Raw genomic sequence first — 137,841 nt, forward strand, 5'->3', positions numbered from 1 at the left:
ACCTGAGGCCCAAGGAGATGGCAAGGGTCCAGGTGGGAGAAGTACAGCCCTAGATTTTGGAAAGTAGTTGAAGGGAAGGTGGGCAAGGACATTGGGGAATAAACTGAAGCTGGAGTTTAGCGAGCAGAGGGGTGCCAAATTGGTGGATGGACCCCTGGTAGGGGTGGGAGGCACTCCAAAAGGAGGCCTGGGCAGGACAAAGAGAGAATAATAATTCACATTTATCCAGCTCTTATTATATGTCAAGCCCTGATCCTTAACCCTGAAGTGAAATTATTATTATCCCCACGGGAAACAGAAGTGGAAGTCACTTGGCCAGTCACAGAGCTTCGCAATGGTGCAGCAGGAATTGGAAGTCAGCTCCAGTCTGATTCCACACCACCCTGGCTGGACACCCCCTCCCCCATGTCCTGTCCCCTCTTCCGGACTGGGGTCCGGGTAAACTCATCCGCAGCTGAACCCAGTAAATGCTCTTCGCAGCTTGGGGGAGTCCCACCCGGGCTTTTGGTCCTGACCGGGGCTGGGAAGATCCGGCGCTGGGAGGCGGTGCTACACAATGGAGCAAAGGTCCCAGAACATAGGCCTGAGACAAAGGGCAGGGCTGCAGCCACCAGATGCACACCCACCCAGGCTCCGCCCCCGTGTCGTACTGCGTGAAGGCTGGGGCTGCCCAAGGCCCAAAGTGAAGGTTTTGATCCTGGAGGTGATTGGCTGGCTATGGACCAAATCCTACAGATGATTGGATAAGTGAGCCCGGGGGCTCCTGATGATTGGTCGAGAGCGACACTGCTCATTGGCTCAGTCAGAGTTTGGTGGAAGCAGGAATTTAACATTGATTGGCTAGAGGGAATCAAACGGCTATTGTTTATTGGTCGAGATGAAAGAAACATTCGATAATTGATTGGCGTACTCCGCTCTGGTCCAATAGTGGTGTCAATCAGCCAAGGACCCACTGTAAGAGTGGAAATTAACCCTTAAGAAATTGCCGCCGGGCTTGAGTGAATTAGACCCGCGGCACAGGTTGCTTCCCGATTCTGGCCCGCAGTCACAGGGCTTAGTAGCACGTTCTCCCCGGTTTCAGTTTTTCCGTTCCAACGTTCGAGACCTCTGTGTCCCTCAAAAGAAGTGGCCGCGGACCTCTTTTATCCCCTTCGTCCTAACGGGCTCAATCCTGTAGAATAGGTAGCCTCGGGTGGAGTCACCAGTTCCCTGAAAGCATAAGTCCCGCGCCTCAGTTTCCCCATTTGTACCTATGAGCTCTCGGTTACCACCCCCTCCCATGGAGAATGGTCCCGGAGGGCTGAGCTCTCGAGTCCCAGTCCCAAATGCTCAATCTCGAGCCTCAGTTTCCCCGCTCGCACCAATGGACCGAGCCTCCAACCCGCCCACCCGCGGCAACCAATGGCTGGGGCGCCCCCCGAATTGAGGCGGAGCCGAGTCACGTGCCTGGAAGAAAGAACAAGCGGGGCGCGGGGTTGGAGCGGCCATGGCAGGTACCGGGGGCAGTCCGGGAGCCGGCGAAGCGCCGGGCGGGGTGACTGGACCGACTATGGGCGCGCGGCCCTGCTGCAGCCTGTTCCTGCCCGCAGCTCCGGAGCCGCTCTCCCCGCCGGGGGGAGCGGGCGAGGAGGCGCCGGATGAGGACGAGGATGAGGCGGAGGCCGAAGACCCCGAACGGCCCGCGGGAACGAGCGGAGCGCGCAGCGGCGGCGGCGGCGGCGGCGGCGGAGGAGGAGGAGCTGGAGCTGGGGGCGGTGGCGGCCCGGGGGGCGCGCTCTCCAGGCGCTCGGTCACACTGCGTGTGCTCCTCAAAGACGCGCAGCTGGAGCCCGGTGCTGGGGTGCTGTCTATCTACTACCTGGTAAGCACTCCACTCCCATCCCATCCCATCCCATCCCGGCTGGGGCAAGAAGGGAAAACTTAGGCCTAGAGCTTCCTTGCAGCAGGCGGAGCCTGGGAATGGGTAGGGGAAACCGAGGAACGATGCATCCAGACCCAGCACGAGACCTTCTGGGCGGGAGGACTTCGTTCACCAAATACCCAATTCTACAAAGAAGAAACCGAGGCTCAGAGAGGATACCACTGCTTTCTTGACTGTGTGACCTAACTTAACCTCTCAGTATCCTAGTATCCTAGTTTCCTCGTTTGGAAAATGGGATTTTTTTCTCTCATGGGGTTGTATGAAGATTAAGTGAATAATGCACTCAGCAAGGTGCCTGCTACACAGTAAGTGCTTTGTGTTTGCTATTATTACTATTATTGTTATTGATGTTCAGTTTGTGAATTGAGCACCTGGTGTGTACCAGGCTCTATGTTGGGGATTAGGAACAAAGCAGTAATCAAGATAGACCCTTTCCCCGCCCTGTGGGGGCTCATAGTCCAATGAGGGAAAGGGGGGATTGACACATAATTGGGTGGGTTTGTTCCAAGCTGATCAGGACTGTGACATACAGGTACTGGGAGGCACCTAAGATGAAAGACTTCCTGGAAGGGGTGCTGAAGTGGGAAGTGTATGCTAAGCCCTAGGAGCAGCATGGGATCAGGGAGGACTTCCTGGAGAAGGGCTTGGTGGGTACCAGGTCCTGGGTGCAGCCAGCCCACTGTCACTACAGGGGAAGAAGTTCTTGGGGGACCTGCAGCCAGACGGGAGGATCGTGTGGCAGGAAACGGGGCAGGTGTTCAACTCACCCAGCGCCTGGGCCACTCACTGCAAGAAGTTGGTGAACCCGGCCAAGAAGTCGGGCTGTGGCTGGGCCTCCGTCAAGTACAAGGGCCAGAAACTGGACAAGTACAAGGCCGCCTGGCTCCGGCGACACCAGCTCCTTGTGCCTGCAGCTACTGCCGATGAGGTGTGTCCTTCGACCTGCTGGATTAAGTTCCCTCTGACATTGTCAGAGAGGAGTGCCCACAGAGAGGACATTGGAACTGGGGCATTGAGGAATGAGTAGGAGTCTGTGAGATCAAGATAAAGCCAAGAGCTTTCCAGAGGGAGGGAATGGCAAATGCCAAGCCATGTAGGCACAAAACAACACATGCTGCTTAGAGAACCATGATTAACTGATGCAGTCAGGGGTTCAAATGTGTTGGGTAGCTGAGGGGGCTGGACCATATCTGTAAAGGTCTTGATACTCATAGATGTTTATTGAATGTTCACCAGCTGGGTGAACTTGGCCAGGGACCTTCTCTGGGTCCTTAGCCTTCATCGTCTGTAAAATGGAAATTATAACGGTACCATATATGTATTATACATATTTAGGTAGATTAAATATATGTGTATATATCTAGCTGGCAAGTCTGAAATTTGAAGGGCCACTGGCAGGCTGGAAACTTAGAAAGGAGTTGGTGCTCCAGCCTTGAGGCAGAATTCCTTCTTTTCTGGGAAACCTCAGTTTTTGCTGTTAAGGGCTTTCAACTGATTGGATGATGCCCACCCACATTATCCTTAATTGAAAGTCAATTTAATATAAATGTGAACTGCATCTACCAAATGCCTTCACAGTAACGCCTAGATTAGTCTGATACTAGAGCCTAGCTAGGATGACATACAGAACTAACCTTCACATTATATCATAGAGCCATTTATTCAGCAAACATTTAGTAAATGCCACCTCTAGGAGCTGGAGGTAAAGCAGAGAGCAAAAAGAAAAATAACTGCCCTCATGGGGAGAAAGACAACGAAACAAAATAAATAAATCCATCTTATAGTATTTCTGAAGAATGGATGGGAGTTGGGGGTGGGGAAATAGGGTGGTCAAGTAAAGATTCATTGAGGTGGCATCTGAGCAGAGAACCAAAGGAGGGGAAGGAGAGAGCCATGAGGGTAACTGGAAAGCAGCCTGTGCAAAGTCCCTGAGACTGGATTGTCTGTGGCTGTTGGAGAAGCTGCAAGGAGGCCAGTCCCAGTGGCTGGAGGAAAAGTGAGCGAAGGGAAGAGAGGGAGGAGGTGAGGGCAGGGAGAGGATGGGGTAGGTCATACAGGGCCTGTGGGCTACTGGGAGGATATTGGCTTTTACTGAGGGACGTGGGAGGCCTTGGAGGGCTATGCGCAGGAAGGATAGGACTTCACGTGGGTGCTCACGGGCGCCCTCTCCTGGCTGCTTTGGAGAAGACTGACTGAGGAAGGGCAATGCAGGACCAGGTGAGCGATGATGGGTGGACCAAGCCCGCCATTGAGGCGGAGGAGAGGTGCTTAGATTCTGGCTGATTTTGAAAGTGGATCTGAGGGATTCGGTGATAGATTAGATGTTAGTGTTAAGAGTTTTGTTGTGAGCAAGTGGGTAGATGGGGTTGCTCTCATTGGAGATATGGGGATTTGGGAGGAGCAGGTTTGTGGGCTGTATTGAGTGTGAGCCCCATGCATGAGGACGTTGAGGGTAGCTGGATCCCGAGTCTAGAGCTCAGGAGAGCCCCAGGATGGAGACAGGACTGTGGGTTTCACTGGGGCATAGGTAGGGTTAGAGCCCCAAGAGTGAGTCATTCCGTCCTGAGGGAAGAAACACTAGGATACAGCCATAGGCAATGAGAGAGAGAGAAGGGGAGGCCAAGGGAACCCTGAAGGGGGACAGGGAATCTGGGAGAGTTTGGGTCCGTGAGGAGTTCCCAAGAGGTGGGGGGGTACCAGCTGGGTCAGATGCTTGTGGGAGGGGAAGGAGGACAGAGACTGAGATATGAATGCTAGATATAGACACAGAGAGATTAGGAGAGAGCAGGAGGAGGGGTTATTGAGAAAATTTAATAAAATAATACACATGAAGTGCATGCTTGCTCTATGGATGGAGCAACAGGGCATATGGTAAATTCTTTGCATGCATTACCTATTTCACCCTGACAGCAACTTTGTTGGACTAGAGGTCATTGTGGCATTTTACAGGTGACCATAGAGCTCAGAGAGGTTAGGGTGTTTACTTAAAGTCACACAGCTTGTCCAGGATTTGACCCTGAGAGTCAGCCACCTGAAGAACCTCAGACCTGAGCTGTGCCAGAGCCTTAGGCCACCTCTCCTCACTCACTTCCTCTAGAGAACACCCAGGGCAACAGGGACCCAAGGCTCAGGTGGGCCAGCTGTCTGGGTGGAACTTGGGAGGGTAGGGTATACCCAGCTGAGGGTCCTACCACAGTCCTCATCCCTATCCCATCAGAGCCCAGCCAGCGAAGGGGAGGAGGAAGACCTGCTGATGGAGGAAGAGGAGGAGGAGGTTCTGGCAGGGGTGTCAGTGGAGGACAAAAGTCGAAGACCACCTGCAAAGGGCCCCTCAGAGCCTGCCCACCCCGGTGAGAGATGTGAGGGAGGGGAGGAGGCAGGGCAGGCAGCATGCAGAACGCAAATGGAGGAGGAGGCTGGGGACAGGTCTGGCCTTTTCCTCAGCAACCCCAAGATGCCTGGCTGACTTCCTAGCCCCTCGTTTCACTGCCCAGCTGCTTAGCTCTAATGCTGGATCTCTTGCTCTCACTGCCCAATTTCTTAATAAGCTGTCTGATTTTTTCACCATGTTACCTGATCTCCTTGTACCCTAATGGGATTTCTTTGCCCTGTTGCCTGATTTCTAAACTTGCTGCCTAATCTCCATCCCTCCCGGGCCCCGCCCTGCTCTCTCCCCACCTGGTTTTATGAGATCCTCACCGGATTTCCTGAGTCCTTCATCTAGTTTTAAATTTCTGCCAAACTTGTCAACCTGCTGCTTTATTTCCCAGTACTGCTGCCTTCTTTTTTTCTTTTCTTTCTTTCTTGGGTTGCCCTGTCTTTGTTTTCCAGTTCCAGGCTGGGGAGGGACTGACGCTGCCCTTTTTTCCTTACCCTCACTGCACAGAGGCAACACCCCTGGGGAAGCGAGTGGAACACAAGGTCCGGGTGCCAGTGCGATACTGCATGTTGGGCAGTCGCGACTCTGCCAGGTCAGACATGCCCTATGTCCAGCACACCAGCCCCAGTTTACATGAGTTCTTGCCAGGGTTGGGGGGAGGGGAGAAAAAGCTGGAGTAGGGTGGGTACAAGGCCTCAGATCCTCAGAGCTGGCTGGAGGCAGGGTGGGCTGAGGAACCAGCCTAGGTGTTCCTGAAGTTGTGGAACCTTCTGGCTCCTACAGGAACCCCCACACCCTGGTGGAAGTAACATCCTTTGCAGCCATCAACAAGTTTCAGCCATTCAATGTGGCCATCTCCAGCAATGTGCTGTTCCTGCTGGTGTGTGTCCAACTCCTACCTTGTCCGTTATGGGCCAGGGGCTCCCACATCTGGGCAGAGGGTTGGGATGCTCTGGAGGAAGGGGATCCCTGGAATGTGAGCTCTGTGTGGGTGGGGACTATGTTTCCTCATAGGTGCTTAATCAGTGTTTGATTGAAGGAGGTGGGAGGACTGGCCCCTGCCCATTCCAAGGGCCCGGGACCCCCTGGGTGGAGTTTGGGTCAATTGCAGGCTGAATGTGTCTTCTGATGTACCTCTTCCCCAGGACTTCCACAGCCACCTGACGTGCAGTGAGGTTGTGGGGTACTTGGGGGGCCGCTGGGACATCAACAGCCAGAGTGGGTATTTGGGGCTGGGGTGGGCAGAGGGATGTGGGGGGCCTGGGTCGATGTCCACGCCTTCTCCTGCTCTGCAGTGCTCACGGTGCTGAGAGCCTTCCCCTGTCGCAGCCGGCTGGGGGATGCGGATACTGCGGCCAACATGGAAGAGGAGGTGAGGGGGCACACTGGGTGGGCTGGGGAGGACAGTTCTCCTGGCTACTGTGTCCTGGCAGCTAACAGAGTCAGTGCTTGAAGCATGTGCAAACGAGTGTGTATGAGCCCCTGTCCCCTCCTGGCACCTAGTAAAGGCCAGATAAATGTCAACTACCATTGTTAATAACGCTTTCCTAATGGTTCTTAGTGTGTACCTGGCACTGTGTTCAGTGCTCTACCCTAGCTTCTCGTGGCCCCACCTGTGTCCCTCAGGGATGGGTGAATGGATGTTGATTCAGCAAGAAAGGTTTCCTTTCTGCCCTTTGTTGTCTCCACTTGCTGAAGGCATCTGAGAATGCCTATGCCTGTTCAATGCACACTTGTCCACCTAGCTCTTTATTTAACTATGTATTGAGCATTTACTGGGTGCCACACATTGTCCTACAAGCTGAGGACACAGCAGGGAACAAAAAAGTTTTTGCCTTTGCTTCATGACAGGTGCATCCTTTTAATGTAATTGTTGGCTGTCCCCCCCCCTACTGGACTCTGTTAGGGAGGGGCCAGGGTCTGTCTTGGTCACTGCTATGTCCCCAAGCCTATACACAGCAGGTACTTATGTGTGGCCTGCATGTGGGGCTGGGTGGCTACCAGGAGTGCTGGCTGCAGGGAGTGGCAGGAGCACCCCAAGGCTGGTAGGGACCCTGGCTCCCCACCTGTCCCAGCTCCGGCTCTGCCCCCCAGATCTACCAGAGCCTGCTCCTGCGGGGCCTGTCCCTGGTGGGTTGGTACCACAGCCACCCGCACAGCCCGGCGCTGCCATCACTGCAGGACATTGATACGCAGATGGATTACCAGCTGCGGCTGCAGGGCTCCAGCAACGGCTTCCAGCCCTGCCTCGCCCTGCTCTGCTGTAAGGCCCTGGATGGGGGGGGGGGGTGTGTGGGTGGGTGCCTCTGTGTCTCCTAGACCACAAGCCCCCCAGGCCCAGCCCCCCCCCCCCCCACTCTCCTCCTGCAGCCCCTTACTACTCTGGCAACCCAGGCCCTGAGTCAAAGATCTCCCCCTTCTGGGTGATGCCACCCCCTGAGGTAGGCAGGGCTCCTGGGGGAGGCCAAGGGCCAATATGCAGGGTATGGGCCATGGGATGGGAGGCTTGTGTTGACTGGCTGGTGTCCCTGCCAGCAAAGGCCCAGTGACTACGGCATCCCCATGGATGTGGAGATGGCTTATGTCCAGGACAGCTTCCTGACTAATGACATCCTTCATGAGATGGTAAGCTCACTCCCAGGTGGGGTGGGTGCACCCCCCAGGAACAGGTGGGAGCTGAAAGTGCTTAGCTGGATATACAAGTTATGATTCAGGAAACCATGGCTGAACGTGCCACACCAGGGCCCTGGTCAGTTTCCTCTTCTGCAGATAATCACCTGTGGCTTTTAGGATCAAGTCCTGGGTCCTTGTGGCAGCTCCTCCCTTGCCCACCTGCTCAGCCACATGGCTGCCTAGTTGTTCTGGAACACTAGGGATGCTTCCACCTTGGGCCTCTGTACCTGCCACTGCCTCTGCAAGTGCAGACACACGGAGGACTTCAGGTGTACCTGGATGATTTATAATGCACATGGCTCAACAGGCATTTAAAAAAACTGAGCTAGTTTGTTACACCTGTGATTTCACAAGCATTGTTAGAATGAGGCTAAAGTAGGGAGCTTATGTAAGGCCTATGGGTATAGGCTCATGTTTGGCATGCCTTCCTCAGCCTCCGAGGGACTTCCCTCTCCTCTGGAGGCCTCCTGAGCTCCCTTCTCTACTGGGTGGCACTCCTCAGTGGTCTTTCTTGATGAGTGGTACTGTCGTTGCATTAGCCTGGCAGCTGTCATGATAGGTAGCAGCAGTGCCAGTCCTGCCCACTGCTGGATTCCCAGGGCCTGGCATGGGGAGGCTGGGAGTGAGGGGGTCCCAACCACACCCTGTCCTGTAGATGCTGCTGGTGGAGTTCTACAAGGGTGCCCCTGACTTGGTGAGGTTCCAGGAGTCCTGGAACCAGGAGCATACCTACCTCGACAAGCTGAAGGTAAGACTTCTACCCCAAGTCCTGTGTGAACTTCTCCTGTAGGAAGACAGTTCTTGGGGAACCCCAAAACTACACACAGGTAGCCTGAGAAACAGTGATTTCCTAAGTTGTTCTGTACAAAATATTGCAGCTGGAAATTAACATTGCCAAAAAGCCTTGTTTTATCACATGAAGGTTGGGGGGGGGGGGTGGTCACCATCAAACCCAGTTGGAGAAGCTGCTCTGGACCCTATTTCATCCCGCTGCCACCCAGAGGGTGTGGAAGGGGTTCTGACCTGGTTTAGAGCCTGAAGAACAGCTGCTAATGTGAACTCATGCACTGGCCCAGCAGGCAGTGGGACATTTAAATGAGGCTTTGATGGCCTCCCGAGTGTCTGACTTATCTCCCGCTTGAAAGTCACTCTTAGAAGACTCTGCTTTGCAGAGAAGATAGTTTCACACATTTGCTTATTTTGTTGAAACAAATAAAATATTGACCAGGGCTTAAAGTTGCCCCACAGGCACTGGGCTGCTGCGTGGGGGGGAGCTATCTGCTGTCTTTGGAGGCTCCAGAGCTGGGTGGTTCCTGGCATTTGGTGTGTGTGGGATCTAGGCTGGGGTGACAGGATTTGGAAAATGCAGGTTACCCTCTCACCCCAAACATGAATCAGCTGGGCCTTAAGTTACTCAATGCCCTTGTTAAAAAGCAAGCACTACTTTAGGGACCCACTGTGTTCCTTGATTAGGCAAGCCCCTCTGCCAGGTGGCAGCACTTAGGCCTTGGGGTCAGGAGTTGGGGGTGGGGGAGGCCGGGCCAGGATTGCTGGACATAGTCCTGAGGCACCAGCCCTGCTTGTTTCAGATCTCCCTGGCCAGCAGGATGCCCAAGGACCAGGGCCTGTGCCATGTGCTGGAGCAGGTTTACAGCGTCCTCAAGCAAGGGGTCTGAAGGCATCGGCCTCTGAGGACCTGGGAGGCCTCCTGGTCAGACTCTGAGCCCCCCGTGCCACTCCTGGCAGCTCTGGGTGAGGGGGAATGGGTTTAGGGGCTCCGTTTGTGACTGTTGCTCCACTCCTGTGTGACTGACTTGTGTGGTGATGGGGGCTTATACAATAAAAAGAAGCAGCCCAGGCATGTGTCTTGCCCTGAAGTGGGGGTCCCCCTGCACCCACTACTGGGCATTCCTGCAGCTGTGTGTGTGGGCCATTCTGGGCCAACCTCAGCCCCGCCCCTTCTGGGGCTGTGGGAAGGGGGCTTTTGGGGATGTACCTCCCATGCTGGTGACTGGGCAAATGACAGCCACTCTTCCTAGGCTCACTGTGAGGTCTCTGTCTACTCTAGGAGTGGCTCTGGGTAGGGGTCTGGTGGTGGGCAACCACATGGGCCCTCTCCTGACTGGAGACCCCCTCAGGAAGGCTGTGGGTGTTCAGATGAGAAAAAGGCCTATTCTGTACCATAACCAGGCAAGAAACTATAGAAAGAGACATTTAATACTTTTTTTAAAAAAATCAAGATTACATTTCATCTGCTCTAGGCTGTAACCGAGGCTAGGCTGCTTGTCTTGGTCCCGATGCCTGTGCCTCTCCCACTACCAGTGGTGACAAGGGCCTTGGGGAAGAGCAGAGCTTGGTGTTCTGGGGGCTGTGCAGGGTCACTGAAGGCAGGGAATGTGAACCAGGCCAGAGGGGAAGTGGATACAGGACTGGGGCCCTGCTGATCTGGGCAGCTGCCTATGTTGGTCTGGAGGGGACACTGTTGACAGGGAGATGGCAGCCAGCTTGGAATGGGGGAGGCCCTGTGAACCCCCCAGAATGGCCCCAGCAGTCAGGGGTCTGGGAACATTCACTCATCAAAGCCTTTGTGCTTGACCTTCAGCAGAGAGGAAGCTGGGGGCTTCCATGGTCCCATGTGCGGTGAGTTGAGAGTATGTGCGTGTAGCTGGTGGTAGCAGCTTGTGCCAGAGAAAAACGTTCCATGTGCTTGGTCAGGGTAGGGTACCCTGGAGGTGGGGACTGAGGGGGCCTGGGGTGGGGTGGTGGGTATGGTATGTGGGGCTCAGCACCCTGCAGCTGAGGAGAGGGCCTGCCTGTCCTTAAGGGTGAGGCCCTCCTAGGGAGGTGGCATCTGTGGGCATACAGGGGACTGAGGAGTGTCTTAGGGGAATTTAAAAGCAGGGGGCAAGCCTTGGCCAGGGATCCTGCTGAGATCACCCCATCACACAGACTTTCAATCTGTTCCCAGGTAAGAACAGGTCAGGGTGGGCCAAGCCCCAGTGTGGGGGGGACACAGGAAATGTGTCTTTTTGAGTAGAGGGGACCCACCCAGAGTTCCCAGTCCTGGGGGAGCAGGAGGAAGTTAGTGTTTCTAAGAGCACCTTAGTGTTAGCCCCCTCAGGGCACTGGACCCCAGACAGCTGTGTGGAGTGGACAGGGGAGGCCCCACTGCCACTGTGGGTGAGCACTAGTGTAAACAGGGCCCCTGGCTTCCCCTAGTCCCTGGTGCCCTGGGAGTACCTCAGGAGGCCCTGGGAGGAGCACTGCCCTTGAACTTTGGGCCAACTGGAATATAGGTGATCTGGACAGAGGGGCAGGCAGGCTGACGCTGTCACTGAGGCAGAGGCACCAGCACTTCCACATAGCTGAGGGGGAAGAAGCCCGACTGGCCATGGAGCATGCCCTCGTACCAGTTCTCGTCAATCTGGTTGGTCAGCGTGATGATGTCACCCTCGTGGAAACCCAGCTCCCCATCGTTCTCGGGCTCAAAGTCATACAGTGCCTTGCAGCTTGGCTGGTCCAGGGGCGCTGCGGGTAGGCAGGAGATGGGTGTAAGGTCTGGGTGTCCAGCTCAAACGCCACTGGTCCTGCTGCCTCGCTGTTCCTCAGTTTCCCCTAAGGAGAGCCACTCCTTCTTCTTGCTCTCCAGGGTTTTTGGGAATAAGGAGCAAGTACCACAAAGGGTGGAAAGGATTTGTGAGGTTGCCACGATGCTCCTGGGAGGAGCTGGAAACACTCAGCGGCTTTAGGATGGCAGGATGACCAGAGTCCACTGCCCACAGGGTGCCTGCCGCTCAGAGGGCCTAGAGCCAGTCGGTGCCCTGGATGCTCTCAGCAGCCCCTCTTTCGCATGGGGAGGCTGAGGCCCACAGAGGCAGAGACTTGCCACCCAACTCCTTCCCCGCTTAAGAGGGGCTGAGAGGACCAACCACAGTGGGTGCCCACTTGTACCAGAGATGGGGAGTTTGCAAGACTTTTCCAGAACAGACTGGAGGCAGCGGGACACTCACGCATGCTCCTGCTGGGGTTCCGGATGGGCTTGTCGGAAGATCGGAAAGATGATGAAGCTGCTTGCAGACAAAAACACACAGATGCGCTCAGTGCCAGGGCGGGGCCTGGGTCCCATCTCTGGGGCCCCTTCTGCAGACAGTGAGTGGTGGGGAGGAGGCACCAGGACATACCATTTGGGTGGAGCAGGGGGCTGGGGGCTGCCCCAGAAGGGGCCTGTCTCTGAGACCCTGGGATAGCATAGTCACCTCCTGCTCCTTACCCGTGATCTTGGGGGCTGGGGTGCAGGGAAAGCCCCCATTGGACTGCTCAGGCTCTCCGAGGTCGTAGGTTTCCCGGGGCTTGGGCTTGTATTCACGCTTGGGGCGTGAAGAGGCTTCCCGCATCCTGTGCACAAAGGAAGCGATGTGAGTGGCCACAGAGCTTGTGTCATGAGCCAGGGTATCAGGGCCGGGGAGCAATATCCCCACCCCCAGCTCTTTATGCTGCTTCCAGGGGAGCAGTGGGGCCCCGGGGAGGTGGACACAACAGACGGGAATCCTAGGGGGGCACCCTGGGCCTGGTCCCTGTCCCCAGGCTCAAGCATTTTTCAGGTTGCTAATAATCGGGGTGGGTCCTGCCAAAGCCCTCCTCAGTCCCTCCAGGGAACCACTGACAACCAAGGAGACTAGCAGTGGCGGAAGGGTTCCGGGGTCATCTTGGGCAAGCTGCCTCCCATCCTCAGGTCCCTCTAATCTTCCTTCAGAGACAAGGATGAGCCCAAAGAGATCCTGCTCCCTTGTGGGGCCGCCACTCCCACCCTGACAGCCAGAGATTGTTTATGAAAAGCCAACCCCCAGGCCCTGGACAGGGCTGGGCTATCGGGGGGAGGTGTGTGGGACATCTCAGGGGCCAGCCCAGGAATCCACAGCAGAGACTCCAGGTTTCCAGGGACCCCCCACAGCCACTAAGCATTTCCTGGCAAGCACAGAGCAGGAAGGAGCTCACCTTCGCTTGAGCTTGTTGGCCAGCTCATCCAGGATCTGCACGGCCTGCCGGTGGTATTCCAGCTGGGCGTCCACCAGGGCAGAGAGCTGGCTAACCTGCTCAATCTGCAAACCACCAGTCAGAGCTGAAGAGGGGGCCGCCCTCTAACCCCCATCTCCAGGCTACCTCCTGCAAGGACCCTTCCCATACTGTTCCAGGCAGAGGGGCATGGGTCACCTTGGAGCCACAGTGAGGGTGAAAGGCCCCAAGAGAGTCAAAGCCTCAGGAGGCCCCACTCTGGTCCTTGTTCCCCCTTCATTTCTTTCACCCTCTAAACCGGCACTGAGCCTTTGGAAACTGGCAGCCCTGCTGGGCTCCTCACGTTAGGGGTTCCCCAAGTGTGGTCCCCAGGCCCACGGACATACATCAGTCTCCAGGAGGTTGTGCATGCTGGTCTCAGCCACCTCCTTGGACTCTTCAAATTTCTCCAGGGCCTGGCGCAGCTCTTCGTCGGGGATCTTGCCCTGCCTCTTCTTCTTGTAGTCAAAGTCCAGGCGGCGGCCCTCGAGCTTCTTCAGGTGGTGCTGGGGGCAGGGACGAGGGTTACACTGCAGGGCCACCCCAATGCCCTGCAGCCCTTCCTGTTGCACGTATGTGTGCCGGTGGGCCAGGATGGGCAAGGGCTGTCCAGTGAAGGACCTGTGAGGGATCCCTGAGGGCTGTACTGGGAGGTGGGCATGAGGGACAGGTCGTCTAGGCACACCTGGATCTCCTTCAGGTCTTTATCGCACAGGTTCTGGAGGGGATCAATGAAGTTCTGCTTGACCTCTATATCCAGGGCATCCTTCACCTCGGCCAGGCACTTCATGGACTCCCCTGCATCCAGCAGGGCATCGCCTGGAGAAGGGGTGGGGGCAGTGGAAAACACTATCACAGGAGGCCTTGCCCTGCGATCCCAAGATACCCCCAACTTCTAAACTGATCCCACAGGCCAGGACTGTCAGAGCAACAGACCGTCAAGTCTGAATCTGAGCTGCAGTGGCCTGGGGCTGGTAACCACAGGTATCAAACAATCTGCCCTTCTATGCTCTTAAAAGGGGGCAGATTTGACCTGAACCAGCTGTAGTGTGAGAGGGATCTTCCCTTGGCCTTGACACTGCTGGCAGTGCTGGGATCTTCCCTCACCCCGTGGCGGGCCCAGAGGGACACTCTCAGGAACCTCTGTTGCCCTCATCCAGGGACCAGCCAGCACTAGGGAAGACTGGAGGGATGTGCCCTCCTGCTCACCAGTGTGGGGAAGCTCTGGCCTTCCTTCCCTCAGCCAGCTGCCTGCCCATGCAACCTTGCCAAGGCCTGAGGCCTTCGTGGTGGCCCTCACCAAAGTTGGACTCGCCACCCAGCTCCTTCCCATGACGAATCATGCACTCGCCCAGCAGGCCCTCCGACTGCGGGTAGCCAGGATTCTTCACCTGCCCACGGATCTTGGACACTGTGTTGAGCATCGTTAGCTTGGCCCGTGAGGCTGCAACAGAATGGGCCGTGTGGGCATGTGGGTAGTCTCTCCGGGAGCCACCAGGCCTGCGTTCAACCAGCACTGCTGGCTGCCTCCCTCTGCCCTGGGTACCCACCCTCCCCCAAAGTCCACTTATTTCACCCACTTGGGTCTGTTGCTGACACAGGCCTTGAATGGACATGCCTGGGTTGGCTACCTGTCCCATGTCCACTGCCTCCTGCTACTGGAACTAGCGTTTGGATTTTCCTTGAGGGAAGGTCTCCAGTTCAGTCTCATCCTAGGAGACCGCACCTCATGCTCCAAAGGCTGGTGTGTGGTTGGGGCTTAACAAACTAGGGATGAGCACCCAATTCAAATTGGTCTACTCAATCAGTCGGGGGTGGGAGGGAAGGCGCTCTTTTCTACTGGGACTGTTAGCTGCAAAGATAATTTAGGACAAGGACTAACACAAGGAACTAGAGCTGCCAGATGAGGAAGAAAGGAAATGCATGACCCCAAGGACATCCTTCAGACCCCTGGATCCAGCCATGACTGCCCCATGGCATTTTAGTTTTACCGGAAGATTCCTGACTGACACAGACACAAGGGAGTCAGGGGCAAACTTCTTGCAGCTAGCTGGCACCCCTACCTGGGTTGGGCTGCAGGTACTCAATGGTTCTGGCCAGCACTTCCACCACAGCCTTGCTGGTAACATCCACCTTCTGTGAAGAAAGGCAGCATGTGCAGTTTCAAAACCACTGGGACACCCAAGGCCAAACCAGGGGCCCCTGGACAGCCCTTGCCCTACTCTCTGCTTCCTGCCTGTCTCAGAGCCCACACAAGGGCTGCAGGACACCTGCTACCTGTCCAGGCCACCCGGATAAGCCTCGTCCCATCCACGCACCCCCCACCCTCCTATTACCTTCTCCATCTCTTTGAAGTCATCGTCAAGCTTGGTCCCTTCAGCCCCTCCGACCTTCTCACTGACCAACTGGGGAACAGAAGGAGGTAAAAGAGTGAGTCTCAGAAGAGAAGGAGAGGAGGCCCCAGGATAACTTCCGACCATGCCACGCCCGCTGCCAGTGGAAGGTTGAGGGGGTCAGGACATGCATGATGGCTTCCCAGGGATACTGGCCACAGTAACCGATGGCAAGACAGGTGACCAAGCAAGGCCCTGCCTCAAAATCCACATACTCTTTCAATGAGGGCGGGGGCACCTTCTTTCAGAATGAATCTCAGGGACCACTGGGTATGGCACTTCCCCAAAACTACATCCTCAGGGGGGCACCTGAAAGACCAGCAGGTGGAGAGGAGGTCCCATGGCTGAGTGAACATGGAAAGTGCCATATTTGACAAGCACTGACAAGCAGGGATAGACCTGTCCCACTTGGGCAAATGTCATGGTGCCTGGAAATCATATCTCATGCACATGCATGTGCATGCAAACGCATCTGAATAGCAGTCTGGCATGTTTAATCATATACACACAACCCTGAACTACAGAGAGTAACAGGTTTAATTTCTCATGTTTAATCAAAGACTCACTCTATTTCCTGATGGCTGGCAGCAGTCTGCGCCAGCCATGAAACCCCCTCTTGGGGCTCCTGAGGATGCCCAGTGGCTGCCAGCCTGCAGGAGCAGCCAGAGCACAGGCACAGGATGGGTTCGCCAACTTCTACCTGTGTAGGCTTGCATAATTGGCTTCACTGGGCCTCAGTTTTTCCCTTTGTGAAATGGGGTGAGAGGTATGCACTCACAGGGCCATATCCTGACTTCTGTGGTCTGCTGCATGCATGTGTGCGCTTAGAGGCATGTCTGGCATATGGTAAGCACTGAGTACTCACAATTGCCCACACTTCTGACTACTGGTACTTTCCCCACGTGTCTTGTCCCTCCAAGGGCCCTGAGCAGAACTCCAGGGCCGGCCTAGCCTGTCCGTATTTAGCTGCCCCTCCACCCCACTACCCCAAAGGGAGTCAAGAGGGAAGGGGGCCACATGCCCCTGAAACTCAGTGGTTCTGAACTTGGCTGCCCCCAGGGAGTCCAGGAGGAAACTGGGCACAAGTGAGAGAGGAGACCACTGCATGAGGAGACAGGAAGGAAGTGGGGTGGCCCGGGGGGGCTGGCCCAGGGAATGTCAGCCCCAGGACCTGCTGGGCTGTGCTCTGTGGTGCCCCATCACCTAGGGCCGTGATTTTCAACCCTTCTCCTCTTGTGGCACACATAAGCTAATAACTAAAATTCTGTGGCACATCCCAAAATATATTTTTTACCTATCTGATTTAAAAAATAGGCATAATTTTGATTCATTCACACCGGATGGTTATTGTTGTGTTGGCTGTTGTCATTTTTTAATTTAACAATTTAAGGAAAAAGGGGTCAGTGCCCCTGACTACTCAGGTATTGCAGGTTTTAAAAATGTTTGCAGCACACCAGTGTACTACATACAGCACACTAGTTGAACATTGCTGCTCTAGGGGACCTCATGACTTCATAAGGAAAAGATGCTGTCTGTCCTAGGCGTTTTGGGGGCGTTCCACTTTATTTCACGGGACAGTTTCACTTCTTTTGATTACAGGAAAATAGGATGTTCTCAAATTCAGTGGTTGCTAGAGAGGGAAGTGAGGTAGCTGCCTGACATGAGACCCTTCTGGTGCACTGGGAGGGGAGCTGAAGCACTGGTGCTTGAAACCACACCTTCCGGGCTGAGGCACTGGGCCAGACATCCCGCTCAGTGCAGGGCGCTGACGGGAGCAGCTCCCCCAGGTCCCCAAGGAGTGTCACCTCCCCACCTCTCCTGGGAATCCAGAACTCAGCTTTTCCAAGCCCTCCAAACAGTTCCTCTGCTCCCCTGCCCATCCTCATGCTCGGGTACCTGGGAGGCCTTAAAGGAACTACCAGGTTCCCACCAGTCTCCCCACCCCATCTGGCAGCTCTGAGCTCAAGACCCTCAGGCAGTGACCGATTGTATCCCACATCCCTGCCCTCCAAGGCTCAGTCTTAGAACTGGCACAAATGATGAAACGGTGACAAGAGGTCAAAAGGAAAAGTGGGGAAGCCAAAGAAACCACGTACCGACCCAGCCATAGAAACACAGAACGGGTGCAGTGCTGAGTGTGGCGCTCCCCAGTAGGCATGACTGTGGCCCAGCAGATAGGGAGCCTGAGTGGTCTACAGGCAGAGCTGGGAGTCACGTGAGGGGTACAAGGAAGCACCTCTGAGTTTAAGGAGCAGCCTTTTCTAGGAGCTGCCTGGGGTTCAGTAGCCAACCCTGAATGCTCAGGGGTCAGGTCGCTATCTGGGTAGAGGGGCCACTGGCCCAGAGATACATTGTCCGTCAGGGAGGGCACCACCCTGACACTTCAGTCTTGCTCAGGTTTATACACACGTCCTTGAGCCGAATGAGTGGTAAATGCTGCTATGGAAATAACACCCATGTGTAGAGTCTGTACCCCAAATTAACAGAGTGTGCCTCCCACACCCTCTCACCTGGTGCTTCCTACGACCTGCAAGAGAGGAAAACTGAGGCATAAGACCTGGCGGGGCCCAAGAAGCTGAGGACTGAAGCCCGTGCTCTTCCTCTCATATCTAATGAAGAACCAGGGACCCCTTACAAGTTCAGTGTGTGGAGGGATCGTCCCTCACTGAGACCTCTGTGGCCGCAGCACCTCCCAGGGGAAACCAGGGTGAATAGATGACCGCTGCCCCCTCTCCCGCAGAACCATGACCTTGGTGGTGTGGGGAAAGCAATGTCTCCTGGGCTCCACCTGGCTGGGTCCACAATGGTTGCCATTGTACATGCCAGCCCCAACAAAAGGCCCAGCCCAAGCTAGAATGTCTTCCAAGACACTGCCCCAGTTCAGGTGCCAGCCAGGTCCTGTGGAGCCTTCTGCAGAGACACTGGCAGGCTGGCACTGGGCTGTTCCAGCCAAGTGGGACCCTGGGCAGAGAAGTCACTGTGGGAGAGGCTGCCACTCGGTCAGACATGGCAGTGGCTCTCGCCCAATGGATGATTTTTGCATCTTTGCAAGGCTGGCTCCTGATCTCTCAGATCCCTGTCCCAGCCAGACCTGGCTCTATGCTCTCCTGTACCTGCCCTCCCAGTGGTGCCTGCACACCACATTTCACTTTCCACCTGGAACAATATGTTCCTTTTGTCTGTCTAGAGCCAAATGTAAGCCTGTGAGGAGAGGTCACACCTGCCTGGCTGGTGGCTATATTCCTCTGTTCTGGCACAGTGTGGGCCTCAGGCAAGCACTCAGTGACTGTGTGCTCCACAAAGGGTCTGGAGCAGGGTCTCTCCTTGGGGGAAGGCCAGCCAGGTGATGCCCAGTGCTGTCTGTGACCCCTCTGAGCATTCACCTGCCTGTTTCTCTTTTTAAGTGGCTTTATCGAGGTCTATCTTTATTACATGGCCTAATCAGATGACCAACCCACCACAAGCGCACACCTTAATGAGTTTCAGCGACAGCACCTCCATCCAGTGCAGGAGAGGTTCCCCCAGGCCACTATCAATCCTGCTCCCAACCCAGGCAACCCCTGCTTTGCTGTCTCTCTCTAGTGGTACTGTTCCTGGAAATAGCCAGATGGACTCACACCCTATGTTAGCATTTTTAACCTCTAGGAAAAGCGTACCCTGCTCCCAACCCAGGCTACAGGCCCTTCCAGGGCAGGATGGGGTCCACAGCTTCATATTCTCCTAGGTTCAAACTGGACTTAAAGACTATACAGGTGATTACTGCCAGTGAGAAAGTAAAAGAGCCCTCCAGCCCCATTCATGTACCCAAATGCCCAACCCACTCAGGCTGCTCTCCTGGGAACTCCCAGGTCCCAGCCCACCTAGACTCTGAATGGTCATATTTACAACATGCCTGCAAGTGACTGTGATAGGCAGACCTATGCAGGCCTATTTCAGGCTCTTGCATTGTCTGACAATGACACCTGTGAACCAGGCACCTGGGAAGTGAGCAGGCCCGGATCAGAGGTGGGGCTTCAACCCATGGCATCTACATGATTTGTTTTTGTGCTAGCCTGTGGGCACTTAAATAAAAATCAATTGGAGAAGGGGGCTGTTCTTTCAAAGACTGGCATTCTTCAGCATTCTAGATCTTCGGCCATCTTTGGAGATGAGCAAGGACTCTGACCCACAGGAGAGAAAGAGAGCACGTGCAGTGGAACAGCCCACAAAAGAACTGAAGAGGTTGTGTGCCAAGACCTTCAGGGCAGCTGCTGGAGGAGTGGAGCAGGAGACAAAGGCAGGAGCAGCTTCTACGCAGAGGTGCTGGATGATGACTGCTCCTGACTGGACAGGCACATCTGTGGTGGCCACTTGGTGGCAGATGGAGGAGCAATTTGAATCCTGCCAAGTGGGACGATGACACCAACCGCAGGCCTTGTAATTGAGTCATGTCAGAAGGAGAAACCTGATCAATACCACACGGAAAATAAACTGGCTGTTCTGTAGGCTCTGCCACCTGGGCAGACATTCACTTTGATGAATTAAGAGTTTAAGGAAAAAGGAGGAGGAGGAAGAGGAGGAGAAGGGGGAGGAAGAGGAGGAGGAGGAGGGAGTTGGCATGGAAGAGCTGGGAGAAGGGGACATAAGCAGGGCTGCTCAGGGCCTTGCTGCCCAGGATGGGTGCTTCACATTTCCTGCTCAGTGTCCTCATGCCCTGTTCAGACATCATGCTCTGTCTGGGTGGCCACGTGCAACACTCCATGACTGGGTAACACCCAGGTCTCCTGTTTTCTCCTAGCATGGGCCAGGGTCTGGGGGCAGGCTTCCTCTCCTGCCTCTGCCTGGCTGACTTCTCCCTGACCGTCTGTGAGTACACAAGGGTGACAATTCCCACGCTGGGCTATGAAGCAACCCTTTTGTTAGCCAGAGCAAAAGGCATGGAGACAATAGCCTGAGGGTGAGAAGGCCTTGAGGGTCAAGGCCCAGCAACCCTCCTATGTGTCCCTGAAAGAGCCATCACCAGGTGTGGGTCAGTGACTGACTTCCTTACTGGGGTGTTTGGACTCTTGGCTCTCAGGTATGAGCACTTCTGACTCCAGTTAAGTGACTGCTTTCAGGAGGAGGGGGTCAATAGGTCAGCACTAACCAACCACAATGTAACTGTGTCTGAAGTGGGAGAGGGTTACAGGAGGTCTGGGAGGCCTGGGAGACTGTGCTGGCCTCAGGGAGCACCCCTCTGGCGAGAGAGGCAAGAACGTAGCAGCAACAGAAAGAAAAATGTGACAAGAGCTGCAGGGCGGTATAAACATACCAACATGGCAGAGGGATGGGCTGCAGAGACCAGTGCTGTCTACACCAGGCCTAAAAGGGCAGGGTCCCAACAGGCAGGCTGACTAGGTTGGCAGAGGGTGTTGTGGGTGAGATGCAGATTCACGAGCACAAGGGCAGCCATTCCTGGTCCACCACGTGGTCATGATCCTGCATGATATCACCGACTGTCGCATTTACTCAACGATGGCGCAGGGACCAGCACACCCATTTTACAGATGAGGAAACTGAAGGATGATGAGAGATGGAAGAATTTAAAGCCTGTGGAGCTGTAAATGGGAGAGTTGTGAGCTGCACCCAGACCTGACCTGCCAAACTGGATGTGCCCTGAACAGTAAGACTGGTCAGCAATGGAATGGGGAAAAGCCCAGGGTCCACACAGGGCCCAACTGGAAGGGCATGGTGCCTCCAAGGACCACGCCCCATGTGCAGGGTGCTGGATTTGGGTGACTGTGATAATCCTGGGCAGGGCTGAGAAATTCCTGAGCTGTGATGACAGCAAAGGGTTGAGAAGGGAGGGAAGGAGAACCCATTCGCCTCTAAATCCAACTGTGACTCCCTCCCTTCTTGGCTTCCTAACATATGAAGAGATATGTGCCAAACACCTCTGAGCAGCTTCTCTGGTTTCCATTACAGTCTCTTGTCTCGTGACTCAGTCCACAACATGGGCAGGACCCCGGCTGGTCTATTGCCCAGCCGAGACACACAGCCACTGACCTCGATTTCCTTTCGCTACTTGCTCTTCTGGACCCCCAACTCAGAGACACTGGCTGAGACCCAACATGTTGCACTCTTTGTGTAACCAGATTCCTTCTAGAAAGGTGAGCCAAGCATGCTTCTTGGGGAGGTAATAATGCGCAGTGCACTGGCCACCCTGTTCGCAACATGTCTGTCCCTGCCTGGAAAACTTTAGTGGCCCCAGTGTCACCAAGATAGCCAGAATGATTTCCAAAGCCGAAACCCTTGTGAATGGTTCAGTTATGAAATGCTTGCTGAGGGGGGCGGTGCTCTGATTCCAGGAAGCTCAGAGCTCCCATGTGGCCCTTGAGGGTGAAGGCTGTGAGGCATGGGGGTGAGCTGTCACTTTTGGGGCAGGGAGAAGTGCCACATATAGAGGATACAAAAACACCATTGTGCCCAAATGAACCTTCATTTCCCAACTGGGAGGAACTAGAGGGTAAAAATCAGCCCCTCAACCCAAGGAATTGGGTGAGCAGGAAGACTGAGGCTCTGGCAGCCAGTGAGAGACCTCATCCAACACACAGTCCTAGTAAATACTTGTGAGCTGACTGACACAGAAAGTCCCCACCCCTTTGTTAAATCCCACGGAAGGAGGTGTTTTGACAAGTCAGAAATTACTTTGGCATACTGGGAACTCTAAAATTTCCCCAAACTTGCCTCTGGGCACACATATCTTCTCCACTCAGTGATCAAAGCTAAATTGCATGTATTTTTATTTTATTTTTTATAAAATATTCTTTATTGTTCTTAAATATACATATATTTATAAAAGCATCTTTGTGAATGGGAATGGTGGAAATGATCAACTAGGAAAAAGCTTCTAAAGTTACTTTGTATGTGGAAACCCCAAAGTAGACACAGTGACCTCCGGATTAGGTCCCAAGAGGCAGACACAGGCCCAGAGATGCACCTCCTTGTGCTGTGTCACAGGTTTGCTAGGAGCCTACTTCTAGCAGAAGGAGAGTGGCTTCTGAAGCCCAAGGCATTTTCTCAGCAGAAGGGCGGTCACTCAGGCCTGGGATGGTGGCTAAGATACCAGCTCAGAAGCAGAACTCAGGTCCCCAGGTTCGGGACAAGCTAACTGCTGGGTCTCCCAGCCAGAGGGGTTGCTGGCTGTTGCTGTGGAAAGAAGCCTGGCACAGTCCTGGCAGAGGCCTCTCACAGTCTAGGTAGTTTTCTGCCACCAGCAGTGATGGCCATTTATATCACATGTCAGGGTAGCTCAAGCTCTTCACCTCCCAGCACAGCCTGGCTCCTGACTCCTCCACTTTAACAGTTCTCCGGGCTGGCATGGGATGATAAACTCTTTGCTATCTGGAAGGCAGTGAGCTGTCACGTGAGCCTCAGCTGTGGCTTTCCTGCCTGGCACAAGCTGTTAAAATGGAGGGAAACTATTAAGCAAGAAAAATCCTCTCCAAGTCTTCCATCTGGCTTAATACAAGAGTTTAAGCTGGATATAGCACGGGCACCGGCAGCAAAGCAGGAACTGGCCATTGGAAAGAACTGACTTTAGAGCAGCGGTTCTCAACCTGTGGGTCGTGACCCCTTCGGGAGTCGAACAACCCTTTCACAGGGGTTGCCTAAGACCATCAGAAAACACATATATAATTACATATTATTTTTGTGATTAATCACTATGCTTTAATTATGTTCAATTTGTAACAATGAAAATACATCCTGCATATCAGATATTTACATTATGATTCATAACAGTAGCAAAATTACAGTTATAAAGTAGCAATGAATATAATTTTATGGTTGGGGGTCACCACAACATGAGGAACTGTATTAAAGGGTCGTGGTATTAGGAAAGTTGAGAACCACTGCTTTAGAGGAAATGGCAACAGCACATGAAAGATGATCCAAAGTGACTGTTAAGATGGAGTGATGAGCCAAATGACAAAGCTCAAGATACAACCTGGCTGCAGCTCAGTCCTCGTCTTAAAGCCCTGGCCTCCTTTTGCAGGTCCCAGTACCTGCTGCCAGAGCTTCCTCCAGGGAGTACAGCAAGAGAGCTGCCCCTTCAACTCCAGGCTGAAAAGAATTTTTCTTTGCTGACAGCAAAGTCACCAGGACTCCCATGTGCCTATCGCACTCCTCATGCCGCTATCATACTGCTTTTCTGCTGAGGCCTCACTGTGCCCCTGGCTTTAAACACCCTGGAATCCTTTACCCTGTGAGCCCCTGGAAGCCCCTCCATCCGCCTAAACTGGGCCTGCCCCCACCCTAGCCTCGACTAGTGTCATTTTACTCCCCAGGACCCCTGGGCAGCCTCATCACTGGTCTCCCTTCCCAGACTTTGCCACGGCCTCCAGTCTAGAACCCTCTGCGTGCTGGGGTCTGTAGCCCTCTCCAGGCTCCTATCCTGTCTGCACCGCAGCCCCTAGGCTGCTCCCGTCCTTCCCCTGCATGTCTGTTCTGCTCCAGCCTACTCCCTGCTTTGTGAGTTCAGAGGCCTCAGTTTGGGCAAGACTTCCCATGAGAGCTCCCCACACTACTCAGAGTTCTAACTCTGCATGCTATGCACCCCACATTTGTCTCCAGTAGCCAATGGCAAACTCCTGTGGCACCCCTCATGCTGCCTTCTGCTGTCACTCCGCAGGTCGCCCAGCAGCACGCATGGGTGGGGCAGATGCCATCTGACAGGCTGGCCGGCCCAATGCTCTAACCCAAATCACCCTGCTGGTCCCTCTGCCCCCTACAAAGGGCGTGCTCTTGGACAGGGTCAGAGGGGAATGTGGGCTGTGCCCACTCTCCTTCCTTTGTGAGCGGCCCCTTCCCCAAGTCCCAAAGGAGTGGCTACCAAAACCAGGGTGCAGTAGCACAAGAGGACTTGAAGGCTGGGGGAGATCTGTGACCGTGGGGCCACAAAGGAGGAATATAGAGCTGAGCAGACACAGGTAGTTAGTAGTGAGGTGCCCTGGCATCAGTTCTTCCTTGGAGACAGGGTGACAAAGAACCCACATCCTGCCTGGCCTAACCCTCAGGTGAATGGTAGGGGTAGAGGGCAGGCTGAGTGAGTATTGGCCCACAAGGGGCTGAGAGGTTTTCCCTTGAAGCCAGTCTGGCCAGAGGCCAGGCCCTGAGCAACATCCCAACCCACTGTGTCGGGGTATGGGTGTGGTATAGGGTCAGGGCACCAGGGCCCCTAGGCTTGGCTCCTTTGGGGAACCTTCCAATTTCCTCATTTATTAACAAGAGCATTGGCCTAGGTTCAACTCTAATGATAGGCACTCCTGGGATTTCCATTAAGACACTGCCAAGTTTCCCCCCAAGGAAGCAGAAGCACTTCACAAAAACTGCTCCCATCTGTCACTCATGATTAACCAACTCCTTGGTTAATCTCGGGGTCTGGGGAGGAAGGGGTCCCCACTGGATGCTGGGAGGACTCCACAGACTCTCTGGTGAGGAAAGATGGCTTCTTACTGAAGCCTTTTTGGCTTGCAGTGGGCAGGCCTACTGGAGCTGAGAGAGGTCACAGAATTTGCATTTTTTAATACTTCTCTGAGACATGGCAGATACTGCATAGCTCCTTGGACCTGCTGCCTTGTTGGGCCTTTTGTCATCCTTAAAAACCCCAAGAGGAAGGGAGAGTGTCATCCAGGACCTCCAGTGCCCAGATGGCCCAGCTGCAGCCTCAGGGCAAGTGTCTCCACCTTATAATGGGACAACTAAAGCCCTAGGAGGTGACGTGCCTCACCCAAGACTAGGCACTGAAATGTGTGGATTTATATGTGCATGATACCAGGCCAGAGAGGAGGGTAACGGGTCCCCAAAATATTAAATCACCCACTCCAGGGGCTTCCCTGTGCCTTTCTTGATTTGTGTCCTCATTTTCAGAGACTGGCCAGGCCTGGCAGGATGCTGGGGGAATGAGGGAGCTGATAATAATGAGTAAGAGGCTGTGGGAGACTGAGGGCCAGTGCTCAGGCTTGGACACCTCCTGTTCCTAAGTGTTCCAGCGAGTGTGAGGCCGTGCCCCAGGCCCCTGGGAGCAGGCCCGATCCAAGCCAGTGCCCCTAGCTGTGTGAAGGGTTTTTACCTCCAACTGGGATGCCAGCAATCACTTGAGGCTCATCTCCTAGGAACAAGTCACATGTGAACCTCTCTTGCCACAGCTAAAATGCCTGGATATACATTAGCCTCATGCATTTTAATTTCTCGTCTTGGGGATGAGGCAGGGAGTCTACGTATCACACAATTGGGAAAATCAATTTCAGATGAAAACTTATAGTATGCTGGGTGCACCATGGGGAGCTGTTGTCCCAGCTAGCAGAGCATAATTCTGCTACCCTTATGCACAGAACAATAAGGCATTTTTGCAAACTAATCTGTTATCAGTGGCAAAGCTGATGCGAGACTAGCTCTTCAGGAAGGGATGGGAGATAGGGCTTGGAAATCCTGAGGCACAGAGCTGCCCAGCCTCCAGACTGCACTGGAATAGACTCTACATCAAACATTGTGACTGCACAAGAGGCTGTGAGGGGCCAAGGGTACCCCAACAATGACAAGCTAGAGTGAACTGACCTAAAATGCCCAGAGTCCCTGCCTCCTGGAACACAGATGCTATTTCCCTGTCTCTAAGACCCCTTCCATTTTTAAAGGTCTAACTAATGAGAAGCCACCTCTTCTAGGAAACCCTCCTGATTCTCCATCACCCAACCCCTTACCCAGGCAGGAGTGACCTGGCTGCTGGCTGCCTCTCCCATCACACTACAGCTCCTCTCTCAAGCTACTGCCCGCTTTGAACCTCACCTTTGACCAGTATTGCCCAGGCTGTTTTCTGTTCCACAAAGGCATCCACCTTATCCCCACCTCTTTATGGCCCTCCTCCCACTGGACTATGAGCTTGAAGTGAGCAGCTGGTCACTGCCATACCTGTACTCAGAATGGTACAGTAGATCCAGGAAGCACTTCACTAACACAGCCTCATGCGGGTCTGACCTCATCCCAACACTCCCTGGTGGCTGAGCTCTGGGAAGGCAGAGGACTAGGAAGACAGTTTCCTTTATGGGAAGTTGAAGTTAGGCTGGCTCTCTGGCTGGAGGCTGTCAATCCTTCCCTGGTCTCTGCCCAAGGTCTACCCACAGCTGGCTCCCACACCAAAGAGCAAAGGTTCAGGAAAATTTGCAAAGATGAAAAATCTGAGCAAGCCAGGCCCAGGCTGGCCTGAATCCAGAGGATGCCATTCCTGGAACAGGCTAGTTTGTTATCAACAGGAACCCCCATGAAAGCAAAGGGTCTGCAGGTTGGGAGGACAGGACACAGAAAAGGAAGGCTGATAGGCAAACAGGCTTTGATGGCCAAACTGAAATGGCCTACACACACACACCTGAAAACACATACCAGGCTGGATCAGGGAGGTATGTGTGTGGCAACACACTTAGGGCCCCTGTGAATTGCTGGGAAGAGCAGAGCACGGCCTTGGATCTCATCCACCTGACAGTCTCCAGCAGAAGCTCTGAGTGGGTGCTGAGGAATGTGTTTTCACCTGGCTCCACTGCTCGCCTGCCACACCAAGGTGGTGACAACAGCCTCAGATGCCAGGTGACTCATGGTCATGGTGGCTCACAGTCACCAAGACCAGTTTCTTCAGGTGTGGCTACCAGCAGCACCTGGGCAGGACACGATCCTGGAACAGCTATTGGCACTGCAGACCAGCCCCTATCGTGGGCTAGTGATGGGCACCACGAGCCTGGGCCATGTATTAGATGCCAGTGTCCTGCCAGCCTTCATGCCCATAACTTCATCTATATCCCATCCAAAGTTAAGTCTTGGAAACCTGGAGCTGGAAGGAATCTCAGAATCACTGTCCAACTTCAGCACACAGATGAGAAAACCAATGGGGCCAAGGAGGAGGGAGCTGCCAGGGCCAGGTGGTCACCAGAGCAAACTGCTCCTGTCCCACAGCTGCTATCACCCTGCAATGAAGAGAGCAGGTGGGTCTTTCCTTTCTAAGGACGCACATTCATGCCTTGCACACACACGCTCATCAACAGCACCTCTCATGCCTCAGTGATGGGAGAGCGTTCAGACTTCAAGGTGCCCAGGACACATCTCAGGCCACAGACAAAGAAGGGCAGTTCTCAAGGGTCCTTTGTCCTTCCCTGAGGCCCTAATTCATTCTACCTCGCCTCCCCACCCCAAACAAACCCCATCCCTGAACACTAACTTGCCATCACATCAGCGCTGGCCACGGTGACCGAGTTAGAAGAGCAGCATGAGCCTGGTGTCCAGTAGGAACTTGGGGAGTCACTATTTGTTGAGATAAATAAGCACCTGTGTACAGACCCCACCATCCACCAGATCACTCTCAGGTATGTTAGTAACAAGCCAAAACAAGGGTGTGCAATCCCTGTTAAATTACCAATGACATTTTTCCAGAATTAGAACTAATCCTAAAATATCACACACACACACACACACACACACACACAAAACCCACATGGCCAAAAATTTTTTGAGAAAAAACAAAGCAGAAGGTATCATGCTCCCTGATATCCCTACACAATGAAGCTACAATAATCAGAAGTATGGTGCTGGCACAGAAACAGACACATAGGTGAATAGAACAGAATGGAGAGGCCAGAAATAAATTCTCGCTTATATGATCAATTATTCTATGATAAAGGAGGCAATGATATACAGGGTGGGGCAAAAGTAGGTTTACAGTTGCTTATATGGAAAATAATACAATAATTAATAAATAATAATACAAAAATAAACTGTGTTTCACATACTCAACCCTGTATAATGGGGTAAAGACAATTCCTTCAAAAAATAGTGTTGGGAAAACTGGACAGATACATGCAAAAGAAAACAGAAAAAGAAACTGGACCACCTTCTTACACCATACATAAAAATAAATTCAAAATAAATTAAAGACTTAAGTGTAAGACCCGAAACCACAAAACTTCTAGAAGAAAACATAGGCAGTAAACATTCTGACAGTGCCCTTAGCAATATCTTTTTGGATATGTTTACTTACGCAAGGGCAACAAAGAAAAAAACAAATGGGATTACATCAAACTAAAAAGACTTTGGAAGGGGAAGAAAATAATCAACAAAACAAAAAGATAACCCATTAAATGGGAGAAAATATTCACAAATGATAAGGAGTCAATGTCCAAAATATATAAAGAACTCATACAACCTAACACCAAAAAATACCAAATAATCCGATTAAAAATGGGCAGAGGACCTAAATAGGCAATTCTCCCAAGAGGACATAGAAACAGCCAACACATATAAAAAGATGCTTAACATCACTAATCATCAGAGAAATACAAATTAAAACTATAATGAGACACCATCTCACACCTGTCAGAATGGCAATCATCAATAAATCAACAAATAACAAGTATCGGCGAGGATGTGGAGACAAAGAGAACCCTCGTGCACTGTTGATAGGATTGTAAATTGGTGCAGCCACAATGGAAAACACTGTGGAGGTTCCTCAGAAAATTAAAAATAAAACTGCCATAAAACTCAGCAATTCCACTTCTGGGTATTTATTTATCCAAAGAAACCAGAAATATTAAATTGAAAAGATATATGCACCTCTATGTTCATTGCAGCATTACTAGTAATAACCAAGATATGGAAGCAACCTAGATGTCCATCTATAGATGACTGGATAAAGAAGATGTGGGGCACCTATACAATGAACTATTACTAAGCCATAAAAAAGAACAAAATCTTGTCATTTGTGACATGAATAGAACCAAAGGGTATTATGCTAAGTGAAATAAGTTGGATAGAGAAAGACAAATACCACGTGATTTCACTTATATGTAGAATCTAAAAAAACAAAACAAATAAACAAAACAAAACAAAAACAGACCCACAGATGTAGAGAATAAGTTGACAGTTGCCAAAGAGGAAGAAAGGTGGGGGAAGGGAATAATTCTTAAAACAAATAAACAAACAAACAAAAAAACACAAAACATTAAACAACATGACATTGAAACAACACAAAAATCTGAAAGAGGTCAGCTGTCTGACATGGATCTCACCAGCTAAGACCAGGGTCAGCGGGGCTATGTTCATTTCTGGGGCTTTCATTTAAAAAAGAAAAGAAAAACGATTTTATTTATTTAATTTTAGAGAGAGGGGAAGGGAAGGAGAAAGAGAGGGAGAGAAACATCAATGTATGAGTATCGATTTATTGTCTCTCATGTGCCTCCAACCAGGGAGCTGGCCTGCAACCTGGGCATGTGCCCTGAGGGGTGACCAAATGAGCATTGACCTTTCAGTTTGCAGGCCAGTACTCAATCCACTGAACCACACCAGCCAGGGCCATTTCTGGGGCTTCTAGGGATCTCCATACCTTTTCTGGCTTCTAGAGGCCACCCATATTCCTCGGTTTTTGACCCTTTCCTCTGTTTTCAAAGCCAGCAAAGGCGTTGTGCTGCCTCCTCTCTGGTTCTCTCTTCCAGTCACATCTCCCTCTGACCACAGCAAGAAAAGGTTTGACTTTTAAGAGTCCTTATGATCAGATCCAGAATGCTCTCTCCATCTCCAGGTCCATACTCTTAACCCATCAGCAAAATCCCTTTACTAAATAAGGTAACATATCCACAGGGAAGGGGGGTGGTGTTCTACCTGCCACAGGAACTAGCAACTCTTGTTATTCATAGTGGTTCTGTTCTATAAAGTCACCACAAACACTGAATTAGCAAATACTGAACCACTGCTCCTGGAGAGAATACTGGGTTAAGGTTATAGAACCTTGTGTTATGTGTATTTCTATTTAGAGACACTTTGTTTAATATACATTGTTGCTTCATTAACATTGAACTCAGCCAATAGCACTGTAACTCATGCCTGAATAAAGCCTCTTTAATACATGTATCTTCTCTGTAAGGAATAGCACAGCCTTCTTACAATTACAGACCCTAGACAGCACTTCAGTTCTACGCTTGGGGCCAATTTAAACAGTGAAAACACCCACATAAAGCACGGAAGTACAAAAAACGCACCACTACATAAACAGTGAAAAGGACATTGGTTTACAGTACAAGAGCTAAAACAAGAAGGCAGAGCTTGTTAGGAAACTTTTTCCTTGTCCCCTGCTCTGCACATGTCTGTGAAAGTGCCACAAGCATTGATTTAGGGGTTAGAAAAAATTTCAGCAAGCAGGTGAAACTGCAAATACAGAATCTACAAACAATAAGGATCAACTGTATATCCCAGCTTCAGATGATGGCCAGGTGCTATCTATGAGCTTAGTCTCACTGTAGAGACCAAAACAGAAAATACAGGTTGAGGAATTGACAGGCTGGTGAAGAAATTAATTCTATGAGGAGGACATGGGGCAGAAACAGGGTTCTGGGTGCTGGCAGCAGCTGTGGGCTTCCCTGGATTGATCTACAGTGGGCTTCCCTGGATTGATCTACAGTCTGGACCACACTGAGCTAACACTGAGCTCCTGCTCCACACATGCCACTTCTTGGCCAAGGCCCCTGGGCAGATGAAGCCCAGTAGAGCACAGTTGAAATATCATCCTTTATGAGGGCTCAAACACATGACCCCTGCCAGCTTTGAGTCCATGCAAATTGAATAGGTTGGTTTTTTCCAGGCTGGTACCACTGAAAACCTATATGGTTACATTAAACAAGGTTTGACTCAAAAGAAACTCTTGGACATGGGCCTAAAGGGACATCTACAAAATTGCTCACTGCCACACTGTTGAAAGAGCAAAAACTTAGAAACACCCTACATACCCACTGGCAGGGAGATGGATAAAAGCACTGTGGAATAGTCGCACTAAGGGAGCTATTTGCCTTGTGGAAATAAACTAGAGTCACGGGCATCAGTGTAAACAAAACAAATAGTATTGAGCAAAGAAAGCAGGTTATACACAAAAACAACCACATGAGACCATTTACATGAGATACAAACTTACAAAACAATACTGTGCATTTTTTAGTGAAAATCCCATATGTAGTGAAGATATAAAGTACTCTTAACTGTACTGCTGTTTATTTAAGTTCTGGTGGGCACTTGGCTATCGGCTGATCATTCTTTGTATCTCTTTCAACATCTAAAACACTTTATAATGCAAATTTAAGGTGCCTAGAAAGGGATGTGTCCCTTATTGGTGCTGACTTCCTTGTGGGCCTGGTGAATGCACTGTGAACTAGCTAATGGAATCTCCTCGTGGAAGGGCATCTCATCTCCTACAGGTTCTCCTGTGAGGACTCCTGGACCCAGACTGGGAGAAAGGTCCTCCTCCTCCCCACTCTCCTGAACAAGAATACTTTCCTTCTGGGCCCCACATATTCCCCTTCCCACTTAGGACTCCCAAACGCACCAATCCTGAGGTGGTGGAGGGACTCTATTAAACAGAAGGGCCACTGGTGCCTTCTGCCCACCCAGTGCTGAGGCTGAAGGGAATGGGGTGCTAGGGACAAAGTGGGGAGCCTGCTGTGAGATCTGGGGCTTAAAAAGAACACTCAGCTGCTCTTGAGCCTGCTGGAAAGAAAGGAATTGATTAGGAACCTTCCAGACAGAAACACATGAGACTTCTCCACAGTGAAGTAAACATGTCAGAGCTAGGAGAAAAAGATGATCTCTGTTTTGATGTCCTGGGCCTCAAAGCCAGTCTCTGTGGGGGCATCACATACATACATGTATGGACCCTGCCCAGACACCCAGTCTACAATCAATGAGAGGCTGCAGCAACTCAAAACTCCTCGAGAGTGAAATGCTGATTCTATGGGCAGCAAGAAGCAAGAGATTAATGCAGAGCAAGGACTCTCCACCTCTGCAGAGAGGGGACAATGCTAGGCCAGGCAGGTAAAGGATGGAAAAATCCTCTCCTCACTCTCTTTGCCTCTTCTGAACTACAAAGGTGGGCCTAAGGCTGGGGCTGCCCACCTGCGTGTCTTCAGATAATCACAGCTCTGATGAGCTGAGCTGTCAGGGTGATGGACGCCTTCCCATCTGCTCAAGGCAGCCAAGGGGCAGCATCCTGGGGAGCCGGGTGGCAGGGGACAATGAGGGGCCTTGGGGGTGGAAGGGGGCAGGAGGTTCCAGGTTCCTTCCCAAGGGGCTTTCTAAGGACACAAGTCTCCTCTCACTCCTGGGGCTGAGGCCCAAAATGACAGTAGAAAAATCACTGATCAACTGTTCCACTTTACAGAATATAGGCTGAACTGAGGTGTACTGGTGAAAGATATCTGAATTATCAGCCAAGGTGGGGACTAACAATATTAACTGAACTGTGCCACTTAACACATTGCGTACAGGTGGCAAGAATTCTCGTCATTTCTAAAAGGCATTTAAATACCCCGGTACGCAATGTGTTAATAGCATGTCCATCCTAATCCCACAGCTCTCTCTTCTGAGCCTTAATTCAAATCTGCAGGATTTCCTGATTCTCCATGAAGACTATGAGGGGAATAGTTGTGAGTGCCAAGAGAAGAAAGATAAAAAAGGTATGCAGATGATGTATTATAGAATTGCACACCTGAAACCTATATAATTTTATTAACCAATGCACTCCAATAAACTCAATAAAAAGTAAAAAAGAGAAAGAAAGGTACATATTGATTATATGAATGACTAGGTGTCAGAAAAGGGATGGTTCTTCTGGAACATAAATCCATATGCAGACTGATCTACAGCAATCGAACTTGAACTCCTAAGTTAATTACCATGGCAACAATGTGATTGCATTTTGATTATTCTTAAAAAAAAAAAAAAAAAAGGAGGAGGAAGGTAACATTGTTTACAGGGGATCATGTTCTCCAAAACTCTCAAAACTCCTTGCTCTGGTTTCAACAACTCTTTTAACAAGAGGGAACAGATCCCTGGCTCAGAGGTAAGATATCCAGTAAAATCGATTGTCTTGCTTTGTTTCAGTTCTATTTGGTGGTTTGGTTAATATAACGTTATAGCAAGGAATAACATCAAGATCCCTTTAAAGTAAATTTAAAAAGCGAGTCAATATAAAAGGGGGAAGATGCAGAGAAGGTGGCAGAGTGAGTTGGGGTTCTAGCATGTAATCAGGGTGAAGACAGGGAAGGGTGGGGGCCGGTGTGTAAGGAGGCTAACTTCCGGTGCTCTGGGCCTGGGAGCGTTTTGCATTTCAGGTACCTTTGGGATGGTCCCAGGTTTAGGGTGTAGTTGGGAGTGACTGGAGATGTAGATCTGGAGGACAAGATGCATGAGAGATGGTGTGTACCAGGGAGGTGAGAAGGGAGGGAGGAGAGAGAATGAAAAGGCCACAGAGAGCGTCAACTGCGACAAGAGGGGAAGGTGGGAGAGAAGGGAAAAAGAAGAGATGAGCAGAAACAGTGGGCAGCTATGGATGCCAGGGATGGCAAAAATGACTAAGACTAAAGCTGGGAAGTCCAGTGGGCCTCAGGAGCAGGCTTCCGGAGGCCAGGGAGCGGTCTAGCAGAAGGTTAGAGCCCAGCAAACTCCATCTCTGAGCAGACCAGGCACCTCCAAGTAAGTTTGGGTTTGGTCTTGGGGTCTGGGTAATAGAAACTGCCCGAGACACAGGTCAGGCCCTTCTGGCCCAGCCAAGTACGGATCCCCCTCAACCATAGCCCCTGGAGGCAGGCAGATCCTAAACCAAAGAGACAACCTCTGAGTTTTGATTTTTTTATTTTTTCAAACTAGTTGGACATTTTCCAAATGGAGCCCTCCAAGGCCTCAATGGCCTCACCAACCACCCCACTTCCCTGGGGTTCTGCCAGGGCCTCAGGAGAAGTCAGGAGGGGGCTTGTGCTGAACCACCCCCAGGGACACTGCCAGAAAATCCCACTCTAAGAAGGAGCCCACCATTTCTTTAAAATACTTTATTTATTTTTAGATAGAGGGAAAAGGAGGGAGAAAGAGAGGGAGAGAAACATCAACATGGAAGCGAAACATCGATCGGCTGCCTCTTGCACGCCCCCAAATGGGTACCTGGCCTGCAACCCAGGCACGTGCCCTGATTGGGAATCGAACCGGTGACCTTTTGGTTCGCAGACCAGCACTCAATCCACTGAGCCACACCAGTCAGGGTGGAGCCCACCATTTCTGATGACATGGCCAGCAAGCCAAAACCCAGGGGCTCATTCAGGTGCTGGCCTCTGACTAGAAGAAAAGCACATCTGATGCTAGAACATACTTGACATGTGGCATGCAGGTGGCAGACCAGAGCACCAGATGCTCAGAGGTTGGAGAAGTGGGTGGTCAGGGAGATGGCAAGGATAAAGGAAGATGCACAGAGGGCTTCAAAGGGCAACCAGGAAGTGAAGAGAGACCCCGAGTACTGGGAAAGGAGAGGAGCACTGCCTTCAACAGAAGAAGGGGGCAAGGTGCAGGTAGCTGGGCGGGGCCTGAGCAGACCGGTAGGACTGGATTGTGGAGCTAGAAGGGGATGAGTGGGGATTGAAACCAGGACCAGGGTGAGGGCTCTGGAAGGTCCTGAATGCCACGTTGAAGCTCAAACTGCACGGAGGTCAGCCGGGGACATCCTTCTTCCCATGCGTCCCAGCCCTCTGCTTTCTCCAGGCCTGCCGACGCGACTGCTCCCACTTTAGCACTCTCCCAACCCATGCTACAGCACTTGCTCACTCACGTGTGGGGCAAATATCCCTCCAGTATTTACTGAGTTCCTGGGCCAGGCTCAACACTGGGCACAGAGCAGTGGACAGAAAACACAGTCACTGCCTTCAAAGAGCTTACAATCCAGCAACAAAGACAACAGAATAGTCACTAAAGTCAACCTCAGTCCTCTTGCTACACAGGAGTCCATGAAACTGGGAGATGGGGGATCTGAGGGATCAGAGGTCCTGGAAGATGCTTTGTGAAAAGGCTGGAGGGATACAAAGAGGATGAACTCATATTTACCAGGCCAAGGGAAGCAGAGTTGCCTGGCACAGGGATGGCATCTCACATCGTTGGGCCATGCCAACATCTCCTGTGACAACAAGCACTGCCGAGACCATGGCAGCTGAGTCAGGCTGGCTGTCTCATACACTGGGCATGATGCCCACCAGAGGCGTTTATGCCCAGGTGTGGAAATCCCAGCAGCCAGGCAGCAGCCCGTTCCAAAGCAGGCAGGGGGCAGATGCTGAGTCAGATCCTCCAGAGGAAACTGCACTATTCGGAGGAAATCACACAGCTTATTTTCCTGCTGTGGCTAGGAGTCTCCACTTGACCCCAGTCTCGGAACCCAGTCAGCAGGTTTTTCTAGGAGCAAGTAGAGCGGAAAAGGAAGATGAAGCTGTCTTTTAGGAAGTGGTTGCCAAATCCAGCCCTGTGAAAGGTGAGGGAGGGAGAGGGGTGGGGAGAGAAAAAGGGAGGGAGGGAAGAAGGAAGGAAGGGGATGAGGAGGGAGAGGAAGGAAGCCAGCTGCTGTCACATTCTGACACATTCTTCCATCCAGTTTTCCAGGGACAGCCTTGAAAAAGAACCCAAACAGACCGCCCCTAACACTTCACCAGGCACATTAAAAAGCCATCAAGGCTTGAGCACAGGGTGTAGAATCTCCTCAATGGGCTCCTAACCCAGACAAAAAGGCCAGTGGCTTGAAAGTTTCAGCATCAAACCCTCCCTCTAAAGCTCAGAAACCTCACCCCACCTTGGAACTCAGAAACAATCTGACTTTCCTCCCCACCACTCTCCCACCCAGCCTCCCCCAACAGTGCCAAAACAAGCAGTTGCCTCTGAAATCCTAAAGAGGAAGTTGGCTGCACAACCTAAATTAAAAACCAAGTTTCCCCAGATTGGATCAATTCCAAAATATTGGCAGCTCAGGAAAGAAGGGCTGAGATATGGATCAGGGCAGAGCTAACTGGCCTACGCCTTTGAACCAAAGGCCGGAGACAAACAAGCCAGCAGTAAATGGCAGGCCTGGTCACAACCTGCAAGTTCTTTCTCTGAGGAAAAAGCAAACAGATGCACATGTGGAAAGCAGTACATACGGGTGAGCTCAGTCTCCAAAATGCACTAAGTGCTCAGATGTTGGTTCCAGTGAAGGGAAGGCTGGGTGGAGAGGTGGGTGGGACAGCAGGATTTTGCTTGGCTCGTTGCTAAATCTCTGATAATTCTGGGGTCTCAAAAATGTGACAGCCCCCAATTTCTTAAACTGAACATGGAGAGACTGTGAAACCCCTAACCTCACAGACTGTTATTAAGTGGCACATGGAATATAATTAAGTATCCTGTGGCTTTGCCTTAAAACACACCCAGATAAGCAGGGCGATTACATTCCTCAGCACTTGAACTGTCCCCCTCCCCCACCCCCCCTTGAACTTGTCTTTAATTCACAGTATTCTAAGTCAGAGGTGAACTTCTGGCCTCATATTCAGCAGTCACAGTGAAGGAATCAGAATGTGTTGATCCCTTAGTCCCCCTTAGTCCTGGTCTGTTAATAACAAGAATGCACAGGATGCTGCATGGTGACAAAGTGCCTTTGTGATTGTGAAGAGTGGATCCTGCAAAGGCAGTCAGGTTAATCTGCTTTTACATACAGACCTGGGAAGTGGGGGTTGTGGAGTGGGGGTTGGGTTTAAAGAGCTCTCCCCTCCCCCATCCTTTAGGGAAGAACAGCCTCAAACCTCTTCTGCAGCTAAAACACAGGGCAGTTACTCCACCCAGGCAGTCGGGGGAGTGGCCTGTCCTGTCCACTAATGGAGCGGGACAAGAACGTCTTTACCCAGGGTCCCAAGGGTTTTCTTATGGATCAAGTCAGCAGGGTGGCTTCCTGGAAGGGTAGAATTAACCCAGTTCCAATCATACATTGACATCCCAACGGCCAAAACACTTCCCATGTCTGCTGCCCAGGGAAAGATGGTCTTCCAGACTTGAGCTCAAGGACCCCACTCTCCAGACCTTGTCTGTCATCTGTCATTAACAGTCCACCATTCCACACTTTTATTCATGTTGAGGTGAAGGGGTTACAAGTTCCAGATTTTCATATCTCAAGATCATTCATGTTTATTACTTACAGGCCAAGTACTTTGTTAAGAAATCAAAAGTACGATTCCACAAACTGAGGTTTAAAAAATAGATCAGTGCAGGTGGTATCTGCAGACATTCCAAACTCTAGCCACATTGCCCAGAAACACTCTTAACAGTTTGGGGTCATAGGTCCTCCAACCCTCTCTCCACCCCATGCATCTCACAGGAAGTTCGATGTTTCCTTTGAGGCACAAACAGGGGTGGGAGGGCCAACAAACTTCAAAGCTATAGGATATGGTGGTTGTGAATTTTCCTCCTAGCTCAGAGGGGACCAGTCCTTCAGTTCAAACTCTCTCCCTCTTTTCAGGCAAAAATATAATAATAATAAAAGGACAGGCCAGCATTCCAGCCAGCTGCCAGCTCTATCCCTAGTTACACTCTCAAATCTCCACACTACGAGGCCACAAGAGTTATCAGAAAACCAGTTAGCAGTTTAGGTCTGGAAATTAAGAACACAGGACAATGAAAAGTGACCTTTTATGTCTGGACCTCACTAGTAAGGTTCCTTTACCTCCTTAGTTCCCCAGAAATATGCATATAAAAGCATCTTCCCCAATTCTAGTCTAGCTTAAGTACCAAATAGCTACTGAGGGAGTGGGCCTTACACAGGGAGGCCAGAGGGGATCAAAACATGGCCCGAGACAGCTGCCTATTTCTTTTAAAGCTTTCCTCTAGATTCTTCAACTTTCCTCAGCCTAGGCACACACCCAGGCAGTAGCCAGTTAATAATAAGAAGTAAAAACTCACAAACTTCCCACTCATGCCCAAACTGATTTTATGCAAGACCTGAAAGTTTTCTTCTGAGAAGAAATAGCACAGAATTTGCCAACATACTGCCAGATACAGGTAGACCTTGGAATAATGCTAGTTCAGTTCCAGACCACCAAAATGAAGCCAGCACAATAAAGTCCTAATCTTTTTTGGGGGGGTGGGCGGGGCTTGTCTTCAATTTGTAAAAAACGCAACATCTATGAAGTGCAATGACACTGCTATGCCTCTCTGGTAACTGGTTTGTTACTAAGTATCATCAGTGAAATCAACTGCTAGAAATCAAGTTTCTCTATTCCTGTCAGGCACCCTAGCTCTCTCACACATCACTTGGCTTCTCTTTCTCAATTTAGAAACAACATTGTTACGAGTCTTTGAAATCAAGATGGTGTTCCAAGCCCGGACTGTTGTAGCTCAGTGGCTTGAGTACAGGCTTGAAAACTGAAAGGTCTCTGGTTCAGTTCCCACTCAGGGCATGTGCCTGGGTTACAAGCCAGGTCCCTAGATAGGGGTGTGCAAGGGGCAATGATTGATGTATCTCTTGCATAATGATGCTCCTCTCCCTTCCTTCCTTCCTCCCTTCCCCTCTCTCTAAAAAATAAACTTTACATAAATATATATATATATATATATATATATATATATATATATATATATATAATAGCAACCTCTTTCAGGCCCTGGTCAGGTAGTTCAGTTAATTAGAGTGTAATCTACACCACTGTCAGGACACATATAAGAACCAACCAATAAGGAACTATTATAAATAACCCATGCACATGGAAAACGGGGTGGGGAATGACTGTGGGAGAAGGGGTGGGCTGGGAGGCGGTGAGCGATGGGGGAAAAATGGGACAATTGTAATAGAAAAACAATAAAAATAAATTACAAAAAGAAAAAAACAAAAACAAAAAAGAATCAACCAATAAATGCATAAGTAAGTACAACAACAAATTGGTATTTCTCTTTCTCTACAAAAATAAAGAAACCTGTATCAAAGAAGGATTTCTCAATACGAGTGCTACTGACTGCTACTGACATTTGGGGGTCAGATAATTTTGATGTGGGGAGGGCTATGCTGTGCATTGCAGGGTGTTTAGCAATCATCCCTGACCTCTACCCACCTGATGTCAGTAGCTCCCTTTCCCCAAGTAGTGACAACAAAAACCTGTCTCAGACACTGTGAGTGTCCCCAGGAAGGTGCATGGGAGGAGATGAAAGAGAGCATGGTTAGTTACCCTGGCTAATACCAGATGCCAAAAGACACCCTGGGGTTCTAAAGATTTAAGAACTAGATGCTCAGTTTTATGTACATGTCCATCTGTGTATATGTGCTATCTGTATTTTTAAAAACTGGGAAAAACAGGCAGCTACCACAAGAATGGCCCTAACGGGATGTTTTTGGTATAATTGTCCTCACTCTTCTCAAATCTTAAAGCAGTGTTTCTCAACTTTGGAACTACTGACATTTGGGGCCAGGGAATTCTTGGTTGTGGGGGCTGCCCGACGCACTGTGGGGTGTTGAGCAGCATCTCTGGCCTCCCACCTGCTACATACCAGCTGCAATCCAAGTTGTGACAACCTAAACGTTTCCTGATGTCCCCTGGAGGGCGGAAGTGTCCCTAGTTAAAAAGCATTGCTGTACAGGAAGATAAATGTCACCAGATCTTTTTGTGTAAAAACGGGAATACATTTACCTTTAGGCCAGATAAGTGAGGCCAGTGGAGATCAACTGGTTTAAAGCATATATTGCCTGTTCACACTGAGAATTCGATATTATTACTACATTAATAAGAGATGTTACTCTTCAACAGGCAACCCCATTCTGAGGGCATAGAAGAGAATGAAAGGGGTTGTTCCTAAGATCAAGGAAGAAGCAACACAGAGAGACATGGACACAGCCAAGATGAACAATGGAAACGCTGGAGAACTATGGAAACTACTGCAGAAAAAAATGGAACACAGCCAGGGTGACTCTTGAGAGCGCAACTTAATGTGGAATTGACCAGGTCACCAAGATGACTACTCTGATTACAATGTGTCCACTTCAGCAATTCTTTGGGGCTGGGCCTTAGCTAATAAATTAATCCAAACCACTGGCTAATAGTGCATTGTGCTTTCCAGGTTACAAAGTGCTTCACACAGACCTGAATGCAGACCATCCTATTTCCCTGAGAGAAAAAGCTCTGGTGGCTGGCCTTAGAGGACCAGTTACTTCGGGATGGAATGTACCACCAGCATGGGCCCTGATAGCTGGGGATGGGGCAGAGAGGGCTTCCAGAGACCTGTCTACATGAGGGAATAAAGTAGCTTGGAATTCTTCCAAGGCCTATGGAGGTATCAGTCCTGCAGAAGGGACTATATCAGGGCCCAAGGCAGTGAACAGGTCTCCCAGGTACTCCAGTCAAGTACATGAGGGTCTGATGCTTGTTGGGCAGGTTCTAGCCTGGGGCCAGGTCATGTAATTTCATCCTGTTAGGGCAAAGGGCTGTACTCTCAGCAACAACCCTAGAATACCTCTAGATTAAGTCTCTCTTCCTCTAGGGCTTAGTCATCTGAGGTCTAGACAAATGTTTAATGTCTTTAGCCCTAGACAACCACTAGGGTTGTGACTTTTCCCCTTATTAAGGAATAAAAGATATCAGTTGTATGTTACTGGAGACTCATTTCCCTTCCCTAGCAATGGATCTCTTCAAATCGGAAGTACAGCACAGTAATTGGCCCAAACAATTCCTAAGATTATCACTCATTCCTCCGTGGAGTCTATTTACACAAACTCCACCCCTAGGATTTGTAACCTGGTATGCAGGGACCAATAGGATTCAAGGAATCTTAAGCTTCTTGCTCCCATTCAAAAAACCTATACAATCTGTCACTTGTAAAACACATATATTTTCAGATTCAGTATTCCACTTCTAGGAATTTATCCTATAAGTCCAGTCTCCCCCCAACCCTGTGAGCAACGGTATTCACTGTAGCAAAAAACTACTGGAAACAATCTAAGCATCCATCAATAGAGGGCTGATGAAATTAATTATGGTACACTCCATGGAATGGAATACCAAGAACCCATTAAAAAGATCTGAGAAGCTCTGGGGGACATGTGGCACCACCTGGAGACATTTGTGGTTGTCATGACTAGGGGTGCTCCTGGTATTGAGGGAGTGGAAGCCAGAAATGTTGCTCAACACTCTACAGTGCCCAGAACATCCCCTCCCAACAGAGTGTGACCCGAGATGGAGAATTCCAACACATCTAACAAAAAATTCAAAGTACACAGGATTACAGAGACTACGTTACACTGCCAGTGTGTGTTTTTAAAGTAAAGACATACACGTTATCTTTGAAAAGAGACAGAAATCTTCTGTGAGTCCTTGTCTCTGGGGAGATGGTCTGAATGCCTGAGACACTGGCATTTACACTACCTTTTCAACTTCCTACCGTGTCCATCCAGAGTTTTTGTTGTTACTTTTCCTTCCCCTGGGCTATCTGGCAAGAATCCTGTTTCTTCCCCTAGTCTTTCCGCTTTCCCTGCCCTTTTAGAGAGGAGGAAGGGAGGGAAGAAATCCACATCCCAGATCAACCTCTGGGGGTCTCTCTGCTATATCCAGGGGTCTATCCATCCTTCTCGAGGAGACTGGAGCCCACATTGTGGGCAAGGCCTGGGCCACCTCGCACGAAGCCCCCGGCCTTCCTGGGTTATCCTTACCCTGCGAGGAACACGTGCCAACGCTGCCCCCTCGGTATCCACGGCCCCCTCCCGAACCAGAGCCGGGCCTAGCCTAGCCCCTCATTCCGCGAAGCCCGGACCCCGGGGCTCGTCTTCCGCTCACCTGGCTCGCTTTGTAGAACTGCTTCTTCAGCCCCGCCACCGACATTCTGCCTTTCGCCGTGGGACCTCCCGCCGGGATCCAGCGAACCGGAGGTACAACGCAAGCGACAGGGTCCCAGGCGCAGCCGACCCCCCCACGCGCCTCAACTGGCCCTGTCGGCGCCGCCTCCACCGCCCTCTAGCCAGCTGCGCGCCGGTGCAGGCGCAGCCTCAGCCCCTCTAGCGCCCGCGCGGCCAGGATATTACATGGCAACCGCACACTTCCGGCGTCGGCCCCGTCTGAGCGCGCGCGCGCTCCCTGCCGGCCGGAGAGCGCAAGCGCACTTCTCTTGCTGCGGGGGAGGCCGCTTCTGCCAGCTAGTGGGCGGGGAGGAGTCTAGAGTGGCTGTGGCGGCTGCAGCGACCCCTGGAGTCCTGGAGGTGGTTCTAACGTCTTAGGAAAGGCGCTTAAACCTTTCTGGAGAGGCTGGAGACTGGGTTTATAAATCTCCAGATACCTGTTTACTAATCTCAGCTATACTGAATTACACCATGCGTTTAGTCCCTTCCATCCCACCCCGAGCCCTGGCACGTGTTTATTAATTCAGTTGCCTACGTAAGACATCAGGGTGTCGTTTCTACCTCCTTTCCACTATCCACACTGTCCTCCGCCCTGACCAAACCATTGATTCCACCAGCTTCCTCTTTGGTGTGTCCACGTTTGGGTTCTCTCCAATTTATCCCCTACTAATCCTACTGTGGACTTTAAGAGTACACTCCCATCTTCCTAATATGGCCTACAAAGCTTGCATAATTTCGCCCCCTCAACCCTCTGATTTCAGCGGCTCTCTTCCTCTTCTATAATCCCTGTTGCCTATGGGCCTTTGCTAATGTTCCTCTCTCGCACATTCTTTCCTAATCTTTTCCCCCACTGCTCGTGTAAAGCAAAGGAATTTGCTTGGAATATTGCCTCTTCCAAGAAGCCTTCTTTGACTGATATATATTTATTGATAGTGACTTTAAAATAAATCCTCATTAATGAAAATGTGTTGAATGAGTTGGAAATTAATGAGTCAGAATGAGTAAATGAATCCATAAAGAGGAACAAAAATGTGACTAGAGCTAAAGTGCTTGCTGAACTTCAGTGCTGAAATCTGACAGATTTGGGTGATTTTCTGAAGCAAAAGATTATTAAAAGTTTCCAAATGCCTCACAGAAGGTACTGGACTAGATCAGAGGATTGTTTCAGAATATGCATGCCCCAACTTCCTTCCCAAAGATCCTGAAGGCGCTATTATGAATGGTTTGAAAAAACACCCATGTGATTATGATAGGTACCCTCAATGGTGATCCACTGGTCTAAATCATTGCCTACTGCCAGAATATCAAAGAGAAGGAAAACACCCTAATGGTTTGTATGGGAAAATTAAAGCCTTGATTAACCCAAACTGATGTCCTCAAATTCTCAGTTTCTCCATATTGCTTCCAACTAATTCTACTGATTTAATTATCCAATCTATAGTATCAATAGAATTTCAAACTTGGGCTCACTCTTAAGTCTTCTCACTTGTGCTCTGCTTGAGATTGAATTTGTGCTGAAGAAAACTTATTCCTAAGGCTTGCAGGTTGACACTGAAGGTCTCTGTTCTCTGAGACTTTTAACCCACATGATCACACAGTCCAATTAAATATTTATGCATTAACACAAAAGTTTATTGAATACCTACTAATGTATCAGTCATTGATAGGTCCTGGAAATACAGTGGTAAATGATTCCTGTCCTCATGGAGGTATGACAAAAACAGAAATTAATTCGTTAATCAAGTAACACGCAAACTGTAATTGTTTCCAAAAAAAGTTGTAGGCACTTCTTGTTTGGGGTAAGGGAGAAAAGTCTTCTCTGAGCTGTCAATCTAAGATCTGAAAGTTAGGTAGAAATTAGCCAGGAAAAGAGTTGCATAAAGTGTTTTCAATGCGAGGAAAGAGCGTGTGCAAAATTCCTCAGGATTAAACCCGAAACACCTATTTCATTCATTCCCTCTGAATATATTTACAGCATATCCAATTATCTAAAGCGCTTCCCAGATTTTATTTATTTTTGTTCATATGAAAAGTAATTTATAATCTTAATTGCTGTTGGTTTATTCAGCCGATGTCCAGTTAGAATAAATTCAAAACTTCACTCTTCACCTAAATCGAGATTTCAGGTTGTCACAGTGCCCTACGTAAAAACTTTCGTCATGACGTGAAAGCCGGGACCTCCCTCCTATTGACGGAGCCTATTCCACGCAGTTAGCCAATCACAGTGTCGATCTCTTGACTTGACACCTCCCATCCCCAATCGCAGGACAGCTTCTCCCCATCAGGCAGCCAAGAGAAAGCCCGCTCCTCCGCGGGAATATCAATAGGGTAGCTATGGAGAGGAATGGAAGCCACGGATCTCGCGAGGATGCTCCCTTTGGTGCTCATTTCCCGAGGCGGGACGTCACGTGATGCAGCCTCGTCCAATCGGTGCGCCGGCTGCAGGGGTCGCCGCGGTTCCCGCCAAATACGAGCGCGGCGGCCGTGGCAACAGCGGCGCGGGCGGGAGGGCGAGCAATAGCGGCCGCCGGACCGTAGCCCGCGCCTCCGCCGCCCGAGAGAACCTAGAGCCGCCGCCGGAACGATGCTGGAGGATCCGGAGTGCGGGGCGCCGGGCGCCAGTGGAGCGGCCACAGGTCGGTTCGGTCCCGCGCGGAGAGGTAGTGGGGGCGCGGCGAGCGGCCTGTCTGGGCCGAGGCAGTGGTTGGGGGCAGATGGGCCTCCCGGCCGCGGGCTGCCTCTCTGAGCGTGGTGTTTGGTTTGTAGGATCGTTACAATCCCGAGAAAGGGCTTTGCGACGCTAAGGGCGCCCTCGACGTTATTGTGGCTGCGACCATTTCCCCCCACTGTGCTTTTACCGTTAAGTTCGTTCTTTCAGGGGCCTCTGCGGCGATGGGTCAATGTGGCCAGGAGGGGAAATTGAGACCCAGAGAGGCGAAAGGGCCGGCTCTGGAGGTTGCTTTTGTGTCCCCTGAGCAAGTTGGATCCTACAGCGACCCTCTGATGGGTGGGGAAACTGAGACCCTGGGTCACATGGGCTCGGGGACAAGAACAGCTGCGTCTGCAGGTCAGAGCAAGCCCAGGTACGAGATCTGGATGGTGGGTATTATCAGGAAGCTGGGACTCCCGGATTCTTGATCCTGTCGAATATACAAAGTGGAGATCTGTCTTTCTCCTCCCTGTGTCTTGGGATGGCGGTTGCTATCACCTAGCATGCCTCGTAAAAATAGGGTGGTGAACCAAGGAAAACTATTCTGCTCTCAGCCCTGCTTGACTCCTATTTTATCCCAAACACATGGGACAATGCTTGTCAATGGTAGGTGCCAGATAGGTATGTGTTAATTGACTGAATTAAAGATTGGTAGGAACACTAATTAGACTAATTAAGGGTTTCTCAAACGTAGCACTATTGACATTTGGGGCCCTCTTGTGCACTTTAGGGTGGGTGTCAAGCAGCATCCCTAGTCTCCACCCATTAGATGCCAATAGAAACCTCTCTTCCCAGGTTGTGACAACCAGATGTATCTAGATATTGACAAGGGCCCCTGAGGGGCAGAATCGCTGCTGGAATGGTTTCCAGATTTGGGGTTTTTACAAAGTAAAATTCACATAAGTAAAGTTAAGTGGACTGATTGTCATGGACAGTCATTTGACCCAGTAGGGATGTTTAATTAAAATTTTAAAAAATCACATGCTATGACCATACTATAATTAAAAGGAAAGGATATTTTAACACCAAATAAAGCTAGGAGGGATGTAATATCAGAATAAAGAACAGTGGTAAATTTAACACAAGTGTGTGTTAATCATGTGTGTTCTTTTGAATAGTCCATATTCCTGGGTGGGGTTACCTTTTTAGGTTGACCTAAGGGTGCTTCTGGGTCCAGGTCACTTATGTTCCACTTGCATCAAAGCTGGTGGCTTGGGACCACACCAATAAATCCTTGTTATTGTCCTAAAGATAAATTTAAGTGACTAAAGATTGATTGTGTATCATTCAGTTGAGGGTAGGGATGGGTGGAAATCCATGTTTTTGGTAACTGAAAACTTGAGAATGATATTGTCTTGAAATGGGTAAAAAGGAAGTATGAGCTTTCTGGGTAGCTTATGTTCCAAGCTTGGAAGAGGGGAAGGCAGTTTCATCTGTGGACAGCTGAGTTTTTCAGAAAGCCCGGGTCTACTTTTAAAAAGTATTTACTTGTATGTATCTTTTACAAAACATACGTAGATTGCCCAAAATCAACTAAATTTTTTTCAAGCTACCTCTTCTGGCAGGTATGAGTTTAAAGATATTTACTTGTGGTCATTTCTGCATCAGCTTTGATATTACTAGGTGCTTAAGACATTTTTTTGGTGCAGGAAAACATTTTCCTTATTCTTTGACAATGCTTCAGTTCCTCCTGGCTGGCAAGCTCAAAATGCTTAAGTTGTATTACCATCATAAACTATTTAAAAGGAAAATAAACCCTACTCTAACTTTATAGAACTGGTTGATTGAAGGTAGATGTTTTGAGACTCTATTAATGGTGACATCGGTGATACAGTGTTTTCTTTCATCTCTAGTTTTACTCATTCCCCTATTCATTGTTGCTGTTACTGTATTATTTGATTTCCCCCTACGTGCCAGACCCTCTAGGTACAGTGTAAGACAAGTGTCCTTGTCGTCACAGGAGACATAAAAAACAACATAAGTTTCAGAGCAATAAATGCCACAAGGAAAATAAACCAAGGTGTGACAGTGTCCAGGGCAGGATTTCTTAACATGTTAACATTCTGGGCCAGATAATTCTTGGTCGTGGTGGGCCATCCTGTGCATTGTAGGATATTAGCAGTATCCCTGTCTTCTGCCCACTAGATGCGAGTAGCACCCTTTCCCCAAGTCATGACAACCAAAAGTGTCCGAAGACATTGCCAACTCCCTGGGGTGAGGGTGACAAAGTCACTCCCACTGGACAACCACTTTGTACATGATAAATGCTACTTATATATTTACTCCTTCATTATCTCTAGCATTTAAGAACTTACCCTTTGACACTTTTATTCACAGCAATGGATTGCAAAGACAGACCAGCTTTTCCAGTAAAGAAGTTAATACAAGGTAACTTTCTGGGAATGGGTTAAATATTTGTTCCTAATTTATATCCTTCATTGTCTCCTCAATTATATTTTTAATTTCCCTTGAGCAGAGATCTTCTGTTGGAGTCCTTAGAAGTATCAAGGGGACTGGAGGGGAGAAAAACAGTTGCACTTTACATTTGGAAGCCTGGGAACTCATTTTATTACACTACTATTTCCCTAGGTTCCCAGGAGCAAATCCAGAGGTAGTACTGCCTTTATAGAAGCCTTTCTCTATTTCACTACTATTGACATTTTGTAATTTTTCTGGGTTGGGGGGCCTACCTATATATTATAGAGAATTTAGCAGCATCTCTTGCCTCTTCCCTCAAGTTGTGACAACCAATAATGTCTCCAGACATTGCTAGATGTTCTTTAGTGGGCACATCTGCCCCAGTTGAACCATTGTTGCATAGGAAGATAAATGTCCCAAATCCTTTTGTATGAGAAGGGAGTGTATTTACAATGAGGCCAGATTAGTGGCTGGATTGTATTAAAAACATGGTTTTTAAAGCTTGGTATCTAGTTCTCCCCTGTAGCAGTTTGCCTTCTTATGTGATGACTGATAGCAAGTTTGGTGGTGGTAGGAATTATATTAAGGGCAACAGTCTCTTGAGGTTAAAGGATTAGGGGCAAACCATAGGACCCAAGGGCATGATTGCTTTATAAAGTATGAAAATCCCACCCCCAAGCCCAGTAAATGTGATTTATTTTTTTAATTTTTAAAAATCCTCACCTGAGCATATGCTTATTAATTTTTAGAGAGGAAGGGAGGGAGAGAGAGGGAGAAACATTGATGTGAGAAAGATGTCAATTAGTTGCCTTCCATTCACACCCTGACCAGGGATTGAACCTGAAACCTAGGTATGTGCCCTTACCGGGAATCAGACCCACAGTCAATGGTGTACGGGATGACACTCCAATCAACTGAGCCACCTGGCCAGGGCAAACGTTGATCATTTTTTAGTCTGTGGAATGTTGAAGTGATCAATTGTCACTCTTCACACTTTCACTATAAAGATGGCCTCCTCTCTTCATTTCAGCTCGTCTGCCCTTCAAGCGCCTGAATCTTGCCCCAAAGGAGAAAACCAAGGATGGGTCAGACAACACAAGAAGCTCTCCAAGTGCTACCATACAAAGTCAAGGCCCCGATGTAGAAACCTCTTTGGACAACTTGGAGAACAACTTTCACATGGGTTCTGACATAGATTTTAAGCCAAAACTTGTCAGTGAAAGGGGTCCCTTAGATAACTTTTTAAGAAGTAGAGTCAAAACTAGTATTGGCAAAGGCATAGTCATCGATTTGACAGAGGACTCGAGTGACCAACCAAACGACATTGCGGCCTACAGTAAACGAAATTCTGCAGCCCGTCCTTCCTTGGAGGAGGCTGTGAATGGGGTCAGAGAAGAAGCCGAAGATGAGAGGGTGCTGCCGAAGGTTAATCAGCAGGACGAGCTGGCATTTCCTGAGGAGACTCTTATAGGCATGCCGTACAAAACAGAGGAGGAGGGTGCTGGCTCAGGGGGCACAGAGAGGAGTGGAGACAGGCAGAAAGCGCCTCAGAGCTGCCCCATGTTGACAGATGGCCCAAGAATGTGCTCAGAGAAGGACCAGTATGGTTGGAGTGAAGCTGGGGACATCTTGTTCAAAAGGAAGGTGCCTGTGGTGGTCTTACAGGATATCCTGGGTCTAAAACCTGGAACCAAGTCTCCAGCAACCTCTCTGGACCAAGGTATGCCCTCTGAGAGTGAGATGCTGGAGTCTGGCCCCGAAGACGACTCTGTCCTCAGCCATTCGTCTCTGAGCTCTTCCTCTCCTACCAGCTCACCTGAGGGGTGGTCTGCTTCTGAAAATCAGCAAAGTCCTAGTCCCTTCCCCACCTCCACACCTGTCCGCAGAGTGAGTATCTTCCCCAAATTCCAGCATGTCAGTGCTGATGGCACTTATAGTCCGGCCCCTTTTCACACGGGGACACAGTGTCCTTCAGGTGGCTAGTGGTTGAGTGAGTGGGACAACAAACTAGGTCTTGCAACTTCTGATGAAGAATTTTGATTTTTTTTCCCCCAATATTGAAGACCATTAGAGGTATTCAGTGATGTGTACCATACATTGAGGAGTGTTGGTGGCTGGTTTAATCACCAGTATGTCCAGGCCATTTTGGTAGCCTTTGTCGTTCACACCTAGTGGTCTGGTCAATTTAGCCATTTTAGGAAATGGTGGCCATAAGCAGGCAACTGTAACCCTCTCTGTCAGGCTTTAGCTTCAGCTCCCTCCATTTCTTCTTCCTGTTATAACACAGATTTGTAAGGGTGTTGGTGGTAAAGAGTCAGCATTGGGGAAGAGACCCCAAGACAGCAGGAAGACTAAAATGAGGAATTCTGTAGAGTCAGCTTTTGTCAACATGGCCACCTATCTTTAAAACTCACTCAAAGCAATAGGAACAGAAGAAAGGAAAAGCTGGCACCAATTTTAAGGACCCAAGAAGGATGACTTTGTTACTGGTTTCTGATCAGCACAACTGCAAATGTCACTGTTCTCACCTATCCTTAAGGTCTTATGGATAAAACTGGTAAAATCAGTTAAGAATTCCAAAGTGTGTCTAACTGTTTTTTGTTTGTTTGTTTGTTTTGTTTTATAGAACTTTTGTTTGTTCATCATACATATATATAAAATTGGATCCTGGGGTGGATCATTCAATTTCTACCTGTTTAATTTGACCATAAACCACCAACCTTGATTACTTTGTGAACTTTGATCTCTAAAGAATTAATTATTTTCCTAGATGATTCCATTTCTTATTTATTTATTTATGTATGTATTTATTTAGAGAGCATCAGTTTTGTTCCACCCATTCATGCATCCATTGGTTTCCTCCTATATGTGCCCTGACCAGGGACTGAACCCACAACCTTGGTGTATTGGGGCGATGATCTAACCACCGGAGCTACCCTGCCAGGGCTGATTCCATTTCTTATTTTTCATCTCTTGAATATAGGAGAAAGGAGGAAATAGCTTTCTCTGTAGGTTCACAACATATCAATCAAGAGTGGAGCAATCTTTCTTCTAAGTTTCTCGGTATGGCAGACAGATAAATATTTTTTAACTTCCCCTGAGCTGTTACTCACACTCTCAGAATCCGAGTTGAGTCCCCCTTGCTCTAATCTATATTGTTTGTTCCATCTAGGTGGTTGAAATCCTTCCAGTCTGCTGCTAATCCTTTATTGAACTACTGTCACATGATGTGTCACAGCAAGTTAGCCTGGAGAATAGAACATTACACATGTTTCCATTCTTAATAGCTTCATTAAGTATATTTTTTGTTCCCATAGCCAAGCCTGAGAATTGGGAGGTCACATAGTTGGGCATTGTCATGAAACAGTTTTACTTCTTCTGTCCACTGGCCCAGATGGCTCTGAGACAGCTGAGCAAAGGAACCAAGTTTGCTCAATTTAGGGAATCCTGCCTCTCAGATGCTAGGTCTTATTCTGAACACAGGCTTGGAGTTTTGAAATGCCTTAGAAGGCATTGTTATCACAGCTTAGCAAATAATTCACACTGCAAGTGGTGAAGGCTCAGGATGCCCTGGAGCCTGTCGGTCTGTCCATTGCAAGAGTGGAAGTTGAATCCCCTGACGTTAGGTGACACCAAAGGCATGGAAGTGAAATGGAGTGATTATGAGGAGCATCTGGATGCTGTGATGGCAGGACTTCCTGAGAGCAGAGCTGAAGACCGCTTCCAACCACACACATATACACACACAGCTTTCTAGTTTATCCCTTACCCTTTGGGGGTACTGGATTTCCTGACTTGCTTGTGCCTTTAGTGGTTAGTACACAACTCAAACAGCTTTCCCTGCTTTGGCATCTTGAGATTTTCCTGATCCCTGTTATGTGGAGAACACTTCTGTTTCTCCATTTCCTGTTCACATCCTTTTCCAGGCAGGCACTCACTGGAAGCTTAGATTGCATCATATTACCATGTAATGTATGTGGTTTTTACTGCACTGTTAATCCTGGAGCTGGTACCTCTGCATTTGGGAACTCTGCTCTATTTTGTGTGTTGTTGTTTTGGAGGTTTTGTTTTCTTTGGGAAGCTTGTTAAAATGCAGGTCCTGCTGTCCATTCCCAGAGATCTAGACACTCGCTTTGAAAAACAGTAGTTTAGAACACCTTTTTTAGATAATCCCAGTTTTCTGACTACTAAAGAGTTTCCTTTCTATTTAACATTAGGATTTTTTTGGCTAGAACCATTTCCCAAGTGTGTTGGCAATGAGATTTACAAATTAGCCCTGGCTGGTGTGGCTCAGTGGACTGAGTGCCGGCCTGCAAACCAAAGAGATATACAAATTACTCCACAAAAGAAAATGCCAGTACAGTTGTGTTACTGGAATCTCTTCCTTGCTTCTATACAAATGAGCCCAGATTGCTGGAATTTTTTCCTATATCATATTAATTTTACAAGTATTAAGTTCTTCACGTTAAAAAAAATTCTTGTCCTGGCTGGGTGACTCAGTTGGTTGATGCATCATCTTGTACACCAAAAGGTTGAGGGTTTGATTTTCGGCCAGGGTGCGCATATGGAAGATAGCCCATCAATGTTTCTCTCTCTCTCTTTCCCTCTCTCCCTCTCCCCATCCCTTCTTTCCTTCCTTCTCTAAAATCAGAAAACAGCCCTGGCTGGTATGGCTCAGTGGACTGAGCCCTGGACTTGCAAACTGAAATGTTGCTGTTTGGATTCCCACTCAGGGCGCATGCTTGGGTTGTGGGCTAGGTCCCCAGCTGGGGGCGTAGGAGAGGCAACCAATTGATGTTTTTCTCCCTCTTTCTCCCTCCCTTCTCCGCTCTCTAAAAATAAGTAAGTAAAATCTTTTTAGAATACTTTTTTTTAAATCTTCAGGTGAGGATTTTTTTAAAATTATTAAAACATGACACTCCCTTTTGGCCTCCTTTTTCTCCCCCCAGTTGTCATTATTATCTTCCATTTGGCGTATATGAGAGATCACTTAGGAATACACAGTATCATTTTGTTATGTGAGCATATACTGTAAATTTGTTTCTTTTTCAGTGGAAGATGCCTCATTTTTTATATTGGGCTGGGAAGAGGTATCTTTTTAACTGCCTATGGTGTGGATATACTGTATTTCACAAAGTCAGCCTCATTGATGGATGTTTCTGCTATCTAGTTCTTGGCCTTGACAGAACAGTAATTGTAATGAATTTCTTTCTACTTGTTTTTGGGGGCTGTTCAGTCAGTAGTTTTGCAGGTTCCCATTAGATAATTTTTCCCCGTTTGCACTCAACTATGACGACCAATTTAGGTGCGTCTTTCCCCCTCTGTCTTCTCTCTTCTGTGGTTAGGTTTTTAGCTGCTCTTTCTTAGTCCATCCATACCAGCCTATTCTCGTGTCATTTGCTGCTACTTGTCTGCTTTGAGCTTAGAAATTAGATCTCCAGAGTAAACAGGCTCTGAGAGGATGCTCCTGAATAAAATATAGGAATTTTAGTGTGCAGACACAGTTAAATCTGCCTTGACTGGATGTAGTTGGTATTGTTTCAGGGATCCTGGTTCTTGTTCTTGGCAGCTGTGTTCCAGTTAGATAAAATATGTGGGGCATCATTTTGAGAGAGGGTGCTATAAGTATTTGTGCCATGTCATGAAGATAAAATTATATCAGACCAATAAGGTCCTCCCAGATGTCTAGTAAAGCAGTAGAGATACTGAGTTTTATTTTGTTTATTTATTTTATTTATTATAGAGCAAGAGAGAGAAACATCTATTCGTTGTTCCACTTATTTATGCATTCATTGGTTGATCCTTATATGAGTTCTGACCAGGGATTGAACCTACAGCCTTAGCAGTATTGGGACGGAGCTCTAACCAAGGCAGCTACCCGGCCAGGGTAGAGGTACTGGGTTTGTATTAACTTGTAATTGCTAATAAGGTTGTTGGATATCATAAGGAGGCTCCTGATAGTCACGTTCGTTAACTCTAGTATTCCCAGACTACTCACAGCAAAGGAGAAGCAATGTAAAAGGCACTAGATTCTGCAGCTGAAATTCCACAAGTATGAAAAAGACTAAATGTGTGTCCCCCTAGCACCACCACCAAATACTCTTATATAGGAATCTGGAAATCACATTCACTATAATCTTTGAACACAAAGGACAGTGATAGAGCAACTTAAAATTTCTGCTGTTAAATCCTTTACTGTGGGGGCAGCGGGGGAAGCCCACAGACTTGACAGGCAAAGTGGATTCTGAAGAGGCAGATGCTTCTTCTTAAGCTCTTGGAGATGGCTTTGGTAACTGGCATTTCTGTTGGCACATGCTCACTCGGGCACAGTCTCAGTGACATTTGAGCTCCTGCCAACACATGGCTTTCAGATGACTGCTCAACCCTTTCCTGTAGGAAGACTGAATCCAGAAAGAACTTGGTATGCCAAATAAGAAGGCTGTCTTCTTGAGATTATTGATCTGTTTTATTCTTTTAAAAGGTCATAGGGCAGAGGCTTCCCTGAGCAGAGAAATCATAGTTCCATAGTTTTGTGAATATGTTAGGCCATCTTAAGAGAAATGGACCTTTGGTCTTGCAGTTCCACATCAGTCTCATTTTTTGGCTACCTGTCCAAGTCAACTCTCTCCACTGCTCTTCAGCCTAATGGTTTGGTTGTCAGGACTCCCTGCCCTGGAGAGCGTTTAGGTCATAGTCTAAACTCCTGTTCATATTTTGATCTGGGACCATTTGGCCAGCATGGTGCATGAATTCAGTCGTGTGTCTTGGGAAGTTTTTGTCACCATGCTCAGTTTGAAACAGGGTGATAGAGAATATTATACTCTAGAACATAGGGGTTCTAGATCAGATTGTCTCCTCTGGCAAATAGATCTTTTATTCTTGAGCATTTACTTTGTATTTTAAAAAGCAGAACTGCACCAGGCAGAGAGCACAGATTGGGGACCCTTGGGAATCCAACCCATAAACTTATTTGATTCACATAGTGTTAGTTTTTATTAATATTTTTTCCTTAACAACCCCCTTAGATTTTTTTTTTTTTTTTTAAGATTTTATTTATTTATTTAGTTTTAGAAAGCAGGGAAGAAAGGAGGGAGAGGGAGAGAAACATCCATGTGTGGAAGAGACGTTGATTGGTTGCTTTTTGCATGTGTCCCAGCCCGGGACTTGGCCTGCAACCCAGGCACATGCCCTGAATGGGAATGTAACCAGCTACTTTTCAGTTTGCAGGCTGGTGTTCAATCCACTGAGCCACACCAGCCAGGATGCTATTTTTTTCATTATTGATTTTAGAGAGGGGAAGTGAGGGAGAAACACTGACTTGCTGTTCCACCCATTTATGCATTCACTGGTTGACTCCTGTATATGCCACGACTGGGGTTCAACCCGCAACCTTGGCCCACCAGGACAATGCTCCAACCAACTGAACTACCCAGCCAGGGTGACATTGTGTTAGTTTGTAGATATTACTACAAAATTCACATAAAATTGACAATTCCCTCTTGGGAATTGCCAGTAAGAGTGCCATCCTCTTTGGCCAGGACTCATCATCTCTAGTTGGCTGTAAATCATACCATTCCGTGTCATCTGCATTGCTTTTATTTTCAAGCTTGCCATGACTTTCTTGCGCTTGGCCCCTGTCATTCATTTGTGTCATCGGCCCCTCCCCCATTTCCCCTCTCATCCCCAGAGGCACACATGTGTATGTCATTGGAGTGTATGACCCTGCTGAGACATTTTGGTTCTATATGGTAGAAACTGGCTACCTGGAAAGGTTTTCATTTTTCTTGTCTTGCAAAGAAGTTCTTTTTTGATTTTTAGAGAAAGAGAACATTGATTTGTTGTTCCGCTTATTTATGCATTCATTGTTTGCTTCCAGTATGTGCCCTGACTGGGGATTGAACCCGCAACCCTGGCATATCAGGACGATGCTGTAACCAATTGACCTACCTGGCCAGGGCCACAAAGGAGTTCTTAATAGTGCGGATCACTTGTTCCCTTCTTTCCTCCCCTCAAGGACTGTGCAATGTGTTAAATGACTGAAACAGCCCAAGTTTAAAGATAAGTGTCTTTCGTTTCAGATAACTAAGAAATTGGTCAAAGGTTCTGCTGAGAAGAACAAGATGAAACTACAAAGAGTAAGACATTTTCCCTGAAATAGAAAATTAACCTTCTGTGCTTTTCGCATTAGATATAAGCTAACTCCTTTGCACTTCCCTCAGCCCAGTTTTTATTTCTTCCAACGTATCCTGACCCTCATTGTGACTCTTACTTCATTTTATATAACTGAGCATCATAGATTGCATCATTTTTAGCTTTGCTTAAGCCTAAGGCTTTTCATGTAGCCTTTTCTAAGCTATTATTATCTTAATAATAAGCTTGTATCCTTTTGAAGCTTAAAATTGTCTACATACAGACCTGCTCCCTTTCCTTGCATCCCAGGCTTCTATGAATAGATTTAAGTTTCATTCCTTCCCAGGTGCTGTAGCATTTTGGTGGCGCTTCCAGTTGGGTGATTATTATTTAGTGGTGCACTGCCGAGTTGTGGATTGTGGTATTGAGGGATCACCACATTTTGCTCAGCAGTACATGCCATGTTTTTCTAGAGAAGGCCAGTGGGCTTCTCCCCTCCTATGCCAGTTCATGGAAGGGGCACCAATGACAGCTATCTATGGGTTCATTGAGTGCTTCCAGTGCCATCCTTCCTATGGCTGTGTTCAGTTTTTGTTGGTCTCATCTTGATGACTTCTTTAGAGTTTTATCCCATTTTCCCTTGCGATTTTAGAAATGGCCACATGTGGGTGGGAGTGAAGACTGGACTCAAATATGGCTGAAGAGACCTGATTTATCTGATCAACCCTTGATTTCCAGAGCCTTCTGTCTTTTTATTGAGCAGTGGGGAGCTGCTAGTCTTATTACTCAATCCAGCCCAGACTCTTTCTTTCTTTCTTTCTTTCTTTCTTTCTTTCTTTCTTTCTTTCTTTCTTTCTTTCTTTCTTTCTTTCTTTCTTTTTCTTTTGTTTATATTTTATTTATTTTCAGAGAGAGGGGAAGGGAGGGAGAAAGAGAGGGAGAGAAACATTATTGTGTGGTTGCCTCTCACACACCCCCTACTGGGGACCTGGCCTGCAACCCAGGCATATGCCCTGACTGGGAATAGAACCCGGTGACCCTTTGGTTTGCAGGCTGTTGCTCAATTCACTGAGTCACACCAGCCAAGGCTTTCTTAAGTACCCTATGCGTCAAGTGAAGATTCTGAGGATACTTGGCAAGAAGCAAACATTCATACATCTCTAATAGCCTCCATGGCTTCTTTTTTTTTTTTTTTGGTTTTTCAATTACTGTTGTCCCATTTTTCCCCCATTGCTCTCCCCCACCCAGCCCACCCCGCCTCTATGGCTTTTATTAAAGCAACCAAAGGGTTATCAGGGCAAAGGGTAGAATGTTCTCTAGAGACGAGGCATAATCATACACCCAGACCAAAAAACGGAGTTGTTGGGTTCCTCACCTTGGGAAGACTATCTTTAGTGGTGGTGTAATGGTCCTTGAAAGTTACCCTGTGCTGTGTTAGAGGCTTACTGCCCTTCTGGCCAGCCACATGAATTCAAGATTCTATAATAACTCAGTGCCCCAGGCCACACTCCAGTTCTTTGGAATGAGGGACTGATGTGCTAAAACAAATTGTTACCATTTTAACAAATATCAAAGACACTAACTGTTTTCTCCTTAGTAATACAAATTACTTTTCATCCTTTCTTCACATCTACCGTTCTTTTCAGATTCTGAGAAATGGTTTTAAAGATTTAAACATATTTTTTTGCTTTTATTTTTTAATGCGTTCTCAGCTGTTTCCCGCTGTTTTAAGACTATTCATCAGGTTTCCTGTCCTTCCCTCATCTAATCTTCCATTTTAAAAGAAGTAAAGTAAACCCTGTCCTCTCGTATGGTTTTGAAGGGGATGGGAACAAAAGTGCTCTTGTTTTAAAGACAGGAAGGCAAGACCTGTGTTTATCTTTATTTTACCACAGATTTCTGATTAAATAAACACAGCTCAAAAGAACAGTGGGCAGCCTGCATAGGCAGCCCAGGGGTATTTAACCTTTTGTAATTAAGTAAAAAGCTAACTCTGTTCCATGTATAAAGAAGGTATTTTAAGTGAATCTTATTTTAAATGGCCCACAAGGTCCTGTGATAATAGCTAATTCTCACAACAGAAGGAAATGTGATAGAAAAATCGCTTCCATGTAAGGATGTTGACCATCAGGCTTCTCCTGGACCGTTTCCCTCATTCTTTCCCTTTTTGTTTGAACTCACTATGCCCTTGATGCTGACCTGACATTCCCAGGGGGTCTGTGGGAGACACAGCTGTTGAATTGTCTCTTGGCTGCAGGATAAGGAGCGTTTGAACAAGCAGCTGAAATTATGGGCCAAAAAAGAGGAAAAGAAGAAGCTGAAAGAGGAGGCCAAGCGGGTCAAAGAAGAAGCCAGAAAAAAGAGGGAGGAAGAGAAAGAGCTGAAGGAGAAAGAGAGGCGTGAGAAAAGGGAGAAAGAAGAAAAGGAGAAGGCAGAGAAGCAGCGGCTCAAGGAGGAGCGGCGTAAGGAGCGGCAGGAGGCCCTGGAGTGAGTGTCCTCCCCGGGGTGGCCTGAGCACTCTGGGGCAAGACCACTGCCTCCTTCCCTCTCTTTCTGTATCTTCCCTGAGGAAGGGATAAAAGAAGCCAGAACGCTGGTGCCCTCCCTGCCTCTCCTCTCTCCTCTATCTTCCAGGGACACCTATACAGACTCCAAACTGACTTCCGGGTTCTTGTCTGGGAACACAGGCCTTGTTTGTTCGCACCAGGTTCTGGTTGGCTGAAACCAAATTTCATGTCCTATAGGGCTAAGCTGGAGGAGAAGAGGAAAAAGGAAGAGGAGAAACGGTTGAGAGAAGAAGAAAAGGTAGACATCCTCCCTGAAACTCTGTATTTTAGTCTGTTTGAGAAATGGGTCCTAGAATCATCATAAACAGGATTTTTGCCTATTGCTGCTCAGTGTTCCCTAAGTCATGAGAGGTCCGGTGGCTCCACGTATGTGTGTACCTATGTTCCTGTAGCTTGTCCTGCTGGCCTGTCATGTGCCTGCTAGTTTGATGCCACAGACCTTCTGCCCACAAGAACACCTTTTGACACTTGAGATTGTTTGGTACCCAGTTGAGGGTTGATGGGTTTTAAAAATTAACATCAGAATAATGCTTTCAATTTAAAGGTGCTTGGGGTTTAGTTCTAGCGGCCTTCGTGTGTTGCAAACACAATTTCTCTTCATTTTCACATCTTCTATTACATTACAGCGCATTAAAGCAGAAAAAGCCGAAATCACAAGATTCTTCCAGAAACCAAAGACTCCACAGGCCCCTAAGGTGAGCAGCGGTTTTCTTTGGCCTTGCTTTTTTGTTGCTGTTGTGCTCTTCCTTTGGAAAAATAAAAGGGTATCTTCTGACCAGAGGGGCTTCCACTTGCACAGGAAGCTTCTATTTCTGGTAGAGCCTGGAGGTTCTTGCTGTGTCCTTGAAAAGGCAAAAAGTGGCACATTTGCTAAAGGCTGCATGTTTAGAGGTTGCTTCATGAACAGTTTTGTGTGAGGAGCTGTGTGGGAAGATAGAAGAGAAAATCTAGTCCTTATCCTTGGGCCTCTACACACAAGATGGGAAGCAAGATTAAGCATAAAGCAAGGGCCCAGAGTTCCTCTTCCCCAGTCTGGCACCCAGTCACCCTTTGAAGTAGCATCTGCTTGTGCAGACCCCAGATCCTCCCTTCCCTTCTCACTCTATGGTCCAGAAGTGACCCATCTCTGTTGCAAGGGTTTCCTTCCATATCTTTCTGCATTTAGAATCGTTTGTATATTTGGGCAATTATATACATAATATAAATCAGGATTGCTCTGAATTTATGATGTTACTGATTTGTTTGCTGTAACTTGGACTCTTGCCAGGTTGGAATATTTGAGTCTACTTCATTCTTTTTTGTTGTTTCATAATGTGGTTGTTATCATGGTATATAGATAACATTCACCTATTGATTCCCCCATCAGTGGTACCGTGAATGTCACTGACACGCCTCTCTGCACAGGTGCCTTTAGGATGGCCACCTGGAGTTGGACTTGCTGCTAGGTCCAAGGGTATACACCTCAGCGAAATTGTATTAGTTACTGTCCAAGTGCCCTTCCAATGGGAAATGCTGTATGTTCCCCAAAACACATGAAAATACAAATCTTCCCTACCTGCCACCACCACTAGATGTGATACTTTTTTTTTTTTTTTTAGCTTAAACATCACAAGTTTATTACTGCACAGTTCTGCGGATTAGAAGTCTGAAAAACGTCTCACTGGGCTAAAGTCAAAGTGTTAACAGGGCTGTGTTTCTTGCTAGAGACTCCAGAGGAGAATCTGGCTCCTGGTCTTTTTCATCTTCTGAAGGTGCCTGCATTCCTTGGCATGGGGTCCCTTCCTCCATCTTCTAAGCCAGCAGCCCTGCATCTCTCTGATTGTTCTTCCATAGTCATAGCTCTCTTTTAACTTAGCCAACCTGGTGGGTAAAAAATTGGTATCCTTGTTTCACTTGACATTTTTCCATGATGTCTAGTGTAGTTGAGCAAGTTTTTGAGTTTGACTTTTTTTTAGAGAGAGGGGAAGAGAGGGAGAAAGACAGGGAGAGAAACATCGATGTGAGAGAGAAACATTGATCAGCCACTTCTCACATGTCCCCAACCGAGGACCTGGCCCACAACACTTCAGTTTGTGGGACAACACTCAACCCACTGAACCACACTAGTCAGGACTATTTGTCATTTTATTTCTTTACAGGATTGACTTTCTGTCCTGATCTCTAGGAGTTATTTAAGTAACCAGGGTTTTCATCCTTGGTGAGATATACCACAAATAGTTTCAGTCTATTAACTTGCCTTTTAACTTGTATTGTGTCTTTTCTAGTAATTTTTTGTTTTAATGTCAACATTTCTTTTTATGGCATTTGGCTTTTGCTTGGAAAGCCTTAGGATATGGTTATAGATGCATTCTAATTGTTTTTCAGGTTTTTGTTTGTTTAGGTTAGGTTTTGTTTTTTATGTCTAGTTCCTTAGCTTAACTGGAATTCTCTTTGCTCATAGTGTGAGGCATGGCCCTTTTCCCATATGGATGCTCAGAGTTCCCACTCTGCTTGTTAGTGAGAACAGTCAGCTGGTTCTTGGCCTTGAGTGCATGTAGGCATCACCAGGGAACTTTAAAGAACATTGGGGCTTGGGTCCCATCCCATAGAACACCATGGACCTGGTATGGGCATCAGGATTTCTGACAGTCACTGGATGAACTTGTTGTGGGGCCACAATGAGGGCTATGGGCCTCAGCTGCTATTTTCTTGCTGATGTGAAAGGTTGGCTTTCTTACCCCGAACTTCATAGACATGGATTATCCTGACTTCCTATGCCCTCGTGTGCTGCCAGCTTTGAGATCCACTGACACAGACATTAACAATGCTGAAGGAGCCTGAGCAGGGAAATCAGACCTCCCAGAATTTATAGTGGGTGGTTTTTAGGACACAGACACCAGTGTTTCAGGTTCATGTTTGCCTTCAGGGTTGAAATCGACCCTGTGTTGAAGGTCATCTTGTATCATAAAGGTGTGGCTCTTGGTAAGCTGGTCATTCTCCAGGTCTCAGTTTCCTCACCTGACAGCTCAGGTCTCACTGTCTTCTTGTTTTCTTTTTCTTCTTTAAAGAAGTCAGATTCATTGAGTTATAGTTTACAGTAAATTTGCCATTTCCCAGAGTACCATTGAATGACTTTTGACAACGTGTGAGACCGTACGACTACTACTGTAATCAAGATCTAGAGTGTTCCCATCACTCCTGATGGCTCCCTTGTAGCCGGTTCCCTCCTTTGCCCATCAGCCCCTGGCCATTACTGCTCTGTCCCTGTAGTTTTACCTGTTCCAAAACCTGTGTTAATGTCATCACATGGCATCTCTCCTTTGACTAACACCCCTGGATGCCTCTGCTGAGTGGCATCCATTGGCCAGGTGTGCCATCACGTATTATCTCCATTTCAGACCCTGGCCGGCTCTTGCGGGAAGTTTGCCCCTTTTGAAATTAAAGAGAATATGGTCCTGGCCCCTCGTTGTCGGATCACTTTTGACCAAGACCTCTGTGATCAGTTAGACCAGCTCCTGCAGCAACAGAGTGGCGACTTCTCCTTCCTGAAAGATCTAAAAGGCAGGCAGCCCCTCAGGTCTGGACCCACCGTGGTTTCTAACCGGAATGCAGACTTTTTAAACAGGTTAGTATCCTGGGAGACTATCCTGGTGAAGTCAGAATGCAGTTGGCCTAGCTGCTGACCGGTCGTCTCCCTCCCATGTCTCCAGCCCTCGCTTCAGTGCTTCATCTGACCCCTCTTCTGCCTTCCTGTGAGCCTCTGAAATCTCTGAAGTGTACTTTTGGAGTGCAGACTGCCCATTCCTGCATCCCAGTCTCTCCTGGGAGGGATCCATTTCCATGCTGGCCTCCCTGGACAGTGCTCCCCTGTTCTTGCTGATTCACTTTTCCTTCATGACCCTGCTCACAGACGTGCCATGGGGCAGCAGTGTGGCAGCACTCTTTGTTTCTCCCTCCTCCTTGCTTTATGTCACTGGAATTAATGTTCTTAGCCTTCTGCAGGGGCAGGTAGTGCTGCTACTTAATGGTTACCTGCCTTTGTAGACTGTTGGTGGCCTGCTTCTCTGGAAAGACTGGGTGATTGCGTCCCCAGGGAGGCATGTGACTGAGTGCAGTGTCTTACCCTTCAGTGACGTGGTGATCGTGGAGAGTAGCAAAGTAGATGGTGTTCCTGAAAGGAAGAAGTTTGGCAGGATGAAGCTCTTACAGTTTTCTGAGAATCACCGACCAGCATATTGGGGGACGTGGAATAAGAGGACAACAGCCATCCATCCAAGGGACCCCTGGGCCCAAGACAGGGTGAGCATGCAAGCAGAAGTACCAGTGGTCTAGGCACACTGGTCTTTCAGCTTTTCCTTCTCAGTTTGTCTTTGTTTACACTAGTTTCTAATTCTGTAAGTATACTAGCTTCTCTGCTCTGCCATTTCCTCTCAACACTGAGAGATGGCAATGACGCACTGTGTGTCTGTTTTCTCAGAAGCTCCTGGACTATGAGGTAGACAGTGATGAAGAGTGGGAAGAGGAGGAGCCAGGAGAGTCTCTCTCTCACAGTGAAGGGGTGAGTGCAGACCTGGAATGACTATGGCTTCCACCAGAGGACCACAGCACCCCTGGGCTGGATTCACTCATGTAGTTTCTCTGTCACCTAAAGAGTTGTCTGATCATGTCAGTAACGATTCACATCTGGATTTCCAGCTTCTCTTGGAACACCTTATTTGGCAACATTAATTCACCTGGCAGTATTGGGTTGTTACCTTGTAGAGTCACCCTTTCTGGATGGGGCACACCTGCTCCCTGGTTCACCTGGGTCTCCATCACTGCCTCTTGACTTACTGGGTAACTTCAGTCACTTGTGTTCTGCTTGGCTGTGACCTCCCACTGCAGTACAATGGGATTAGTGCATGGGGTTTTGGTTGATCCTCATGGTGTTCATAGGAACAACAGAGCAATAGATGGCTTTTTCTTTTCCTTAGACATACACAGATTTAAATTTTATTTATTTTTATTTATTTATAGAAAGAAATAACGGTTTGTTGTTCTACTTATTTATACATTCGTTGGTTGGTTCTTTTATGTGCCCTGACTGGGGATTGAACCTGTAACCTTGGTGTATCGGGACAACACTAAACCAACTGAGCTACCTGGCCAGGGCCCACAGATTTAAATTTTTAATGAAGCATGTATTCTGTTTCCATATATGAACATACTTTTTTTTCTTAAGGATGATGATGATGAAGTAGGAGACGATGAAGATGAGGATGATGGTTTTTTTGTGCCCCATGGGTACCTGTCTGAGGACGAGGGAGTAACTGAGGTGAGTGGGTGTGTAGAGATGTGGCTGGTTGGTGAAGCACCCAGTCTGGGGCCAGAACTTGATGGCTGCTGACCTGGAGACAGTGCCAATGGGTCCCAGCCCACCCATGGCCGATCACACATGCATCTCACTCCTCAGAGCCATGAAAGTGATCCTCAATGTATGATTGTTTGTGGGAGTGCTAGAGCCTGTGCTGGAGTTTGTTTGGGAGGGTGGGAGAATTCAAAGGTGGGAGAAAATACCCAGTGGCAGGATGGAGTAAGAAGAAACCTGGGACAGAGAGAGACTGGTTCATGTGTCAGCTTGACAAATTTCTTTTTTTTTTTTTTTTTTTTTAGCATTTGTTTAGCTGAAGTATAATGAACATACAACAAAACATACAGATTTTAATTATTCAGTTTGACAAGTTTTACTAATTGACAACATTTGTGAAACCACCACATGAAATAAAACACAGAACATTTCATCTCTTCAGAAGATTTCCCCCAATTCCCCTTCAAGTTTAGCCCACCATCACCACCAACTTTCTGAATTTTGCCACATGGTTGAACTTTGGGTTAAGCCATTTTTAGGGCTCCAAAGGCCTGTCAACTGTGGTATTTGAGTCATGGGGAAACAGTGATAGGTACGATAAACTTGTGGAATGACTTTGTCTCTCAAAGTAAGAGCTAATGGGAATGGGTCCCGTATACATTTCCGACCAATGAGGCAGGCTGGTGTCTTGTTGGGCCCATAAGCATATCTGTCTTAGAGTGGTATCGTCTGGTGTCAGAGCCCTAGCCCTGTGGCCGTACTGGGCATCCAATTTCAGGTTGATTTCTACAGCTTCAGGGATCACATGTTAACCTGAAAATCGAGAGTGGTGTTAAGAGATACCTCTGACTCCTCAGTCACAGCCAGACAGGATAGATGCCTTTAAAACACCAAAAATGCCAATTATCATTCAATCTAGAAAAGCTCTCTGCATGCTTCATCTCCTGCAATGTTAGAAAAAGGACAACTAGGACACGGTGGGAACCGTGAAGATGTTGTTTCTGCCCTGGCCCTGACTCTTCAAATAACTGCCCCCAAATGCTCTCTCCTTCAGTGTCCCCCAAGGCTGGAACAACAGTGCCTGGGGTGGAGGGGAGTGGGGACCCTGAGTAAGCGTCTGCTCTCTCACCTGCAAGGAATGTGCTGACCCCGAGAACCACAAAGTCCGCCAGAAGCTGAAGGCCAAGGAATGGGATGAGTTTTTAGCCAAGGGAAAGCGGTTCCGTGTGCTCCAGCCCGTGAAGATTGGCTGCATCTGGGCAGCAGATAAGGATGACAGCGCCGACCTGAAGGTGCTAGAACAGTTCACGGCGTGCCTTCTAGAGACAGTCCCCTCCGAGGAGGAGCAGACGCCCAAGGTCTCCAAGAGAGAGAAGAGGGACCAGCACAGTGAGTGCTGGCTTGGGGCAGGGGCAGAAGAGGGTCAGGCTCCCACCTGCTCTGAAGCCCAGGTTGTTCCGGGGCCAAGGGCAGGCTTTAGGCGAGTGGATTAACAATTTGGAAGTTCTTTCAACAAATCACAAAGGCCAGCACTCGCTGGGCACATCTGTTCCTTCTCTGATATTCACAATAGCAGTACAAGGTAGCTAGTTTAATTAGCCCATTTTATCAATAGGTCCAGAGTCTCTCACATCCCTAACCTCTGTACCTCCTCACTCTTCAAAGCTAGGGGGGGACCAGTGACTCAGAATGAGAGTACGCTGACCACTACTAAGGAAACAGGTGCATAAAGTCAGACGTGATAGTTTATCTGAATGAATCTTCCTTGTGAGGTTTGGGCTTCCCAGAATCTCATCTGGAGCAAGTTTATGTATCTTAAATCTACTCTTAAAAGGCCACCTGAAGCTGATCATGTCCCTCAATTTTGGTGACAGGTTCAGGTACCATGTCCAGTGTTCATTGCTTTTTTCCCTATGCCTGACACCCACCCATATCCCCTCCTCTCCCCACCAGTCTTGGCCCAGTTGCTCCCGCTGTTGCACGGGAATGTGAATGGAAGCAAAGTGATTATCCGGGAATTCCAAGAGTGCTGCCGCCAAGGACTGCTCAGCAAGGACACTGGCAGTCCTGAGAACAGCTCCGCCAGCCCTCCGAGTCCTGGCTCTTCCCGCCCACAGACCCCTACCACCAGTGAGGACAACTCCATCCCCTCCAAGGCCAGGCTCAAGCGGATTATTTCCGAGAACTCAGTGTATGAGAAGAGGCCTGATTTCAGGATGTGCTGGTACGTCCACCCACAGGTGCTGAAGAGCTTTGATCAGGAACACCTTCCTGTACCGTGCCAGTGGAGTTACGTCACCATGGTGCCCTCGGCTACCAGGGAGGACAGTGGCAGTGTCCCAGCCGCAGGGCCCAGCCAAGGGACACCCATCTCGCTGAAGAGGAAGTCAGCGGGCAGCATGTGCATCACCCAGTTCATGAAGAAGCGCAGGCATGACGGGCAGGTGAGCAATGGGGGTGCTTGAGGGCCTGGGTAGAGCAGAGGCCCCTAAAGTGGCTTTTTTATTTTTAATAAAGTTTATTTTTTAGAGCAGTTTTATATTCACAGCAAAATTGAGGTAACAAAATTGTCCGAAATTAAGGGGAAGGTACAGAGATTTCCCATATTACCTACGCCCCAACACACACACACACACACACACACACGCACGCACAGCCTTCCCACCATCAACATCCCCCACCAGAGCAGTATGCTTTTTAAGAGTTGATGAATTCACACTGACACATCATTATCATCCAAAGTTCATTGTTGACATTAGGGTTCCCTCTTGTTGGTGTCTATTTTATGGGTTTGGACAAATGTGTAATGATGTGTATCCACCAGTACAGTATCATTCAGAATAGTTCAATTGCCCTAAAAATCTTTTGTTCTGCCTATTCCATCCTCCCTCCCTCCTAACCCCTGGCAACCACTGATCCTTTAATATCTCCGTAGTTTTCTCTCTCAGATTGTCACATCATTGTAATCACACAGTATGTATGTTTTTCAGAATGGGCTTTCACTTAGTTATATGCATTGATGGTTCCTTCATGTCTTTTCACGGCTTGATGGCTCCTCAATGTAGGGTCCTCACTTTAGGCTGACATCTATGGAGTCACAGCTTTTGACGAAGGTGGGTTAAGAGCTCACATCCAGAGCCCCCTTCCAGAGCGTGGTGCTGTTCTGGGAGCTGTGCTCTGAAGGCTGTAGCCGTGGTGATGGAGGAGGAGAGTTGGTATACACCTCTTTCACTCCCCGCTCTGGCCCCCTGCTCTCCTGACAGTTGTTACTATGCGGCTTAGAAAATAAAGTGATCATCAGGGCGAGGAGGCAAGAGAGGTTGCTTCTGGGATGATGTCTGTCCTTCATAGTCCTTAAACTGACACAGCAAGAAGGACCATCAAACATTCCAATGTCAACTGTTACTCCCCAGAACCCATCCCTGTGCCTTGTGTGCACAGGTCTGCCTGCCTGTGGATTCAGCTTGGTGCTGTGGGGAGCCCACTGGGTGAGGAGACAGGGGCCCCAGACCCACAAACTTGTCTACCTGGGCCTCAGCTCGAAGTGATGGGCTTTATTAGATCTAGTAGGTGTTTGAACCACACAGGACCTTTAAGTGGTTTATCTCAATGTTACATAGTCTTAGAAGGAACTCATGTGTGGCTGCTCTGGTTTAAACAAGCTGGGGACCCCTGGTTTTAAAATGGGTGGTGCTGGAAGACACCCTTTGTGTGAACTCACAAGCAGCATTCGGAGGCCTTTGCCCCATCAGCCCTTCCTAAGGCACCTCTGTGCAGTTGTCTGTTTCATTGGTGTGGTGTGGAATCCTGCATGGTCTTGTGTGGGTGCACAGCTGTATTCCTGAGCTCCACTTTCCTTGTGATCATCCTCATTCATGTTTATAACCCATGTTTTCCTACCTGGAAATTGGTGGTTTTGTCTCATTACACACCAGGCACTGTCCCAGGCAATTTATGTGAATACCTGCATTTCATTGGTGGTAAGAAGTTTTGTTCTCTAATTGAGCCTCCAGGAATTCATGAAGCCAGGGTGTGCCCTCCCTGGTGAGAGGTAAATATGGGAGAAAGCGTATGCCTGGGAGTCAGTGAAACAAGTTGTGTCACCCAATGATGTACACATGACAGCAGCCCTGTACAGTCGGGGCAGACTCAGCTCCTTTTTGCAGAAGCACTGCCCAGAAAGGGGGTTAAACCCTTAGGAGATCTGGGTATGCTGGCCCCCACAACTGATTCCGAAAGGTAGTAGCGATCTGAAGTCTGCATTTCAAAGAAGTCTGCATTTCAAAGCTCCTTCTCAGGGAGTCCTGTGGGAAGGGTTTGGGACCATTACATGGGCCCGCACAGTGGGTAATGGCTCTTTGTGATGTTCTGGGAGCGGTTCAGTCAGCGTCGCCCCTACTCCTTGGAGCACTCAAGCTGCAACACCCTGCTTGATAGCACTGGGTCCCCAGAACTATGTTCAGCCTGAAGAAACAGATCTGTGTTGTGGGGGTTTGTCTCCAGCAGAAAGTCCTGAGCTTATGTAACTTCCTAGTCCAGTAGCCAAGTCCTGCTCTCTCCCGCTCACTCCTTTCATAATGTGTGACCAGCCAGCAGGATAAGGGTCACTGAAGCCTTCCTGGGGAGACAGCCCATTTAGCTGGAAAGGGACACCCAGCCCACCTGACTTCCATCTATCTCTTTCTGACCAAAATCCTTAGGCACAGCCACTGTGGGTTGCACGAGAGTCCAGGAAATGAGACCTGACAACCCTCCTCCCCCAAACAAAACTCCCGTTCTCTCTTGGGCGGGGGGACTGCACAAGCAAGGCCTGCCAGCACACAGCACCTACACAAAGTGGGAGACGGGAGGAGCCTGTGGGACACTTCCTCCCACAATTCGGTAAAGCTGCTAACTGGTATTTCTGCACCCTTGGAAGTAGTTGGAGCTAAATTGTAAATGCGAATGTTTTAAAATCTTTATTTAAATGATTATGAACCTGAGTTTACAAGGTATTACAGAAAAAGTGAGCACTTGTGGATGGTTGAGATGCCAGCCAGCTCTGCCACCAAATGTCTGTGGCACCAAGGTGACTCAGATCTGTGGACCTCAGTTTTATTTTAAAATAGGGAGAGATTCTGTGTTTCCACTTTCCAGTCAAATATATTCTATTATCAAAGCAAAACTAAAACAATAGTTATTACGCAGCCATAGTTCTTGTTAGTTGCCAGGTGTTTAACGTGTTTCCTCTTTTCCATCTCTGCATCCACTGCCTGCAGCACTGACAGTGGGGTGTTGAGCTTTCCCATTACAATAAGTTGCTGGCAGCTCAGCACAATGGACTCAGGGTGTCACCCAAAATTCCTATTGTATTTTATTACTTGCCCTGCGTGTGGAGGGTTATGGATGGTGTTTTCCGTATACTTACGTTTCCTGTTTGGAGGGTCCAATGACCAGGGCAGGCTATGAAAAAACCTGTCTGTTCCTTTTGCTTAACAGATCCAAACGAACACCCCAAATCTGCGTAGTTGAGAGCTGAACTGTCTGCTATTCTCAGTCACTTCTTTAGAACAGGTTGATAGAAATCACCCTCAGATACTACAGTGGTACTTCTGCTTTTACTCTGGGGGCTGCACCTGTCTCAGCGACCCTCCAGCCACCAGGGAGTCTGGGTGTGGAGCATACACACCAGGAACTGATGCTGCTGCAAACTTGAGCCCAGTCTGCCAGCCAGGCCAGGAATCCAATGTGCAAATCTTGCTGCTCTGCTGTTTATTTTCCAGGCAAACAGATTTTTATAGCAGAGGAATTTCAAAGTGTTTTGAGAAGTAGCCTCTCTGTTGAAATAAGTCTCTTTCTACCTCCTCTGCCGGTTCCCTTTGTTCATTTACAGAAAGAGTGAGCACTTGTATGGATGGTTAATGTTTAAACTCAGTCCTGCTATTTTCCACCTTGTCTTTCTGTCCCCTCTGCTGAATGCCAGTGAAAAAATGGCCCAGGAATCTTGGAAATTCCAGCCCCACTCTCCCCTGTGTGTCTTGACTTCTGTCCAGTTAATTGGATGGTACTCACATGTGCCAAACCAGTGTAAGCATAAATTGAGAGTTGTCAAGTATCAGGCAGAAAGGACCCAGAAAGCACTGACCAGCTGAGCTCTCAGCCATTTATTTCAAATAATAAATGTAGAGAAAGTGTGTGCTTTCTCAACTTTCCTTTCAAACCAAACCAGAAACACAGACTTTTAATTCGAAACAGTTCACAAATTTTTTAAAAATATTTTATTCATTTATTTTTAGAGCAAGGGGAAGGGGGTGGAGAAACAGGGAGAGAAACATCAAATGTGTGGTTGCCTCTCACGCAACCCCAGCTGGGGACCTGGCCTGCAACCCAGGCACGTGCCCTGACTGGGAATCGAACTGGCGACCCTGTGGGTCTCAGAGTATTGCTCAATCCACTGAGACACACCAGCTAGGGCAAATTATTTTTTTAAAGGTAAATATGGTGGTAGTTTTCAGAGCTTTGAATTAGTTCATTGGAGGGAACTCCCCAAGGTTTCCTTTGGTCATTGGCCAGCAAATGGAATCTTTCAGTCACTGTGTTGCTGAAACAGGTAGAGGAAGGAGGTCAGGAGCGTGGACACATGTAGTCGGAGGGGTCTAGTCTGCCCTGAAGTGCCCATACTGACGGCCCATGCCCCCTTGTCTGTTCAGGTAGGAGCTGGGGACCTGGATGGCTTCCAGGCAGACACGGAGGAAGAGGAGGAAGAGGATGGCGACTGTGTAATAATGGACATCTCGGATGTTGCTGGTGAGGAGTCCGGGGTTGTTCTCCCACAGACTGGCAGCTGGGGGGAAAAGCGCACACCCATGCACTTTTCACTGGCTTTCTTTTATATAATAAACATAAATGCACTGGGTGGGCTGGTCTCATGGTGGGGGTGAGCACTTGAGTCCAGTCAAGACCTGGAGGGTCTGACTTTGTTTCCTAAGCTACATTTAAGAAACCAAAGAACTAAAGGTTGATTGCCGCCAAAGTGAAGGGTGGGTGGGAGGTGTCAAAGAGAAAGAGTCCAGAAGGCAGGGTCTTGGCACCAGTGAGTTGCCCCTGAATTGTGCTTTCCAGGGAAAAGGAGGGCAGCAGTGATACCAGGCTCAGGGAGCCTGAAGTCTAGTGATCCTTGATGGAGCTACCTGGCCTCAGTGTCCCCAGTTTTCTTACCTTCACCATGGAGCTTTGGGCCCAGATTTGGCTCTTCCTTGCTGTGGGCTAGAGTAGACAGGGTCTGGCTGAGGGCTGTGAGGGACTACATCTGTCCAGAAAGTGGGGAAGGGGCCTGAGGGCTACAGCCATGCCCCTTCTCTAACCACATTTGGATTGGGATGGGGGTGTCTTAGCCCAAGAAGGCTCCCAGAGCTGTTTTAGGCTCCAGTGACACAGGTACAGCCAGCTAAAGCCCCTACCTCTCTTGCCTTGCAGACGTCCAGGACCCATGTGGAACCACTCCTGGAGGCGGAAGTCCTGTGGGAAGGGACACCAGTGAGAGCCCCACACCCTCCAGCTCACTTGGCCTCTCCTGAGTACCCCAGTTGGCTGATGTGTGTACGTAGAATGGTTAGGGTTTTCTCAGATGCGTCTCAGATACTTGAAAGTCCTACGATTCCTGTGTAAAGAGCACTTTGTCCTGCTTTGCATACCCACTCCCCCACCAAGGGTTGGAAAGTATATAGGATGCTTGATTCATTCTTTTTGATATTTGTAAAAATTTCCCCTCCAAAGCTGCATATTATTCTGCCCTTTAATAAAGCATTATTGCAATATGTTGGCCTGTATGGGGATGCCTAACTTCCCTAAAGACCCTGAGCAGGCACTATGATGAAATGCTTATAAATGAATTGGAGCCCTGCCCGTGCAGCTTAGCACCGGGACCTGACGTAAACGTGTATAAACTTATTGTCTAGTCCTGACCTGGTATGTCTGTCATCTTTTCAACATAGTTTCTGTGAAGTGGGTGTGTACCTTCACCTGTGGCTTGAGCCTGTGCTGCACTGTCAGGTGTCCATTCTTTATATCCCACATGGTACTGTAGCATTTGTATCAAGCTTTCCACACTTCAGAAATGCTGTCCTGTCTTTGTGAAATCCTCTGCCTCCCCAATGCCATAGTTCTGGGTGGAGCTTCTCAGCAGGTGCTCATTCATGCCCATAAGTCTCTCCAACCCCTTGGGAGGTGAGCAGGGCCTAGAAGATCTAAATCCTGGCTTCTAGATGGACTTCTGGGCCAGGCACACCACAGGAGTGTTGAAATTGAGTGGAGCCAGGTAAAGATGCTGGAGCGCTGGTCTTTGAGACCCTAGAACAGCCCCATATGGGGCAGTGATAGCTCCACAGAGGTGTCTGAGCACATGCTGAAGGCTTCAGGGCTCTGAGATTTTGGCAGAGTTCACAGACTTCATCCAGCCTTTATTCCTGTCCTGCCGACCCCTCATACTGAATTGTTTTTGTTCCTGCTGTCCCCATGGGAGAAGAGCCAGCAGGCATATCAGCGGGCAGAACAGTTTACATCACTGGATACAGCCAGATGGGAACCCAACCCTGTTGCTGTGTGATGGCCAAGACTCTTCAGGTTTTCCGCTACCACCAATACCCTGATCCTCCTTCAGGGGCCCTATATGCGTGTGACTGAGAAACACCACAGTTGCAGAGTGAGAGCATAAGCCCGGCCTGGGACCTTTTACTAGAGGCAGAGTGCAGGTGAATACAGGCATGTGCACAGGACAGAGGCACGTGTGTTACACCTGTGGACACAACTACCTGCTTTAATTGGATGTCTGGCAACTTGTAGTTGAGTCATAGCAGATGACGACAGGGAGGGAATGTAGGACCTAAGTGACAGGTCAAAGCCATGCTGGATTCCCAAGTTGTGGCAGGCCTGGGTCCAAGAGCTGCTGGTGGCCCAGATGTGAGACAAGGGCATGCATGGGGGTTACAAGGGATTTTTGCTTTTAAAAATCACATTTGGCTCTGACCCATGTGGCTTGGTTGGACGTCATCCAGCAAATCAAAAGATCACCAGTTCAATTCCTGGTCAGGGCACATGCCTGGGTTGCAGGTTTGATCCCCCGATGGAGTGCATACAAGAGGCAACTGATTGTTTCTCATATTTGTTTCTCTCTCTTCCTCCCTTTCCCTCTTATCTAAAAATAGTTTTTTAAAAAATCACATTTGAGGCTTTGAAGCTTCAAGTCTGTCTGTCACCCAGCTGGCAACGGTCAGGCCTCTGTACAGGGGAGAATCACAGAAGCTGGAGCCAGCAGCCCGGAGGTGGGGGGTGGGGTGCAGAGGGAATGATCCAGGTGAGTGGGTGAGGGGGCATCTCCTAGCCTGGGTGTGACCAAGGGTACCTTTGATGCTCCAGGTCTTGGTTTCCCTTAGTCCCCATGGCTGTAACATATAACTACATCACTATAAACAATGGCTTAAAACATAAACCTGTTTTATAGTCTGGGTACTGTATCTGACTGACATGACATGGGTCTCACTACTTTAAAATACAGGTGTGGGCAGGGCTGGTTCCTTCTGGAAGCTCCAGGGGAAAATCCATTTCTGTGCCTTTTCCAGCTTTTAAGAGGCCACTGCATTCCTTGGCTCCTGGCCTCAGTCCATCTTTGAAACCCGCAGCATAGCGGGTTTTCCATTTCTTCTGCCTCCTCCGTAAAAGAACCCGTGATGACACTGGGCTCATCTGGAAAACCAATGACAAGCTCCCATCTGAAAGTCTTTATAATCACATACATTCACAGGTTCCAGGGGTGAGGATGTGGACATCTATGGAAATTTGTTCTGCAGGGCCTAAGACGCCCTGGCCCCACAGCCCAGGGTCCCTGGGGCACCCTCCCTGAAGATGGGCTTGTTCACAGAGTGCAGCTAATGACCTGCCCTGCAACATGCAGCTGCAATTCACAACCAGGAGACTATAGTCAGAAAGAGACTGTTTATTTGGGTTCAGAATTTAGTTACAGAATTCTGTCTTGACAAGCCCACATCCTATGCCACTGTCATCAACAACCCCACAGGGCAGCCTCAGGGCCTGCCATGGTGCCTCAGCCACAGCATGTGGCACCTGGGCCGTGATGCAGGCCCATTCTCATGCCCGGGGAGGTGTTCACATCTGTCATGCCTGAGGCCCTGTTAATCAGGTTAGTGGCAGCTGGCAGCTGGGCAAGGCTTAGACCCAGCACTACCAAGGACAGCACAGCAGCTGTCCCCTGAAAGCCCTCCAGGTGGTGATCACAGGCCAACCAGTGGCTCTCCCCTACCTATGGGCTGGGCAAACAGTCCCCTAGGAGGTCTTGGAGTGGAGGGGGAATGGGACATGAGTAGTGGTGGAGGAAGCAGGAGACAGACCCATGAGCTGAAGCCAACCCTGCTTCTATTTCACGCGAGCTTCTCGATGGCCAACAGGAGCTCAGGTTTCAGGATAGATGAGTCTGGCTCAGCCCCCGCGGCCTTGATGTCCTCTAGCACTGCTGTGTCCCACGAGAAGGTGAGGAGGGCTGAGGGCACCTGTGGTGGGGTGAGAAGCCTCGGCCTTGTTTTGGCTTTTAGGGACAGCTCCCATCTTCACATTCAAATCTTTAAGTTGGAGCCAGGGCCACACCCTCCCAGTGCTGTTCCCACTGGAGACAACAGTGACAGCAGTCACGCAGTAAGCCCATTCCCAAAGTGGTAGCTCCTCCTACAGAGGACCTAGGTTCAGGGATACCTCCTGGCCTGGCTGAGGCTGTCCCAGTACTGGGCAGCAGTCAGGACCTCCTGCCCAGGCCACCTTCCCTCCTGATCTCCCCGCATAGGGTCTGGCTGCCCTCCGGTCTCCTACATCCTCCCCAGTAAATCCTCTCGTTTCCAACTTCATCTGCATTCTGCTTCTCAGAGGACGCAAAATAACATTACTTGCCACCTTCCGTCCATTTTAAGAGTGGGAAACAGGCACAGAGAAGTTACTCAAGTTCACATTTCGAGTAACGGAAATGTAGAACTAAAACCCAGGGAGCCTGGCCCCAGGACCCCTGCTCCTAGGACCACCCCTGTACTGAAGAGCACCGCCCTCACAGGGTGTGTGCAGATTCAGTGAGAACCCAGAGATCCAGCATTCGGCAGCTTGTCACTCACCAGCCCACACTCATTGAAGGCCAAGTTCTCGTCCTCTAACAACTTCTGCCCACCTGGGGCCAGCAGCTCGAAAGGCAACCAGTCGCTCTGCAAGGCCTCCCGAACAAAGCTATAAAGTGCTGCCACTCGCTCCCGGGCATAGAAGGTCCCTGAGGGGTGGGACAGTCAGAGTGAGGCTGTGGAAATCATGGGAACCCTCCCCATGGCCCACCCAGCCCAGAGGAGCTCAGACAAGCTCAGACCAGAGACCTTCCACTCCTGCTGGAGGCAAAGCAAACCCACAGATGCAGTTATTACACCACACACAGCTCAGCCAATCAGCACAGACACCAACCACCTTCCTGGCCTTGCCCTGCCAACTTCCCCACACAACCCTGGCCTGCAGGCAGCACACACCCTGGAGGAGGCAGCCGTCGGGGAGACGAACACGTAGCAGTGTGTAAGTGTACTTCCGCATCTCCCTCTGCTCCTCCTTCTCCCGCATGGCCTTGGTCCGAAGCATGCTCAGCCGTTCCACCGCCTCAGACCTGAGCCTCTGCTCCCGTTTGACCTCCTCAGCCGTGAGGCTGAAGAAGTCAGAAGGCAGGTCGAACCGAGAGGCCAGGGGTGAGGGCCGGAAGACACGCCGCTGGCGGGCCAGTGTGGCCCGCACAGGCTCAGCGCACAGCAGTTGCTCCTTGTGCCTCTCCAGGCTCTGGGGCTGGGCCAAGGCGGCCTCACTCAGCACGTAGAACTCTTCAGGGCCCTCTGGGACACACAGGAATGTCACTGTGCCATGGCAAGAAAACCCCCAAGCTGGGTCCCTCCCACCCCCACCTCTAGAGACAGCCATGGCTTTTTCTCTACTCGGCTTACCCTGGTCTGGAACTGGCAGCAATGCCTTCTGGAAGCCAATGGCCTCAAAAAACTCGTGGGTCCCTTCCAGGCAGTTAATGCGCTCCTAGAAGCAGAGCCTAAGTCATGTAGGGCCCTTGGGCCTCTTCGAGACCCACCAACCTCACTGCCCAACCGTTCCCACCAGGCTCAGCATCTCCCTTTTGAAGTGGCTGCTGCTGCCTGGACAGGACAAAACCCTCAACCCCGAAGCTGCCTAAGAAGAGGCTGCAGAGTTTTCAGCAGCTGGTCACAGAGGGTATGGGACCCCAAAGGCCAACCACCAGGGAGAAGAGCTAAAGAGCTGAAGAACAGCATGGCCGGGGGGGTCTTAAAATGTGGGAGAGCTGTGTATGATGCTGGTAGGGGAACGTGGGTGCCCTGCAAGCAGCACAGGTAACATGGACCAGGGTAGTGGGACCCCTAGATTTCTCCACAGAAGCCAGAAGTCTGTCTGTGGAAGAAATCCCCCCAGTGCTGATGTGACTAGAGGAGCCTTCCCGTTGGCCCCACCGCCAGACTAGGCTCTGTGTGTCTGGAGGCCTGGCCACACCGGCAACACCAAGCTAAAAATCACTCAACAGAGCCCTCACCTGGAACACCTTGTTCTGCAGCTTGATTTTCCGGTACTTCTCCTCCTCGGGGTGCAGGTGGATATTGTCCAGATACCTGAGACAGAATTGAGGAACAGGGACCGGCCTGGGTTCGATGACTGGTTCCTCTCCCCAAGTGGACAGCAACTCAGAGCCAAACCCAGGCTGTGGTAAGAGGCTGGGGGGTGAGGGGGTGCCATCACACCTTGGACATATGGAGCCTGGCCCATGACTTCAGCAGGCTGGTCAGCACAGGATACTACCACCCCAGCCACTGTATGCCTGGAGCCCATCGCTGTGCTTGCTCCTGGGTCCTGCCTCCCCTGGAAGGCACCAACGACCCACAGCATGGGTGTGGGGTGGAAAGAGCCAGAATGGGCCACTAGAGCCAATGGGTCACCAGTGCTGGCTTGGGAGCTCATGAGCAAAACACACTTCCAGCACCCCTAGACCTCAGTCAGGAGGGTGGGGTGGAAGCCCACCTCCTTCACATGATCCCAAAGGGAAGCCAGGGTTGGGAATCCCCAATTTGGTAAACCCCTTCATTTTACAGACAGGTAAACTGAAGCCCAAAGAGGCCAAACTGCTTTTCTTCATGGGATCGGGGGAGTAAAGGGTGGAGCCTGGCGTCACTCCAGGGCCAAGCTCCCTCTGGGTCCCCTCAGCAGGTCATGCTAGAGGCCCAGGAGATTCACACCCTTGGTGGGGGAGAGGGCGCCCACTCACTTGGCAATGGTGTCCACACCCAGCTTCACCCTGTCCCGGTCTTTGTTGAACGTGTAGATCTTCATGATGGAGGCAGCTACTGGGTCCACGGAGTAGTGCTGAGAGGAATGAGGAAAGCATCAGAAAGTGCTTCCCTCATAGCCTGGATGCCTCATCAAGCAGGAGGCAACAGTAATTACGGTCTAGTAACAGCCTCATGGCATACCAGCCAGTAAGCATTTAACAGAAGTGAATTCAAATGCATACACTCAGCAGAAATAGAGGATAAAAGCCTCAGCCGTGCCCTCACCTCTAGGGAAGAGGGGTCATCGGCAGCCCAGAACATGCAATAAAAGTATGGCTGCTGACGACCACACCTTAAAATGGGACATTAGCCTAGACAATCTGGATGGGCCCAGAGTAATCATAATAGAGCCCATCAGGAAGAGAACCAGAGGGATGGCAGCTGGATGAAGACTTGTCCTGGCATTGCAGGCTGTAAAGACAGAAGTAGGGGCCACAGAATACAGGTGGCCTGGAAGCTGGAAAAGGCCAGGAAATGGACTGTCCGCAAAGCTGCCAGAAGGAATGCAGCCCTCCTGCCATTAGTGAGAGCCATGTCAGACTCTGACTTCCAAAATGCTGAGACTAGATGTGTGCATTTGAGGCGCCTGAGGCTGTAGTAATCTGTTCCGATAGTTATGGGAAACTCAGACCCAGGGCAAAGATATTTAGGTGTTCTTTTTGTTCTTCCTGCAATTTTTTTTAAGTTTGAAATTATTTCCAAGTTCAATTTTAATGGAAAAAAAATAACGTTGAAGTTCTCTTTGTACTGTTATAATAGCTGGCAGTTCCTATGTTTAGCGTGAGTGGCGTGTTGTTACCTTTTATGAAAATACAAAACAAGTGAAGGGGACACAACTCCTCAGTAGTTTGTACATATTTGAAATGTCCTGAAAAGGGACCTAAGCTACCCACAAAGGTTGTCACCTGGGAGGGTGGCCAGGGGTGGGTGGAAGGTGGCTTTTGTCTACCTATCCTTTTGTATTCTGAATTCTGTACCACATGTAAACATTACCTCTGAAGAAGTGACAACAGACACAATATACGCAGGTGGGGACATCAGGAAGGACCTGTGCCACCTGGCCTTATTGAAGGCAGCTCCGACCCTGGAGCCTCTACGTGAGGAACAGGGGCATGAGGCCTCCACTCACTGAGAGAATGGCTTCTTTAATTCGGGCGTCCCGCTGGTCCTTCCTCAGGATGGCCCCTGTGAGCGGGCAGGTGAAGTATACTCCAGGCACTGCCAGGTGAGTCGAGCCTTCCTCTTTAGGCTCAGGCACCTGGGGGAATGGGGATGAAAGTATCTCATCCTGGACTATGGACAGAGGCCACCCCAAGTCACTGAGTGCCACAGCCCTGAAAGCATGGCCCTGGGAGTCAGACATCCCTGGTCTCGACACTGTCCCCTCTATCATGAAATACCATGGCCTGGTTACTCAGCCCCTCTGAGCATGTTTTCTGGTCTTGAAATGTCTCTACAGGACCAGCTCACAATTCAACAAGGTAATGAACAAAAGAAAAGTGTGTAGAAGCTTCAAACACAGCGCTAAGTCAATGGCTTCTGTTGTTCCTATCCCTGCTGCCTGGTAGAAGAGGGGTTTCATGGTGGTGAGTTGAGTCAGTGCCCTGGACAAGTCCTAGCCCATCTCTAGGCTCAATTCCTAGGCAACATCTAGGGTTTCCTCCGCTCCAAGATCCAGTGAGAACTCGGGGTTGAACTGCTAGGCATACCCTTTCTGCAGAACTCTGCTTTGAGTCCCTTCAGGATGGCCTCTGATGACACCAGTCTCCACAGAGCCCTCCTATCTCCCAAGAAGGCTGCAGAAGATAGTGCTAAGGGTACAGGCTTTGGAGTCCCAGACTGGGGCTCCCATTCTCCCACTGCTGATTTTGAGGTGCATGACTGAGGACATTGCCATCACCTCCCTGAATCTCAAGTTTTCACTTCTGAAAAGTGGGACCTATAACAGCACCCACCCTCATGGGGTTACAGAGTTGGGGGTGTAACCTACAAACTAATGGGGCTCAGTGCTACCCTCACCATCCAAGCCTGACATCATTAGGTGCTGAGTGTGGAGGTCCCAGGCAACATCACACTCTACGCAACTCACCTCTACCTTTCAAGGCAGGGTTCCCTAAGGCCAGAAGTGACCTCTATCCACCCTGACATCTCTTCTGTATCCTCCCCACCCTCAGCACCAAGTGCTTACAGCCCAAGGCTAGGTACTCAGCTGGTGATGAGGAAATGGCCAATAAGACAAATGTAGACAAATGCAGGCAAGAACCTGGGGGGTAGCCCAGCTCCCCTGTCCCCTTGGGGTGTTATGCTGCCCCGTGGATGCCTTTACCATGTTAGTCCCTGGGGCCTTCGAGCTCCCACAGATACTCGCTTCACCTTGAAGTTCCTTTCTCACTGGAGGAAGAGGCAGAAATGGGTCAGTGGGTGGCCCCTCCCGGGGTGGCCCTTGAGTGGGTCAACTACTCCTCCTCCTTCCCGCTTGAGGCCCTAGCCCATCTTCCTGCAACACTGCTTCATGCCCCAACACTTCATCTGACCACCTGATGATGACCTTCAACCTTCTCCTCCCGCGCTCCTCTCATCAACTTCCCTGACATTCCTGGAACCCAGGCTATATCAGACCCTTGTTCCTTTTCATCCTGAATGTCCCTACTCTCACAAATTTGAATTTAAATCCCCTCAGAGTCATTGTTATGTAATTATTTTCATCCAGGACCAAGCACAGGATCTGGGACCTGTGAACGGCCATGGACAGGCCTCAAGGATGGAGGGGGCAAAGGCCTCACTCCACTTTACCTCACTTGCCCCCCTGCAGCCCAAGGACAGCACAGCTCACCCTGGTTCCGGGTGAAGTCCTGGGACATGGGGGCCCGGGCCCTTGGCTGCTTCTGCTCGAGCCGGGCCAGGGCCGCTGCAGCTGCCATCTGTGCCTCATCGGTAGGTCCCTGGCGGGGCTGCCGGAGCACCGACTGATTGGGCTTTTCTTTGGGGACCTTCTCCCTGGAGAAAAAGAGAGAAAGTGAGGTGACATAGGGTCAAACAGAAGAGCCTGTGCCCCTCTCCCACTTCTACTCCTGTCTCATCAGACAGACATCTCCCTTTTTCCAGGGGCTCCCCCATGGACAACAGAAGGTTCTAACACAGATGGAAGAGCTCCTGGAGGCAGAAGGTGATTTCACTCCCAGCTCTGCCCATTGGGCAAGTCGTACACTGGCCTGGGCCTCAGAGGCATCATCTGCTAATTGGGGTAACAATAACAGCACCCACCCTCACATGGGGGCCATCCCAGTTAGGCATTGATGAGACTCAAAGGTGTCACTCCTCTCCTAGCTCCCTCCTAAGGATCTTAATCCTTATTGTCTACAACAACAGTGAGCAGTTGCAGTTTCATTAATTGAGCATCTACTGTGTGCCAGGCAGCACACAGTGTTCTTTCCTCATACCATAGCCATCTGAAGGTGGTCTTAAGATCTCCTTTTGCAACTCCTATAGGGTCACAGAAGCTCAGACAGCATGCAAGCCCTGGATTAAGCATGTTACAAAGATATGGTTTAATGTCACCTCCACACTGGGAAATAAATGTAGTGATAACCCCAGGGGATGGATGGCTTCTTAATCTACTTAGCAGGAAAATTATCTGGTTTTAAATATTCCAGCAGAGAAGTCCCACCCTAGTCTACCTCACCTACCTCACCCATCTTCTTCCTTGAAGACCCTCTTCTATTCTAGCCCAGTAGTTAGAATCATCTGTGCTAAATCTGTAAACCTTACCAGAAGCCAAGGCTTTCAGTTCATGGCCTCCCTCCTCCTACTCTACCTCAGATGTGCAGGCAGCCCCCTCTTGTTGCAAGGCCCCAGGGACCTGCTTCCTGGCCATCCCTATCCCACAGCTAAGAACCTCATGTTAGAAAAAATGGGTCACGTAGACCCACCCTAGACCCCTGTGGTACTGAGGTCTTTCTACAAAAACACCACTTTAGCCCTGGCAAGTATGGCTCAGTGGGTTGGAATGCATTGTTCCATAGCCAAAGGATCACAGGTTCAATTCCTGGTCAGGGTACATGCCCAGGTTGTGGGTTCAATCCCTCATTGGCACACATGTGAGAAGGCAGATGATCAATGTTTCTCTCTCTCTCTTTCTGTCTCTCCCACCCCTCTTCCTCTCTAAAGCAACAAAAAAAATGTTCCCAGGTGAGGATATTAAAACAAAATATGCCACTTTCCAAGACACCTCACCCACCACTTTATGGCTCTGCTGGACAACCACAGGGATCCCTCTAAAACCTAAGTTAGCACCTATCACATCTCTGCACCAAGTCCTTCCAACGCCTGCACAACAGAATCCTAAAGCTACCCATGTCCCTGCGGGCCATGTACAACATGCCCATCTCCCTGGTTCACTCTTCTCTGACTACACTGGTCTCATTGCTGTTGCTCACGAAGGCTAGATCGTTCCTGCCACAGAGCCTTTGCACTTCCTGTGCCTTCTGCCTGAATTAGCTGCCTGGGGGTGGGATGAGGAAAGGAGGTTTGGGAGAGGGTAGAGCTGTTGCTGCATGTGCATGCATGCATGCGTGTGGGGGGGGTGATTTCCACATGGCTTAATCTTACCTCGTCCAGCTCCCAGCTCTCACCATTGCAGAGATGCATTCCTGGACCATTTAAAGGTCCCCTGCCCCTGCTTATTTTTTCACAGCCCCAGGCACAACCTAACCTTTCATTATATGTATACTGGTTTCTTTTTCCATCTCCACCCCTTAGAAGGGGAGCCCTAAGAGAGCCCTGCTTGGCACACCCTGCAGCACACTCAATTAAGGAACTCAAGAGTAAAAAGTTTTAGCTTTAGTTATAATTGATAGGCTTAAGCATGAACGCATGTGGAAAGTTGTTCCAGGACTGGAATACATGACCTAAGTGACTCCAGGAGGTGACAAGCAATTCAACTCTCGTCCCCCAGGGAATCTGAAAGCTACTGAGATGGTATCTGATGTCAGTGATGCAGATAAAGAATTGTTGATCAGTAGATAAAGAAATACTAGGAAAATCTCTGCCTGCAACTCTTATCTGATTAACCTCTTTCCAAACCCTTTATGTACCCTTTTCTTCTCCTTACAAAAAGGTTGGCTTGAGATGAGATATTAAGAGAGCTTTTAGGGTACATGACCCACCATCTTCTCAGATCACCAGCAAGTGAATAAAGCACCAATAAAGACTCAATCCTTGTCTCTACTTATTGGTTCTGGTGGTCACAGGCAGCAGGAATGCCGGCTTTTCCAGTTTCGCACCTTGAGTCTCCCAGCTCACTCCAGGCATGTCATAAATGCATACATCTCCAAATCACTTCCTTCCCCTCTCCTCTCAGGCCTCCAGTCTGGCACAACAATCACCCACACAGTCCCTACCTTCTTCCTGTGACAGTTCCAGTTGCCCCAGCCCCCACGTCTACCCACAACTTGTCAAACAAATGAATGGACCCCCTTGTCTGGTTCACCACTCTCCATGGCCCCCTCTTAAGATGCCCTCCTCTCCCTCCTCAGGTTCTCAGGACCAGATTTTGTCCACTCTGCTTCCTTTCCTTACTCATGAACCTGGCCTTCATGGGTCTCACTCTTCTCAATCAGCACTCCCCTCCCAAGGATCTCTGGAACCCCCCAATCCTTGTGACAGATGCCCTTAAGTCCTTGCCCTGTACCCACTCTCCCACACCAGCCCTTCCTGCCCTACTCCCTGCCTCTCCTCCTACACATGCCAGTCCCAACCTCTTCACAGTCCCTTCCATTATTCCTCCCAGGCCCCTGCCGAGGTTGGGGTCTTTCCTCAGTTACTCCTGATTCTAGGACCACCCCGCAGTTCCCACACCCTCCTCTGTAGCTCCCTGCAGCAGCCCAGCACCTCTCAGGCCCCCTTTGCTAATCCCTACCCCCAGTGGAGCTTCCTTCGCAGCCCAACAGCCCTGACAGCCTAGCATTCTCACCAGCTCCACTACTTTCCTGACTCCTTCATGACACTTGCCCTCCACACATCTCTCCACTGAGTTTTCAGTCTTGCCCCAAGTCCTCCCCAGAAAACTCACAGAGGCCTAAGGGTGTGCACACCACCACCCCTACACTCCCAGGTCTCTCAAGGGCCTCCCACTTAACTCAACCATCACCCACAAGTCTCCCATCTCCTTCCCATCACAGACATACTCCATACCCCTGCTTCCCAACCGCACCTACCCACCTCCATTCTCCCAGCCCCTTCCAATTCACCCAGTCGACCCTTCCAACAATGCCTCAGACTCCCTGGCATTCCAGGCTCTCATCTAATCCTCCCTTGAATTCCAGGCCCAGAGCCCAGATCCCTTGCACCATGGATACTATTTCCTTCTCCAGGCTCAGCCCCCACTCCTGTCACCTAGATTCCCCAAGTCTATATGCCTCTTCTGGGGCCCTTCGCCCCCTGGCTTCTTTCTTACCAGCCCCTACTCCCCTCGCAGGTCTTTCTGTTCGCCAGCCCCACGCCCCTCGTCTCCTCCTCCTGCCCCGCCCCCTCGGGCCTCACCCCTCCCACTCCGCACCCAGGGCCTGCCTTTGCCCTTACTCCCACCCCGCACCCCTGGCCCCGAGATCTCTCCCTTCCTCATCCCGCGCCCTATCTGGCCTCCCCCGACCGTCTCTGCCCCCAGACTTCACGCCCCAGCTCGTCACTCACCTCACCGACTCCGTGAGCTTCTGTCCGGGACCCGCGCCCTTAAACTTGATATCAGCCTTGATCTCCTGGAAGAATTTCTTCATGGTGGCGGCGAGCCCGGCGGCGGGGAGCCGCGGGATATTGGGGGCCCAAGGCCCAGTCGGGGAAGGGTCGGTAGGAGCCAGCAACCGGAAAATAAATAAGGTGCTGCCGGAGGTCCCGCCTTCCGCGTCCGCCCACGTGACAATCGGCCGGGCGCGCCTTTTCAGTTTCCCCGCCCTCGCTGGCCCGCGGCGACGCTCTACGCTCTCCAGCTTCTCTGTAGTTCTTCCGGACTCCGTTGCCAGGGGCGACGAGGGCGCTTCCAGCTGCAAGTTGTTCTTGGGCACCTTCCTGTTCCCCAAAGGGTAACAGGAGAGGAGGAGACTTGACTCCACAGAAGAAGTGCTGGCTCTCCTCACGAACCTTCCTTGGCACCTGAGAGCTTATGTGATAAAGCCACAATTGAATTGTGGGGGCATTCAAGGCCCCTCAACAGCCCAGCCCCGTGGTCATTCATCCCCAGTATCCACCATCCCCCTTAACTTTCCTGAGCTTGTTTCCTATATAGGAAATGGGGTAAGATAGTGCCCGCTTCCTAGTGTGAGAAACGCTCACAATAAAAACTGGGACACAGGACCTGAGCAGTAAAGCAAGGCCTCTATTCAGGAGTCTGCAGACCCAGGCACACCCTCACAGTAAGGAAAATGTGCGCGCCACGTGGACAAAGATGGCTGGTTTTATAGTCTTGGCTTCCCCACCCTGAAATTGCCATGGTAAAGTGAAATTGACTAGCTTCCTGGCGGTAAAGTGAGAGGATCAGCTCTCCCCTTCCCAAACGCAACTTGCTCCCCCTCCCCTCTCCTCCTTCCCCGTTTCTCCATGACTGGTTACTCAGGAGTTACAATCTAACGCGTTCATCTAAATGCCCCTATTGTGATTTGTGAATATGCCAATGCTGTCAGCTCCCTTCTCAGAGACCCTTTAATTACACTTGCCCTTTGTTACTAATAACTTTGCTACTGGTTTGGTAGTCACTATGTCCTTGTTTCCTACAATTCCCCCCTGTCTCTTTTGGGAAATTGACTACTCAAACCATTCTATTTATCCCTTCAAATCTAAGGAGGATTTCTCGACTTTCTTCCTCACAGTTGGGATTCCCTTTGGTCTCTCGGAGGAGGAGATTATGAAAAGTTGCTGGCATCCATTTAGTTAGTGCAGTCTCAATTAGCCTCTGAACCAGACCTCTGACACATGGAATAATACAGCAACCTAAAGCTGTTAGGACACCTGCTACCACTATGAGGGATACGAGAGCTGATGAGATTATTCCTTTCCAGTTGCCAAACCAATTTTCTAACCATCCTGTTATGGGATTGTCAATACCTGAGTTTTCTGACAGCTCATTTGCTAAGGTAGTTAGTCCCTGCAGAGCCTTAGTGATAGATCCATCAGGGGCGGTATTATAAGGGATAAAGGTGCAACACTGCCCCCTGAGCATTACACATACACCTCCCTTTTCTGCCAACATCATATCCAGTGCCATCCTGTTCTCCCAAGCCACTCAATTGGTGGCATCTAATTGTTGAGCGATTCCTTCTATAGCATTCCTACTATAATTGATAAACCTCTGCTGGTTATAATAAATATAGTTTATCCAATCAACATTTTTATTAATGGTTGACCACCAGAAGAGCACTGACTCAAACCCTGCTGCTGTCTGATTTCTAGCTTTAAACTCATCTGGAACTCCTCTGGGGACCCCAATGGCGTCAATATAGATATGAGGATCAAAGGATCCACCAGGCACCATTGACCTCTTTTCCCTAGCAGGGTCAGTCTGGACTGGTTTTGGAAATGCTAGGGAAAATGGGATAGCCAATTGAACCAGGGCACAGGTTCCACTCCACCTGTCAGGTAGGATTTTCCAGAGATTCCTCTGCCCACATTACCACCAGACATCTGCTCTGGGGATTCGGAGGGGAATATAGTTGCCGGCCCCACTGTGAAGGTGGCTCGCATTTCTGGTATGAGTGCATGTTAGGAGTTCTCCCACAGGGGTACCCGGATTCGCTTCACACCTAGAGAGGCAAGAAGAGTAATTCATGGGCCCCACTGAGTATGAAGAGAGGGATTGAGTCCCATTACTCCTTATAGAGGGGAAGAGGAGAAACAGGCTTCTGCAAGTCTCGTTTCCCCATGCATTCTCATCCTGATAGAGAGCGAGCATACAGGCCATTCCCAAGGGGTCAGAGTCACAACCTAGTGGAAATGGTACAACTTGTGCCTGGGGCCTCCCTGTGGTACAAGCATAACAGTTGCTTTTATTCAGGGATTTAACAGTAAATTTGACCCATTCTACCCAAGCATTTGTGTCCCCGTACCCAGTCTCTGTCTCTAAGGTTTGTCTGAGATCTAACACTTCAAAAACTTTTACCTTGGTTGGATCATTCTGGGACCTTTTCTGAGGTGTTTCTGAGGTCTGGCTGGGGCAAGTTAGATTTTCTAGGGAATGAGGAGTTGTCACTAAGTGAAGACCTAGCCACCCTACTGGATCTATGCCAGATACATCAGCTCCTAGGCCATAAACTCTGGTAGCCACATGAGGTTCCTGACTTAAGGCCTGTGGCTGGTTCAGTGTCAGAAGAAGAGGGTTGCACTGGAGAGGCTGGCAGTTTGGGGGAGGAGCTCCTTTGCTGAAAGTTATTTTAGGCAGGAGCAGTTTCACTGGCTCAGGAGGAGCAGCCGTTTGCCCACTAGGGTTAGTTGTCCACCAAGTATCTTCCCATGTAGGACAAGGGCCATTCCCTAAATATGTAAGAATCCCATTGTTTTCTAGATAGGGACAAAGATACTTCTCTTTGGATGACAGCCAGTGTTGATAAGTAAGGTCCCCACAAGACGGAATGCATCAAACTTCAGAGTTTGGGGATTTGTACTTTCAATTACATTGATAATCAGGGGTATTGGCCTGACCCAGCCCAGAGTGCCCTGGAAGGAGATGGTTATCCAGCAGAGCATTATAAAGGGCCCACACCCCCACCTGGGGAACATGACTTTTTCCTGAAAGTAAACTTCAGAGGGTCCCTCCCCGGCTCTGAGGTTACTTCCCATTTAGCCTCTGCCTTTTGTTCTAGGGATCCCTTTACCCTAAGGTAATGAGTCCACCCCTTTTCAGCAGTTCTCACGGCAGTCTCAGTGGTCAGGAGCACCTGGAATGGTCCCTCCCACTTGGGTTGAAGTTTCTCTTCTCTCCAGGACTTGATCAGGACCTTGTCGCCAGGCTGGAAATGGTGAACCGGGAACTTGAGTGGTGGGGTCTGGGCAAGGAGGCCTTTCACCTTGAGAGAGGCAAGGGTAGATGTAATAGCCAATATATATTTATTTAAGAACTGATCCTTGGTCTCCAGGGTGGGTAGCTCAGTCCTCTCTCCTAGGTAAGGGAGTCCATATAGGAACTCGTAGGGTGATATCCCAATATCCTTCCTAGGAGCTGTCCTGATCCTGAGGAGAGCCAATGGCAGACACTTGGTCCATGGTAACTTGGTCTCCAAGATCAATTTAGCTAATTGTTTCCTTAGGGTTTGATTCATGCGTTCTACTCGGCCTGAGGAAGGAGGGTGCCAGGGGGTATGATATTCCCATTTGATGTCCAGACACCTCATAACACCCTTTAGCACCTGGGAGGTAAAATGACTCCTATTGTCTGAGTCAATATTTTCGACTAAGCCGAATCTGGGGATAATTTGTTCAAGGATTATTTTAACCACCTTGCTTGCTGTGGCTGATGGAAGTGGTAAGGCTGCCACCCACCCAGAGAAATGATCTACTATAACTAAGAGAAATTTTTGATGACCCACCTTTGGTATTTCAGTAAAATCAACCTAAATGCTCTGGAAGGGCCTGAGTCCCGGCAGCCTTCCCCCAGCTGGCATCTTTCGTACTGCCTGTTTGTTCACCTTCTGGCATATGAGGCATCCATGACAGATCTGCTTAGCTATAGTGTAAATTCCAAATCCCCCATATTGTCTGAGGACTGTGTCACAGAGAGCCTGAGGTCCCCAATGGCTGCCTTGATGCAGTGTTATCATTCCCCTGAGGACCTGCTTATTCAGCATCTCCCTCCCATCTGGGAGTTTCCACTTACCAGTCACATCTTTCGAGGCTCCTATCTGAGTTAATCTCCTTATTTCCTCCAAGGAAAAGGTAGGAGCTATTGACACAGTGGGGAGGCACGGAACCAGGTAGAGGACTTTACCTTCTCCCTCCAACGCAGCCTGCTTTGCTGCATTATCAGCCAGCCTATTTCCTCTAGCTTCATATGATCCCCCAGTCTGATGCCCATTGATGTGGACTATAGCGACTTCTGCAGGGAGTAGGAGGCCATCCAGGACTGACTTGACTAGTTTTTCATGTACTAGTTCTTTCCCCCAGTTATTTATTAGTCCTCGTTCTAGCCAAATTTTTCCAAAGGTATGGGCTACCCCATAGGCATACTTAGAGTCCATATAGATGGTTCTTTCCTGATCCTTTAGTAGTTTTAATGCCTGCTCTAATGCATAGAGGTCGCAAGTCTGTGCAGACCAATTATTAGGCAGCCTCCCTCCCTCAGAAAGCGCTTGAGAGTCCCCATCAATAATGGCATATCCATTATGCCTTTTCCCATTGATTACTCGGGAAGAGCCATTGATGAAGAGGGACTGTCCATGCTGTAAGGGCTTTTCTCTCAAAGCCGGTCTGACCTTAGTCTGGTATTCTATGACATCAAGGCAGTTATGCTCTAAAACCTCTTGAGTCCCCTCTTCTGCCCAAAGGAAGCTAGAAGGGTTCAAATTTGGGCTTTGAGAGAGAGAAAAGTCATCCTTTTCTAGGAGGACAGCTTCATACTTAAGAATCCTGGAGTCAGTGAACCTCCGCCCTTCCTTCTGGTTTAGAATTGCTCTGACTTGATGAGGGGAGGTTACAGCGAGAGGCCCCCTGAAGGTCAATTTCCTGCTTTCTTTTACTAACAAAGCTGTAGCAGCTTTGTCTGCTACAGCTTTGTCTTTGTAGCCACGTCTGGATACATTCTGGCCACCCTCGAGAAACTGGATCAAGGAGTTTGGAGAGCTAGGCAACAGGTTGTTTCTTTCCAGCCCACTCCTGAGCCAGAACACCTAGTGCCGTGCCCTGATCCACCGTGACAAAGAGGTGGAAAGATTTCTCTAAGGAAGGAAGGGCTAAAACTGGGGCGGTTACTAGAGCTTGTTTTAGCTCATTAACCGTAGCAGGACTGTAATCACGATAATGCAATTGGAAGGATCCATAATGGCAGACGTTATGTTTTACTCCTTTAATTTCTTGAGAGTCAGCATGAGGAAAACAAAAATTCCTTGATCTCGCAGAGCTCACGATTTTTTCAGTGAGGTTGGGGAGGGACAGACAATATGATAAAATGTATGGTGGGCCAGGTGGTGTTAAGCGCTATGGAGGGAAAGTGGAAAACAGGAAGGCAGAGGGGGCAGTTTGCAACATCAGATACGGGGGTCAGGCACAGGAAAAAGACAGTTTCGAGATCACAGATATTTGAACGTGTGTGAACATTAGATGATGGAAAGAAGCTATTGTTAATTTTGCTAAGGGTGATAATGTCATAGCAGGTATGCTTAAATATATTTTTTCAGAGATGTATTCTGAGGTATTTATGGGTGAAATGACATCTGAGATGTGCTTTTAAATACTCCAGCAAAAAAATTATACAAATGTACACACACACACACACACACACACAAACACACACACACTTTAGGTAAGAATTCTCATGGCTGTAATTTCTCCATGTGGTAGAATGTGAGGGCAGTAATTCCCCAAATATTTACTGAGCATCTACTATGTGTCAGTCAGTAGTCAGAGTAGGGAACAAGACAGGCAGGGCACTGATCTTGAGGAGCTCACAGTCAAATAGAAACAAAGCTATTAAACAAGTATTTAGTGCCAGTTAGTGTTCACTTCTACAAAGAAAAATACAGTAGGAGAACAAAATCAAGAGTGATGGGAGTTCTCCTTCAGATAGGCTAGTAAGGTCTGATATTTGAATGGAGAGCTCTCAAGGAGATGAGAGATCAAATCACAGGGATATCTAGGTGAAGAGCATTCCAGGCAGAGGGAAGGGTCCTGAGGTGATAGCTTATTCAGGGAACATGGTACCTGGAGCAGGGTTAGTGAAGGGGGAATAGAGTCTCTGATAAAAGCAAGTAATGTGTGTTCTGATCATCCCCTCTATGGAATATTCTATAACCACCAGGAAGTGTGAACATGGGAACTAAATAGCAGCTATAATAGTAGTAATTACTATATAACAAATTAACCCTAAATTTAGCAGCTTACAATAACAAACATCTCAATTTCTGTGCATCAGGACTCAGGAGTGGCTTAGCTGGGTGGTTCTGGCTCAAGGCTTTCACCGATATTGGAGTCAAGCTGTTGGCTGGGTCTGTGGTCTCATCTAAAGGCTTGACTGAAGGAAAGTCTACTTTAAAGCTCATTCAAATGGTTGTTGGCAGGCCCCTGTTCCATGCTGGTTCTTGAGCAAAACATCAGGTCCTTTCTATATAAACTTTTTTCTACACCTGGTTCCCTTCAGAGAGAGAGAGAGAGAGAGAGAAATAAGCTGCAGTCCTTTTATAACCTAATACTAACCTTGCCATACCATCATTTCTGCCTTTTGTATTGGTCACACAGACCAACCTGGTGCAATGTGGGAAGGTACTTCACAGTGATGTGAATACCAGGAGGTGAAAATCACTTGCAGTCTCCCTATTACACTAGAGCTATGGGTAAAAGTGCAATAGATGACACAGTCTGCCCACCTGTTTATTGTACCTAGAAGGCCTGCTATGGAAAACAAGGCAGGACAGAAAGGTTATTTGGATTGGGAGGATCATAGGGAATTTTTCTTTTTTCCCTAGTTTCCAAATTTTACATAATGGAGCTATATGACTTTTACTATAGGAAATAATATTTCGACCTGACTGGTGTAGCTCAGCTGGTTGGATTCCCTATCAGGGCACGGGCCATGTCCCCAGTTGGGGTGGAGCATGTGCAAGAGGCAACCAACCAATGTTTCTCTCCCTCTCTTCCCCTCTTTCCCTCTCTCTAAGAATAAATAAAAAATAAAAACATATAAAAAAGAAATATTTAAAAATAAAATGAATTGAATTAAATCCCTAGACCTAATTTACAGGAACTACAAGCAGTGGAGAAATAATGAAAGACATTGTGAGGAAACAGACAAATCCAGCATGTGACACATTCTCTAAGCCAACTGGTTTGGTTCCTTAAAAAAGTCAATGTTTAAAGAAAAAAAAAGTCAATGTTGTGAAAAATAAACAAGACTCTAAATAAAAGGGATTAGCGAAACATAGCCTTTAATGCAGTGCATAAACCTTGATCTGATCTTGTTTTTAAAAGAAAAAAAAGCTGAAAAAGACTTAGAAGAATGAAGACAATGCAAAATGGACTAAATATTAAATAGTATTATGGAATCACTATGACTTTTCTTTGGTGTGATAAAGGTATCATGCTTATATAATAAAAAGTTATTAGTCTTAGGAAATGCTGAATTATTTAGGGACAAAGTGTTATAATGTATGAAACTTTCAAATGTTTAGAAACAAATATATATACATTTGACCCTTGAACAACACAGGTTTGAACTGTGCAAGTCCACTTATACGTAGATTATTTTCAGTAAATACTTTAAATGTATTTTTTTTCTTATGATTTTCTTAACATTTTCTTCTCTGGTTTACTCCACTGTAAGAATAGAATATATAATACATATAACTTACAAAATATGTGTTAATTGACTGTTCATATTATCCATAAAGCTTCCATTAAGAGCAGGCTATTAACAGTTAGGTTTTGGAGGGAATCAAAGTTATTCATGGAGTTCAACTGATCAGCTGGTTGGCACCACTGACCCCTACATAAAAACGCTAACCCCTATGTGTGTTTATATACACACAAATATATAAAGCACATATGGGAAAATGTTAAGAATTGTTGAATATAGGTGTAGGATTGTGGTAGTTGTAAAATGTGTCCATAAATTCTTTGACACTCCTCCCTTCCAAAGATGGAGTCTAATTCCCTTCCCCTGAGTGTGAGCTGGACTTAATGACCTGCTTTTAACAAATAGAAAAGGGCAGCCCCCGCTAGTATGGCTCAGAGGATTAAGCGCCGGCCTGCAAACCAAAGAGTCGCTGGTTCGGTTCCCAATCAGAGCACATGCCTGAGATGCGAGCCAGGTCCCCAGTTGTGGTTGCATGAGAGGCAACCACACATTGATGTTTCACTCTCTCTCTTTCTTCCTCCCTTACCCTCTCTATAAAAATAAATTTAAAAAATTTTAAAAAATAGAATAAGGCAATATTTTTTTAAAAAGAGAAAGGCAGAAGTGATATTGTACAGTTTTGAGATTACATATAAAAAACATGGCTCAATCTCTGGGATCACTCGCTCTGGAGAAGCCAGCCACCATGCTGTGAGGAGGCTCAGGCAACACTAGGGAGAGGTCCACATGGTAAGGAGCTGAGGCCTTGGATGGGGCTCTTTTAGCCCTAGTCAAGCCTTCAGATGAGGCAGACTTAGCTGATATCTTGACTGCAGTTTCATGAGCTACCCTGAACCAGAACTCCCCAGATTCCTGAACCTCAGGATCTACACAAGATAATAAATGTTTGTTATTTTAAGCGACTAAGTTTTAGGGTAATTTGTTATGCAACAATAGCTAACTAGTAAAAGAACATACCATGTTCATTGTGTTACACTTTTCACCTTTTTTAAATGTTTGAAATATTGAAAATTTAAGTTTAGCACTGTGAAATAAAGGATCATATATTTTATAATCTCAAGTAAAAGGTACAGAGATTGGCCCGAAGTTACACAGTCAGACAGCGTTGGAGACCCACTCTCTTCCCTGAGAGTGAAGTCTTATAGGGTCCCTCAGCCTGGCATACAAGATCCTGAGGCTCCTAGGGAGTCTAAGAAACCTCATAATTTTCCCCTTCCCGCCTCTACGTGGAACCTGAGCTCAACTCAAGTCCTTTGTCTAGGTCGCTCCCTCAGATGGAAGAGACCTGTCCCCTATCTGTCTAAATCCTCTTCTTCCAGGAAGCCCTCTCTGACTACCTTCCTCATGCTGGATGAAGTTTACTCTGAGCCCCTGAAGCCTCTCCCTCTTATAATAATCATTGGTAATATTTACTGAGTACTTACTATGTGCCAGGAAGTTTACTGAGGGCTTGGCCCATATTCTATGTATAACCTTCACAATCTTCTTCACAACAGCTCTGTTTATAAATCAAGCAATGTTGTACTCCCATTCTGCAGATGAGTAAATTGAGAAGTACAGTCACTTCCTCAAGGTCACTCAGCTTTTAAGCAGCAGAGCTAGGACTTCAACCGTAGCTCTGCTGCTTAAGGTTCATTCTCATAAAACCTCTGTGATCTGGAGAATAATGGCACCTAAGGATAATTAAGTCCTAATCCTGAGAAACAGTGAATATGGTAACAGTTGCGGCAAAAGAGATGCCGCAGATATGATTAAGGACCTGGAAATGATTCTGCATTATTTGGATGGGCCCCATGTAATCACACGTTCTTATAAGAAGGAGGCAGGAGGGTCAAAGGAGGAGATGTGCTGATGGAAGCAATATGAGAAGGACTCCACTCACTGTTGTCATGGCTTTGAAGATGGCAGTAGGAGCCATGAACCAAGGAATGCGGGCAGCTTCTAGAAGCTGGGAAAGAGAGATTCTTCCCTGGAGCCTCCAGAAGTAGAGAGATTCTGCCAACACCAGGATTTCAGCCCATTGAAACCTATTTTGGACTTCTGACCTCCAGGATGGTAAAAATAAATGTTCATTATGTAAAGCCATTAAGTTTATGGTAATTAGTTACAGAAGCAATAAGAAATTATTACAACCCCCAAGCCAAATAACGCTTGAGAAGAAGTTATCTGTCGTCAATTTACACAGAAGGTTGTCAAGTTTCAGACATATCCCCACAGTTTGCACAGGTAGGGATCCAATCCAGGCCCATCAGACCCCAATCACACTTAAGTGAGGTGCTTCTCAAAACACAATGCACATTCAAATCCTATGGAGAGCTTGTTTAAACACAGATTTTGATGTATACTGTCTTCAGGGGACTGGAAATCTACATTTCTGACAAGTTCCTGGGGAGAATGAATGAGGCCAGAACTTCCCCTGGCTCTGAGTAAGCCTGCAATAGATGAGCATGTTACCCTCACAGCTGAGGTGGGGAGAAGCTCTAGGTAAAATGGAGACTGATATTCATGGGTTCCTATCCCTGTTGGTGCTAGTCCTCTGCCTCATTTTTCCCATCTGGAAAGTAGGGATGAAAAATAACAACTGACGTGGGAATAAACTTAACCATGTTAAATATAATACTATATAGCATAGCCTAAAACATAGTATTACTTGCTCAATAAATGTCAGTTATTATTCCACTTAGGTAAGTGTGTATTTAAGTATTTGTTAATGATAGAATTGAAGGCTGCGGCCTAGGCAGTAAGCTGGAGACCAAGCCTTTAGGGCACAGTAGGTGCTCGGGTCACCTGTTGATTAGAGAGTACCCTTTAGTGTAATTCTTGAGGACAGAGGCAGTGCCTTCCCTGACTTACTGCCTCTGGCCAGGTGCCAGGCCCCTCCTCTCAGGGAACAGGAAATAATATCACTTCCCCAATTAATGACTAATGGCTCACCTTTGGTTTTCCTGGCATCTGATTTGGAGAGAAAGCATAATAAATATTCTTCCCCTTTTGGCTGGCTATTTGGGGAGGCCCTCACCACCCTCTTGCAGAAACCTGCCTCCAGGTTTCTATCAGAGCCTGACTTTTTCCAGGTCTGGGCAGGAAACCTCTCTAGTAGGGTGGTTTTCCACACTAGCTCAAGGTCTGGGGAAGAAGTGGACCTCAGGCAAGCCATACTCCTCTCCAGGCCTCAGTGTCCCCATCTGTACCTTGTCCTAGTCCAGGTACCACCTTCCTCATTTATTATGTCCTTCCACTCCTGTGTGAGGGTGACCAAAGTAACAAATAAAAACACAGGATGCCCAGTTAGATTTGAATTCCAGATAAACAACAAATTCTTTTTGTTTAATCATTTTTTAATGTTTTAATCACAGTTGATAAAATTATTAGTTTCAGGTGTGAAAAAACAAATTCTTTAATGTTATATATATAACATTAAATTTATAATATTAACCATTGTTAAATAATTATGTGTCAGATATTTTTAATTGATGGTATGTGCATTTATTTATTTATTTTTATTGCGGTATAATATAAATTTACCATCTCAACCATTTTATTTTTCTTATCCTCACCTGAAGGCATTTTTTCATTGCTTTTAGAGAGAGAGGAAGGGAGAGAAAGAAGCATCGATCGGTTGCTTCCTGTATGCCCAGACCAGGAATCAAACCTACAACCTAGCTATGTGCCCTGATAGGGAATTGAGCCTGCAACCGCTCGGCTACGTAATGATTCTCCAACCAACTGAGCCATACCAGCCAGGGCCATCTCAACCATTTAGAAAAAAATATTTATTAATTAGAGAGAGAGCAAAACATTGATTTTTTGTTCCACTTAGTTATGCATCCAGTTGTTGATTCTTATATGTGCTCTGGCTGGGGATTGAACCCGCTACCTTCCCATATTCACTCTAACCAAATGAGCTACCCAGCCAAGGCCTCAACCATTTTTTAGAAAGATTTTATTTGTTTATTTTTAGAGAGAGGGGAAGGGAGGGAGAAAGAGAGGGAGAGAAACATCTATGCAAGAGAAAAATATTCATCAGTTGCCTCTTGTAGGCACCCCTACCAGGGACTGAATTCACAACCCAGAAATGTGCCCTGAGTGGGAATCGATACTGTGTCCCTTCCCTTTGCGGAATGTTGCCCAACTAACAGCCACACCAGTCAGGGCAATCTCAGTGCACAGCTCAGTGGCATTAAATACATTCACACTGTTGTGCTACCATCCCCACCAAACATCTACAGAACTTTCTCATATTCCCAAACTGAAACTCTGTAAAACCCTGTCCCCATTAAACACTCCCCATACTCCTCGCCCAGCCCATGGCACCCACTGGCAACTTTCTGTCTCTATGAATCTGACTCCTCTAGGTACCTCTTATGCATGGAATCACACCGTATTTGTCCTTTTGTATCTGGCTTATTTCACTTAGCATAACATCTTTAAAGTTCATCTTGTTGTAGGATGTATAATAAATAATTTTTTGCTGTAGATATGTAACAAATATTACACAAGACAAATATTGCATACAACATACTAATCCAAAAAAAAAAAGTATTTATGTATCTGCATTTCCGATTTAACTGGGAATCCTGAAATTATCTGGCATTTCTACCTATAGCCCTTCTCCACATAACAGTCAAAGGGATATATATTTTTTTAAATTAACTTATTGATTTGATAGCGAGAGAGAGGAAGAGAGAGTGAGAGATTTGTTGTTCCACTTATTTACGCATTCATTGTTTGATTCTTATATGTGCTTTGACTGGAGATAGGAACTGCAACTATGGCATATTGGGACAATGCTCTAACTAACTGAACACCTGGCCAAGGCAAAGAGATTTAAAGAAAAACAAAACAAAAAAAAAGTTTTATTGACATATAATTTACATGCCAAAAATTCACCTGTTTTAAGTGTACAATTGTGTATATTTACAGAGTTGTATGATCATCACTACAATCTAATTTTAAAATATTTCTATCACTTTAAAAAGAAACCTCACACCCATTTGCAATCACTTTGGATTCCTACTCCCAGCCCAAGATAATCACCAATATAAATATACTTTCTGTCTTGAAAGATGTGTCTTGTAGGGACATTCCAGCAAATGTCCTGTGATGTTGGAATGTTCCATGTGGTCTTTTCTGATTTACTTCTTTAACTTACCTTAATGGTTTTGAGGTTCAACCATATTGCAATGTGTATCAGTGCTTTATTTCCTTTTATTGCTGAGTGGTATTTATCATAAGGATAGACATTTAATTTATCCATTCATTCATTGATGGACATTTAGTTTATTTCCCCCTGTGGTTGCTGTGAATAATGCTGCTATGACTGTGAGTGTAGAAGATTTTGTGCGGATGTTTATTTTTAATATTTTTCTTGGGTAGATACATAGGGATGGAATTGCTGCATTATATGGTAAGTCTATATTTAATTTTATTTTTAAAAGTTTTTTTGAACTATGTTTCACATGCATAATGATGTGGGTGTTTTTTGGTAAAAGAAAAAAGAAAAAAGAAAATTTTATTGTAAGGAAAATACATTGCAAAACAGAGCTGGAAAGTGGAAGGGGGTGAAAAATATGGAAAAATTCAATCACGAAACAAGCTGCCCAAACAAAGCTTTTATGCTGTGGAGGAGAGTGATTGGGCCTTTACCTCACCTGCCTTTCTTTTGTTCTGTGGGCAGATATTATTTGCCTTTCTTGATTCAAAGAAACTTAGCAGGGCTGGGTCCAGGAAGCCCCACTTTCCAATCCTTTCAAGATATAGAAGACTTATGGGGAAGGGGAAGATGAGACAGCCCTTTGTTCCAATGTCATTCCTAGCCCCATCCCTCAATATTTGTCAATGTCAAAGAGATGAACACCATAGAACTGGGCAATTTAGACAGCAGTATGATGAGCAATGAGGCTGTGTTGATGAGAAAGTGAGCTGCATCACAGTTGCTGTGGAAGCTGGCCAGGAGGTAAAGTACAATTGGAGAGACACTGAGGAATTTGTGGGTAGAGGTAAACTGGAGCCAGATGTGTCAATAGTCAAAAGCTTGTCCTTGGTCAGGAGTCTCAAAGGGTGTCCCTTTCACAGTATGTAGGAATACATACATAGCCTGCCAGCTACACAAGTCTATCAGGCCTGGGGTGGATAGGCTTGCTTCTACAAATAAGGATGTTTCTAGCAACTCAAGTAATTTCTTTGTACCCTGTGATCAGATCCCTCCAATGTTTTCCCTAGAAGTTAAAATAAAACCTAAATTTCTCACTAATGGTTACAAGGCACTATGATGGGTCCTCAATGGATCCCTCCAGTCTTATCTTCCTCTCTGCCAGCTTACTCCTTCATCCCAAACTCAGACGTTTGCAATAGCCTGCACCCACCTCACTATATGGGCCAATTTCTATTTATCTTTCAAGTCTCTGGTTAAACCACCTCCTCCAGAAAGCCCTCCTGGTTCCTAGGATAGACGAAGTCTGCCTCAGTACTCAGCTTTTAAAAAAACACTCTGGCTCTTTTACTCTGTGTTTCTACTACTAGGTGACAAGGAAAAAATTCTGAGATGTCCTAAATTAAATTACAGCAGGCCAGAGAGTGGAAGGAAGAGACAAAAAGGGGTGATTCAGAGAACAACTGCAGTGCAAAACAAACTAGACTACTCACACTCCTTAATGTATGTTGGAATTATTAAATTAACATCCAGACAACTCTGGCTGGTGTAGTTCAGTGGATTGAGCATTGGCCTGTGAATCGAAAGGGCATGTGCCTAGGTTGTGGGCTGGGTCCCTGTTTGGGGGCATTTGAGGGGCAACCAATCAATGTTTCTCTCACACATTGATGTTTCACTCCCTCTCTTTCTCTCTCCCTTCTCCTCTCTCTAAAAATAAGTAAAATGAAAAAAAAACTCTTTAAATTAACATCCAGGCAGGTAGTTCCCAGATTATCTATTGTAAAAAGAGAGAATACTCAGGTGCCCTAGAATCCCAGAAGCCCCCGCTTCTTGTTTACACACGAGCTTTAAGGACTCTGCTGCATCTATCCCAGAACTAGCCTCTAGCTCTGGCTTCACTTTCTTCCACCCCTTTGCCTATTGCTAATGTAAGTTCTTTTAGACTGCTTGTATCTTTCCTCCCCTTCCCTCTACTTGATGCATAAAAATGCTTGCAAACTCTGAGATGGATGATCCTGTTGTTTTTCCTACCTAGCTCTTCTGCTGGTGGTTTAGACTCCATACCCCCAAATCGATCTTTTTTCTTCTTCTAATTTTTAAAAATACTGATTTGAGAGAAACATCGATATGTTGTTCCTATTATTTATGCATTCATTGGTTGATTCTTGTATCTGCCCTGACTGGGGATGGAACCCACAACCTTGGAATATCCAGACGATGTTCTAACCAACTGAGCAACCTAGCCAGGGCTAATTATTATTCTTCTCCTCTTCCTCCTCCCCTCAGCCTCCTCCTCTTTTTCTAATTCTTTTTTTTAAACTCGTAATGACCTAATTAGCCCCTTTTATGAAAAAAACTTTGAGCCATGGAAGTTAATTTTTTTTTGTTTAACAGAGCCGTCCTAATACACTGAGTTCTTGGAGGGCAGGCTAAAAATATCTAGTGCTCCCAGTATTTCCTATTACCAGGCAGTTTGCAGCGCCTTAGGCCTTTAGTCATTTATAGTGCCCCTTTAAGATCAGTTAACATTGGGGAAAGCAATAGGGTAAAGACAGTGCAAATGTAATAGAACAACAATTTTTAAAAAATCAGTTAACATGGAGTCCCATTTTACAGGCAGGGAGACTGAGGCACAGAGCCATTAAGTAACTTGGCCCGTAGTGCTCAGAACATTTTTCTTCAATGAATTAATTTCTACATTTGCTACTTTTGTGGCTCCAGCACACGATGCTCCATAAAATTTCCCTAAGTGTTCTGTGCATTTGATGGCTGTTTAATAACTCCCCCATGGTCCGCCCCTTTCCTGAGCCCCGCCCCCTGTGGGGTAGCCATGACACCTCCCTATTTTGAGTTAACATTCTCTTACCATATCCAATGGTGGGCAGATGTTTAAGCCACGCCTCCGTGGTAACCAATGGCTGCTCCCTACCTCGAGGCACTTCTCTTTTGGTACCCAATGGCTTGCAGCTCCCTTTTAAGCCCCGCCTCTGGGAGCTGGTAGCTATCAAATGACCCGCCACCTACATTGATTGGGTGTTCTTTCCTGTGGTATCCAATGGCCTGCCTCCTACATAAAACCCCTCCTCTTGTGGCGGCCCATGGCCCGCCCCTCCATCCTCGGTCCTGGCCAGAGGGAGCTCGGTCGCCCTCCTCGTTTCCAGAGTTCCTGTGTTTCTCTTCTCACCCCTTTCCCCTTTCACCTTCCATAACCTCCTCCCCCTACAGTTAGGCCTCTGGGTTACGCCCCCTGGCTCTTCCCGTTACCCAATCCCGTTAACTTGTTCTCCAATTCCTCTTCTCATTGGCCCCTGCGCTCCTCTATCCCCGCACGTGGTTCTGAGCGACCGCGTCTCCCGCCGGTGACGGCAGGAAGGTGGGACATCCGGCGGCGGCTCTCAGCCCAATAAGCACGCGCCGGGCCGCTGCCCAAGCGGCCGTCTCCGCCCCTTCCATTCCCTGCTCCCGCCCCCGGCTTCGCCTCCCGCTGCCGCCGCCGCTGCCGCCGCCACTTCCCGCGGCCTGGGCTTCCCGCCGCTAGCATGCCGCACGCCTTCAAGCCCGGGGACTTGGTGTTTGCCAAGATGAAGGGCTACCCTCACTGGCCGGCCCGGGTGAGGCCGCGCGGGAGACGTGCCAGGTGGAGGGTGGGGGTGGGGTGGGGCAGTAGAAGACTCGAGCCTGAGGGACCCCGCGCGTCGAGGGCCTGGGGGGGGGCTCCATGGTCTGACGGGCCCACGGTCCTGGAGGTCTGGGAGTCCCGAGGCTTAAGAATCCACGCACTCAGTGTCTGAGAGTTTTGGGCCTTGGGGGCCTGGGGAACACTGGGCCTGGAATACTCAGGGGGCCTGGGGGACCCTGGACCTAGGACACCATTGCAGCGGTGGTCTGGGGGGTCGCCGGGCGTGAGGAACCCTCATGCTGGGTCCCTGGTGGTCCCAGGCCTGAGGGACTGGCACCTGAGGTACTGGCCTCCCGCTCCGGACCTTGGGGACCCGCGTCACTTGAAGTCTGGGGATCCCAGGCCTGAGGAATGTGTGCGGGGGAACCTGCATTCTGAGGTCCCAGAGCCAAGGGACTTGGGTTTGAGTGATTTGGGTCCTGAGTGGGCATGGTTCAACTTTGAAGGAGGTCCGTGAGTGTGTGGGGAGCTAAGGGACTTGGAACTTGAGAAGGATCAAACTGATGGGACGGGTAGTCCTACACTGAAGGCCTCATTGGGGAAGCCATGAGAAGCCAAGTTCTGAGGGGCTGGGGGCCTTGGGGCCATGTGTGAACGTGGCGAGGGAAGAGGGGTGCAGTCAAGGAGAAAGGTTAAGGGTCAAGGCTGAGGGAGGCCAGGGTTGGAAATGGGGCTAGGGACTCTGTTAATAAGGTTACTGTAGCCGAAAGGACTTAATCTGATCATTCCTGGGGCATCTGGGACCAGGTGTTTGGGGGTCTTCCCCCTGTAGTCTGTTGGAGGAGGCTGGTTGGGGCATTTGGTGGAGGGGGTCTTGGGATAGGGTAGTCCTCCCAGATGCATGAATCAGACACTAGCCCCTTGCAAAGGGGAATCCAGCCCAAAAGAGAAGAGTATATGAGGGAAGGGGGCTGGGCCAATGGGACTTTGGGGATTCTCTTTGGAGGAAGCTATAATCCAAACGACCCAGATGGTCCAAGAGTGCCAGCCAGGTCTGAAGGGTAGTCCTGAGCCTAGGGAACCTTATCAGATCTGCAGAGTGGAGTTCCTGGAACTGTCCAGGGCAGGCCAGTGTGGAGGAGAGACCTGGAGGTTATTGTCAATCGTAGGTCTTAAGGCTAAATGTACCCCAGGACTGAGGTTGGTGGAATGTTCTTGGTAGGACTGAAGGAATTTGGGGGTTAGAGGTGCAGGGGACAGTGGAAGGATGAGGGTAAAGGTTTGACTGAAGTAGAAGGCGTGCAGGCATTGCTGGAGCAGTCCTGTGGAATGGCTGGAGATTTCAGACTGGTTTCTCCCTCCCTCTGGGTGGGAGTAAGCAGAAGGTCAGCACTTGGGGTTGGGGGTTTGGGTGCAGAGAGGCCGCCATAGGATGTCAGGAGAGCCTCAGGGTCCACTGTCCAGAGAGCAGTCTGGAGCTGGTGCTCCTGCTAGGATGTCTGGGCCACAGGCTCAGAGGCGAGTCCTGGGTGAGGCTAGAGCCGGAGATGGCCTGGAAAGCATGCTGGGTGGGGTCTTAGGGTGATGGCATTTGGGATGCTTGGGATGGATATCCGAGACCCACAGCCCAGGGCCAAGGATTTGAAAAGTAACCTCTAAAACTGAGAAAAGGAAGCTGGGTGAGGGGAACAGGGAAAATCTCAGCATCCCCCAGGTGTTGAAGAGGACGGTAAGGAATTAATGGAGACTAGAGAACCTGTTTTAACCTGATTTGCTCATGGCTATTTTCTTGGGGAACACCAGAGCAATGAAACTTTATGGGCACTTCCCTTCTTTCCAGAGTACCAGCTTCTCCCTCTCTTGCAACCCCCTTCCAGCCAGCCCACTTAAGCCCTGAACGTTTCCAAGCACCTGATTGGAAGTGAAGGGGCTGCTAGCCTCCTGTGGGGAGGTGACTGACAGCTGCTGGAGCCCATGGGCCTGTAGGGAGAGGGTGGGACTTCCTGGATGCTCAGGGCCTGTCTCCTGCTGCCCACCCCCCACCCTCTGCATCCTTGGAGCTGCCAGCTGCAACCTCTGGGAGATTAACCATCCTACCACCGATTCCCTCTTTGAGGGAGGGGTCTCATGGGAGGGTCCTGGTAGTTCACAGAAGCTGAGCTTGGCCCTACCCCTTGGCTGCTCAGAGGACTCTTTTTGGCTTTGCTGAGGTGAAGAACCTACCTTTGGGGCAGAGAGCACCCTGTGTGTGGGGGAAGGGACAGATATGCCAGGGTGGGGGGGCGTGGGTGCACAGAAGAATGCAAATGTCTAACTGGAAGGTGATGCTTCTTCCTAGGTTGAAGGCTTCCCTTCTCCCAGCATGCTTTACCCCAAATAACTTGTCTGATTTATGGGTGATTTTCTGGGTTAGTGGGTGAAGCTGCCCTGCCCCTCAGCCATCCCTTTACTGGCCTCTCACTGCAGATTGACGACATTGTTGATGGTGCCGTGAAACCTCCACCTAACAAGTACCCCATCTTCTTCTTTGGTACACACGAAACGTAAGTGACCCTCGCTGGGCTTGATTTTTCCCACCTGATGCTTCTTGGTGTGTCCTGGCTCACCTGGGATTGGTGTGGTTTCTCTCTTCAGAGCCTTTTTGGGACCCAAGGACCTATTTCCCTATGAGAAGTGGAAAGATAAGTACGGGAAACCCAACAAGAGGAAAGGCTTCAATGAGGGACTGTGGGAGATCCAGAACAATCCTCACGCCAGCTATAGTGCCCCTCTGGTAAGTACCTGGGGGTGGGGGACAGCTTACACGGGGTCTGCAGAGCCACGTTAGGGGGTGCTTATATGCGCTGGGAACTAGAAGTAGCCTTAGCTTGTTTCAGAAAAAGGAGAGGCCTCTGGGATAAGGCTCCTCCCCCTTGGTACTACTGACAACCTGGGCTGGATGGTTCTCTGTGGAGTCCTGTTCTGGGCACTGTGAAGTGTTGAGCAGCATTCCTAGCTCCCACTTGATGCCAGGAGCCCCTTCCTACCCCAGTTGTGACAGCCAAGCATGTCCTTAGACATTGCCTAGTATCTCCTAGGTGGAGTGGAGGGATGCAGGCTCTCCTCTGGTGATACCCAGTGCTTTGGTATTAGCATGAATTTATAACAGTGTTTTTAGAGCTTTTATAAAACCTTTTGTTTTCTAAGGAAAATATTTTCTCTTTCAATGACAACTCCCAGTTCTGCCATTATTGCCAAGTTTTAGACTCAGAAAAAGGCAGCAGTTAGTAAATAGATGTGAGAGTTCTTGCTTAGGTGGGAAAAAAAGCCAAGAATCAGAGATGACATCTTAGAGGTGAATCAGTATCTGGAAACAATCAGGGAAAGGAAGGGACCTAGAAAAGTTTATGTTAAAATCAGAAAAAGCTGTGGAAGGCTACAGAAAGATGGCAGAGTGCCTTGCTCTGGGTATATTGGGGTAATCACTCTACTGTTAACCACTGCTTTTGGGGTTTCTGTTGGTGGCGTGGGGAGGAGTGGGCTCAAGGTAGGCTGGGAGCAAACTGACCACAGAGGCCAGAGCTTGGCTGGTAGGGAGGAACAATGCTTGCAGCAGGGTCTGCAGGGAGGGGAGCAGGAGTCAGGGAGCATCTGGTTTGTGTGAGCGAGGGATGGAGTAGTTCTATGCGGCCTGGTCCTGCGTGAGAACTTTGGGTTTTGAGATGGTCTGGGTGTGCCTCTCCTATGGCTCAGTCTACCCATTGATCCAGCAGACACTCCTGTATTGACACCTGCATTCAGCTAGGGACCGGGAATTCAGGATGACTCAGACACATTTCTTGCCTCCCAGGAGCTCACAGCCTAGAATTTGGGGTTCACTCCACAGATGGACCAGGCTTACATTTGGTGCATGTTGGGAGGCATTTGACTTACCTACACGAGACAGAGGTCTCTCTGCTTTGATACCCATCCTTTTCCTGTGCTTTGCATGTCCCCAACTCATGTAAATGGATCAGAAGGTCTTTAAGGTAATTGAGTTTCATGAGATCTTTTTCTGGCCCCACCTCTAGCTCTGTTTGGTTATGTCCTAAGCTATTGCCACCTGGTGAATCATTACACGGTTTAATTATTGCATACTCATAGCTTGCTAAGTACTGTATAGATGTCTGCCCTCGAGGAAACAAAACTAAAAAACGGTGTGACTGACATTAAACCAACCCCATACAGGCTTCTCAAGTTGAGAAGTAGCTCTGAGTGTGAGAGCTTATCGCTGCTCTTTGGTTCTCTAACGAGTCTATGCCTACAGGTGGAACATTGGTATAAAATACAGATTCCTGCCCCCCACCCCCCGCCCCCCGAGGTTTAGGTGTAGCAGTTTAGGGCTGAGCCCTGGGGACCTTGGGGTTTTTCTTCCCATGCATCATCTAAGATGCTTCTGATGGAGTCAGTGAATAGGGAGGCTTTTCATTTTAGAATCATTGCTTTATGGGTACTTGAGCAGTCTCTTTTTATTCTCTAAGTTTGTAGTTTGTTTCATTTCCTTCCTTCCTTCCTTCCTTCCTTCCTTCCTTCCTTCCTTCCTTCCTTCCTTCCTTCCTTTTGGGTTTTATTTATTTATAGGGAGAGGGGAAGGGAGAGAGAAAGAAAGGGAGAGAAACCTTAATATGAGAGTGAAACATTGATTGGTTGCCTCTCCTATGCACCCTGTCTTGGGACTGAACCTGCAGCCCAGGCATGTGTCCTAACCAGGAATCGCACCAGCGGCATTTCGCTTTGTGAGGTGATGCCCAACCAACTGAGCCACAATGGTCAGGGCTGTAGTTTATTTTTACATTTTGAGTGACAATACAGACACCTGGTACAAAATTGGAAAGGTTCAAAAGGGGTATACAGTGAAAAGTCAGTCTTGCCTCCTGATCACTCTTGTTTTCATTTCCTCTCAAGACAGCCATATAGTTACCAGTTCCTTATAAATCCTCCCAAGATTGTTTATTCATATTAAACTATTATAGCTTTTTTCTTTAAAGCATATAATTCTCTGATTTGCTTTATTGCCCCAATAATAATATATCTTGATGACTGGTTCACGGCAACATACAGAGAATAGCCTCATTCTTTTCGATAGCCTTAACTTATCTGGTCCTCCTACCAGGAGTGCATGGTGAGGCCTGCTCCACCTCCCTTGCAAGACAAGAGGTGAAAAATGATATCTTGGCATGGTTCCAACTTCATTGTCCCCCCCCCCCCTTTTTTTTTTTTTGATTCACATAGTCATCCTCAGAGTGGGGTGGGCCAGTGGTATCTTTCCTTTTCACAGATGAGCAAACTGAGGCCCAGAGAGTTCTCTTGATTGCCCAGAGTGACCCAGCTGGAATCTGAGACTTTTTAGACCTAGACCAGGGTTTTTCAACATTTGGGCCAGATTATTCTCTGGGGCTGCCCTGGGCACCATGGAGTGTTGTGCAGCATCTCTGGCCCCCATGCACTCAATGCTTAGAGCACCCCATCACGATAACCAGAATGTCTCTCGATATTGCCAAATGTCCTGTGGGGGACAAAATCACCCTGGGTGAAGACTATTGACCTAGAAGGATTCCAGTTAATACATCCTGCTTGCAGATAGAGGAAGAGATAAGGAGACCTATTTGAGGTTCTCAAGGTGGTTAGAGCGGAGTTGTGACTGACTCCTAGGCCTCCTGCTTCCCAGGCTGAAATTCTTTTTCCTCTGGCTGATACAAGCCATGACCGGGGCCTGAGGGGAAAGGAGGGTGAAGAGAATAGCCTCTCCATGGTGGGATCTAGGGTTAAGAGCCATGCTGTGTCGGTGTCTGGAACTGGGTTTAAATAAGCAAATGCGTGTCAGGTATCTAGCACAGTCATACAGTAAGTGCAAGATGGTAGTTGGGAATGAGGAGTCCATGCTGGATTTGATCCTTTCCATCTCATTCACCTCCAGATCCATTACAATGGTGAGAGAAATCAGTGCTCATCTCACTTAGCCCCTGGGTGTTGGGTTGCTCCCCAAACTTGTCCATGTGGATCAGGGTTCCCAAAACCTTTGCTGGCAGACACTTAGATCCCGTGGACTAACCCAGATCATAGTGTCTGGCTTTAGCCACAAGCAAAGTGTAGGGCAAGTCACTTACCTTCCCAAAGACTTGGTTTCCCCAGTTGTGGACCATGCCCATTCGTCCCAGTTGCCTGACAGGCCTTGGAGGCACAAATCAGATCATAATTGGTTAGGAGCCTGGCACAAGTGGGGAGGGATTTATATAAGCACTAGGTGTGTGCAGGTCCCAGGCTTAGTGGCTAAGGTGGATCTTCCTTGCATCCCAGGTTTGTCACTTACTGGCTGTGTGATCTTGTCACACCGCCTTTTTTCTCATCTGCAAAATGAGGATGACAGCTCCCACGAGCTACAGAGAGAGAGAGAGTGAGAGATGATGAGCTCACTGTCTGGTGATTTGCACTTAACGCTTGCAAAAAGATCTTTGGACCAACCAGTTAATCACTTACTGTCCAAGTGACAAACGGGATAGCATTTCCCTTCTCTTCCTCAGTGGTGCTCCTCATTCCTGGAGGAGAGGTGCAATAGAAACCCATCGTAAAGGGATTCTTCTAGCATTTTAGGTTTGGGCCTTGACCTACTTAGTGTTACACTTTTTAATCTTGTCAAACTATATAGACAGGGCCCTGCTGCCCTGCCTAAGGCCCTTGGTTGTGATGACTCAAGGCAGACAAGAGGTGTTCGGTGCTGAACTGCCAAGTCCTATCAATACCTGATTCTCATTTTTCTTGCCTGTTAAATGAGGATTGTGGTGAAGGCTCGGAGGGCTCACGACAGGTTTCTTGGTTGGAGAAGAACGGGGCTTTACACATGAGTGGGCATGGAGTGGGGAGGAATGACAGGCTGAGTTCCCTCTCGGCCTCTCCCTTCACGCAGCCTCTACTCTGGCACTGCTGTCACTGGTCCAGCTCTGGCATCCACATTTCTACTCACATTTTCATTCTATTCTGCATGTTTCCATTTTGATATGCTGCCTAGATCTGGCCTCTCCCTCTGTCCAGCTGTACATGACCCTACGCCTGGCCACCCAGCCACACAAAGCTCCGCATCTCCTTGCTCCTCATTCTAGTTTAACTTGGTGTGTCCTCTCGGTGTGGCCCTGGAGACTCCTCTCCCGTCCTCATGCCCTTTTGGTCCTCCTTGCTTTTTTCTGGGCCCTGCTCCAGTCCATTGAATCCCAACTTTCATCACACACAGCAAATGTGGCTTTTGGGGGGGGGGTAATGTTTGTTTATTTTTAGTTGGGGTGAAATTTACATAACAATTCATAATTTAAAAACACACTACATTTGGCTTTTACTACATTCACAATGGTATTCAGCCATCAGTACTAATTCCAGAACATTCCCATCCCCCTCCTCATTAGTAGTCACCCCCAACTCTCTCCTCCCCCAAACCCTAGGAACTGTTGGCTCTGGCTGGGTACCTTAGTTAGTGTCATCCCAGTACTCCAGAATTGTGCATTCAATCTCTGGTCAGGACACATACAAGAATGAACGAGTAAATATATAAATAAGTGGAACAACAAATAAGTGTTTGTCTCTCCCTCTCTCTCTTTTAAAAAAAAAATCAACTAACAAAAAAGGAAAACCTGGGAACTACTAACCCACTTTATGTTTTGATGAGTTTGCATATTCTGGACATTCCATATGAATGGAATCGTATATTTGGTCCTTTGTGTCTGGTTTCTCTCACTGAACATGTTTTCAAGGTTCACCCATGTTGGTTAGTGTGTGTCAGACCATTCCTTTTTATGGCCAAATAGTATTCTATTCTATAGCTGTCCCACATTCTATTTATTCATCAGTAGATAGACGTTTGGGTTGTTTCCAGAGAATGTGGCTTTTAGGAATCTCAGTATCTTCTTTAAAAAATATATCTGTTATCCAGAAGAGAGGTACATGCCATGAAATAACAACCTAGTTAGATTTTTACGCTTGGATTTGGCTGGGTTATCTCCTCATGCTGCGTTGTAATTGTGTGTTTACTTGTCTGTCTCCCCATTAGACTGTAAGCTCCTCAAGGGCAAGGACCCTGCCTTACTTATCTCTATCCCCAGCACCCAACACCCAACACCGGGCTGGGTACATAATAGGTATTCTGTGACATTCATTGGATGAATGAATGATGGTTGAATACAGCTGGGGCCCATCTATTTTTTTCCCACAAACATAAAACATCCAGAAGTTCAAAAAGGACCCGAAAAAGCCCTGTGGCCTGATTATTATTGTGCTATCTGCCTGATCTCCTTGAACCTTGATCATTCCTGCCTGATCGGTCCGGCCTAACCCCCAGTCTCTCTGCTGCCGTTTGGTCGTCCTTCACTATGCACCACCCTCCACCCCACCCCACCCTCTGACCTGTTCAGGTTCCTAGGGGACCTTCATTTATGCTGATCCTGTCTTCCCAAGTGCATCGGGCCCCTATCCTTTTGCATGCTTGGGACGACCCCTCAGCTAAAATGTCACATCCTTTGAGGGCCCCCTTCCTAGTGCAAAATACTCCTAACACTTGGCACCCACCTCTCTTCAATTCCTTCCTACCCATGTACTGATTATTTTCCTTGCTGCCATCACCACTGTGTGACATTGGTCTGTTCTAGTCGCTATGGTTAGTTTCTCCCACTAGATTATAAGCTCCCCAGGAGCAGGGACCATGCCCTCTTGGTATCTGGGCGCTCACCACCTACCTAGCACAATGCCTGGCACCCAGCATCTGCTCCAAAAGTAACTGAGTTGTAAATAAAGCTGACATGTGGTTTGCACAGAAGCAGCATCATGTGTTTGCTATCTTTGTGGCTGTTACTGCCTGAGTAGGAATTTTAGGCAAGACAGAAATAACAGTGTTTTGAAGTTTAAGCCCAGAGAGCCTGTTTTAGGTTGGCTTCCTCCTCATTATGATGATAATGATAATAACAAGGAGGCCTTAATGGACCTCTTGTGCCATTCTGGGTGTTGTCCTAAGTATGTCACATACCACTGGTGTCTTATCCTCATCATAGCCCTGTGAGGCCAAAACGGTGGCATCTTCATTGCTTGATGTGGAAACTGAGGCACAGAGAAGCATCAGTCACTTGCCCAGGGTTTGACCTTAAATCCCATAGTGCTTGAATCCTAGTTTTGTCCATCTGAACCTCCTGCCCGAGTTCTCAGGGCTTTCTGGGCCTCAGTTCCCACATTGGGAAAATGAGGGGGCCCTGGCATTTGAGACACTGCCCCTGGTAGAGGCTGTACTCTTGAGTTTCTTTCTTGGTTGGGAAGTCCACTCTCTCTGTCCCCTGCCCCGCAGCCCGTGAGTTCCTCCGACAGTGAAGCCCCTGAAGCTGATCCAGCAGGCAGGAGCGAGGACGACGAGGAAAGGGGAGTCATGGCTGTCACAGCTGTGACTGCTGCAGCCACCAGCGACAGGATGGAGAGTGACTCGGACTCAGACAAGAGCAGTGACAACAGTAGCCTGAAGCGAAAGGCATCAGCCTTGAAGGTAGGGGTGGGTGGGTTGGGCCCACCTGGCCTGTGGGGGCTGGTGGCCCAGCAATGCCCTGACTTCTTCCTTCCACTCTGAAGTTGCATCCTACAGCATACTCACCCACCCTGACTTTCCTTTTTCTTTTTTTTTTTTTAGCATGCATTAAAATCAGTTGTGATATCATTCACATATCATGAAATTCACCATCTCAAAGTATACAATTCAGTGGTTTTTAGTACATTCACAGAGTTGTACAGCCATCACCATGTCTTAATTCCAGAACATTTCATCTTCTCAAAAAGAAATCCTGTCCCTATTAGCAGTCATTCCCCATCCCCCTCCCCTAGCCCCTGGCACCCACAAAATCTATTTCCTGTTTCTCTAGATATGCCTGTTCTGGACATTTCACATAAATGGGATCACATACTATGTGGCCTTTTGTATCTGGCTTCTGTCACTGAGTGTCATGTTTTCAAGGTTCATCCACATTGTAGCTTCACTCCTTTTCATGGCTGAATGATATCTTTTGTAGGGATGGACCACATTTTGTCTATTCATTCATCTGGCAGCCATTTGGTTGTGGCCATTATAAATAATGCTGCTGGGAACATTCATGTACAAGTTTTTGTGTGGACATAGGTTTTCAGTTCTTTTGGATATATATTTTTTTCCTGCCTTTATTTTTCTCTCTCTTGCCTTTTCACTGCTTCTAAATATTTGAGTGCAGAATGAAAGGATCAGGGCCTCCAGCAAACTCTTGATAGACTAAGACATTCTTTTGATTATTAAAAATAACATTTGTTCCTGGTTCCAATGATAATGATAAGCCATGCTCATTGTTTATAATCTATCAAGATGCACAAAGAGTAAAGAAGCTAGTAGAAAATACCCATACTATCTGAGCGTTTTCTGCACCAAGGACTAGAAACATTCTTAGGTGTTTTCTCTTTGATGTGTGTGTCTTATACAGTGTGTGGGTGTAGGTAAAGTACAGAATTGGCAATACATACATACAGTTAGTATCTTGCCTATTTTTCCCCACCGAATATTGTAAGCATTTTCTTGTCGTTAAGTATTATTTGAAGATGCAGATATCTGATTGAGAAGTTGTCTATGATGTGGATGAATTCTAACCAATATATTAAGATTGTTGGGCATTTAGTCCCCTCAACCCAACTTTTTATGATTTATATTTGGTATTGTTTTTTAAAAGTCCCCATTATTTCTGTTGTTAGACAAGTTAAAACATAAATATGTAAGTGCCCATTCCATATCCCCCTTAGAGAGAAATCACTATTTATAGATCAGTGAATGTTCAGATTTTTTGGGTCAACTTTGCATTAAACAAATATAAGTTATTATTATATCTTTTAACAATACTGGGGAAGAATTTAAAAGATCATTTCACTCTTCTTTTTTTTTAAGATTTTAAAAAATTTGTTTAGAGAGAGGGGAAAGGAGGGAGAAAGAGAGTTAGAGAGACATTAACATGTGGTTGCCTCTTGTGTGCCCCTAACTGGGAACCTGGCCTGCAACCCAGGCCTATGCCCTGACTGGGAATCATACCAGTGACCCTTTGATTCGCAGGCCTGTGCTCAGTCCACTGAGCCACACCAGCCAGGGCCTGATCTCTTCTAAGGACACCAGTCTTACTGGATTAGGGCCCACCTTAATGACTTCTTTAAAGACTCCCATCTCCAAATATAGTCACATCTTGAGGTACCAGGGGTTAGGCTCTAACATTTGAATTTTAGGGGGACATAATTCAGCCCATGACACCCAGCCCATGACTCCCTGGCCTTGTACCAAGCATGGAGCAGGGACATGCCTAGGAACCAATTTTTAAGAGAAGGAACAAGTCTTATTTGTAACAGAATAGATGCAAAAGTGCTTTGTAAGTAAACAGATACCCCAGTAGGACAAACTGGTTGTCACTGGGCAGGGATCTTTTTTTTAAAAGATTTTATTTATTTACTTTTTTTTAGGGGTGGGGTAGGAGGGAGAAAGAGAGGTAGAGAAACATCAGTGTGTGAGAGAAACATCAATCAGTTGCCTCTTGCACGCCCCATGCTGGGGACCTGGCCCACAGCCCAGCCATGTGCCCTGACTGGGAATCGAACCAGAGACCTTTCAGTTCGCAGGCTAGTGCTCAATCCACTGAGCCACACCAGCCAGGGCATATTTCTAAGCTCAGTTCTCTGTGCTTTCTCCTTCATAAAGACTTGTTAAGTTGGCTTCTTTGGGTGGGTATCAGTTTATGGATCCCTGAAACAATTCAGAATTGTACGTCTGCGCATATATATATATATATATATATATATATATATATATATTGAAATTTTTTATTGAGGTGAAATTTATGTAACAAAGTTAACCATTCTAAAATGTATAGTTCAGTGGTATTTTGTACGTTCACAATGTTGTGCAACCATCATCATCTTTATTTCCAAAGTATGTGCATGCATGTTTTACTGGGGAAAGTATTTCTGGTTTTATATTTTTATTTTTTAAAATTTTAGTAAAATATACATAAGCTAAAATGTATCATTTTAACGATTTTTAAGTGTATAGCTCAGAGGTTTAAATTTATTCACATTGTTGTGCAACCATCACCACCGTCTGCCTCCAGAACTTTCTCATCTTCCCTGACTGAGACTTTGTCCCCATTACACATTAAGTCCCTTCCCCTCCCAGCCCCTGGCTCTCTCCATCTACTTCCTGTCGCTATAGATCTGACTCCTCTAGCAACCTCTTATTAGTGGAAGCCTACAGTGTTTGTCCTTTTGTGACCAGTTGATTTCATTCAGCATAACATCCTCAAGGTGTAAGCTCCTTGGTTTTTTACCAGATTCACAAAGGTTCTAGAACCTCAGCTCTTCCCTGGGCTATAGAGGTTAGGTGGGAGGTGGCGCTGCTGAGCACATGTGCTTTCCTGGCCACTGATCTGTTTGGGCTCCTCCCCCTTCAGATGTCGGTCTCAAAACGAGCCCGGAAGGCGTCCAGCGACCTCGATCAGGCCAGCGTGTCCCCATCTGAGGAGGAGAACTCTGAAAGCTCGTCTGAGTCAGAGAAGACCAGTGACCAGGTGAGCAAGTGGTCAGCTCTCCGGGTGGGTGGGGGAGAGGTGCACAGGAGGGAGGCGAGCAGAGCAGTGGCCAGCCAGTGGGGCCCTGCTCAGCTCCCTTCTCTCTGCTCAGGACTTCACCCCTGAGAAGAAAGCCGTGGTCCGGGTGCCACGGCGGGGCCCCCTGGCAGGACGGAAGAAAAAGGTAGAGGTGTTTTGTTGTTTTTTTCTGTGCCCACCTGGGTGAAACTCTTAGAGCTTCTCTCCAAGGTTACCAGAGTTGGGTTCTTTTTGGAGGAGGATAGGGTGTAGGCCACAAGGAGACGCCGAGGACTGCCGACTTCAGCCTCTGGTTTCACTGATGGCCTCAGCCCATAGTTTCCGAGTACTGTGTGTGCAGAGCACTTCCCTGCCTGCCTCTGCTCCTGACCAGAATTTACAGGCCAGTTTAGAAAGAGGGATGCTGGGGTGCTGGCATCAGACGGGAGTGAAGCACTTTTAGGTTCTATTGGGGGGGGGGCAGAGAGAAATCCGTGTGTTGTGTGTATAAGTGTATGTGTTATATGTGCTTGTGCATGTGTGAGATGTGCATGCTTGCATGAGTGTACGTGTATGTTATGTGCAAGTGTATGGGTGCGTTGTCTGGCATGTATAAGAGTTATGTGAGAGTTGTGTACAAGTATGTGTTGTGTGTGCATGTACCGTGTGTGCTGAGGGCCCAGGAGAGCTCAGGGGCAGAGATGGTGGAAAAGGACATCTCATCTGGTTGGGCCTCCAGACAAAACTTTGTGGTATTTAAAAGGCTCTTGCCACTGGGGAAAAAAAAGCATGTGTTTCATTTGACCCTGCTGCACTTCACCCGGGAAGGAGATCTAGGGAGATTACACACTGTAACTGAGGTGAAGACCAGGCAGCTGCAGGCCCATCCAAGACTGCCTGTGATTCCAGGCCTTAATGAAGCTTTTCTAATTTGGGGGAGGCGGATTTTTGTGGGTTGGGGGGCTACAAGGAGTGCTGGGGTCTGCTCTCTCATGTCTATATCCCGGCCTCTGCCAGAAGCTGCCCTCTGCCTCTGACTCGGACTCCAAACCAGAATCAGAAGGGGCCAAGGGTGAGCCAGTGGCGGTGGCCAGGTCGGCCTCCTCCTCCTCTTTGGCCTCCTCATCCTCTTCCGACTCAGATGTCTCTGTAAAGAAACCTCCCAGGAGCAGGAAGCCAGGTGGGATTGCTGACACCAGTCCTGACCTGGTTCCATGGGACCTCGTCTTTGGGTTGGCCTGTGGGTGTTCCCCACCCCTCCTGGAGGACGGTGTGGGAGAAGGCCACTCGTTCCTCCTTTTTGATAGCTGAGAAGCCTACCCCCAAACCCCGTGGGCGGAAATCGAAGCCCGAACGACCCCCAAGCAGCTCAAGCAGTGACAGGTGGGTGATAGCCCCGGGTTACCTCTGGCAGGGTCCTCAGCCAGGCTGTGGGGAGGTCTGAAGCAGCACCTCCTGAGGACCAGGCTTCTCTCTAATTGGCCCACACCCCCAGTGACAGTGAGGAGGTAGACCGAATCAGCGAGTGGAAGCGCCGGGATGAGGAACGCCGCCGTGAGTTGGAGGCCCGGCGGCGCCGTGAGCAGGAGGAGGAGCTGCGGCGTCTGCGGGAGCAGGAGAAGGAGGAGAAGGAGCGGAGGCGCGAGCGGGCCGAGCGTGGGGAGGCCCTGCACGGGGGCAGCGGGGGCAGCAGCGTTGATGAGCTCAGGGACGAGGAAGAGCCTGTCAGGAAGCAGCGTGGCCGGAAGGGTCGGGGACGGGGTCCCCAGTCCTCTGAATCAGAGCCCGAGGCTGAGCTGGAGAGAGAGGTGTGCCCAGCCTGGCAGGGTCACGGGGGCCCCTTGGAGGGTGTTGGGGAAACATGAGTGACTGAGGAGGCTTCTCCCTAACAATCACCCCTTTAAGCAAGTCCATTTCTGCCAACAAGGGGCAATGGTGACCATTAGGCACCATGCGATGGTGTGGGCCTGTCAGCTCCCACCCTGGTGGCACTCGTAGTCTGGCCCAATTCTGAGAGTCTTGACTTCCCAGGCCCACCATATTCTAGACTGAGCCCAGGATCCCCCTCGATGTGGGGCTGGGGGGCGCCTGACAACATTCTGTTTATCTCAGTTGCTTTCCCTTTTGTCCCAAAGGGGTAACCAAGTTCCCTGCCTCAGGAAGTGTCCTGCTTGGAAGGAGGAATATGGTGGGCTGTCCTTTCCGTGGCTGAGAATCTGCCACCCGGGGATGGACTAGTCACAGGGATCTTTCCCATCCCATCCTGTCTGTCTTACCACCTCCAAACAGTGCGAAGGTGGTGGCAGAAAGTGTCCTGCTGTATCTCCAAGAGGGATAGTTCAGGGCAAGCCTCTCCTACCCCCATTTTGCTGCTGCAGGTAAAGAAATCAGCTAGGAAGCAGCCACAAAGCACGGAGCCTGTGAAGAGACCCAGCCAGAAGGAGAAGAGAGGGCGCCCCGAGGAGAAGCCCCGGTCCAGGTTAGCACTCACTTAGCCTGTCCTGGTCCCCAAGTTCTTTAGCCTCCTGTGGACCTCTCACACTTCATAGGAGGGGCCCCTCTTCCAAATTTAGTTTGGTAGACAGATCCAGTTAAAGTGTCGCCTGTTTGAGATTGTGGTCCTTGACTGGGGTGTTCCTGACATTGAGTGGGTGGGGGCCAGGGATGCTGCTCCTCCCACCACAGTGCCCAGGATGGTCCCCCCCACAGAGAATGACTTCTCCCCCAGTGTCAGTGCTGAAGGGGGAAATTGACCAACAACCTTGGGGTATTGGGATGATGCTCTAACCAGCTGAGCTACCCTGCCAGGGCTCCCTGCCATTTTTAAGTGATACTGTAGCCATCGGTTGGAATCTGCCCACTGGGAACTAGGCAGCCAGACCACAGAGTAGAGTGTAGAACTGGAACTGTGTTAATGAGCATTCCTGTCATCTACAAGTGCCTTTTATAATTCATTCACTAAAGGATTATATGTGGCTGAGGATTAGTAAAGACTTTTGGGATTTAACATGATTTGTTTCAGGTGTCTGTCTTAGACCAGGTCACAGTGGTCCCTGACCCCTCCTCCCAGCTTCCAGGGCTTCCTTAAGGTTTCCTTCTGTAGTTCCCAACGCTTGGTGGGGTAGATGTCAGTGGTTGGGGTAGGGTGGCTTCGTGGATATTGGTCAGAGGCCTAAGGGGAATGAGTCTTCACAGGCCCATGAAGGTGGAACGAACCCGGAAGCGGTCAGAAGGGTTCCCAATGGACAGGAAGGTTGAGAAGAAGAAAGGTGAGGGACCAGCTGTCCTGGATGCTGCCCAAGCTCTTGCAGCCCGAGGTTGCTGAGGTCGGGAGGAGGGGAGGTTGCTTCTGTCACCATAGCAGTGCTCAAGCAGGTTCTTGGCCACATCTGGGTGTGTGGGCTTAGGCCCAGGCGATGCATTCTCTCCTGGCACAGAACCTTCCGTGGAGGAGAAGCTTCAGAAGCTACACAGTGAGATCAAGTATGCCCTGAAAGTAGATAATCCGGTAAGATCCTCCTTGGGGCCATGGGGAGCCACTTTCCCTGAGTGAAGCAGTCCTGCAACCCCCTCATGTCTGCAGCTCCCTTAGAAGTCTCCAGAAATTGAGGTGACTCCAGGGTCCCTTGGTGTGGGTGAGGCAGGGGTCCTTGTTCCTATTGTGTTCCCCCTAGTTGAGGCCCATCCTGAGGTGCAGTGTGCCCTGTGTCCCCACCAGGTGGCGCTGTGGGCATCCAAGGATCCTCCCAAGTTCTGGGTCTTAATGCTGTCCCTGGGGTTTCCCATCACTCAGTTTTCCCCTCTGGGAAAGCTCCAGGGTGTCCTTCTCTGACCCTTTGGGTCTCCTAAGTGCTATCCTTCCTTCTTACTTTTCACCCTGCAGGATGTGAAGAGGTGTTTGAATGCACTAGAGGAGCTTGGGACCCTGCAGGTGACCTCGCATATCCTCCAGAAGAACACTGATGTGGTGGCCACATTGAAAAAGGTATGGTTGGGGGCCAGGGGTAGAAGGGGCTAGGGCAAATGGGTCCAAGCAGGCCAGAGAGCTGGTGGACTGGCGGGGGGCATGCCAGTTCCCAGGGGAGGTGCTGAGGTGGTGGCAGCAATAGGGAGGGTGTTGGATTGGGGGGTGAGGCCAGGTGCACTCTCTGAGCCAGGTCTCTTGGTGGGCAGATTCGCCGTTACAAGGCCAACAAGGAGGTGATGGAGAAGGCTGCAGAAGTCTACACACGGCTCAAGTCGCGGGTCCTGGGACCAAAGATTGAGGCCATCCAGAAGGCAGCCAGAACTGGAGTGGAGAAGGAGCAGGCTGAGGCAGAGAAGGCCGAGGAGGCTCTGGTCAGAGCGGAGGCCCCCTCGGAGAGGGCGGAGGATGAGGCCAGCGCTGGTGAGGAGCCGGGTGGGCTTCTCCCCTGGTGACTAGAGAGGTGTGCTCTGCCACAGGCCTGGCTGTGTCCCCCAAGGCAGCTGGTGCCTCGTCCACAGGCTGCTCACAGTCTCTGGGCCCTCAGAGCCAGGTAGTATGTAGGAGGCTGTGTGTGTGTGCTGGCCAGGTATGTGTGAGCACTCTTGAGAGGTGCAGGCCTTGGGCTGGACGTGGAGGATCATGGGTGAGCTCAGAGGAGAAAGAGGACATTTTCAGCAGGGACAGCCTCTGGGAGCGGGAGGATGTTCATGCTGGGGTCACCTGGTCCTGATGACAGATGCTTGGAGCAGCCCTTCAGACCGGTGTCATGTTGGCTTGGCTGAAGAAGCCTCAGAAGCCCAAGGAATAGCCCAGAGGGGACGTCTTTCTCCTTATTTCTGTCCCAGCCTCGGATACTCATTTACTGGTCCCTCCCTTCTTCAGGGCCCCAGGTTGGCTGCAGAAGCACTGTAGCCAGCCTGGTCTGATGGAGCTGATAGTCCCCATGCGACTGAGAGGCAGGGAGGTAAAGGTGACTGGGAGCACAGGGCCAGGCTCTTTAGGAGGGTCGCGGGTGCCCTGTCCCAAAGCTGACTTGCTGTACCACCTGCTCTCGCTGGAAGGGGGCAGGGGTCCTGGATAATGCCACAGTGTCCCACAGCCCCTATATGCCCCCCCCCATCCCCCCAGATCTCTCAGCTTCAGTGAATGGTGAGGCCACATCCCAGAAAGGTGGAAGCACGGAAGACAAGGAGCAGGAGGAAGGACAGAACTCGGAAGAGGGGCTGGTGGGGAGCTCCTCTGAAGACCTGTTACATAATGAGTAAGTGTCCCTGGGGTCTGCAATACTGGGGACTACTTTCTGAAGGGGTGGGGAGAAACTTGGTGAGAAAGCACCTGATGTCTGAGTTGCTCTCAGTGGGCTGCTCATACTGGTCAGAGTCCCAGGGACTTGGCTCCCATGTGGTGGTCTCCTGCCCCCCACCTTAGCAGCGACCCCCAGGACCCCTAGTCAAGGGAGCTGAGCTGCCCTGGGTTAGACCCTAGGGACTATCTAGGATGGGAGCTGGCAGCCTCTTTCACAAGCACCCTCTAGTCTGGTATGTGGTCATTCTAAAAATCCCAGACCGTTCAATGCACACCCACTGTACTGGGCACGTGGGGGGAGCCTAGGGCTTTCAGTCTGTTACTGGTAGATTGAGATTGACCGACAGACAGGAAGGCAGTCTGCTCACCCCACTGTGCTGTGCTTCACCAGCAGCGCAAGGGAGGGCCCCGACCTGGACAGGCCTGGGAAGGACCGGCAGGAGCGCCCGAGGGCGCACATGGACTCTGAGTCCCTGGACGACGAGGACAGCTGAGCCCCGGGCAGCCCGGCGGCCAGGCCCCGCCCGTCATGTAGATGCCCATAGGCCTGTCCCACTCCTTCCCGGCCTCCCAGGGAGCAGAGAACTGGTGGGGAGATGCTGTGCTCTTCATTTGTATTTGTCCCTCTGGGGTTTTTTTTCTGCCCAATTTCTGTGATTTCAAACCAACATGAAATAACTATAAAGGGTTTTTTTAATGAAAAAAATCACTTTTATTGGCTTGGTTTTCTAGTATTACTGGTGCAGCTGGACTGGAATTGGGGAGAGGTCTGTAGCTGTCAAGGGCCCATTGGGGTACAAAGTGTTTTAAGCCATAGTGTCACCATATACAGTGAATGTGAGCTTGGTTTTAATGGTGTTCCCAGCCCAGTAGGGCTGACGGTGAAACAGTGGGGTAGGAGCAAGGCCTTTCCAAAAACAATAAAGGAAAAATAAAACTCTGAACTTTGAGGCTCAAATGGAGGCTGTGGTTTGATGTCCTGGGTTTGGCTTCCCAATACCCAGGAAGAAGGAGCAAAGAGGCTGGTGGCCACCATGTTTCCCCCAGAAGCTGCTGCCTTGCTCAACTGACTCAGCTATTTTCCACCTCACCCAAGTTGCAGGCGGCACTGTGCCCCACTTCCCATAAGGCAAAACCCAGAATGCCTGGCACCAGGGCATTCAGGCCAGGAAGGGTTCTGTGAATTGTCCATTGTCTTTACATGTTCAGAGGACATTAGCACTGGGGGCAGGCCTCACTGTGTGACCTGGGGCAAGTGCCACTCCCACTCTGGGCCTCTTCTCACCTGGATAGGGATGGTTCCAGCCATACAGGGCTGTCTTGGGAATTCAGATGGGGGATGTGTGTGGCTCGTAGCCAGGCACCTGCACACAACAGCTTCTAGTTAAACAATGGCCCCCTGGCTGAGTTCATCCATCCTTGTTGAGACCATGGTGTGGCAAGGGACTTCTTGAGTCCTCCCCCTCCTCACCCCATTTGGTTTGGCTGGATTGAAATCAAGTCACTTTGCTGGGTTTCTACAAATCCCAGTGTCTTCATCTCTGATAACCTAATGTGATAGAGGCTAAGGAAAGTCGGGCTCAGAAGGTTCCCCCAGTCCCCCAGTCCCCCAGTCCCCCAGTGTAGAGCCTCTCCTAGACCCTGGAAGCCTTTGGTAACACTTGGAGGGAGCTGGCCATTTGTCCTTGAGCTCAGAGCACCTGATCATTTCTGAGAAGAGGGTGTGGTGTGGGTTCTGGGAAGATAGGAGCTCAACACCGCTTGGGTGGGCTACTGGTGTTCTGATGTACAGCTCTTAGCTGGAGAGAGGCTGAGGCCAGTCGGGGAGTGTTTCTTGGACAAACATCCTGAGGTTCCACATCTGGGTGCAGGGGCTTGGACCTTTGTGGCCAAGAAGGCAGGGATTCTCCCAAACCATTGCAGGCCCTGGTCTCCAGCCTGGAGTACATTTCCAAGACATTTTGTCATATACTCCGTAGGGCCCTGTCCCCTGTGAGAAAGTCCTTTATTCAGCCATGGGCAGCCTCTGGGCCCAAGTGCCTTGGGGACCAGAACCTCAGCTCTGTGATCATGTGATTGGGCTATAGGGCAGGGCAGGTGGGTGAGCGGAAGTCAGGAAGGGGTTTGATTTGTAACCACCTTCTCATCCCCTGAGCAATTTAGTTCTCAAGGCAAGACCCTGCGAAGCCTGGAGGGGGTCACTGCTCATGGCTTTGTACTCAGGAAGCCCCTTCTCTTAGCCACACTGGGGTTAGCAGAGGCAGTGGGACCCTGCCTCAGGATGATGGTGGCATTCTGGTACATTCTGGTGCAAGGTGTTTGCTGAGAGCTGGGGTAGATGCTTTAGAGTGAGGGTAGAGGAACAGGACAACCAGCTAAGCTGGTAGCTGAAGGCCTGGACTAGGGTGGAAGACCCCTGCCCCCTGCAAAGATAATGGGGCTCCTAGTGGGGTGTGCTGAGTGGAGAATCTTCTAGACCCCGTCACGTTTCATTTCTCTTAAGTGGACTGCTTGCTCAGGATTTGCAAGGGCAGGCCCTCTGTCAAGGGGTTTAGCAACCCTGGGCTCCTAGGTCCAGCTGAGCTTGGGGAGAAAGTTGGATGGTGCAGTTTCAGAGCTGGAAGCGTGGTGTGCTTAATGCAGAAAGTCCGTGTGCCAGCCAGCAGGGTCCAGAGCTTGGGGAGTTGGACTGGTTTGGGGTTGGGGGGCTCTGAAGGGGACCTACAGTTACTGCCCACTGGGGTGCAGGTCAAAAGGCCCCACCAGCCAGCTGAGTGGGGGGCTGTGCTGCATGCTCTCCAGTAGTTTCTCCAGCCCTTGCCAGGCCTGGCCTACACTCTTGCGGCTCTGGGCCAGGCGCTCGGCTGGCAGCTCTGCAGTGGAGCTGGCAGAGGAGACAACGCCATAGAGCTCGCAGAGGCTGTGCCGTGCTTGTCTCACCCGCTGTTGGAGCTCAGCTGGAAGACCCTGGAGGCCAGAGGCCAGGGTGCTGTAGGCCACGTGGAGCTGTTGGATGAGTCCACAGGCCCTGGACAGAGCCTCCGAATCTGGCGCCTTCAGGAGGAGGGAGAGGTATGAGTAGGGGTCAGAGAGGAGAAGATTCTGGGAACCTTGGCCTCTCATACATACCTCTTGAGTACCGGATTTCTCCACTCTACTTCTTGGACCTGGATCTGGCCATGGCTGTTCTTCTGGAGCCTGCTTGGCCTTCTCAATCTGGAAAGAGCCAAGCGGAGAAATGATGGCTTTTGGTAGGGACCTTTCACACACCTTCCTCTGGGAGTAGGATGAGGGGCCAGTGTGGGCACTCCTAGGCCTGGACTGGAGCCTTGTGTCTAGACCTTTGTGTGGCGTAGAGGGAGGGCAACAAGTTTTAGAGCCACCTGTGCCATAATGGGCTTGTCTTGTAAACTGGCAATAATCCAAATTTCCCATGAGGTCTTCGGGAAGATCAAATAATAGATAATGGGATCCTGTCACCCTCCAGCTCAAAGCCCTCCTGTGACACCCCAGTGCCTGTTGGATAAAACCAACACCTCATCATGGTGTGCATGGTCTGCACCCAGGATGTCTGAGACCTTACCTACCACTGACACCCCATCATGATCTCTGCACATCACTGAACCCTAGATTCTGGGGCCCCTCCTATCCTGTCCCCACCTTCAGTTTACCCTGTCAACCCTGGCTGCCTTCTGCTCCTTGAACATCCAGCTTGTTACTGAGCACACTTTTTTTTAAAAAATTGATTTTAGAGAAAGAAACATCAGTATGTTGTTTCACCCATTTATGCATTCATTTGTTGATTCCTGTATGTGTTCTGACTGAGGATTGAACCTGCATTCTTGGTATTTCAGGATGACACTAACGAACTGAGCTACCTGACCAGGGTTGGGTACTCTGTTCTTATGGTCCCCACTTCTCTCCAGTTATGCGTGGCTCTCCTTGGCATTCACAGTGTGGCTCAAAGGGACACTCTTCTGCCCTGCCCAGACCCTCTGCATGGTTGTCTTGTTTCCTTCTTTGCATTCCCATTGTCTGTAGGTATAGCACTCCCCCTTTATTCTCCGTTTCACTTCCCACTGTTTCAGTTCCCGAGGTTAACCATGATCCAGAAATATTACATGGAAAACTGCAGAAATAAACAGTACATAATTTTGAAATAGGCTGTTCTGAACAGTGTGATGAAATCTCATATGACACTCTGTCCCGCCTGGGACATGAGTCATCCTTTTGTCCAGTGTATCCACACTGTAGATGCCCCACTGCTTTTCAGTCACATAGTAGGCATCCTGGTTATCAGATCAACTACTGGGGTATCACACTGCTCATATTTAAGTCACCCTTATTTTACTTAATGCCACATTAACATCACTTTTATTATAGTATAATTGTTCTATTTTATTACTTATTGTTACTCTTTCACTCTGCCTAAATTATAAATAAAACTTGATTACAGGTATGTATGTAGGAAAAAAACGTAGTATATGTAAAGTTTTGTACTGCCTGGTTTCAGGCATCCACAGTGGGTCTTGGAATGTATTTCCCACAGACAAGGGGAGGGCACTGCTATACTTGGTTTGGTTGTCTGTCTCCTTCTTGGGACACAAGCCCGGTGCAAGCAGTCTGTGGTCATCTTAGTGACTGACAACTGTTGGGTCACTGAAGGTCGATGGGGAAGCCATGGGGAGATAGTTTGACAAAGGTGCCCCATGCAGGGGAAGACACTTACTAGACTGAAGGAGTTCTCAAGCAGGGCCAGTGTGGCTCTGGCTTGGAACTGGCTGTGCTGCAAGTGGCTCAGGGTGTGCTCAAAAGCTCGCTGGCGGAAGCCGTGGGCCAGGTCACCCAGACGCACGAAGTAGCTGCTCTGGTCTGCTGTGGGTACTCTGGGCTCAGGCTCAGAGGCCGCCAACTGAGCTGCAAGGGAAGATGGAATTACTCAGCCAGAGAGGCCCAAGGGCCATCCAGATCTTGGGTTGGACTGATGACAAGCCCTCACAAGGACGTGGGATGCAGCCCATCTTATTCTTACCTTGCTCCTCGGCATTCATAGGGTGGAAGATCTCCCCCAGCTCCTCCAGCTCATCTGGGAGCATTGTAAAAGCCGTGACGCCTTCATGGCTGCAGGCCGTACTTGTGCACCCAGCATTTTCCTTGCCTGGGATGGCACCTTGTGTAAATGTTACTACAGTGGAAACAAGGCCATGGCTGCTGATAGCGGCTTCCCTGGAAAGGTCCTGGCCCTCACATAGAGCGTCTGGGAGGCTGGAGACCCTGCAGGACTGAGCCTCCTGGGGACTCAGGATAATTTCTTCCCCACATTTGTCCAGGTCCCTGTCATTGATGAGTCCACCATAGGAGCTTTCCTTGGAGCCAGGTAACCAATTCTGTATGGTGCCCAGACCAGTATGGACAGCACCCTTGGCCACACCAATTACCCCGGTGAGCCCAGTGGACATCATGTCTTTGGTGCCAGTCAAGATAGTCTTGGTAGTGTCTACACTGGTCTTGACAGCGACATTAGCCATACCCGTTGCCCCAATGAGCCCAGTGGATACTGTGTCTTTGATGCCAATCATAATCTTGGAGGTGTCCATGCCGGCCTGGACAGTACCTTTGGCCACACCCATAGCCCCGGTGAGACCAGTAGCCACAGTGTCTTTGGTTCCCGTGAGAACGGTCTTGGAAGTATCCACGCCAGTCTGGACAGCACCTTTGGCCACTCCCATTGCTCCACTGAGGCCAGTCGAAACAGTGTCTTTGGTGCCGGTCAGGACCGTCTTGGTGGTGTCCACACCGGTCTGGACAACGCCCTTTGCCATTCCCATAGCCCCAGTGAGACCAGTGGCCACAGTGTCTTTGGTTCCTGTGAGAACGGTCTTGGAAGTATCCATCCCTGTCTGGACCGCACCTTTGGCCACTTCTATTGCTCCAGTGAGACCAGTAGACACAGTATCTTTGGTGCCAGTCAGGACTGTCTTGGTGGTGTTCACGCCAGTTTGGACAGCGCCCTTTGCCACACTCATTGCCCCAGTGAGGCCTGTGGCCACAGTGTCTTTGGTTCCCATGAGAACGGTCTTGGAAGTATCCACGCCGGTCTGGACGGCACCTTTGGCCACTCCCATTGCTCCACTGAGGCCAGTTGAAACAGTGTCTTTGGTGCCGGTCAGGACCGCCTTGGTGGTGTCCACGCCGGTCTGGACAACGCCCTTTGCCACTCCCATAGCCCCGGTGAGACCAGTAGCCACAGTGTCTTTGGTTCCTGTGAGAACAGTCTTGGAAGTATCCATCCCTGTCTGGACCGCACCTTTGGCCACTTCTATTGCTCCAGTGAGACCAGTAGACACAGTATCTTTGGTGCCAGTCAGGACTGTCTTGGTGGTGTTCACGCCAGTTTGGACAGCGCCCTTTGCCACACCCATTGCCCCAGTGAGGCCAGTGGCCACAGTGTCTTTGGTTCCCATGAGAACGGTCTTGGAAGTATCCACGCCGGTCTGGACGGCACCTTTGGCCACTCCCATTGCTCCACTGAGGCCAGTTGAAACAGTGTCTTTGGTGCCGGTCAGGACCGTCTTGGTGGTGTCCACACCGGTCTGGACAACGCCCTTTGCCATTCCCATAGCCCCAGTGAGACCAGTGGCCACAGTGTCTTTGGTTCCTGTGAGAACGGTCTTGGAAGTATCCATCCCTGTCTGGACCGCACCTTTGGCCACTTCTATTGCTCCAGTGAGACCAGTAGACACAGTATCTTTGGTGCCAGTCAGGACTGTCTTGGTGGTGTTCACGCCAGTTTGGACAGCGCCCTTTGCCACACCCATTGCCCCAGTGAGGCCAGTGGCCACAGTGTCTTTGGTTCCCATGAGAACGGTCTTGGAAGTATCCACGCTGCTCTGGACGGCACCTTTGGCCACTCCCATTGCTCCACTGAGGCCAGTTGAAACAGTGTCTTTGGTGCCGGTCAGGACCGCCTTGGTGGTGTCCACGCCGGTCTGGACAACGCCCTTTGCCACTCCCATAGCCCCGGTGAGACCAGTAGCCACAGTGTCTTTGGTTCCTGTGAGAACAGTCTTGGAAGTATCCATCCCTGTCTGGACCGCACCTTTGGCCACTTCTATTGCTCCAGTGAGACCAGTAGACACAGTATCTTTGGTGCCAGTCAGGACTGTCTTGGTGGTGTTCACGCCAGTTTGGACAGCGCCCTTTGCCACACCCATTGCCCCAGTGAGACCAGTGGCCACAGTGTCTTTGGTTCCCATGAGAACGGTCTTGGAAGTATCCACGCCGGTCTGGACGGCACCTTTGGCCACTCCCATTGCTCCACTGAGGCCAGTTGAAACAGTGTCTTTGGTGCCGGTCAGGACCGTCTTGGTGGTGTCCACGCCGGTCTGGACAACGCCCTTTGCCACTCCCATTGCCCCGGTGAGGCCAGTGACCAGAGTGTCTTTGGTGCCAGTCAGGACTGTCTTGGTGCTGTCCATACCTGTCTGGACGGTACCTTTGGCAACTCCCATTGCCCCAGTGAGGCCCGTGGCCACAGTGCCCTTGGTGCCAGTCAAGACTGTCTTGGTGGTGTCCACGCCAGTCTGGATGACACCTTTGGCCACTCCCATTGCCCCAGTGAGGCCAGTGGCCACAGTGTCTTTGGTTCCCGTGAGAACGGTCTTGGAAGTATTCACACCTGTCTGGACGGCACCTTTAGCCACTCCCAAAGCTCCAGTGAGGCCTGTGGCCACAGTGTCTTTGGTGCCTGTCAGGACCGTCTTGGTGGTGTCCCCGCCAGTCTGGAGGACACCTTTGGCCATTCCCATTGCCCCGGTGAGGCCAGTGGCCACAGTGTCCTTGGTTCCCTTGAGAACAGTCTTGGAAGTATCCACGCTGGTCTGGACAGCACCTTTGGCTACTCCCAAAGCTCCAGTGAGGCCTGTGGCCACAGTGTCTTTAGTGCCAGTCAGGACTATCTTGGTGGTGTCCATCCCTGTCTGGACAGCACCTTTGGCAACTCCCATTGCCCCCATGAGGCCAGTGGCCACAGTGTCTTTGGTTCCCACAAGAACGGTCTTAGATGTATTCACACCGGTCTGAATGGCACCTTTGGCCACTCCCATTGCTCCACTGAGGCCAGTGGACACAGTGTCTTTGGCTCCAGTCAGGACCGTTTTGGTGGTATCCCCGCCAGTCTGGATTACACCTTTGGCCACTCCCATTGCCCCGGTGAGGCCAGTGGCCATAGTGTCTTTGGTTCCAGTCAAGACAGTCTTGGTGGTGTCCACGCCAGTTTGGACAATGCCTTTGGCCACACCCTTTGCCCCTGTGAGGCCCGTGGCCACAGTGTCTTTGGTGCCGGTCAGGACTGTCTTGGTGGTATCCATACCTGTCCGGACAGCACCTTTGGCTACTCCCATTGCTCCACTGAGGCCAGTGGCCACAGTGTCTTTGGTTCCCATGAGAACGGTCTTGGAAGTATCCACGCCGGTCTGGACGGCACCTTTGGCCACTCCCATTGCTCCAGTGAGGCCAGTGGACACAGTGTCTTTGGCACCGGTCAGGACCATCTTGGTGGTGTCTCCTCCAGTCTGGATGACACCCTTGGCCATATCCATTGCCCCGGTGAAGCCGGTGGCCACAGTGTCTTTGGTTCCCATGAGAACGGTCTTGGAAGTATCTACGCTGGTCTGGACGGCACCTTTGGCCACTCCCATTGCTCCAGTGAGGCCAGTAGACACTGTGTCTTTGGTGCCGGTCAGGACCGTCTTGGTGGTGTCCTGACTGGTCTGGATGACACCCTTTGCCACACCCATTGCCCCGGTGAGGCCAGTGGCCAGAGTGTCTTTGGTGCCAGTCAGGACTGTCTTGGTGGTATTCATGCCAGTTTGGATGGTGCCCTTGGCCACACCCATTGCCCCAGTGAGACCCGTGGCCACAGTGTCTTTGGTTCCTGTAAGAACAGTCTTGGAAGTATCCACACCAGTCTTGACGGCACCCTTGGCCATTCCCATTGCACTATCGAGACCAGTGGACACTGTGTCTTTGGTGCCTGTAAGGACTGCTTTAGAGCTGTCCAGGCCTCCTTGAATAGCCCCTGTGGCCATGTTCACAGCACCTGTCACTCCACTGCTGATGTTGTCCTTTGTGCCAGTTAGCACAGTCTTGGTGGTGTCCACACCAGTCTGAATGGCACCTTTGGCCATGCCCACTACTTCCATGACCCCACTGGCCACAGCGTCCTTGGTTCCTGTGAGCACAGGTCGGGTCACATCGAGTCCTCCCTGGCCCATATATTTTGCTGAATCCATCACATTGGCCACTCCAGAAGAGATGGCATCTGTGGTTTTGGTCATCGTCGAGCACACCAGGTCCTTGGCCCCAGAGATCATCTGATGCAAAAAGACACGTGTGGTCATGAGTAGAGCTGGGAGACACTTCCCTTCCCAGATTTCTGCTAACCTGATTCCTGATTTGTTATCCAGAGGCCCCGTGTCCTCGCTGCGCATCCCTAATGTACCTATGGTTTTCCAGGACTAAGGCTTAACAAGCTCTGTCATCGTGTCAAATTACTCCCACAAGTCAATAGGTTCCCCATTGATGACAGTGGGTCTCTTACACCTTTGGAACCCTTGACAAGGTGCCTTGGCTTTGGGGTCCATAGCTATTGAATTACTTTTGTTCATTTTTAGCAGAAATTGAGCATGGTTTTCCCTGTTAACAGTGAAGAGATCAAATTGTTCATTAAAATGAATGTGTTCAACTAAGAGAAGGGAATGAATGTTTGGAAAAGCAGTAAACAAAAAGTACAGGGACAAGTATTGGGTTTAAGGTTTAAGGAATTGTTGATAACTAATTTTTAACTACCCAATGACAGTTATCTTGAGTTCAGCCAAACTACAAAAGGGTTGTAATGGCCTAGGGTTGCCACCACTCAGGTGCAGCCATGAGTGTGCTCTTTTTAATTCAGTGGTTCTCACAAGGGCGATCCTGCATGTCCCCTACCCCCCACCTGGGGACACTGGGCAATATCTGGGGACATCTGTGGCTGTTGTGACTGGAGAGAGAGCGCTACTTGCATTGATTAGGTGGGCGCCTGAGATGCTGTGCAATAAATACCCCACCATGCCCAGGACTGCCTCACAACCAAGAACGATCCTGCCTCAAATGGCCAGAGTACTGATGTGGAGAAGCTCTGAAATTTTATTCCACTACATGCCTCCTGCCCAGCATTGAATCAAGTGGGAACCTTGGGCTCTGTGCCTGCAGAGATCCAGGTTCAAATTTCAACTCTAATGCACTCGCTGTGTGAAAGCCACATGCCTTCTTGAGCCAGTTTCTGAAAAATCATGGTTAAAACAGCACTTCCTTCAAGGCTTGGGGGCGGGGGGCAGGTCACAGGGTACCTAAAGCGCTTTACAGATAGTTAACATGAGTGGAGAGGAGCAGAGAAGGAATGCATAAATGGAAAGGGGGCACGTGGTGTGTTTTCATTTGGGCTAGAAGGACCTGCTGGGGTTCTTCGCCCTCTGAGACGGTAAGATCTAGTTGAGCTGAGGGCAGAGGGAGACTAGGAAGACCAGAGTGGGGGCATGTGCTGGGTGGAGGAGTTGCTATCAGGCCTCTGCAACCCTGCTGTGGCCTCAGCTGGCTTACATCAGCCCCTTTGCTTGACCCAGCCTTGTGGACAGGATAAAATGGGCAGTCCCCATGTATTCAGGACAGGGTGGTTGCAGCTTTGGTGCATTTTAGCCTCTGACTGCCCCTGGGTTCAAATCCCAAGCTACCACATCCAGCTGTGTGACCTTTGGCAGGTGGCTCAGCTTTTCTGTGTCTCACCTATTATGTGGGGTACTATTTACTCCCTCACAGGCTGGTTGGGAGGATTAACTTTTTAGGAACCCATATAAAGCATGGTGCCCAGAGCCTGACATGTGGTGAGTGAGTTGCTGTTGTTTGGGTCACATCATGCTAGACATGGAGCCGGGGGCTCTCAGTACTCTGGAGCTTGACTGTGCTGGGCAGTGAGGCAGTACTGAACGCATTTCACAGATGTGGAAATGGAGGCTCTTAGGTGAAGGATCTGCCTGGAATCCCATAGTAGGACACAGGGGTGTCTGTTCTCTCCTTGGGCAGGAAACAAAATATCCCCAAGGGAGGCAGAGTCTCTGACAGCCCTTCTCACCTTGTCTGAAGGCGGCAGGTTCTCCACCTCCCTTGCCATCTGCTTCGGGTTGGTAGCTGCTGTGGGGACAGGAGCTAGTCAAGCACCCCAGGGAAGGCGAGGGAAGTGAGCTGGCATCAGCCATCCTGGTGCCCATTGCGCAATTGACAGGCACAGCCCGAAAGGTCAGGAATGTCCCAGCCACCCCGCCAGGAACAGCAGGAGGTGACATCCATGGCCATGGGCTTGGCTCCCTTTGACCCCACCCCATACCACCAGGGCCTCGGTTTCCTGGAACAGGGGCTCCCTGGTGTTTTCTTTGCCTGGGTCCTGGGTGCTGGAGGCCCTCCAGGGAGGCTGCAGGGAGAGGAGTCAGAGCCCCGCCCCACCCCTGCTACAGCTGGCAGTTGCCTGTCAGACCTGGGTATGTGGAGCAGAAGTCATCGACAAAGGGCTCTGGGCCCAGAGTGAGGCCCAGCCCAGCCAGCCACCCCAAGCCTGCTCCGCCCCTGCACCAGCCCCTCTGTGTGCCTTGAGTACCCTGGCTGAATATCTGGAGGGTGGGGAGATCCCAGGCTCTGCTGCTCCAGGGAAGCTACTGTCTCTCTTTAGGAACCAGGATCGCTTCTGGACCACAGGCATTGCAAATGGGGTGATGGGATGTGGGGGGGTGTGTGGAGAGCATGGGCGGTACTGCAGGGAGACAGGCTGTGTTCACATTCCCACTTTTGCTGCTTAAGCCACATTGGGCCACTCACCTGTCATATTTATGCCTCAGTTTCCCCATCTGGTACTAAATGAGCATTGCCAGTCACATATAAAATGTCCTCAAAATGTCCAGAAGTCCCTACTAGGATATTTCCTATTGTTGGGGTTCCCGTCCAAATCCCCCACTCTAAGAAGCTGTGTACTCACCCTGGGCCTGGGTGGCCTGGGGTGTGGTAGCATTTGCGGAATCAGCAACTGACCGGACCTCTCTTGCTGGGCTGTGGGCATTGGCCACCAGGTTCCGAGCAGAACTGAAGCCAGGCAAGAACCCCAAGAAGCTGCTCAGGCTCTGTGGGGAGGGGGCAGCATGAGCAGGGCTGGGGTGGGGTGGAGGAAAAACAAGACAGCCCTGGGCTTCCACACCTCCTCAGGCCCCTGCTTTTGGGTGACCTCAAGTTTCAAGCCTCAGTTTCCTCGCCTGGACAATGGGCAGGTGCAGCCGGCCTCCCATGGACAGAGGAAAAGCTTGTCCTAATCTCCAAGGCATTCTTCCATGACCCCCATTTCACAGATGGGGGAAATAGAGGCTCAGAGAGGGGCCATGGCTCACCCACAGTCACCACAGTAGGAAAGGAGCCGAGGTCTGTTTGAACCACCCCCACCCCCACCTTGGGACAGGAGGGAAGAGTTAGCATGATGGCTCTCAGAGCCCTCTCACTCCACCCGCAAAACTCCTCCCGAACCCAAGGACTGTGGAGGTCACCTTCCCAAGGTTCTGGGGGTATCTCCCTCCTGTACCTCCCCTTACCTTGCCCTTGGGTTTGGGCTCCTGGCCTCCTTCCCCTTGAGCAGACATGTTAATACTCTAAGCAGCTGGAACAGGGCAGAGAGTGTTCATAAATGGGGGATCCCAGGCCTCTTGCCCCACATCCATGCTGCCAAGTACCCCCAGATACCCACCTGGAGACCTGGCCTCGCCCTGGCATTGCTCACCTGGACTGTGTGAGGGTCCTTTGGAGAGACTGGTGGCGCAGCTGGCAGCTGGCTGCGCTTTCAGCTCCCAGGCCTTATAGGGTCTGGGGCAGGCACAGGCCTGGCCAGCAGAGGCAGGCAGCCAGTGGGCTGGGGGAGGGCCCTGGATAGTCACGTGTCTGCCTGCCCTGCCCAGAATGGGCCCCGGGCCCACACCTTTCCCCTTCTCTCCGTACTGGGCCACCTCTGCCCACGGCACCACCCCCACCAAGCTGAGTGAGTCACAGGCCATCCTGTGCCCCTGAAACTTGGCCTATATGCCCTCTTGGCCTGTTCTTTTCATCCATGAGATGGGCATGGTTCAAATCTCAGCTCTACTGGGATGCCTTGGCCTCAGTTACACCTTCAGACTCTTCACTGTGGCCTACAATGTTCTGCTTCCCCTCTTCCTTCATTTCCCTTGGCTCTCTCCCCCTTGATCACTTTAGCCACAGGAGTCTCCTTGCTGTTCCTCTAAATCTCCAGGCATCCTCCTACCTCAGGGCCTTTACATGTGCTTTCCTTTATGCCTACAGTACTCATTCCCAGACACCCACACCACTCCCTCCCTCCCTGTGTTCCCTGCAATAGAACAGTACCTGGCACACAGTTGGCACTTAATAAACGTTTGGTTAAATGGACTGACTCAGGGTGGTTGTGAGTGTGAAATGAGGTCACACATGTGACTTATTTATCCCTTTGCCTGGTACCTAGCAGGTGATCAACAGGCATTAGCTTAGCATTGTTCAGGCAGAGAGGAGTAGCATCTGTCCTCAGCAGGGAGGGAACATGGCACTCTCTGAAAGGGACTTCCCTTGAGAAAGGAGCCAAAATGTAGACCAAGGCAGAGCACTGACAGCTAGGGGCACATTAAGAGTGAGAACCAGGCATGGTAGGCTGGGGCTAATCCAAGGTCGGTTCCTGGAAGAGTCCTTTTGTGCCTGGGGCCACAGAACCAGGAAGTGGCAGAGACAGGATTCAAATCCAGACCCTGAGGCTATGTGTAGAACGACCTGTCTGTGGATAGGTGCACACATGACCAGAGGAGTGACTGCCATGCCCTCCCTGGGCTCTTTCCCTCTTGCCTGCCTCTGAAACAGGGATGCCAGTAATGTGCTGGTGGTAGCTGGTGAAAGACCCAGCTGGTGGCTCTGGGCTCTCAGCTGGAAGAATGGAGGGTCCTCTCTCTGGGTCTGAGGACCCCTAGGTTGTCTCCTTGGACCATGGCCCAAACAAATAGTCAAGAAACAAAAGGCGGGATCACCCAGACTCTCCAGCCAATACTTCCTAAAGGTGACATTGGGTTGGGTGGATCCTGGGCATGCCCTTCCCCTTAGGGCTGCCACAGCACAATGAGGTAAAGGGGTACCCAGCAAAAATAATAATAATGATTGTAAACACCAAGTCAGGTCTTGTCCTGCTCCTGCCCACAGCCTTCCAGGGCTCCCACCTCCCTTGGGGTAAAGGCCCAATTTCTCCCCATGGCCTGTAGGCTCTGGATGACCTGTTCCCTTTCCTCACATACTCCCTTTCTCCCCCTCACTCTGCCCTAGCCATACAGGCCTCTTTGCTCTTTCTCCAATAGGCCAGGCAAGGTCCTGCCCCAGGGCCTTTGCATAGGTTGTGCCCCTTGCTTGGAATGTTCTTTAGTCTTGGCTCATATGTCACCTCCTCAGAGAGGCCTTCCTGGACCCCTTCTCCTACTTAAAAATATACCTCTCGAACCCCTACACACTTCCCATTGTCTTTCTCTTTTATTTTTCTCATTCTGACACTAAGAAAAGTAATTTACTTATTTTTCTTGTTTATTGTCTGTCTCCTACTGTATTATTAAGCCATAGAGGATAGGATTTTTATCCATTTTGTTCAGTGCCATGTCTCCAAGGTAGAGAAGTGCTTGGCACACAACAGGTGCTCTACAAATATTTGTTGACTGAATGAGTTGAATAATAGCTGCTGTGGGTGAAGTGTTTACTAGGATTGGGCACGACTTAACCTATTTTGCAGAGGAGAAAACGGGTTTGGAGAGGGGAAGTCGCTTGTCTGCCCACCTGTAGGCAAGACTGGGACTCACCCCGAGTGACAGGGAGCCAGGGAGGTTCCTGAGCAGGGGCAGTGAAGTGAATCTGGCCAGCGGGAAGCAGTCAGGGCTGAGTCCCAGGGAAGCCAGGGGTCACCCTGACTTCATTGAATCAGACTGGTTTCCCAACACCCTGCCTAGCCACCAGGGAGTCTGAGGGGCAGCCAAGAATGTAGTCAGAACACGGGAGGGCCCCCATGAGACTGCCTTGTGGCCCTTGCTCTGCCTCTGTCTCCCCAATCCTGACCAGTGGAAAAACCACAGCAAGATCAGCTTCTGGGGGTCCAGGGAGGTGGATATAGGAGGGTCTGACCCATTTAACTTGTTTCTCCTGAGATCCTGCTCCCTATAGTTTCCAAGACGTTCATTTATACTAAAGTGTGAACTTTCACTCCAGGAAGCACATCTGAAAGGGCAGTGCTAAACCTAGGTGGGCTGGGCACTAAAGGTGGAACTACAGACAGGATGTCAAGCTGGCGGGGGGCATCACGCCTTTCAAATCTCAAACCCTGACTTGTGCCATGTAGTCACACACCTCTGAGGCTCCCAGCACCCTGCAACTGAGACTCCCCCCTCCCCCTGCCGTCAGAACAGAGGCCATGGGCCTTTGGACAACACAAAGCACCTTTATTCTGGAGAGCATACCCCAAAAAGCAAAGCAGGTGGGTCTGGCAGGCCCAGCTGGTGCAACCCCGCATCTTTGGGGGCCCCTCAGTTCAGTATGTACAAGCTGGGGGAATAAGGGAGTGCTCACTTTTCAAAGCCCCAAATAGAAGCCATTGGGCAAAACATGTGTTTCTGAGATTTGATCAGCTTCTTGGGGTTAGGGAACAAGTGACCACAGACATGAATCGAGCTGGGGACTAGTCAGACCAGAGTTAGGTTCATGTCCCCATATGTCCAAGGGAAACATTGGGGAAGGTCTGATATCACTGAAGCTGGCCTAGATTCAGAATTCCGCTGGAATCTCCAAATCCATGCTTCAGCCAAGGTCAAGGCATTTGGTGTTAGTGCTTCTGCGTGGCCACCAGGGGGCAGCAGGATATGGAGGTGTAGGAAGCCTCCTGCTGCCTCTGGCTGCAAGACTCCCCACGATCAGAAGTCCAGCTCTGGCATCAGAGTGTGCTTGGGACGGCTGGGGGGCTCAGGCTCCTCTGGAATGTCCTCCGGGAGACCTGTCCCGTCCCGGTGCTGGGCCTGCCAGGCTCTCTGCTGGGCCGGCCAGTCCAGGTGCGCCCAACGGGGGTCAGGGCACCCCACGACCTCGTCCACTAGGTTCTCCAGATCGAGTCGGGGCTCCGACCGCTCTATGAGAATAGGCGAGAAGGGCCCCACGAGCCAGGGCAGCGGCATGGCCTGCACCACCAGCTCTAGCAGCTCGTCCACGCAGGCATGGGCCCGAGCCATTCTGCCCCGGCCCTCAGCCAACGCCGCTGCGGACACGTCCCTGAAGCAGCGGGCGTCGGCGAAGGCCACCTGCAGGGCATCCACGCCTCGCCGCACCTCTGCCACCTTCTCCTGGGCGCCCTGGGGCAGGCCCCGCACGCTGGTCTCCAGTGCATCCACTGAGCTCTGTAGCTCCTGCATCAGACTTCGGGACAGTACCAGCGTTTCCAGCTCCGCCTGCAGAGAGGGGAGGGACGGGGCGGGGCCTCGGTGTCCCGGATGGACATATGCGAGACCACAGCCCTGTCTCAGTTTCCTCATGGACACAATGGTATTCACCCTGACTTATTTTCCTCATGGACACAATGGGACTATCTCCCTAGCTCTGTTTCCCCCATGGACACAACAAGTCAGCCTTGCCTTCCCAAAATCAGGAATTAGGGGAAAGTTTCCCTAAAGGACCGACACTGAGACTTTCCTTGTCTCAGTTTTCACCATGGACACTCCAAGCTGCTGACCTCACCAGTTGGTAGACACAGCTCAAGACTGGCCCGTGGCAACCCTGGGCAGACCCAGAACCACCTCCTACAATCCCACTATCCTACCTGGCTGCGGCGGCGGCCATTCTCCAGGGCACTCACATTCCAGTCCTCCCACAGCTGGTGCACTTTCCCAGGGCGGGCTGGGGCAGTGGGAATCACCCCACACTGCACAAGGTCTATCTGTGGGGATGGGAGAAGTGGTCATCAGAGGTGGATGATTTTGGGGGTTGGATCTGGCCTCATTAAGTGTTTAGGGAACACCTCCTGTGTACAACATTCCACACCTGCTGATCCAACCTGACCAGCCTGTTCACTGGCTCCTCTGCCCTATGGCAGACCCTGCGATACGTGGTTACCCTGAAGCTCAGACTCACTACCAGGCATTTGCTCATGCTGGTCCCTCTACCAGATCACTATTCCCTCCACCCCATCCCCCTTCCTAGTTTACTCCAGTTCTAGTCTCAATACATATGTCACCCCTCCAGGAAGTCTTCCCTCCTCCCCTTCTGGCTGGGTGGATCCCTTCCTTGGGTCCCACAAGCCCCTGCTGTGTTCCACGTTATGACCTTGATCCTCCAGCTGGAACTGTGAATATCCTAAAGGAGCCACTATGCCTTTAGTACACAGTACAGGGCAATAAATCGTGGCCCATCGATACAATGAAATATTACTGAGCCATAAAAAGGAAGTTCTGACACATGCTACAAAATGGTTGAACCTTGAGGACGTTATGCTCGGTGAATTACAACTTCGGTGCTCACAGACGCCCTCTGGTGGTTGTCATGGGGAGGACAGACGGTCCAGGAGGATACCTGGGGAACCACGTGGATGGAGGAAGAGGAGGGAGGAGATGTGGGTAGATTCAGGATAGGTTTTGAGGGCAATGCTGATAGTATGGCTGATGCGTCAGATGTGGGAGGGGATGAGACTATGGAGCGAGAATACAGAGCTTTAGGCACTTGAGATGGGGAGAGGGGATGTGGGGTAAGCAGGTTGGGGCATCTGAACTTAAGCAGGAGATGTCATGTCCCTTTGGAGCAGGGAGGGATGGACAATGGGGGAAGAAGCTGACTGTGAGCTGGAACCTAAAGGCTGGAGAGGATTGGGATTGGTGGCAGGAGAGCAAAGGAAGAGGTATTTTCTCCCACTCTGAACCTGCCTTAACTGCCTATACACTCCAACTCCTACTCCTTCTCTACAAAACCCCTTCCTTCTCCTCAGGCTGACTCTTAGCAGCCCCTGAGCTTCCTTAGCCCCAGGCAACCCTTCTCCCCAACCCTGAGCACATACAGCTAGGGGCAGCTGAGCCCAGTTCTGCCTCTCCCTTCAGTCTAGCATGCTAGCATGGGACCTGGCACTCAGCTGCCACTCAATCCATGCTTAGTGGCCTGCATTATAGGGTGGGGACAGGCAGAGGGCTCTCACCAGCTCTAGTGTCTGCTGCAGCTGGGCTAGTGTGTCCTGGGCACGGTGTTTCTTCTGCTTCAGTTTCCCCAGAGAGTGCTCATATGCCAGGTGGCGAAGCCGTGCTGACAGGGAGCCCAGGCGCACAAAGTAGCCCTGATGTCTCCTCTGCTCTTCCACCGAACCCACTTCTGGGCCCTCAGCCTCAGCCGCTAGTGCCGCTAAAGGACAGGATGGGGGACAAGGGTTAGCATGGACACCACGTGCATGTCTGTTCACCCTCCTTCTGGGTGGACAAGTCCATGGGCTCCCAAGTTTATCGTTTCCTTTTACTAGTATCAACTCATTCAACCTTCCCTAAACCCTATGGTGTAGGCAGTATTGTTAGCCCCACTTCACAGATGGGGAAAACTGAGGCAGAGAGAGGTGAAGTCCCACAGTGTGCAAAAAGCTGAACTGGAATTGGAACCCAGGTACTCTGGCTCTAGACCATTCTTTTAAATAAGTTTTTAAAAGACTATATTTATTTATTTTTAGAGAGAGGGGAAGGGAGGGAGAGAGAAAGGGAAAGAAACATCAGTGTGAGAGAGAAATATCAATTGGTCGCATCTTGCAGGTTTTGGGGGATTGAACCTGCAATCCAGGCATGTGTCCTGACCGGGAATCAAACTGGCAGCCTTTTGGTTTATGGGACAATGTCCACCAGTCTGGGCAAAACTATTAATCAATCTACTAAACTGCCTCTTAAAGAATATATCACAAGTGCCTGGCACACAGTAGGTGCTTCAGAAATGCCTCACAGCTTTTGTGCTGAGGAGGATGTATGTCAACATGTCTTTTAGTGCCATAAAGTGGGGTTCAGCAGTCAAATTGTGTCCAGGGCCAGCAGACAATATTAGAACACTGGAGAAAGGTAGGCTTTAAGGGGGTAGCTGCTATTTAACTAAAGTGTCTAGTTTTTTAAGGCAAGCCAGAAATCAGGATTTGTAGGACAAAATCTGATTGTTAAATGCATGCAATAAATGAAAACATCTTAAAGGCATTGTATAGGCCAGACAATATAATTTTGAGGGGTACCAGTTTGAGACCATGACCCTCTCAAGTCTTTAGGCCAATTATGCCCTTGGGATCTGGACAGATTGTTTCTAGTAGGATGCGGGCTAGGGGGGCATGGAAGTGGAGTGGGAGGTCAGGGATGGGCTCCAGCTCCACGTTCCTGCTGATTTGTCCTTGAGCGAGTCTTGAACCTGACTGATATGTAACCCCTGGGGATGTGGCATGGGCAGGAGTATTTAGGGGTGGGGTGGGGAGGGCACTGGACTCACCGAGCTCCTCCTCGGTCATGGGCAGGAAGTGGTCCACCAGCTCCTCCGACTTGCCCAGCACCACGTCCACAGCGTGGCTCATGGAACGCTTTAGCTCCACACTCCAGCGCCGACCCTGCCGTGCCAGGCCCACCACGCCTGTCACACTGCTGGCCACTGCATCCTTGGCTGAGGTCACCACCTAGAGGAAGGGGCCCCTGATCCAGGTGCTGTCAGATTCTGGCTCCCTTCCCTGGCCCCTGCAGCTAGGAGTCAAGGATTCCTGGCCCCTTCCTAGCTCTGGGCCTCAATTCCTCCTCTATAAATTGGAGAAAAATAAAATATCTCCCTCACAAGGTGGATAAAGGAATTACCAGCACCTACTGGCACATATTAAGTGGTCAGTAAATATGGG

The 137,841-nt window shown here is 49.5% G+C and overlaps 7 protein-coding genes and 1 long non-coding RNA gene across 14 annotated transcripts in view; 4 read left to right on the forward strand and 4 right to left on the reverse strand.

The window, feature by feature from the left end:
- The first annotated feature begins 334 nt into the window (after nucleotides 1-334).
- On the forward strand, nucleotides 335-9,832 carry MPND (MPN domain containing). The gene is made up of 14 exons (XM_090290179.1): nucleotides 335-438; nucleotides 1,236-1,493; nucleotides 1,573-1,861; nucleotides 2,613-2,849; nucleotides 5,139-5,271; nucleotides 5,808-5,892; nucleotides 6,084-6,180; nucleotides 6,446-6,518; nucleotides 6,596-6,672; nucleotides 7,395-7,563; nucleotides 7,671-7,741; nucleotides 7,836-7,925; nucleotides 8,629-8,721; nucleotides 9,563-9,832. The coding sequence occupies exons 1-14, from the start codon at nucleotides 335-337 to the stop codon at nucleotides 9,647-9,649; spliced, it is 1,863 nt and encodes a 620-aa protein (XP_090146305.1). The 3' UTR covers nucleotides 9,650-9,832.
- Nucleotides 9,833-10,172: 340 nt separating this feature from the next.
- On the reverse strand, nucleotides 10,173-42,298 carry SH3GL1 (SH3 domain containing GRB2 like 1, endophilin A2). 2 transcript variants are annotated; one of them, XM_090289383.1, is made up of 10 exons: nucleotides 42,034-42,298; nucleotides 15,362-15,430; nucleotides 15,089-15,161; nucleotides 14,326-14,469; nucleotides 13,711-13,844; nucleotides 13,373-13,531; nucleotides 12,969-13,072; nucleotides 12,244-12,368; nucleotides 11,984-12,040; nucleotides 10,173-11,501 (listed from the first exon to the last, which is right to left on the reverse strand). In XM_090289383.1, exons 1-10 carry the CDS (start codon nucleotides 42,076-42,078, stop codon nucleotides 11,305-11,307), a joined length of 1,107 nt encoding a protein of 368 aa, XP_090145509.1. In that variant the 5' UTR covers nucleotides 42,079-42,298; the 3' UTR covers nucleotides 10,173-11,304. The 2 variants fall into 2 exon arrangements, with proteins under 2 accessions (XP_090145509.1, XP_090145508.1); XM_090289382.1 differs by having other exon boundaries at nucleotides 11,984-12,043.
- On the forward strand, nucleotides 33,688-40,299 carry LOC149999702 (uncharacterized). The gene is made up of 2 exons (XR_016513502.1): nucleotides 33,688-33,925; nucleotides 40,015-40,299. It is a non-coding gene; the product is annotated as an uncharacterized LOC149999702 (long non-coding RNA).
- Nucleotides 42,299-44,545: 2,247 nt separating the features above from the next.
- Nucleotides 44,546-71,041, forward strand: CHAF1A (chromatin assembly factor 1 subunit A). Of its 3 annotated transcripts, none has more exons than XM_090289384.1 (15): nucleotides 44,546-44,728; nucleotides 47,140-47,190; nucleotides 48,251-49,107; nucleotides 55,299-55,355; nucleotides 57,608-57,837; nucleotides 58,095-58,155; nucleotides 58,544-58,612; nucleotides 61,295-61,521; nucleotides 62,027-62,195; nucleotides 62,374-62,454; nucleotides 63,118-63,210; nucleotides 64,380-64,632; nucleotides 65,197-65,687; nucleotides 69,933-70,029; nucleotides 70,699-71,041. In XM_090289384.1, the coding sequence occupies exons 1-15, from the start codon at nucleotides 44,677-44,679 to the stop codon at nucleotides 70,797-70,799; spliced, it is 2,889 nt and encodes a 962-aa protein (XP_090145510.1). In that variant the 5' UTR covers nucleotides 44,546-44,676; the 3' UTR covers nucleotides 70,800-71,041. The 3 variants fall into 3 exon arrangements, with proteins under 3 accessions (XP_090145510.1, XP_090145511.1, XP_090145512.1); XM_090289385.1 differs by having other exon boundaries at nucleotides 62,377-62,454; XM_090289386.1 differs by lacking the exon at nucleotides 55,299-55,355.
- Nucleotides 71,042-73,198: 2,157 nt separating this feature from the next.
- Nucleotides 73,199-83,543, reverse strand: UBXN6 (UBX domain protein 6). Its single transcript, XM_090289387.1, has 10 exons — nucleotides 83,337-83,543; nucleotides 79,480-79,643; nucleotides 78,973-79,037; nucleotides 77,776-77,904; nucleotides 76,583-76,680; nucleotides 75,857-75,932; nucleotides 75,246-75,330; nucleotides 74,787-75,137; nucleotides 74,391-74,539; nucleotides 73,199-73,784 (listed from the first exon to the last, which is right to left on the reverse strand). The coding sequence occupies exons 1-10, from the start codon at nucleotides 83,417-83,419 to the stop codon at nucleotides 73,656-73,658; spliced, it is 1,329 nt and encodes a 442-aa protein (XP_090145513.1). The 5' UTR covers nucleotides 83,420-83,543; the 3' UTR covers nucleotides 73,199-73,655.
- Nucleotides 83,544-99,797: 16,254 nt separating this feature from the next.
- Nucleotides 99,798-118,785, forward strand: HDGFL2 (HDGF like 2). The gene is made up of 16 exons (XM_090289391.1): nucleotides 99,798-99,951; nucleotides 102,426-102,502; nucleotides 102,594-102,732; nucleotides 109,294-109,485; nucleotides 112,439-112,555; nucleotides 112,668-112,739; nucleotides 113,591-113,753; nucleotides 113,881-113,956; nucleotides 114,069-114,381; nucleotides 114,952-115,052; nucleotides 115,769-115,842; nucleotides 116,011-116,081; nucleotides 116,457-116,558; nucleotides 116,747-116,960; nucleotides 117,669-117,801; nucleotides 118,237-118,785. Exons 1-16 carry the CDS (start codon nucleotides 99,880-99,882, stop codon nucleotides 118,337-118,339), a joined length of 2,019 nt encoding a protein of 672 aa, XP_090145517.1. The 5' UTR covers nucleotides 99,798-99,879; the 3' UTR covers nucleotides 118,340-118,785.
- Nucleotides 118,786-120,517: 1,732 nt separating this feature from the next.
- PLIN4 (perilipin 4) lies at nucleotides 120,518-130,785 on the reverse strand. Of its 3 annotated transcripts, none has more exons than XM_090289390.1 (8): nucleotides 130,693-130,785; nucleotides 130,508-130,572; nucleotides 129,907-130,048; nucleotides 129,013-129,068; nucleotides 122,878-127,219; nucleotides 122,575-122,762; nucleotides 120,975-121,061; nucleotides 120,518-120,899 (listed from the first exon to the last, which is right to left on the reverse strand). In XM_090289390.1, the coding sequence occupies exons 2-8, from the start codon at nucleotides 130,553-130,555 to the stop codon at nucleotides 120,573-120,575; spliced, it is 5,190 nt and encodes a 1,729-aa protein (XP_090145516.1). In that variant the 5' UTR covers nucleotides 130,556-130,572; nucleotides 130,693-130,785; the 3' UTR covers nucleotides 120,518-120,572. The 3 variants fall into 3 exon arrangements, with proteins under 3 accessions (XP_090145516.1, XP_090145514.1, XP_090145515.1); XM_090289388.1 differs by having other exon boundaries at nucleotides 129,013-129,071; XM_090289389.1 differs by having other exon boundaries at nucleotides 129,013-129,071; nucleotides 130,660-130,785.
- A 2,610-nt stretch (nucleotides 130,786-133,395) lies between these two features.
- Nucleotides 133,396-137,841, reverse strand: part of PLIN5 (perilipin 5) — a 7,439-nt gene continuing 2,993 nt past the window's right edge. For both annotated transcript variants that reach the window (XM_090289393.1, XM_090289392.1), the window contains exons 5-8: nucleotides 137,448-137,628; nucleotides 136,144-136,343; nucleotides 134,782-134,898; nucleotides 133,396-134,413 (exon numbers count right to left, since the gene is read on the reverse strand). In XM_090289393.1, the coding sequence (XP_090145519.1) occupies nucleotides 133,886-134,413; nucleotides 134,782-134,898; nucleotides 136,144-136,343; nucleotides 137,448-137,628 (1,026 nt within the window). In that variant the 3' untranslated portion in view covers nucleotides 133,396-133,885. The remainder of the gene's footprint in view (nucleotides 134,414-134,781; nucleotides 134,899-136,143; nucleotides 136,344-137,447; nucleotides 137,629-137,841) is intronic.

Source organism: Furipterus horrens, unplaced genomic scaffold (genome assembly GCF_987537825.1).
Source record: "Furipterus horrens unplaced genomic scaffold, mFurHor1.1.pri manual_scaffold_10, whole genome shotgun sequence".
Classification (NCBI taxonomy): Eukaryota; Metazoa; Chordata; class Mammalia; order Chiroptera; family Furipteridae; genus Furipterus; species Furipterus horrens.

What these genes read in the sequence shown, in the direction of transcription:
- MPND (XM_090290179.1), top strand. Translation starts at nt 335, where the DNA reads ATGGTGCAGCAGGAATTGGAAGTCAGCTCCAGTCTGATTCCACACCAC. An exon ending in CTGCAGCTACTGCCGATGAG is followed by an intron (nt 2,850 to 5,138) that starts GTGTGTCCTTCG and finishes CTATCCCATCAG; the next exon opens with AGCCCAGCCAGCGAAGGGGA. An exon ending in GGCAGTCGCGACTCTGCCAG is followed by an intron (nt 5,893 to 6,083) that starts GTCAGACATGCC and finishes TGGCTCCTACAG; the next exon opens with GAACCCCCACACCCTGGTGG.
- SH3GL1 (XM_090289382.1), bottom strand. Translation starts at nt 42,078, where the DNA reads ATGTCGGTGGCGGGGCTGAAGAAGCAGTTCTACAAAGCGAGCCAG. An exon ending in GTACCTGCAGCCCAACCCAG is followed by an intron (nt 14,470 to 15,088) that starts GTAGGGGTGCCA and finishes ATTCTGTTGCAG; the next exon opens with CCTCACGGGCCAAGCTAACG. An exon ending in CCCAGCCCCCAAGATCACGG is followed by an intron (nt 12,044 to 12,243) that starts GTAAGGAGCAGG and finishes TTTGTCTGCAAG; the next exon opens with CAGCTTCATCATCTTTCCGA.
- CHAF1A (XM_090289384.1), top strand. Translation starts at nt 44,677, where the DNA reads ATGCTGGAGGATCCGGAGTGCGGGGCGCCGGGCGCCAGTGGAGCGGCC. An exon ending in CGCCAGTGGAGCGGCCACAG is followed by an intron (nt 44,729 to 47,139) that starts GTCGGTTCGGTC and finishes TTTTATTCACAG; the next exon opens with CAATGGATTGCAAAGACAGA. An exon ending in AGAGAAGAGGGACCAGCACA is followed by an intron (nt 64,633 to 65,196) that starts GTGAGTGCTGGC and finishes TCTCCCCACCAG; the next exon opens with TCTTGGCCCAGTTGCTCCCG.
- UBXN6 (XM_090289387.1), bottom strand. Translation starts at nt 83,419, where the DNA reads ATGAAGAAATTCTTCCAGGAGATCAAGGCTGATATCAAGTTTAAGGGC. An exon ending in TGCAGAACAAGGTGTTCCAG is followed by an intron (nt 75,331 to 75,856) that starts GTGAGGGCTCTG and finishes CTCTGCTTCTAG; the next exon opens with GAGCGCATTAACTGCCTGGA. An exon ending in GCTGCCAGTTCCAGACCAGG is followed by an intron (nt 75,138 to 75,245) that starts GTAAGCCGAGTA and finishes TGTGTGTCCCAG; the next exon opens with AGGGCCCTGAAGAGTTCTAC.
- HDGFL2 (XM_090289391.1), top strand. Translation starts at nt 99,880, where the DNA reads ATGCCGCACGCCTTCAAGCCCGGGGACTTGGTGTTTGCCAAGATGAAG. An exon ending in TGGCAGGACGGAAGAAAAAG is followed by an intron (nt 112,740 to 113,590) that starts GTAGAGGTGTTT and finishes GGCCTCTGCCAG; the next exon opens with AAGCTGCCCTCTGCCTCTGA. An exon ending in AGCAGCTCAAGCAGTGACAG is followed by an intron (nt 113,957 to 114,068) that starts GTGGGTGATAGC and finishes CCACACCCCCAG; the next exon opens with TGACAGTGAGGAGGTAGACC.
- PLIN4 (XM_090289388.1), bottom strand. Translation starts at nt 130,555, where the DNA reads ATGTCTGCTCAAGGGGAAGGAGGCCAGGAGCCCAAACCCAAGGGCAAG. An exon ending in TATGAATGCCGAGGAGCAAG is followed by an intron (nt 122,763 to 122,877) that starts GTAAGAATAAGA and finishes CTTCCCTTGCAG; the next exon opens with CTCAGTTGGCGGCCTCTGAG. An exon ending in AGAAATCCGGTACTCAAGAG is followed by an intron (nt 120,900 to 120,974) that starts GTATGTATGAGA and finishes CTCCTCCTGAAG; the next exon opens with GCGCCAGATTCGGAGGCTCT.